Source organism: Talpa europaea (genome assembly GCF_964194135.1).
Source record: "Talpa europaea genome assembly, chromosome: 12".
NCBI classification, from domain to species: Eukaryota; Metazoa; Chordata; class Mammalia; order Eulipotyphla; family Talpidae; genus Talpa; species Talpa europaea.
Genome location: NC_140079.1, coordinates 90,052,563 through 90,192,826, shown reverse-complemented (window position 1 = coordinate 90,192,826; position 140,264 = coordinate 90,052,563). Strand labels below are relative to the sequence as shown.

Here is a 140,264-nt window from a genome sequence, read left to right as displayed (position 1 = left end):
GGCTTTCCTTATTTCTTTTTTTTTAAAGATCCATTCATCTATGCAAGAACCAGGGTACAGGCCAGATATGTGGGAGGGTAAGAGGATTCACCAGAGACAGAGCGAACAGAACAGGCAGATGTACTGAAATACACTGCTGAGGGGAGCAGCGGGCGAGTCAGGAGAGGTCTGCTGTGCCATGTGGGCTTTTCCCCAGCTGGCTGGGATAGAACCTGCACTGCAGAGGCTGCAGACAGCCCCACAGTGCAGTGGTCAACCGCCTGCGCCACCAGAGAGGACCCCAGAGGCTTTCTTATCTCTAAAGTGAGGATGAGGCTGGGTCTCTAACAACCCACCTCCCCATCCTTGAGAACTAGAGCACACGGATTCCTTGCTTAGGGGCAAGACTTAGTCATTTGATCCATGGAAGTGGTGCATGAGGGGTCAAGAAGAGCAAGACTTTCCCCCCAGAATATGTACATATGGTCTTTCTTATTAAAAGAAAACAATAGGGGCCTCTCCAGTGGCGCAGTGGTTGAGTGCTGGGTTGCGAAGCTGCCCGCAGCCTCTGCAGTACTGGTTCGATTCCCGGCTGCTCCCCGGCCACCGGAGGAGGGTCCCACATGGTACGCAGATCTCTCCTGCTGCCCGCTGCTCCCCTCAGCAGTGTATTTCGTCAGTCTGCCTGTTCTGCTCCCCGCTCTGGCTCTGGTGAATTCTCTCACCCTCCCGCGCTTCTGACTCTACCCAGTGCTTGTATAAATAAATAAATAAATCTTAAAAAAAAAAAGTGGAAAGAAAAATAGAAATTTAAAATAAATAAATAAATAAAAGCAAACAATACATTACACTAATTCCTTAAACGATGACACAGGTTATCTATACCCCAGGTAGCGCTAGCCATCAGGCCATCGATCACCCCCTCACTGGCCTGAACAGTTGCCTTCGAAACTCCCTGAGCCACCGAGCCCTGCTCAGTGACCTTGGTGACCTGTGTGGTCTGAATGACGGGGCTCATTTGTCTTTAGTGCTCACACTTGTCCCCTCCCTATCAGCAAATCCCAGGCACAGGCAATAGGAAATGAATAGTATGGGAAGCCAAAGTGGGTGCAAGTAGTAGGAATTAAACTCACTATGGGATCCCAGGGCTAGTTCTGGTCACTTTCCTCATTTCCATTCGGTATTAAATGAGATAACAAATCCAGGAGACTTAAAACTGGGCCTGGGACATAGTAGGTGCTCAGCTTGGGCTGGTTGGCCTATAATGGTAGGCAACGTCATGTAGTAGTTGGGACTCTAGCACCACATTCCTCTGGTCAAAGCCCATCTCTATCACTCCCATGCTGTGACCTTGATCTAGTTTCTTAGTGTCTCTATGGCTCAGTTCCTCCTCCTTGATTTGGAGATAATAATAGTCACAGTCCCATTGGATTGTCACAAACAGTTGCTTGGCGCATAGGAAGCAATCAATGAGTATTACATGCTTTTATTAAAAAGATGATGATGATGATGATTAAAGGACTTTTGAAGCCTATGTACCATCTTTCTTTCTTTTCCCCTCTCCTTTTAGCCCTACCTACCCTACAATACCCATACCCAATATCCATGGATCCTTTCTGTCTTTGCAGCTATGCGAGAGAGGTTTCATATTTGTTTGGTAGATGAAAGATTTATTCTTTGACCCTCCTCCCTTGGAAAGGTGGGATCTGATTCCCTTGATCTTGAATCTAGATTGCTCCTAGGGACACTTGGCAATAAAATGCAGCAAACATAATGTTTGGGGTTATGCAAGGCTGGGTCAGCTTCAGCTTGAATCTGGGGGAACACTGGTTATTGGAACACCCCTTCTCAGAACACAGCACCAGGCTGTGAGAAACCCATGTCACATAAAAGGACCACAACTGAGTCTGCACATCAGCCAGCAACAATCACCAGCCTTGTGGATGGTTCTGGACACCCACCCTGCACACCTTCGATGACTACAGCCTAGCTACCATCTCCTGCATGGCAGACCCCAAGTAAGAACCACCCAGCAGAGTCCAGTCAGTCCACAGAAACATGAGCGACAAAAGTGACTTGTTTCAAGCCACTAAGCTTTGGGGTGATTCAATACAGCAGAAATAAATAACCAGAACAGTGTCCAGTCTTGGAGCATGTCAGTACAACTGGCCACCTGCCACTGTCCTCAAACCCTGCCTCCCCCCCCCCCCGCCCCATTGCTCCCTCACTGCACGGCGGGGCCTCCACATCACAGATGCTAGAGCTGAGCCCGCAGGAAAGGTCCAGACAGGGGTTTGCTCAGAAAGCCCAAGAGGCATTCAATGCATTGTAAGTCACCCAAAATCCAAGAGCAGGGGGCTGGTGAGCTTGCTGCTCCCCACTGTGTTCCACAGACACCTGCCAGAGCCTACCCTGGCTCGAGCTCACTCTCCTCAACTCCTGACGTAGCTTTTCCCCAGCACCTGCTTCTCTCGCGCTTCTCACCAATGTCCTCATCCATCTACACTTTCTCTTTTCTCCACATTTTAAATTCCGTTGCTTCAAACTGTCCCTTGATGGTGACACACAAATGAACCCAACCCACTAACCTGTCTAAACGCCGCTTGGTCAAATGTCCCAGACCCAATTCCTGACAGTGAGGCAGTCAGAGGCCCAGCCCTGGCCCAGCCCTGGGAAGGCAGCACCATGGTGCCTGGTGAGGTTCCCAACAGCAGAGGCGGGTGGAGGACAAGTCAAGGGGACCCACACCCCCAGAATGACTCTCTCGCATTTGTGTGATCGGGGGTGCCATCCCTTCCCCTCGAGTCTTCTGTCTCCTCCATAGAATGAAATTGTTCCTTCAAATGTGCGTGTGGGGAGGGTATGAGGGGGCTTGGGGGGGACTTCTGGAAGTTGTTCCAGAATCAAAGGGAAACAAGTATCTCCTTTTCTTTTACTACGCAAACAACTCTATCCGATAGGAACGTCGGTCTTCCTCACTCAGCTGGGGAAACTGAAGTGAGGCCAGATTAAGAGGGGTGCTCAGCTCACCCAGCCGGTCAGTGACTCAGAGGGACCCGGATACAAGCCCGTGTCCAGCGGGGCTCCCTGAACCCCATCTGTGCCACAGTCGGAGTACCCAGGAGGGAAACGATGTAAAAGGAGCGGCTGGGAAGGCCCGGACAGCCCCGTGCTCCTTGCAGACCGAAGCTGCTTCCCGCAGGCGCCAATGCTGTGTTCTGTGAAGCATCTCGGGACACGGGGGCCTGGTTAGTCATAATGAGCTGGATGTAAACCCAGAGGCCTCGAGGAGAAAGGACTGCTCACGGCGAGGACCCCAGGCCCGGGGGATGGTGCATGATATCATAATACAAGGGAGGGGAGACGGCTCCATCTCTATGAATCCCAGTCGGTGGAGATCTGTTCCAGAAACAGGCTCGCTTCTGCGGCTGGAGCCGTGGGCAGCGGCCCTGCTCTCTGTAACCCTTTGGTCCTTACCAGGCTGTGCATTCAGAACATGTTCTGGGTCCTGGCCCAGCTCAGGGTGCTCCCTCTCACCCCTCTAACGAGCGCAGCCCCCAGGAGGGAGGGCAGAGGCCTGCGGGGTCAGCTGGAAGGGCTCGGTCTCCTCCCTACAGATCACCGGCCAGAGAACAGGCTTCGAGGGTCTCAAATGCGCATCTGAATTTCTTCTCTGCCTGTCCCTCCCTGGCCTGAATACAGATGAAGGCAGTGGCCGCTCAGGGCCTCTCAAGCCTTTTTTAGTGTCTTCCAGGAGACAAGGGAGAATCCTTCCACCCAGGGGCTCTCAGCTGGGGATCCCCCAGACTGGGACATCAGCATGGGGGTGCCTACAGAGGAAGCAGGGATGCTGAGAGCACTCAGCATTCCAATACAAATTCTGTGGACACCCTTTCATGGACTCATTTTGTAGGTAATTTTTTAAAAGCGCATACGGGTGAGTGGAAGAGATGATCATCTTTCATAATAGCCGTCTTGATGTCGCACTTACTCTTCTGAGAATTAAAATATTAACTCACTTAACACTTTAACATTTTAAATGGCACGATCCATTGTGATTTTCATTTTACAGAAAGTCATAAAAGATTTTCAAAGAGCTTAAGAAGGTTTTCTCAGGTTAGACATCTAAACGGCGAGGCTGAGGTTTCGACCTAAACAAATGGGCACGAGAGTCGTGTCCGCTGACTTTTGCAACGTGACAATCATCCACAATCCAAATGACTTTAAACAGCACCCAGTCATTATTGCTCATGGTTATGCCAAGGGGCAGGCTGGTACTTCTGATCTGGGTCAGGTCAGCTGATCTCTGTGGTCAGCTGGCAGCTTGGCCAGAGCGGGGGTGGTCAGGGTGGCCTCCCCCCCAAGTAGCTGGTGTTTGGCTCCACGTCCACTGGGGGTGATGGACATGGCCTGGCTACATGCCTCTCATCCGGCATGCTCTCCCACACTTATTCCATGAGAAGTGGGCGCCAGGGACCCATGATGGATCAGAGCGAAAAGAAGCCAGTAAGCAAAGGTTGCTTGAGCCCCTACTTGTCTCATGTTTGCCAGCGTCCCACTGGCCAAAGCAAGCACAAGGTCAGCCCAGGGTCAGCGTGGGAGGGGACTGCCAAGGTTCTGGACACAATGGGGGGATAACCAGGAGCTATTTTTACAATCTCCACAATAGTCTCAGCTCAGAGCCACTCACTAACCCGCCTCTTCGGCTTCCAACAGCCTTAATACAACTCTGACTCTCAAGAGGGCAGGGAAAACCTGAAGAATCTTGTAGCCCAAAGGACCAGATACACCTCATCCACACCAAGTCATGCCCCCCACCCCAAGTCGGCACCCCACTATTGCATGCAGACAGAATCTGACAAAGCACCTGTGAACAGAAAAGATGGTGGCTTGTGAATCAGGGGAATTGGAGTTACCTGCAGCAAGCTGTGTGGCCTCGGGCAGGTAACCTCATGTCTCTGGGCCTTAAGGACTTTATTTTATTCCATTAAATGACCCCACATATTTAATAAACAGTGGAAACTGAGTGTTTATTAAATAAGTGGGATCGTTTAAAATGCAGTTGTGAAAATAGATGGTCCTTGGCCCACATGAAGCATTTAACATAGGGGGGAAACTGGTGGTCATTGAATAATCTGAGCAATGAGCGCATTATCACAGACCGTGGGGGGTGCTCTGAAGGACAGAAGCCTAGGTCTGTGAGAGGTCAGTACGAAGGAACTCGGGTAGATCATGAGGGGGGAATGAAGGAAGGGCCCCCACAGCTGAAGGGGCGCTGAGAGGAAGACCCCAGGAGGGCTGGGGATGACAGCGAAGTGTCATGGGGACAGTCTCCATGGACCTCACGAGCATCTCCATGTCTTGACAGCAGACTTCCCGACCGCCTTTGCCCTAGGCTGCCTGTTCAAGGATATTTGTACAGAAGAGCTTTGGATGATGTCATTTTGTTTTGACATCGGCTATTTCACTTAAAGTCAGTTTCCCAGAAGCTGGCCCAGAAGTTACATGGGGACTTACTGTGGATCCGTAGCGCAGCCATCCCAGGCCGGGCAGCTTCACAGCTGGTGCAGGCAGACGGAAAAGGGAGCCTTGGAGCCCTCAGTACCCCTAAGATGCCTTTGAGGCTGAAGCAGGGGACCAGACACAGCTGAGCAGCAGGCAGGGAGAGAGCAGCTGAGCCCAGCCTCCCAGTCGCCGTGTCTCCCCTTCCAGCCCTCGCTTCTCTGCCCAGGTGTCCGTGTTTACATATGCACGTGCCCGAAGCACCTGCTTCTGGCCCAGCTGTCCGTTATCACAGGTCCATGTGTCCTGTGCTCGCGCTTTTTGCACTAACATGATATCGCGTGTGGGTAACGCAGCCCGGGACGAAAGCAATTCCGCGGTGGTAGCTGAAGGATAGAGGCGGGAGATGAAGAAGAGCCTGGGCCGCTCCATTTTCCCTGCAGTACCATCAGCCCCGGGGTGGGGGTAGGCGTGCTCAGTGCCCTGTCAAAGATTTGGGTTCCCGTCTGGCGCAGAGAGCATCCCCTGAGCCTCTTCAAATCACCCTGTAGGAACCAGGGCCCAAAAACCGAAGCAAAATAATGATACTCTGGACTCCGCTGTCGCCGTGAGCAATCAACTGTCTTTTTTCCTCTGGCCCTGGTGTCTCGTGTCTTCTGCCACATCCACGAAGCTGTGCAGGCCAACGGGTGAGCTGGGAAGGCAGAGCCCCGGGCGGTGCTTGCTACGCACAGGTTCCCCAACAAGCACACAGATGGAAGCTTGAGGACAGTGAGGCCGTGGGGGAGGGGACGGGGTGGTGTTCTAGACGGAGAACTGCACACACAGGTTTGGAGGTGATGGAGAACAAGGAATGGAGGGCAAGTGCCAACCAGGAGTGGGAGGAGAGAACTTAATGGGGACGGAGAGAGCGAAGCCAGACGGGTGGCAGGGCTGGACAACCGTGGGAGGCGACGAGACGTTTTCCTAAAGGCAGCGCCAGCCACTGAAAGATGTTGGACAGACTAGCCTCAAAATCCTTCAAGGGAGATACTGAATGTTCCACCACCTTGGCCTCCCAAACCTTTTGTACCTCCACACCCCCGAAGACACAGACTTGGTTGCAGCCCAGGTTGGCATAGCAACCGATGATGTGGCTGTTTCCACCATGGTTTTATTTTTTGCCGGCTCTAGACTGTCAAGCTGGCGCTCGGTGTATCTGGGCAGCGCGTGCTGGGCAGGAGGAGGACAGGAAGGCTGACTTCCCACTGGCTGGGCTCTGGGCAGCGAAGGAACCTGAGACCCTGAAGCATCCTTTCTGGCCGGATAATCGCTGCTGCTGTGATCCACTCAGGCCAGGCAAAATGGCATCTTTCCTAGAACCCCTGATATGGGGTTCTAGACACACAAGAAGTAGAAACTAGTTGAATATGGCAAGAGAGATCACACCTGGGGCTTTGGAAGTGGCTAATCCTCTTATGTGAGTATCTGTGGTATACACGTGTAAGGGCAGGAAATGACCACAGTGCAGGTTTTCTGATCCAGCAGACCGGGTGAAGGAGGAGTCAGAGTCCTCAGTGGGTTTTTTTTTTTGCAGGTCTTTTATGGGATTACCAGGTACACGGCAGGCAGGGGTGCTGGGGGGCCAGGAGGTTGGCAGGCCTCCCAGCCCCCAGCAAATCCGCACTCTCTCTGGGCTCTCTAGTGTTCTCTGCTTCTGCTTCTGCTTCTTGGCTTCTCTCTTGGCTTCTCTTGGGCTTCTCCTGCTTCTTTCTCAGCTTCTTCTGGCGTCCCCATGACGCCGCCCCTAAAAGCACAGTCTTAGCCCAGGTGAATCCCATCTACCTATGCCCACACCCTACTCCAGGTGCCCGCCATCAGGCCTGCATTCAGGACCGCAAGGATCCATCATCTATTCTGATGGCGGGAGGGCAGAAAAGCCTGACATTTTCTTTACCCTACAACACAGTATATTTAAGTGTAAGTAGATTCAGCCTGCCTAGGTTCAAACCCTGGCTTCCCTGACCTACTAGCTTTATAACCTCAAGCAAATTAATTACTCTGTGCCTCAGTTTCCCTATCTGTCAAGTGGGACCTAACTTGGTGGGGCCTAACTTCCTCAGGCCCACAGCCGCTATCATAAGCTGCTATCATAAGGTTATCATGAAGATTACATGAGGATTAAATAAAGTATTGAGATATTCAATCTAAATATCATTTTTTCTATCTAATTTAAAATACTAAATTATTTCTATGCACAGCACATGGTATGTATTCAGTAAATATGCACAATCATCACTATTCTCATCACCTGCCATTTAAGACATCCACCATTCAACTCCCACCAGAGCAGGCTCCACACAACAAACTCAACAACTCTAGTCAGTGCATCATATTCAGAGAAACTCTTGGAGTCTGTTGGAATCCCTGCACTTTGATATTTAAAACCTGCCGACATGCAGAGTAGGGGCTCACTCCAGCCTGATTTATTGATGACGCCCCAGAATTTACAAACGTTCCAAGACCGAGGTGGATGGGGGAGGGGTGCCCACAATCGTCCTTGGGCTCCAAGGTCTTCAAACTGGGGAGTTTTTCCAGTCAACCCACAGAACACAAGAGGCAATACATCATTTCTGCCACTATGTCACTAAGGGTTGAGGAGCCTTGTTTACTTGGGACTAGATAACTGACACAAAACCCACAGATTCCTCTCCACACTCTAGAGACACTGGAGCAGGGTCCCAGGGGCTACTGCTGTGACCCTGGCAGGTTTCACTCCCGCAGTTTCCTCCAGTGGCCCACCCACCCACTCCTGCCTGTAAGAATCACCCACAGAGTCCTGGGCCTCCACCTGGTCCCTCTGAATCAGACTGAAGAGACTAGATGTGCAGATGGAAGACGGCCAGGCCACAAGTAAAAATAGAGCTCTGGGCCATTATCAGCACAACCAGCCCAGGAAGCTGCACAACCTCTGTAGCCAGCGGCCCACATCACCAGCCCTTGATCAATAGCTTCCTTCATTTCGGGCCTTGCTTACAATTTAGGAGCAAGCAGAGAAATACAAAGCTGCCCCCATTAACCAATCACATGGGATCCCCCATGCCAGTTATCCACCTCCACCTTCCTCATGCCCACAGCTGCTATCAGGGCACCCCCAAGCCTTCCTTTCTCCCCCATAAAGCTCTCCCACTCTCTGCCTGCCTTGAGTTTGTGCCAGCACTCTCCTAACTGGAGCAAGCTCTGAATAAACAGGCTTTGTTTGTCCTTATTGGGTGGTCTTCATTTATTTCCACAGAATTTACATATTAATTAGGAACAAGCGATTGTTATCACTGGGGAAGTTTGGAGGCCCCTCCCCCATTCCCACCCCTTTGGTGCTGGAAGGGCGTGTGGGAGCAGCATCTTGGGCATCACCCAAGAGAGTGATTGAAATGCACACGTTGGGCCCCTGCTCCAGGCCTACTGATCAGAATCTCCATTTAACAAGATCCCCGAGGTGACCCTTCAGCACATTAAAGTGTGAAAAGCATTGACGGGAGCATTGATCCAGGTCAGGGGGTCCCAACCCTGGGTGCGCATTACAATCCTCCAGGGGCCCCTTAGAAAGCCAGGGCTGGTCTCCATTCGGCATCTGATTTAATTGGCCTCACCAGGGCACGGGTGCCCGTGGTCTTAAAAGCTCCCAGGCGGTCCTCATCCGCAGCCTCTGCTAAGAACCAACTTAGGACAAGGATTCTCGCTCTGGTGTGCATCCCAATCATTCTGGAGAGGCGCCAGGGGCACAGAGGTCCAGGCTTGATCAAGGGAGATCGCCCCGGGTTTGGTGAGAATTCCAAGTTCCCAGGTCACGTTGAAACGAACCAAAGTAGGAGAACCACTCTGAGGGGCAGGGTCCCCTGGAAGCTGCTCATTCTGTGCTGGGCACGACCCACACTTCAGATGAATGAACAGCCCTCTAGGGTAACCACCCTGCAGGCTCATGATCTGGGATCCCTGATGAGAAAGCAAGAGGCCACAAGCTCCTCACGAGGAGATGAGGCGCTCAAGAGATGGAACGACCTCATGGAAGAAGAGCAAATATTTCAGCCTTTTAATTATGCCGCATTAAAACTACCTAAGTAGGGCCCCACCTGGTTCTCGGGGAGCAGCAAGCAGACCCAGCCCCTGATGCTGACTCCCTTCTGCTGAACTGCATAAGCTTTACTAAATTATTGCTTGGTACCTGCAGGATTAGAGTCTCCATTAAATCTATTTCTCGGAGAGCTCAAGGCGCCAGAATCTGGGAACAGTTCTGTTCTTTCTCCCTCCATCCTAGAGCTCTTCTTCAGTTCAAGGAACAAGGGAACCAGGGTTTTGACTCCTCAAAGCAGGGTCACCACCTAGTGGTGTAGCGAGTAACTGCAGGCTCTACCTGGCGTTAAGAAAATGCTGTCAAAAACACGACTCCCGTGGGTGGGTAGAAAGGTCTGATTTGATGGTGAAGAGAGGACTTTGAAAGGTGTGCTGGACCCCATTCCTGGCCCACTCTCTGCTACTCCCCTCTCCTCCCCATGAGATTCCTAGCTCTTCAGTTCGTTTGGGGAGGCTCCCCTGGGTGCTGGCTAGCAGGACTCTGTTTTGGCTCATGGTTATTTACTTCGCTGCATGACCGCTGGCTTGGTTAGTGTGCCCAGCTTCTGGATGCAACTATTTAGTCATTGGACTATTTAGGCATGTTTGGGCCATAATTTGAGTCTCAGCGAGGCTCAAGCCTGCTGCTCTTCCCCAGCTGTGGATAAGAGATGTTCTCTGAGCTTGGATATGTGTCCACTACATAGACCTTTTTTCCTTCCACAAGACACAGGGAAACTGATCCATCCTTGCCCAGAAAAAAACCCAAACCACATAAGGTGACATCATCTACTCCCCACTGTTAAATGGGGTCACTAATCAGCCACCAGAGGTGCCCTTGCTTCCTCAAAAACTGCAGTTTAAGGTGCTGCCCTCACCTGGTTTCTTACTCCTCCCTAAGCATGAACCAGGATCAAGAACTAGACACTCTCCCCTCAAGGAGTAAGAGTGAAGCTGGGATTAATGGGGTTCAGGGGTGTCTTATCTTTTACACCATCCCAGGAAAGGGTAGAGAACGGCCAAGCCAGGTGAATAGCTCACTCTTTTCCCTGGATTCTTTATTTTGACAGAAATGACTATGATGGTGAGAGAAAATCACCCAAGGAGATGGAGACTGATGATTCATTCATTTGTTTTCTCTAGGCAAATATTTAATGAGCACTTACTATATGCCAGGTTCTGTTCTAAGTGCTATCTCACAGCTTGGAGCAAAACAGAAAAAACAGGGCCTCCCCTGGTGGCGCAGGTGGTTGAGCGCCACGCTGTGAAGCTGTCCGCAGCCTCTGCAGCGCCAGTTCAATCCCGACCAGCCGGCGAGGGTCCCACACGGCGCTGCTGACCTCTCCTGCCTCGCCCGAAGAAATTAAATCAGGCCAGAGAAGGTAGACATTTGAATGGAGACCCAAAGATGGGGAGGAAATGAACCGAGTGCATATCTGGGAAAGGAACATTCCAAGGGGAAGTAAAAGCAAGAGCAAAGTCCTGACATGGGACTGTGCCGTGTCCCAGGAGTTACAAGAGGGCCAGTGACAGGGTGAGGTAAGTGGAAGGAGGAGTCAGAGATGAGGACAAAGAGGCGCTGAGTGGGTCAGAAGACAAGGGTCTTGGGGGCCCTTGTGGAGTTTTGAGCAGATGAGTGACAAGATCTAAATTTTGCATAATGGAGATGGATGGAGAACGGACTGAAGGGGGAAAGGATTCTGAGGCACATGTGGAAGCAATGAGTCCATTTAGGAAGCAAGAGATGATGGTGTCTTGGATCAGGATGAGCCTTTGCAATGGTGAAGGTTGGAAGGGCTGGATAGATGGGTAGGTGGGTGGATGGATGGGTGGGTGGATGATGGATGGATGGATGGATGATGGATGGATGATGGATGGATGGGTGGATGAGTGGATACATGGGTGGGTGGGTGGAAGGGTGGGTAGGTAGATGGATGGATGGGTGGATGATGGATGGATGGGTGGATGATGGATGGATGGATGGATGGATGAATAGATGACAGGAATGGAAAAATCCCATTTCCCTGATTTTCATTGTTTTATTGTGATTGGTCAATTTTAGAATAGTTCAAGTAGCTGACCACCAAGCTAAGTACATTCCACCAGAAACAACAATTGTAGCTACACTTGAAACCCTGAGGAGGGAGGACCCTCAACAGACACCCAGGGAAGCCAGACTTGGAGCCTCTCTTTCTTTCTTGTCAGCCCAGTTGAGGTGAGAGACATTCTAAAACTGGACTTTGGACACTGCAGGGAATTTTCAGTACATGTGAAACATCTGCTGACTTAGGGCTTGGTGCGCAGTTCTTTATGTAAGCACATTTTACATAACCTTGCACAGAGAAGGCTCTAGAGATCATGCCTGCCCTATTTAGTAACTATTCCCAAGAGGACTGTCTTTAAGGGCCCTTTGTCTGAGTGACATGGAGAGAAGATGGCACCTCGCATGGGCAAAGTGTCCCAATACTTAACCAATGTGTCTTGTCCCTGCAACAGCCTTCGTGATACCTCCAGGCTCTCAGGGGTACCCAGCCCTGCCCAGGCTTCTCTCCCAGCTACGCCTCACCTCACCCACAGGGAGACTGGAGACAGCAAGTTTGTCAAAAGTAAAACCCACTTTGACTACCTCAGCAGACAATGCCTCAGGATGGCTTAGTCCTGCAATGCCCAGGCTACATTCAGTCTGACCACAAAAGCTTCTTCTGCTCCTCACAGTCATTAACAGCCCTGAGGTCAGTGGTCGTGCCGGCCCGAGCAGTGATACACAGCCACAGCCGGGTACGCGGCCACCGGGGCGCGGGTGCTCACTGGGGAGCAAGCGGCAGACAGACGAGGGTATATTTTCCCCTTTACTCATAAAGATACCTGCAGAGCAGCTAAGTGAATACATCTGTGAGGGTCTTGAATCTCTCTGTGTCTCCCTGTCTCTCTGTCCCTGTGTGACTCTGTCTCTCCATGTGACTATTTCTCTGTGTCTCTCAGTCTCTGTGTGACTCTTTATCTCTCTGTGTGACTCTGTCTCTGTGTCTCTGTCTCTGTGTGACTATATCTCTATGTATCGCTCTCATTCTGTGTGTCTGTCTCTGTCTCTGTATGATGCTGTCTCTCTGTGTGACTATTTCTCTGTGTGTCTCTCTGTCTCTGTATATCTCTGTGTCTCTTTGTCTCTCTGTGTGACTCTGTCTCTGTGTGTGTCTCACACACTCACACACACTCATACACATGTACTCTGGATATATTTTGCTTTTATAAATAGCATTGGCGAACATGTGCTGTGATAATGATGTCTGAGAAAGTTAGCCAAGGAGAGAGGAAAAATGTCTTCATGAGAAAGAAACAAAAGAGCCACATGAGCCACATCTGGGACAAAAGTTCAAGGGAGAATCTCAAGTTATCATTAAGATGTAACAACAATAGGGACGTAATTGTCTGTTGGCCCTCTCAAAAGCAAGTGCTCACTTTAAAAATGGAGCAATCAACTCAAGTGTTTAAATTTGTCTGTATAAAAAAAATTTAATGAAATAAAAACTCCTTATAGAAATGTACATAGAAATATGTAAACAGGTACTTTCATTAAAAAGTATGATTCAAATGAATAGTTGAAATGAATATCTTGATTACAAGCTAATAAAAAAATGAAATATAAAAACATAAGAGAAATATCATAAACATGTGTTTCTAATGATCTAATAGACTAGACATCGTGAAAAGTATCCTTGACACCAAGCAGGTAAAAATTCTGATAAACGATAAACTAAGCTAGGATGCAAATAACAGAAATCTCCCACATACCAACATATGAAGTGAGGGCTGAAAATAGAGCGATGAACTGACAATAGTACAGGCATGGGATAGTTACTAATCTCAGTGACCAAGAGGTTTCTATGGTTTTATAGATTTTCACAGTTACATGGGGAACATGTGAACAAAATCCTAGACCTATCCCTGATGGGAAAATAATGCCATGACTCTCAAAGAAGATACCCTTGCTGAAAAGTTTGATTAGAAAATAATTCACCCACTGGCACAGAGACTAAAGAGTTTTATCTGATGCCTTTTGGACTCAGGCTGGTAGGCAAAAGGAAAAAAAAAAAATTCCCTGAGAATTCCTAGCCACAGAATTACTCTTATGTGCATTTGGGGTTTAAATTGTACTCCCTACATGGCTTGGAAAACTTCAAGTTGAAAAATTAGTAGAGTGATTCCAAGTTGGTAGCAATTCAGGGTATCTAGAAGAAGAAAATGCAGATTGTCTCCAGAAGTGCCCACCCTCCACCCAAAGCCCCCAGAGACCACAGGTAGTGTTCCACTAAACATTGGCTTACTATCCAACACTAGAATCACACAAATAAACCCACAGCAGAAACAACCAATATAGAATTAAGCTCCCAAGAACTTCATGCCATAGAATAGTCAAATTCAGAAGTGAAAATTATATATTTTTTAAAAGAAGAAATATATAAAATACTATCCAAAACAAACAGAGCAAGATTTTAAAAAACAATCTATCACTTCTGGAAATACAAAGTAAGTTAAGTCAAAAAATTCAGTGAACAGATAAAGGGAAAATAATGAACTAGCAAGGTGACCTGAAAAACCACTCATAATATTGCACAGAGAGATGCAGAGATACAGTAATGAGTATTTGAGACACTGAGGGAATAAAAGAAGGGAATAGGAAGAATGAAGAAAAGCCATCCTTGAAGAAATGCTGAGAATTTTCCAAAACATATAAATAAATTAATCCTAAGACTCAGAAAGCACACAAATACAATTTTTAAAAATTCACAACCATGCACATCAAGGTGAAGCTGAACTATATTCAAATTATTCCTCCTTGCCCCCCACTAAGTGGAAAAACCTTGAAAGTCACAAAAGGTATTAAAATTTAAATGACAGAAGACTTCTCCATAGCAGCCATGGAAAATTGTAAACAATTGAATGCGATGTCAATGTGCTAAAAGAAAATAGTTGTCAACTTAAAATTGCATATCTAGCTGAACTATCATTCTCTAACAAACACTAAATGTCACTTAAGACCATAGAATAAAAAATATCTCTACTAAGCAACAGATAGAGAAAGTATTTCAGGAAGAAAGTAAATTGCTGAAGACTAAAATACACAAAGAAATGTGTATACAAGAGGGTCTGTGGATGTGGTGGTCCTACATACATTTGATCAGAACCATAACAGCATGAGGCATCTCAATCCTAAAGCAGAGATGGCTTTTGAGGACAATGAAGTGTACAGATGATGTACACTCCCTGTGAAACATACTGATCTGGAAAATCTTTTGCCATCAGAACCTTCCAAAATCTTTTCTACAGCTCCCTCTACTGCCCCAGGGTGCTCTCCCCTCTGCGTGAACTCAACCTGCAACCTCATCCTCCTTCAAAGCTACAGAGCTGTTAATTTTCTAGATAATCCTTCCAATCCATATGCCAGCTTTCTGCTCAACTGACTGCTATTCTGAATAAAACAGTCTGATGCCTCATTTTAGTTGCAAACATATTAAAGACACTTATTTTACATTAACCACAAAGTTTTCTTTTCCTAATGAAGACATCTGTTTTGTTTTTTTTTTTTTAAAAAAAAAGAAGGGCTGTTGGAAGCTTTTGTTAATTTTCTCATTGGTCTTTGATTCTATAGATAGAATTTTCCAAGCTGAAAAAATGTGAGGTAAATCTGCAGTCATTAAGTCATCTGAAATTTCTGTGTCTTTTTTTCATTGCAAAAACCAGAGAAAATAAGACTAGACTGGGAACAGATCAAATCTCCATTTCTTAAAACAAGGTTACATGGTAAATAAGCCCTCTATTTAGACCTTGGTGATCTAATATATTGCTTCTCCATGCGTTGAGCTCATGCTATTCTGCCATAGAAAATTGGAAGAGAACTATATGTTCATGTGCTGAGGACATGGCTTTATTATCCTGAAGCAAGATTTATTACCATGGACCTCATGAGAAAAGTAACTCTGATTCTTAACTACAATCATAAAAAATAGCTCGATATCAGTCTTGTAAAACTGAAAATTATTGTCTTTGGTAGACATTCCTCAAATTCATTTGATCAATATTAAAGGACCATCTACCAAGTTAACATTTTTTGGCATCTGTGTATATTTTGCTGCTAACTCAACCCACAGACTCTTAGGGAGACTGTGTTGTCGACAGCAAATGTCCTTTAGACATTTGGAAATGTTCCAACTTGGAAGGTTTTCCTAGTCCTGGCTAAATAACAGTGTGTACATATTCATGAGGCAAGAAATAATATGGTTTGTTTGAGAACTATGAATATTGCTACTGCATGAGTATTTGGAGAGCAGGTTGTAAAATTGCAGAAATAAGTAGGGGTCAGCTCACAAAGACTGAACTACCCATGCAGGCCAGGTTGCAACTTTATCTCATTACTAGATTTCTACCCAAAGAGTATTGCTGTGGAGAAATAGCATGAAGACATTACATGTCAAAAGGCATGAGATATGTTCAATGTAGCACACAAAGGTAAATTTATAGCTTGAAGTGATACTAACATCTAAAAAAGAATAAAATAATTCATCTTAGACTTTTGAAAGGAAAATAAAAGGAGTAACTAGGCTCTCAAATCTCATTTTATACCTTATGTTTTCTATTTGTTCTATCTCTTAAAATACTCTCGCCCATTTTTAAAATCATATTCAGATTTTTACTCATCCCTCAAGACCCACATCAAACAAGTTCTGTGAATAGTTTGACTACCTTTATTGACACAGTATCTTGCAGATAATATTTTCACTTTTATCATTATCTTTATGTCTGTCTCCATCCCTAGATTGTCAACTTCCTAAGGACAAGAACTTGTTTATCTTTGAATCCCCAACTCTTGGGACAGCATCGCACATACAGTGGCTAATTGTTCACATACATTTAGTGAATGAATGAATGAATAGCGCCCATGGAGCTGGACTTGCAGATGAATGTATACAACAGAGGCAGACTATTCAGTCCCTGGGTAATCAGGGCCTGTGTCTCTGTCTGGGTCCTGGGAGAAGTCTAGCTCACAAAATTTAATAATGCCCAGTAAATATTTTATAATGAACTGAAAGGATCTGGTCCACTACAAAGTAAAGAGCCAAACCTCAGGAATATGTTTATATCGATATCCCAAAGGATCTGGGGTCAAATATCTGTGGCAAGGAAGTAATGCAAAATTGAGCTCTGGGACTGCAAGAAATATCAGAGGGCTCTTGAACCTTATCAACCACCATGGTCCTGGGGACATTTATTGAAAAATTTATTTATCAGGGTTGGTGACCCCTGGATTTGAATTTGCCTGTCTACTCTTAAAGCTACTCATTAATCTGCAGAAAGTTCTCTGAATCTTGATCATTACTGCCTTATTAGCATATCATTAATTTCTATGTAAAGCAGGGGTCATAGACCATCACTGTGACATGATAATTCCTCAAAATGTAGGGAATTGAATGACTTAAATTCCTAAACAGAAATGAGAAGATATATTTCAAAAAATGGTTCATGATAACAGACCAAGAAATATCATTGAGTAAGAAATGGTATTTTGTGGGGTAGAAAAGAGAATGTCAAAAATTCCAGGCAAGGCTCCTACTTAAAAAGCTAATGTCCAATGAAGATTTGTCAAAAAATTAAAATTACAATTACAGATGATACAGTAACTCCACTTCTGGATACTTACCCAAAGGAAATGAAAATGTTAACTCAAAAAGACTTACACACCTCCATGTTCATTGCAGCGTTATTTACAATAGCCAAGATATGTAAGCAATCTAAGTGTCCTTCGATGGATGGATACCCAAAAAAAGTGGTGTATATAAGAAATGGAATATTATTTGACGATACTAAAAGGGGAAAGCTTGCTATTTGCAACCACACGAATGAATCTTGAAGCTTAAGGGCAGTGTGCTTGGTTAAATAAGCCAGACAAATACCATCTCATCTCACTCATAAGTGAATCTAAAACAAACCAAGCTCTTGAATAGAGAACATATCAATGGTTACTGGGGAGAGGCAGAGGTAGCAAAATGGAAGAAGGGAGTGAAAAATAAGGAAATTTCAGTTAGGGACTCTAGTTAATAACTCTGTATATTTTGAAAGTTGCTAAGAGAGTAGATCTTAGAGATCCTCATTACAAGGAAAAAGAAATCCTGCATGTGGTAACAGATGTTAACTAGACTTATCATTTTGATCATTTTGCAGTATACAAATATCAAGGCACTATGTTGTACACCAGAGACTGATATGTATCACATCAGTTATACCTCAATTTAAAGTTTTTTCAAAAGTGCACATGTAAACCTCAAGAGCTGTACAGCATTGCTGTCCGATCGAACTTTCTATGCTGCTGCAAGTGACCATTGCTGCACCATCTGGTACATGTTGTTTTTATTCATGCATCTAGGCAGACACAGAGGGGATCAGACATGATTCACAGCAGCTTTGGACCTGGCATAACAAGCATTAAGGTGACTGAGACCAGGTAAGACTAGAGTAGGGATTTACGACGGAATGTTCACCGCAACACGCTGTCTACCTTTCCGTGATAGGAAATACCAAACACCAAGCAGCCCCAGACCCAGCACCCAGGCTTGACAAGCAGCCAACTCATGCACAATTTTGTTTAACCTAAAACCCCACCCACTCCACCCTACCCCACACACTAGACTATAGAGCACTATATTTTTGTTTGTTATGGAAAACATCATATATATCCTAACGTAGGCAAAATAGTACAATGACCCTTCATACGCCCCCCTCCCAACTTCAACAATTATCAAGACGTGGCCAGTCTGCTTCCATCTGTCCTTGTCTCTCCTCCCATCCTTGTATTATCCACAAGCCTCAAAACATTTCATCTATGAAGAGTCCATGAATGTGTCAAAAGGTGAGGACAGTATTCGTTTTACACAGCCACAGCTCCATTATCACACCCCAACAAAATTAGCACCCTTTTCCTGCTATCACAAAATATCCAGTGTTCAGATTTCCAATTGTGTCATAAATAGAAAAAAAATTTAAGGGTTCATTTGAATGGAGAATCAACGAAGGTTCGCAGGTGGCTATCTGCTGATACGTCTCTCGAGTGTCTCTCCCCTGCAGCCCTCTTCTCCACCGCCGCCCACTCCTCACACATTCCTGGCAATTTCTTTGCTGAGGAAACCAGGTCATTTGTCTGTGGAATTTTTCACAGTCTAAATTGTGCAGCACTGTTTTTAATGACAGAACATTGGCACCCATAGATGCTGTCCACCAACAGGAAGCCAGTTAAATAAATGAGGATGTTGCCACACAATGGAATTTATAAAAGCTGTGTGATTAATTTTCATCAAACAGGTAGATGCGACCAAACTTACGCATCTACACAGGGCTGGGTTCTATTCCAGGTGTTAGAGCGGTGACCCCTTGGAGCCTGTATTTTAATGGAGGGCGATAGACAATAAGTACTTACGTAATTAAAATGCATAGTATGTCAGATGGTGGTACATGCAGTGGGAAATCAGGCCACAACATAAGGAGGCGGGGGCAGGATGGTTACAATGTGCAGCAGAAAGAGCAGAGAGGCTCATGAGAAGGTGGAGGTGAGAGCAGGGAGCTTGTGCAGGTTTGTGGAGAAAGCACTGGGGACAGAGGCAGCAGCCAGTGCAAAAGCCCGGGTGGGACCATCATGAGAACCCTGGACTTCACTCTGGGTGACATGGAGCCACAGGACTTTCCCGTGAGAAACTGAAAAGGGATGTGATCGTGCAGCGTGACTAGAGAAAGGGACCAAACTCCCTGTGCGGCCTGGTCCATGCGTGCTTGGAAAGAAACTACCTAAGGGGAAGGAAGTTGGACCTCGCTGGGCTGTTCCTCCGCCAACCCCTGCAGCTGAGGCTGTGCCTCCGATAATGACGGAGCCTCTCACAGGGGTCAGCGAGAAGGTGCGAGGGCCCCTGAACCCCTCCTCTGAGGCTCAGGACAAAGAGGTCTGGGGTACATGAAGATTTTAGGAGGACCTTCCTACAGGAAGGTCAATTCTATGGTGAGACCCCACTTCCTGCAGGCTAGCCTGGGTGCTGGCAGTCAGTCCGTCCCTCCAAGTGCCCCTAAGGCAAACTCCACCTGTTTTCATAAATGAAGCTGTATTGACACAGACACGCTCATTTGCATGTTGTCACAGCTGCTTTGGGAGTGCACAGGCGGGAGGGGAGTCAAAGACCAAGGGCCACAAAGCCTAAAATATTTACTGTCTGGCTCTCTACAGGAAGGGTTTGTCCTGCTGCCCCATTGCAGTGGGGGCGCAATGTGTCTATGCAGAGTCACGCCAGGTTGTCTGGGACCTGTCACCGCCATGCTGGGGGGCTCCTGCCTGTGGTCTGGGTGGACTTCCTGAGATGGGCGGGGGCACATGGGGTCCTTCTGCTCCTCCTCTTTTTTTTTTTTTTAAAGATTTATTTATTTGTGCATATAATATCTGGGATACAGGCCAGAGGTGCAGGGGGTGAGAGGATTCACCAGAGACAGAGTGGGGAGCAGAACAGGCAGACTGACTGAAATACACTGCTGAGGGGAGCAGTGGGAGAGGTCTGCTGTACCATATGGGTAGCTCCCTGGCCGGCCAGGATCGAACTTGTGCTGCAGTGGCTGCAGATAGCTTCATAGGTTGCATCTTAACTCCTTGTGCCACCAGGGAGGGCCCCTCCTCCACCTTCTTTTCCACTGAGAACTTGAGAACTAGTTCACGTATCACCCTCCCCCAATAATCCATAGGGTATCCTCATGGATTCAGACTACTTAACCAGCTCTGGGCCCAGACCCCAGCCCTCCACCTGGACACAGCTACATAACTTCTTTGGACCTTGGGCTCCTCCTCAACTGCAAAACAAGGCTGACGGTCTCCTTGACAGGCTGCTGAGAGACTCACAGGGCCTGGGGGCCTAGCGGCTGGGCTCACAACTCACATCCCACCAGCTTAGCCAATGTGCAGTTCTACCTGTGTGCAATTAGAGGTGCTTCACCCCTGCCTGGCTCTAGCTTCACTGACCTATCGTTGTCATTGCACCGTGGTTGTTATCAAACAGGCCCACTGTCATCAGGGCAGCCAGGACCAGTGGGTGTCATGCTTTCCAGCAAAGCTTCACCCATGCGTCTTCCTTTGGTAGGTCAGTAAGATGATGGGAAGAATGGCTGACTCAGATGGTGACTTACAAAACGCTGTGCAAATACAGCTAAGTCCTTCGAGTCCCATCCCACGGTGGAGAGACCCTGTGATGTGAACACAACTTCAAAGGTGCTGCAACTCTTTCTGGTCTCTGACTTTGGGATTCTGGAGTCCAGGCGACACAGCCGCAGCATCCTGTCACTCACCACGGAGGAAGCTCCCTCTTGCCACCCCAGCTGCTCCTCCAGGTCCTAATCAGTGGGGCCCTTCTGCCCTGCCTGTCTCCCCTTGCTTCCTCCCCCCCGCTGGGATAGGGCTGGTAAGACCCCACAGCTGCCAATGCAAGAAATGGAGAGTGAGCAAAACAAGCCATTCCAGTTGGGCGGAGAGTCTGGTGCCGGGGAAATTTGAAATGGTTAAGCCCTAGATTGATCATCCCTGTCAAAAGCCGTCTGCCTGGCATCGCCTGTCTTATTCTGTTCAATTATTCATCCATTAGAAAGACACATCAAGTTTTTTACTAAATAGGGTTGAACTCTAGTTTGAAACCCACTATTTTTCTCAATTATTCCTCTTTCTTCCACGTCCTTCCTACAATCCATGTCTTCTAGCTACTCTGTCTATACACTACACCTTTTAACACGTTGAATTAACGAAACTAATTTCCATTTTATGAAACCACTCCCACGCCGGAGTATGATACTCCAGAGCTGCCGGGCTGGGTGCTCACTTGTGTTCTGTTTTCAAGTTGAGGAAGGCACTCAGCGGTTGAGTCTTTTCTAACATTCATCGTGCTTTCGCCTTAGCCTCTTTCCTTCCATCATCTCGTAACAGCAAGACCGAGGCTTGATAACAAGCTAGGCTGAATGCAAAGCCAGTGGCTCTCATGCTTTGTGTGCATAAAAATCACTGGAGAGTTTGCTAAACTGCAACAACCTTAACACCAGAGATTCTGGCCCAGCCGGTGTGAGATTGGCCCCAGGAGTGCCTGTGTCTCCAGGCTCCTGAGTTGCGTACACTGAGGCTGCTGGGCTGCAATGCTGACTTATTGTACACAGGTCTCTGGAGCTGTACTAAGATAATAAAAATAACACAATTGCTTATTGAGCTCTTACCAAGCATTGTTTACTGCTGTTTCCTGAGTGCATTATTCTATTTAATCCTAAAATAATAACCTGAGAGAGGTACCACTTATTAGTCTCATTTGCTCTCAGAGAGACCGAGTAACTCTCCCAAGTCACACAGCTTCAACAGTCCTCAGATTCCTTCACAGACTGTCTTCCTTCTGGACCTGCGATTTTTTTTTTAAGACTTATTTATTTATGCACACAAGAGCTGGGGTGCAGGCCAGAGGAGCAGGGGGTAAAAGGATCCACCAGAGACAGAGTGGGGAGCAGAACAGGCAGATCCACTGAAATACACTGCTGAGGGGAGCAGCAGGTGAGACAGGAGAGGTCTGCTGTGCCATGTGGGTAGCTCCCTGGCCGGGGATTGAACTCATGCTGTAGTGGCTGCCGATAGCTTTACAGTGCCGAGACTTAACCCCTTGTGCCACCAAGGAGGCCCCTGGACCTGCAATCTTAACCAAAGTTGACCTCAACCCATGAGTGGCACCCAACACACTGAGGATGGTGCCAGGCTGCTGGGTGGCCCCAAGACCTCACGTGAGCGGGAATGGCCATCAGTCTGGGCATCGATGGTTCTCATGGGTCCCTGCCACTGACACACGTACCAGCGGAATTCACAATACACCTCCACAGACAGAACAGTGTCTACGTTGCTTATGGGTAAAATGTAAACAAAATGCAAGTATAAATAACAACTCACGAGCACCGCCATGATTCCCGGGTCTCACAGTTAAGAAAACAGCATCAGTGCAGCCATCAATCATTCTCCTATGAATTTGGCCAAGACGAGAGAGTCTGCAGGCCTGTGCAGTTCTCAGTGCCTTGTCTGTGAGGGGGTGCGTGAGAGCCATGCATGAGCACCCCGAAACCCACTCTAACTGCAGAGTTGGAGCGTAAACCATTTGAAAACCTCATCTCTTGCCATCTTGGTGATGCCTCCAATTTGATCTAAGCAAATCCACCCCTTCCTGATGAGGTTGGTGAAGAGCAGACTCCAGCCCAGGGTCAGCCGTGAGCAGGTGGCCCACACATGCCCCCTCCGCCCCTAGCCAGGCTACTCCAGATGGGCTCAGCACAGTCAGAACTGTTGAGAAAGGGGGTACTCCCTGGTGGTGCAAGGGATTAAGCACATCACTGTGAAGCATTCCTGGCCAGGTTGCTGACCCACATGGCGCAGCAGACCTCTCCTGTCTTGCCCACTGCTCCCCTCAGCAGTGTATTTTAGTCCGTCTGCCTATTCTGTTCCCCGCTCTGTCTCTGGTGACTCCTCTCACCCCCCACAACTCTGGCCTGTACCCCAGCTCTTGTGTGCATAAATAAATAAATCTTAAAAAAAATTCTATAGGACAAGGGCAAACATGGGGGTCCTGGCCAATGGGAGGGGTTGATCCTTCTACCCTTGAAAAGAACTTGCAGCAGCAGGAGAGCTGAATTCAGAAACTATCCACTTCCTGATAGTTTCAAACCCCTGGATTTTCTGACAGTTGCAAATGAAAGACTAACAGATGCCCTGTACCCCTTCTTGCCTCCTTCCAACCTACCCTCCACACAAAAGCCAGATGATTTTTCAAGTGAATATGTGATAAGTTCCCAGAACTACTGCTAGGTCACAGCCTGTTTGTCCTGTCTGCATGATGAAGATCCCTGGGGTTCCTGAACTACTGTACCCTGAGGTTTTGCTCCCATCTGCCTCTCTGGGATAATCTATTCTGTTGACCCAGCCCTGTCAGGAAAGCAGTCTATTTAGACTTGCTGTTTTGCCACATTTAAAGAACTTAAACACCCAGAAGTATTTATAGACATGGTCTCCATCAAGGTGGGGGGGAAGGAGTGATTTGTCAATTGCTGTGACCCAGATGGGAGGTTAATGATCTTGCTAGGGCTGTTAAGTTCAGTCTGGTGAGTTTGCATTTCTCAGAAAGTGGGGGGAGCACTGCAGTACTGGAACAACTAGTTCCTTGTTGTGTCTATTCAGTCAATGGATATTCAGGGAGTTTGTTACGTGCTGAGTACTGTGCACACTCAGGGAACATGACAGTTGGTGCCGAGACAAGTCCCTGCTCTTGGTGACCTTAGTGGGTAGGTTTAGGGTGAAGAAGTAATTGAGAAAATGAACCAGGTAATTTGGCCCATAACCTGCATGAGGGCAGTAACATAGACACCTGAAGAGAGGGGCGCTGATGGGAGACTTCCCTGGTGGCCTGAGGTTAAGTCTCAGCGCTACCACTGCTATGTAAGGGAGTTCGATCCCTGGCCAGAGTGCTGACCCACATGGCGCAGCAGACCTCTCCTGCCATGCCCGCTGCTCCCCTCAGCAGTGTATTTCAGTCAATCTGCCTGTTCTGTTCCTCGCTCTGTCTCTGGCGAATCCTCTCAACCCCCTGCACCTCTGACCTACACCCCCGTTCTTGTATGCATAAATAAAATTTAAAAAATAAATAAAATGTTAAAAAAGAGAGAGGAGCTGGGGGGGGGGTAAGGGTTTAGATCGGGTATTAAGGGAAAATATCTCTAAAGATGAAAAGGAGAAGCCAATCATGAAAAAGACTAGAGGAACATCTTCCCCAGCAGACGGAACAGCAACACAAACCAGAAGGCCACAAAGAGCTTGGTGTGCTCCAGAAACAAGAGCCAAGGCTGCAGGGCTGCAGCGCGGGTGCGGGGAGAAGAGCAATGAAGAATTGCACTGAAGACGACGCACGGCCGTCAAGTAGGACCTTCGTAGCCATGGAAACGAGGAGTTGTAAGAAAGCGAGCGACATGCTCTGATTTATGTCTTTAAAGACAGCTCTGGCTGCTGAGAAAACAGATTTGGGAGTGGCAGGAGGGAAAGACGGAAGACCAGGTAGCTGGCGCTGAGGTCCAGGCCAGAGGTGACCGTGACTAACATCCAAGGGGGTGGCTGTGGACGCCAAGAGAAGCGGAGGGGACAGCTTTTAGATTTCTTTTTTTTTTAAGGTTTATTTATTTATGCATACAAGAATTGGGGTACAGGCCAGAGGTGTGGGGGGTGAGGATTCACCAGAGACAGAGTGGGGAGCAGAAGAGGCAGATTGACCAAAGCACACTGCTGAGGGGAGCAGCGGGCGAGTCAGGAGAGGTCTGCTGCGCCATGTGGGTCACCTCCCTGGCCGGGGATTGAACTCGTGCTGCAATGGCTGAGGACAGCTTCATAGGCTGCGGCTTAACCCCTTATGCCACCAGGGAAGCCCTGTAGATTCCTTTTGAATGATGATTCTTCTGACTTAGAAATGAGGAAACAATTAAAGCCAAGTCTCAGCCTGAGCTTGGCGATGGAGCCACCACCTGAATGGAGAGGCTGGCAAGTGTAGGATTCCCTTCACATGGATTAGAGCCACCATGTCTGTTGTGAATAACCAAGCAGAGCGTCCGCTGAGGAGAGGCAGGAGGGAGGAGGGGTGTTTGGGAAGAGATAGCAGCATTTGAAATAGTCTTGGAGAGCCATTCAGTGCATTTAATGAGGCACACGTGATGAGCTGTCTGGGGATGATTCTGTAGCATTTAAAATTTGTAGTCGTGAGTTAAGGTGAAGCAAGGCAGATCAGATGGGTGATTTTCTCCTGTAATATTCAGTTGGATGAAGACAGACTGATGGTTTGGTCCAACCAATAATGAGTTTTTTCTGGTTGAAGAGATGAGGGGATAGTGGAGGAGATTTAAGCTGGGATGATAGTGATGGCTTCTATGTTGGATAAGACTGGGAGGACATTCAGGAGGCTGCATGAGAACTTAATTAGGTCCATGGGGAAGAGGCTGAGGACCTGGGATGGTCGCTGGTTGGCGACTGGGAACTCCAGAGAGCATGGAGCAAGCATTTGGGAGAAAAGTGAGAAGAAGAGGGAAGCTGGGCCAGTCGGTGTGCAAAAGCAGCACTGCAGATCTAGCTTCTGGGTGATGACAGGTTCCATGCAAGCCTCAGACTCCTTGGGGCAAGTGAAACTATTAGTATAACCCCAATAGTCCCCAGAAGTAAGTGGGTGATCAGCTGCAGCCACAGTCCAGATGGCTTAGCATGAAGGTTTGGAAGCAAAGCCATCATCTCAGGCATCTGCCATCCTCATCGATTCTGAGAGAGATTTCAAGGTAACCGCAATACGTAATGATTTAGGAAGAATAATTACTATAATGAGAGGCATACCCGGGAAAATTAGAACTTGCAAGAATGCTGCTGTTGTGAAGATGAGTTAGGAAGGGCTTTTGATGAAATGAGATCTAGGAGGAAAGATACTAGACTGAGCATTTGTGGGGGGTGGGGGGTTGGGGCGCGGGATCTGCCAATGGAAAATCAAAGAATGCTTACCTGGGAAAATCTGCTCACCTGAGGTTCCTTTCTTTTGTAGTTCTAAGAACCATGACTAGTTAACTGAGGTCACCCATAGGAACTGAGTCTTCAAAAAAGAACTCTACATCTTCATTTCATATTTCTGTGATGCTAATATGTTTACAATGACTGTTGCTTTTATAAAGAGAAAATACACATGCGCACACATTTTGAAATTGTACATTTGGAACAGAAAATGTGCACACTTAGGTAAACTTTGCAAGTCTACATAAATCCTTTCAAAGGATTTGAGGTTTGGGATGCAGGAGTTGGCAACCTTTAGGGAGAGAATATTTTAGCCTCTGTGGTCTCTGCTGTTGTAACATGACAACAGCCATAGACGATACATAAAGTAATGAGCATAGTGTGTTCCAAAAAAAGTTTATTAACAAAAAGAGAAAGCTAACCCCTGGAATAATATACTCAGAATGAATGAGTAGCCAGTTGAAGAGATGCAAGAGACAGAAGACATCAGCATTCTGTCATGTTTCCTTAGTAAGAATAATTTAAAGTAATTCTGGGTACAATTTATATCATATGTTAAATATTTTATTTTTTATTCAGGTAACACTGGTCTACAACACTATATATGATTCAGAGGACTAGCATTCCACTCTTCAGATGTATGGCACAACACCCCACCCCTCAGGGCACGCCTAGTCCTCCACCATAGTCAACTGGACTCCCTCTCCCTTTGCTTTCCACCTTTTCCTGTCTTCTGGTAGCTTTAATTTTTATAGTCTGATTTCTAGGATTGAGTTTTGATTTAGTTTTGTCTGATAATTTGTTTTGTTTCTCTGTTTTCTGCATGAGTGAAACCATTTGGTCTTTGTCGTCCTTCTGACTTACTTTATTCAGCATCATTCTCTCCAGTTCCATCCATGTTGTTTCAAGTGACCAGAGTTCACTTTTTATTGCCTAGTAGTACTCCATCGTGTGTATATTCCAACTCTTTTTACCTACTCATCAACTGGTGGGTACTTAGGTTGTCCCCATAACTTGGATAATGTAAATAGTGCTGCAGTGAACAAAGGAGTGCAGATATAGTTAAACTTTTAAGGATGAAAAAGACCAAATAAAACAAGACAGAGGCACTGAAACATTATTTCAGACAACCTAGAATGACATGCCTAGCGATGTAGTGATATTATCTACAGACCTTCCCTCGAAGTTTCCCTGAGGTCAAAGCAAATAAGGAAACACAATAGCTTCCAACCCTCCCATCAGCAAATTGTTTTCAAATGCAGTTATGCAGAAGTAATGGTCTTTTTCCATTTTTAGAGCATCAAGAAAGTCTTTGTCTTTGGGTCTTTATTTAGGAGAGAGTGCCCAACTTACCCCAGTTTTCCCAGGTCATTCCCAGTTTACCCATTGAAAATCTCGCACCTGGGGAAGCCCCTCCATCCCAATAACCTCCTCAGTCTTGGGAAAACTGAGACAGTTGGTCACCCTAGTTCATTAAGTGACATTGGGCAAGGCATGTTTTCTCAATAGTAGTCTTTACAAAAAGCACAACATCCTTTATACTCGTGTTTATGTTTTTTATGAACCCCAAATAATGGCCAGCACATCATGGTCCAACACTGATGAACTTATTGAGTCCCTGCCATGAAGCAGACGCTGCAAATACAGAGGTAAATAAAATACTTACCTCCCCCTCAGAGTGGGAGCGTAAGTGCTAGGAAGTGGCAGAGAAGTGCACAGCCACCTGAGTCGAGGAGCCCATGAGGAAGGAGAAGACAAAACACTGATTCCAGAAATATGGCAGTTGAGTTGAACTGTGAGCTTTCAGTACACATGGCAGAGAGGGCTACGTGATTGTTCTCAAGACCACAATGGAAGAGGAAAAGGAGAAGAAATCTCAAGGCACAAGCTTGAGAGGCACAAGCTTCTACCAGAATCTCAAGGGCATTTCTGGTGAAGAACTTCAGGCTGGGCACGCTGAGACACAGAAGCTACTTGCAACCTCAGCATTTGTCTCAGTTAAAGCAAACGATGGATCATTCAAACACAATGCAGGGCAGCCCCTGGGCTGGTCCTGGACCATAAACACCCACCTCTGTGTCACTCCTCTGAAGGTCCTTGAATCATGAAAATTACCTAAATTTGAAATTACTAAAATTTTTTAAAGCTGGGGTGTTTCACAAAATCATCTGAATTTTGTTAGAGATCAGAAGGTCTGATGATGTATCCCCCATGGCACAGGGAACCCCTTGGTCAGGTGCCGTGTTCCAGTGCACTGAGACCCTACCATTCCCTGTCACTGGGACTGCAGGCCAGTGACCATTCAGATCACATTTGCCCTATTCTTTTGTTTATACTCAGACAGCTTCATTTATTTGTAAGTTCTTAGCCTGGTAGGAACTCAAGTTAGTGACCCCCAGGTTAAGCCAATAAGATAAGACATGGAGTTTCTGGTGATCCATAGACCCCAAAGGGAATTCAGGATTCTTAGAGGACTCAGCTCTCTTTAGGCCAGCATATAAGTACTTGAGCTCTGCCCTCACAAAGGCAATGGTGTCCTTCTAGAAGCTGCAAGACCTTACCTCCAATCAACATCAATCCCTGCCCTCTTCACCATAGCTGACATTCTAGCCCCAGTTTCCCTTCTATTCAACCTCATCCTTCTCCTTGGGGAGCCCTCATGACCTTTAACATCTGTGACCCCACCAGACTATCATCTCCATGATGGCTCTGTTCCATTCACTGCCAAATCCAAAGCACCCAGCACTAGGTTCTCCAGACTTATGGCTGGATGGGCAAATAAAATGTCTGTCCTTCACCAAGACAAGTCATGCTTCTGACTCTTAATCCCACCCCTTCCAAGCATCCTTGGACACCCTGCCATAGTGAAGGTCTTCTTCCAAGTACAGCTTTAAGAGATCACCTCTCCTTTCCACCCCCCTTCCCAGGAAAGGTAAAGGTTAGACATTCTAAAATTCGAGGCACTATAGATGTGGTAGAGAGCAAAGGACTGAAGATACGATACAGTCATGTCTGAGCGCATTACTTATGAAGCAAAGAGACTTTGCTGGTGGATTTGTCACTTATCCGTTGATTTTGAGTTAAAGGGAAGGGCTCTAGGTGGGCCTAACATCAGCATGGGAGCCCTTTAAAAGCTGAGAATTTCTCAAGCTGCTGGCCAGAGAGTAAATCAAACAGATTGGAAGGATGAGAAACATCCAACATGCCATTGCTGGCCTTGAATATGTAGAGGCCATGCGTGAGGACCAGAGAGTGGCATCTGGTCCTACATCTTTGCATATGTAGAGGCCATGCGTAAGGACCAGAGAGTGGCGTCTAGGAAGTGAGAGTGACCCCTGGCAACAGCCAGCAAGGAAATGGAACCTCAGTTTCTGCCCACAGTCTGAGTGGGCCTGGAAGCGGTTTCTCCCCAGGGCCTCCAGGTGAGACCAGCTGGTCAACACCTTTCTTTCCTACTTGGGTGACCTGAACTTGAGAACCCAGCCAAGCCTGCCCGAAACCCCTGCCCACAGAACTAGGACTTATCTCCACTGTGGACATTCTGAGGGCCTGACCCTCTGAAGGACAGGGGGTGGGACATCTCCCACATACAGCATCCCGTTGGTTGAGGACTATGCCTGGGGCCATTATCCCCAAAACAGAAAAGGCAGGCACCTGAGGTGGGACCCCATCTGCGGGCTTGAGAACTGCGCAGGATGGGAGCTGCTGAGATCTGACACATGGACCTGCGTGGGCTGAACTGGGGCTGTGCCATCCTCTCTGCTGTGAGCCTGAAGGAATCCCACCCATACAAATAAACCCTGTGGGTCCCAGGCTTCTGGGTCCAGCCCCAGCTGAGGCACAGCAGTCCTGACAGCCAACAAAAGTTACCCATCAACACATCTGCCTTCTGGAGATGAAGCGAATTTGTCAAGGTATTGCCTAGCTCTCAACAAATATTAGCTATTATTATAATTAAAACTAATGATAAATTAATTTAATGAATTAATATAATAAATTGATTAAACAATAAATTAATCGAAGCTATTATTAATAATATCATTTTCATTATTATTAGCTTAGGGTTTATGAACAATGCCTGGCTCCCCCAAAGCAAGCTGCATGTAATATAAAAGCTGACGCTATTTTAAACAAGATGGCACAATCCATAAATGTTGGCACCGGATGCAATCCTAGCAACCCAATTCCCCATGAAAACCGCAAAGGTCTGCCCCCTCTCTGGGGGTAACCACTGGGGGCGTTTAGTATCTCATAACAGAGCTGTGACTAGGCCAGCCGTGGCCTCCTGGCCAGCCCTGAGGACAGCCGCTGCAGTTCACAGCCAAAGCAGGCCCCCAGGGCACCTCCGCCTGTTCTCCCGCCCCGCCAGGGCCAGACACTGGCAGCTCCCATGGTTGAGTCCTGTGACCGCTCCCACCAGGTGGAACAGACTAGGAGGGAAGAGGCTGGAGCCTCGGAGAACACTAAATAACGCAGTTATGGAGACTTGGTATGAACAAGTTCAGCCTGGTTAGCTTTTTAGGACACGGCAAAGAAACTGGATGTGGGGGGCAGGTGTGGGGAGCAGCCACTGGGCCTGGAGAGCAGCCATGCCACCTGTGACGGGCGAGCTCAGAGGCGGAAGCTCATTAACCCTCCCCGGATCATTAATTCTTGCTCTCCGGGGGCTCAATCACTGACTTTGGACTCGATGTTATCAGCCTCACTGCAGGGGGCTCTGGGGGCTCTGGTCTGGCTCAGGGCTCTCACCTTAGGAAGAAAGTGGCATAAGCAGCTCTTTGGTGGAAGAATCCAGTAACCATTGTTTGCGCAGAAACGAAGGCTCTGCCCCGGTGGGACGCTGAGGCTCAGAGAGGTTGGTTCACTAGCCCGGGGTACACAGCAGCACAGCCAGAGGTCAGAGCAAAGCTGTCTCGACCCCCCCATTCACATTCTTAACCATTATGTTGCTCAGCCTCTGCTAGGATGGATGAGGACAGTTCTCCGTGGTGGGCAGAGCACCCGGGGATGTAGCCTGGGGCCTGAGCAGCCGCAGAGGGATGCAGGTAGGTAGGTAGGAGAAGAGACTGCGAGGGGCGCTTAAGCATATCTTGCCCTTTGCTTGATAAATAAATTCACTCATCACTACTGTCTAGGGCCTCCGGCTGGCCGGTCCTGGGCGTGAGGGCAATGGAGAGAAACTGCGTCCCAGCTCTCAAGGGAGGGTGGGGGCAAGGGACCCCAACAGTGGTCCTTTCGGGCAGTGCTGTCCCAGGACGGAGATAAGGACAAGACACAGTGAGGGGGGCTGTGGGGGTCCAGAAGCCTTCCTGAGGAGGAGACCCTTCGTGGAAGCTTGAGCAGTGAGAGGGTCCCCCACCCCCCAAAGTCTGGGGGCGAGACCCCAAGGACAGAAGAGTGAAAAGCCCAGAGCAAGAAGAGGCCATGTCCCGAGACCCCGAAGGAGCCAGCGTGTCTGGGGAGGGAGAGCCACAGGGGAGCGGAGTGAGAAGTCTACGGGCAGCACCTGGCCCAGCCCAGGCGGCTCCGTGCCTTCCCTGTCACTCCCGCTCAGCAGATTCTAACTTTCTGGGTTGGGTTTGCCAACCAGCCTGTGACCTTCAGGTGCCTGGCAAGGTCCCGCGCGGATTCGGTGTTTAATTGGCATTCCTGCGACAGGCCTGACCTGGCCCCGTGAGGAGAAGGGAGCAACTATCAGCAGAATTTGGGGGACGGCCTGCTAGCCACCGCGGGAGGAGGAAGTCAGCTTAGCTGCTACAATGAGAGGGAGCCACGGCCACCGAGGAGCAGGGAAGCCTCAGGGCTTCCCACCTCCCGGTCAGGGCTCCTGCATCTTGGCTGCTCCAGGATGAGGCTGAATTCTGAACCCCTGCTGCACCCCCCTCCTCCAGAATCACCTGTCTCCCTGGCTCACCTCTTTCCAGGCTTTCTTCAACCTTACCTTCTGAGAAGACTCCCTGATCCCGTGGCCTCCGGCAAGTCTACCCTCTTCCCTGCTTTATTTTTGCTCCTGATCTCTCCTCACATGCCAGATGTTTTCCATGCCAGCTCTGTCTCTGTCTCCCCCAGCACTACCCAGCAAGGCTACTGTGTTTGTCTTTCGGTTCCCTCTTGCACTGAGCTCCATAAATATCTGCTGCCTGGGCCTCCCTGGTGGTGCAAGGGGTTAAGACACAAACTATGAAGAAATCCGCGGCCTCTGCAGCACGAGTTCGATCCCCTGGCCAGCCAGGGAGCAGCAACCCACATGGCGCAGCAGACCTCTCCTGACTCGCCCGCTGCTCCCCTCAGCAGTGTATTTCAGTCAAGCTGCCTGTTCTGCTCCCCACTCTATCTCTGGTGAATCCTCTCACCTCCCACACCTCTGGCCTGTACCCCAGCTCTTGTAGGCATAAATAAATAAATCTTTGGAAAAAAAAAAAATCTGCTGCCTGAATGAAAGACCCAACTGCGGGTTAAAGGGCGCTACCAGAGCCAGGTGACTCACAGGACTCACCCCGTCCCCAGGTGAGCAGTGGTTGCCCCCAAATAAGACTGTGCCATGTCAATATGTGTCTTCAACTTTGCCAATGTGCACATCTAGAAGGAGGCTATTTCAACATGTACCCTTTGTGTTTTATGCTGTAGCATTGGTTTTACTTTGAATTAATAGTGGCAGATCTGGGGGACCCCATTGTCTTTTCAATACTTCAAGCCTCGACACCCAGCCTGGAATGCAGCAGCTCTCCATCCTGTCAGCTCTATCTGGAAAATAGAGCCACCTAGTGAAAAACTCTGCTAGCAGTGCCTATTTATTTTTAAACCTTTCCTGTAGAAGTATGGCCTATATCACGCTTTCACTCGGTAAGTTGCACCTGGCTAGGTTGTGGTAGTAAAATACAGGTTTCTGGGCCGAGCTTGTCAGGGTCAGAGCCTGGCCACGGACTCTGCTTTGAGAAACCCCTGTCTTGTAGCTGTGAAGATGCATCTAATGTTGCATCCACGGGGACATGAGGTCAGGGAGGGGGTCGGAAGGCCAGTGGCACCATGGTTAGTAGAAAACCCAGATCCTCTCGAATCCTGAGCGAGTCGTAATGTGAAGAGTTCGGGAGAGAATTTGGGGGCCTGCCCGAGATGGAGCAGTGAGCAGACTTCTCCTGCCTCTGAACAGCTTTCCTTCCCACCCTCGTCTTGCCCAGGCCGGCTGTGGCTGGTGGTGGGAGAAGCCCCGTGCATGGGAGACTAACACTCGGGCCCACGGGCTGTTATTGCCCTGGAGAAGGTGTTCCCTGGTCTTTAAGTCTCTGCCAAAATCATCCCCTTAGGGACAAGTAACCAGCGGACTCCCTCACTTGCTGCCAGCCAGGCGGGTCTTGACATTTTCTCAACTTCCTCAGACCCAAGTGAACCCAACATGGTGTCCGAGCCGAGTTGCCAGCCACGCCGCTAAGCACTTATGCTACTAAGATGTTCCACTCTCTTCTCTCACTGTCTGTCCCCTGCTGGCACCTGAGCCCCAGAGCAGGAGTGTGGGCCCCAGTCATCCTCGGAAGATGGGTCCCCTAAGGGTGCTTCCTGGCACTCATTTCAAAGCTCACCAAGACCAAGACTTGTGCTGCCTTCTCCCACCGCCTGCAGAGTATCTCCCAGAACCTGGCGGTGCCTGAAACACTCTGCGAGGGCCTCATTGAAGCACCGTGACCTCACTCATGGTTCTGGACCAGCAACTGGAGGCTTCACTGGCAGGGGTCAAATCCCAGGCAATGAGGACAGCCTCTATCATCTCCTCCTCAATGAGGTGGCTAGGTGGCTTGTCCCGTGTCCCGCAGCTGCCGTCAGAACCTGAGTTCAACTGCCCCTGAGTCCCGATTTAAATCATTTGAAGACAAACTGACAATGAGTAGGTGGAGGCTCCCAGGGAAAGCTGGTGTGGATTGGAGCCAGCTGGTCCTCACCCAGAGGTGCTGCTCCCCCAGGACACAGCTCCCTTCCCCTTCCACACTGGGCTCAGGACACCTCCTGGAGGGAGGCTCCGATTAGAATCCTCGGCTATCCAGAGCTGGCCTGGCCCAGCGTGTGGACTCACAACTCGTGGGTTGACTGATGACTCCATGGCTGCAAAGGACTTCCCTGGTGGACAAAATGCCAGGAGGCCCGTGGCAAGCAGGGAGGTGGTATGCTGGGGCTCCGAATTCCAGATGATAGAAATGATCAAATCTACTTAACACTCAAGGAGTGACTATATTGATTCAGACGCCTAAGAAGTCAATGCATCGGATGCTTCAGGCATGAAGAGAGAGAGATGACAGTGCTAGAGAGAGAGCCAGCTGCAAGTAAAGGTGCAGCTACTGGCATTGACGTGGGTGTAGACAGAAGTGTAGATAACAGATGCTCAGTTTTATCCTCAGCTTTCTGCCTCTCTTTCTCCTCCCCACGCCTCTGATTTCTTCTGTGTTTACTTAATTCTCAGCACAGCTTACTGTCTATGTGGTCGGGAGGATAGCACTCAGAAACTTCTGTTTCAATGGTGTTTTCAGAACTAGAGTCTCTCTTTCTCAGCGTCTGTGTTCATCCCCCTAAGAGGACTCCAACCTGATGTGGCTCTCAGTCCTCCTGCACCCGTCCTCTGTGCTGGGAGAGAAGTGGGTGCAGCACTCACAGGCCCAGCCTCGAGTCAGAGCATGGACCTTGTAATCATGCACAGAGATAATGCAGTATCAGCTAGGACGTGCCATGGACACAATCCAGCAACTTTCTTCAGAATTCATGAGTTCCACATGCCCTCGTGCATGTTTATTTCAGTGGACACCACCTAGCTAGTGTAGACGTGTGAGATCACCACCGCCCTCACTATCCATGACCACAGGAGTCCCCCTGCTGTCCTTTCATAGCCAGCGGTTCCCTTTCCTACCTACTCTCTAGTCCGTGGCAACCGTTAATCTGCTTTCCATTTCTACAATTTTGTCATTTCAAAAATATCACATGAATGGAATCATATCGTATACAATCTTTTGAGATTGGCTTTACCACCAACCCACCCAGCCGAACCCCCTGGAGACCCATCCGAGTCATTGCATGTATCAAGAGCTTGTTCCTTTTTATTACTAACTAGTAATTCATAGTGTGGATGTTCCACAGTTAGTCTAACTATTCATTCATTAAGGACATTTGGATTGTATACAACTATCGGCTATTATGAATAAAGCTGCTATGAACGTTCACGTGTCTGAACACGAGTCTTTATTTCTCTGGGACAAGTGCCCAAGAGTGCGATCTCTGGGTTGTATGGGAAGTATGCATTTAGTTTTGTAAGAAATGGCCATGCTTTTATTTTTGGTGAAAAATATTTATATTTAGAATTAGCCAGCTGGACTCAGTTGGATGCTCCCAAATTTGTTGGCAACATCTAAAGCATCCTAGTCAGGAGCCAGCGGAACATATGCCTTCTTCTCTCCACCAGGTCTGGTCAGGCTGTCGACCTTGGCCACTGTCACGATCATAGAGCTTCTTCACAGCCTGTTTGATCTGGTGGTTATTGGCTTTGACATCCACAATGAACACACGTGTCCCTGGTCTTCTGATTTCTTCATGGCTGACTTGGTGGTCAGGGGGAACCTGGCTTTTCCAAGGATATGTGGGTGGCCTTCAGAGCTGCAGAGTCTTAGGCCATGGGGAAGTGGGGGGATTCTCTTCATTCCTCCTCCGCCTTCTTTTTTCATGTCTATGGACACTTTTCACCAGTAACATTTTGGTCTTCAAAGCATGTTTTGGGAGGGACAGGGGCTTCCTTCTTTGCTTTTGGCTTCATCTTCATGAAAAGGACTTGTTTGACTGCCATGCTCTTTTTGAGTGTGGTTTTACTTTTTATTTTTTTTTAAGATTTATTTATTTATGCATATAAGAGCTGGGGTACAGGCCAGAGATGCGGGGGTAGGAGGGGGAGAGGATCTAATAGAGACAGAGTGGGGAACAGAACAGGCAGACTGACTGAGGGGAGCAGCAGGCAAGTCAGGAGAGGTCTGCTGCACCATGTGGGTTGCTCCCTGGCTGGCTGGAGATCGAACTCGTGCTATAGTGGCTGTGGATTGCTTCATAGTGCGGTGCTTAACCCCTTGCACCACCCTGGTTTTACTTTTTACATCCTTGCCATCAATGAACCCATCATTCAGTCCCCCATGTCCTTATCAGCTTTTGGTGCTATCACTAATTTTTTATTCTATTCTGATGGATGTAGGCAAGTGGTACCTCATTGTGGTTTTAATTTGCATTTTCTTAATGGCTAATGAAGTAAATATCTTTTCACAGGATTCTCAGTGACTCTTACAAGATCAATTTTGAGAAAGTCTTCTCACCTGATTAATGGAAATAATCACGGCAACAGCACTTACCGCGCAGAGATGCTGGGAAAGTTCTCATAAAGCACCTGAAGAGTGACTGGAATGTAAATATTCAAGAAACATCACAGTCACGGTTCCTGTAAGAGAAGGGTTAATAGTAAAAGCTTCAGGGTCAAGCAGGAACTCACTGGGCTGTATCCGAGAATCCCCTCCCCAAACCTCACTTTATTCCTCTATGCAATGGGAAGAATAACATTACTTACCTTAGTGTTGTCATGAAACCCAGTAGACATGACTTGCAAGCCACTTAATTCAGTGCCAGTAAGTACTCAACCCTTCTTTCCCCTCCAGGATTCAGTTTGTTGGAAACCCCAATTAAATCTCGTCCCCCTAACTGACTCGCCATGGCTCCTCCCAGCCCACCAGGGTCACTGTGCTGGAGCTGGAATCCTGGCTACAAACTCTCCCTTTGAGGATTATTACTGCTCAGGAGCCCTCCAACGCTCCATAAGGAGAAACAACAGATTTGGCTGGGGAGCTAGGTGAGATCAAATTTATCTAAGAAATTTCCAAATGAAAACTAGCATTTGTACTTATTGCATTTCACCTCCAAATTTGATTACATTTCTCTCCCACTGTAAATCTGCCTTCTCTTCTACCAACTTATTATTAAAGCCAGGACAGAATTGGTGGAGTGATACATAAAATTTCCATCTCAGCTTTGACATTCCAGGAAGTTACAAACCAATTACAGCTGCTGAGCCTCAGGCCTTGATGAATCACAGAGCACAGCAAGGGATGGAAGAGGCCATAGCTGGCCACGCAGGAGATAGTGAATTGGGAATCAAAGGTCAATTAAAGTGAAACAGTCAATTCTAATTTGAATGTCTTGTTTATATTCACATCCCTTCCCCATAAATGAGAAAGTAAATGAAGCTTGTTCATTTGTGTGGGTGTAGTGGGCATGTTTTGAGGGCACTGAGGGCTTTTGAAATGGCTTCAGAGTCTCAAAGATTTGAAATTTTAATGTCCCAGGGAAAAAAAAACAGGCTATCTGGTGACCTGCCCAAATGTCCGCAGCTTGTGTGTGGCTGCCCAACAAAGAGCTGTCAGCACAGTATGGCGGCATGTGGGCTTCATGTCACAGTCCTAATCTGGGGAGTGGGCACCCATGTGTTTGTGCCTTGGCTCCAGCACTTACTAGCTATAGGAGCTTGGCTGAAGTGAGAGCGACTTCTCTGTGCCTGTATTTCATCACCAGGAAAATGAAGGTGCTAATACCTACTCCTGCTAGTTATATTAAAGCTTAAGGTGAGAAATTAGTAAGATCTCAAAGACAATGCCTGGCCAAGGGTTCAATGTCATCCTTTTCCCCTGGTCAGCGGGCCCCAAGCCCAACCACATGACGGAAGTCCTACAGTGTCACTAGATCTTAATTGGGTCATATGGAGGCCCAGGTTCCAAAGCAGTTGGTTTTCATTTCATGTCCTTCATAGGGACTTCTTGTTCATGTTCTTCTAGAGGAAAATGGTTGGTGGGGTCCAACACTATGGACAGCAAAGATGCCTCTCACCAGCTTACCACACAATTCCATTCACCAGCCTACACCTTGCCCCCTTCCTGTCAATTCATGGCTGAAAGACCTCTGTAAGCTGTACAGTTGATTGGGATAGAGTCTTATGGCTCTTACCTTCAAGAATAGGTCCTTTAATACTTGCTTCCAAGTTTATATTCCCCTGTTTCAGTCCAGGGCAGAGATTCCTCTGAGAGACATTCCCAATGTTTTTCGTTGGGGTTGCTCTGTCTGCAGACATGGTGCTGGAACAGACAGGGATAACAAAGTTACTAGGGCGCACTGAGGTGGGGATGGACCCTTGGTAACTTAGGACAGTGTAACTTGGGTGGAGAACCAGAATATTTATTTATCTATCTGTCTTTATTGAGGTAGCACAGGTTTACAACACAGTACATGCCTTAGAGGAATAGGTTCTCAGCCCATCAGATTTAGGTTTCCACACCACCAGCACCGCCAAAGCACCACAGTCCTTGACCCCAAGCCACTGGGCCCCTCCCCACCTTTGTTCAGCCCCTACCCATTCCCTCTCACAGCTTTAATTCTGCAGTCATGTTTCTGGGGTTTGTTTTGGAGAAACCAAAATAATTTTTAAGAAGAGTCAAATTAGTATAAATCTGAAGGATGAGGAGAAGTGACAAGTGGGAAAATGAGTAGCAAATTTAGTGCCAGACAAAATGAAACAAGGTGCACTGAATGGATGAGAGTGATTCAAGATTATGACCATGAATAGTGGAAAGGACACCAGAATGCCCTTTCTAGGAATGTGAAGACCGTGGGGAGGGAGAGGGTGCTGCGCTTTAAAGGAGGCAGGTCAGTCTGGACCGGGAGACCCAGTGACCACGTGCCTGGGAGAGAGCAGAGGTGGAGCCGCGCCCAGCCTGTGGGTGAGGAGACCTGCAGTAGCAACAGGTGACTGTCTTGCCTCCTCCCCCTGACTTCTCCTAGGACATTGAGGAAAATTCTAGAAAAGTTGGAGATGGTGTTGGGGGTTTCCAAGAGGGAGAGAAGGGGTGCTTCCCTGCTCCTTTCTCATATTCCTCATCATGCCACAAACTTGCCCTGGCCAGGGAAGACAGAGCAAAATCATGCTTCTTGAGAAAGGATCCAGATTAAGTCACAGTGTACACTTGGGTGGAGGTCAAGAGAAGTTCCAGCGGAGGGCGGGGTTGGCGGGGGGAGGAAGGATAAGGAGATGGGGTTTGCCTGGGATAGAAGGGAGAAGAAGGCAGAAAACGATATCCAGTGCCACACCTCTGCCTGGCAGCAATCAACACCTGTTAATTCATTTGCAAGTCTTGGTTCCTAGGAACACCTGCTCCTCTGTTCCCCGAGCAGCTGATGTTGTCCTTGAAACCAGAACACCAGCTTCCCAGGGAGGCAGAGAGACACCAGCAGACACAGCTGGCAGGAATCACCCAGCTGACCTCTCCCCTTTCCACCAGCCCTGCACCTTTGCTAGCAAGGCCAGCCCACCAGCTGCCGCCTCCCTCTCCCGCAGCTGAGACCCGCCCTGCAGGAATCCCTGGCACTCCTGTTTGCCAAGGAATCTAGTCGCATTTACCTGGCCCATGCACTGAGCTATCAGGTGGGGCTCCAGGCCAGTGGAAGGGAAATCAGAGGGTCCCCACTCCCCCTTCTGGACTCGTGCCCAGGCCTCTCCATCTCTGATTATGCTTCTCCAGATCTGGACTAGGTCACAATCGAAAAAGGTTTTTCCCTTTCTCTCCCTATCAGGGGTTCTCAAAGTGTGGTCCTAGGGCCAGCAGCAGCATCTGGGAGCTGATTTGAAATGCAAATTCTCAGACTCCATCCCAGACCTACTATAACAGAAACTCAGGATGAGGTCCAGCGATCTGTTTATAGAAGCCCTCCAGAGGATTCTGATGCGCGCTGATGTTTGAGAACTCCAGTCCCCAAGCATCACAGGAACAGGAGGTGAGATTCCACCACTTGCTGCTGTGCTGTTGCTAACCCCAGCTGGTAACTCTTGGGCTGGTTCCAATCTTTTCTTACAATAAATATCCAAAAGTCCGTATTGAACATTCTCTCATATACACATCTTCATGGACCCATGTGAGTATTTCTGTAGGACACATTCTTAAAATAGATTTGCTAGGATAAAGGATGCATGTTCAGACGTTGATGGATATGCCAAACTGGGCCTCTGAGAAGGTTGCGCCAATTTGCATTCCCACCGCAGAAAACACAAAAGGGCCGTGTCCCCACAGTGCTCCCAGCTTAAACTAAGTGTTTTCAATGTTTTCATTTTCTTTTCCAATCTGAGAGGTGAAAATGATATCTTGTTTTGATTTGCATTTCTTTAAGAGTGAAATCGAGCATCTTTTCTTATGTTTATTAGGCATTTTAGCATAGAACTTTTTTTGGCTATCTCTATTTGCAGCAATCAACATGCATGACTTGTGTAATAAAAAAAAAGGAAAATGCTGTCCCCTCTTTTCTGCAAAATGTTTTGCAGTCTCCTGCAGGAGACAGGCAGAAGTTTTAGGGCCGAATATAGGGTGACCAGCTGTGATGGGGGGTGTGAAAGCCCAAGGACATAGGGCTTTCGGTACTAAGAACAGAAATGTCCCCGACAAACCCCAGCTGAGTGGCTTGCTCAGGGCATCGCACAGTAAACCAGCAGCCAGGCTGAGGGGAGGCGCCTAGGTCCCTGGTCCCCATCCAGGACTCCTTCTCCCCCAGGATCTCAGCTCATGGAAAAACAGAAATGGACAAAGAGGAGTGGTGACAGAGATGTCAGTCTGTCCCAACGACACACGAAGTCCTTTTTGCTGATTTATCTCAAGCTCAGCACTAATTATAAAGCCTGGCAGAGTCTGCAGCTGGAGTTAGACTGAAGCATCATCCTGAGGTTAAGGCGGGAGAGAACACTTAGTAACTAGATGACACAAAATTGGGGTCTACTCAGTGGTTTTTGCCAGGGAATGAAGTTGAAAGACCCTGGACTTTGGGGGAAGAAGACTTGAGTCTAATATTCCAGTGCAATGATTGATAAGCTGCAGAGACTTGGAAATCTGCTCTGATTCTCAGTTTCTCATCTCTAAAGTGGGACTGGAGATGCCTATGCCATGGTCAAATGGTCAAGACATAAGCAGGACACACAGAAGAGAAGACAGAAAGGGTAGATGGGTCCTTCTCTTGTTAACAAACAAAATTCAGTGGAGTCAGTGTTAAAGATCCTAGTGGCCTTATTTAATAATTTGTGAATTGGGCAGCATCCAACCTAGCAGAGAGGAAGGCAGAGCTATGCAAGGCAAGAGATTGTCCAGGCAGAAGGGAGCAGGAACCAGACAGTTGTACTTGCATCGAGCAGATTGGTTACAGCAAGGTCACTTTCCTTTAGGGACAGCGGGGCCCTTGCAGGCAGGCGACCTCACCAGCACTGCTTTGGCAATTCCCAGTCACTGCATTGGGCTTCCACTTCCAGGGAGCCGACACTGCAGTTAAGTTTTGGTTGGCGACGCGTGCTTGGCACAAGGGACTCCCTTTGGGGCCCGTTGTCTTTCACGCAAGGTGGAAAGAACCAGCACCTAGACAGACTTGCCCAGTTGCCACAAGAGAAGAAGCCACATCTGCTGGTGGCAGGAGAAAGAGGCACATTCTCTACCCAGAAGGAGCCCTCCCCTAGCCAAACTGTGTCCACCCAGACAGGCTACCTTTTGCAAATGCACACAGAGGCGCGGTGTGGGCCGCCACGAACCTGATCTTCATTTTCCCTGCACTGTGTGGGCCCCTCGAATCCCTCTGACCCTGGGCATGTGGAGGACAGGTTCCTCTCCTGCGGACCCCAGCTCTGTTCAGGCTCCCCCTGGCAGGTCCTCCTCTGAAGAGGGCGTTATGAATGAGCTCACTTGCAAACTAGGCAGCTGCCTAAGTACAGTCCCGGGGTCCTGGGAGTCACCACGTGAGGCAGGTGGCGGCCAATGAAGGAGGAAGGGGTCGTCTAATGCCGCGAGACCTTCACCCCAACATGGGCTTGTGTATTTACAGACCCCACAGGGGCCGGGCTGTGGATATTCAGGGGTGTCTTTGGGTAGAATACCAACCCTCCTGGCAACCAGCCTCTGTTCAATTAAGAGAAGGAAAGATGACTGCTAAATGTTCAGTCTCCTTCCATCCCTACAAATATCCAACCCCAGGGAAATGGCAATCTAATATATTCTGAGATGATTTAAACTCATTTAAATAAAAAAAGAATTCTGCAGCAGAAAGAACAGGGGTGTTTGATGACTCCACAGGACAAGCCAAAAATGTGGCTTGGAAAAGAGAAACCACCAGAGGGACACAGGACGGCTCTCTGGCTAGCCAGGGCCGGGAGGTGAGCCTGGCACATGGGAAGCCAGGATGGATGTTCCCTAGCTCTGTTTTCAGAGTTAAACCCAAATGAATTATCCAGGAGGAGGGAGAGCTGCTATCAATTAAACTGCAATAATGTGCTGATAAGAGCTGTGTGATAATAAAATGAGGCGTAAGCATTCAGAAGCTGCCCACACAATGCACACCCCTAACCAAGGCCCAGGCCCCCCCAACATCAGTCACACTCACGGGGCGGCACCCCCTTGGATGCCCCTGGATGCAGGCCCCTGCCCCTGTCATGTCACTCTCCTGGAGACGTCCCAGGGACATGCCTACACACACAGACCCTATGCACAGGCGTGGGCAGCTGGCACCCCACACCTAATAAGATGGTGGGGAGCTTGGCAGCTCCAGCAGCATCCATTCTCACCCTTTCAGGAAGTTTCTGCCATGTCCTGTGCTGACTTAGCCTCTCTGAACCTGGTGTATAAATCTGGCACTTCCAGGAGCATCTGCTACCACAAGGGGAGAGCTTGTCTGAGAGTGATGCCAACCCAGGAAAGCAGAGTCCGGGGAGATTCCTATGACATCATCTCTGCACCTGGATCCAGTCATGCCTGAAGCCGACTCTAGCCCTGGATTTTTCAGTTACATGAGGCAGCAGGTGCCCCATTTTGCTTAAACCAATTTGAGTCAGGTTATGTGTCACTTGCAACCCCAAAGACTGACTTGTATTCAGACCACCTCCTCAAGGAACACTGGGGGTTCCAGAGAGGCAATAACTCAAGAAGGGGGGCAGGAGAGAGACTTGGGCAGCAGTCCAAGTTGCTAGGACACAGGCTTCAGGATGAAAATTCTTTCTATCCCAAAGCCTCTGCTGTGACTGTGGGCCTTCAGTGGTGTTTTTTCAGTTGCCAGGAAGTAATTCCCCCCTTGAAACAGTCTGAAGTTATTTCCCAATCCTCAAAGCTGAGCAACCGGGGGATTTCATTAGATCTACTTATTCCATAATCCAGCATCTGGAAGTTTCTTTAAAGCTGCCTCTCCACCCTTCCAGGAGGAATTCTCCTGTTGCTTCTCAGACATTAGAAATAAGATGAAAAAGCACCTGTTGCGCTGGTCTGAGCCCGGATCAGGGTCCTGGGAGCCTCGTTCACCAGCGTCAAGCTGACTTCGGATCTGCAAGGCCGAAGTTGAAATGCAACACAAAACGACACTATTTATATTTTCATTTCTACTAGACCTTTATAATGATTCCTTATTGAACTGAAACGTAAATGGCTCAAGACTGATGGTAATAGTACATTTAATTGTTTGCTTGTCTAACTCTCTCAGCCCTAATTAAATATTGTTTTCCATCAAGCAGCTTCCACTGTGCTGTTTTCTTCCTGTCGCTGAGGAGAGTGAGGGGACTGAGGCAGAATTCAGATGAGCCAGGCCACTCCGTGCTCCCCTCCTGCTCGGTTCTCGTCCAGCCCAGCGAAAGGCAGCAGAGCCCTCTGCAGGGATGAGCTCAGCCAGGTCCTGGAGAGGAAGACGATGCTTAAAAGATATCAGGAGACCTGAGCTTGCCTCACAGGGCTACCTGCAGAAAGGGTTCTGGGTGTGAAGTGCTAAGCCACACAGCTCCATTTTCTCTCCACCCCAGCCCCGAGCACTACCTTCAGCACCCCCTGAACCCTGCCTCCAGGCTGCATCACCTCCAGGCCAGGTGGAAGCCTCTGGGCACCCTGCACCAGCCCCTCTTCTCTGCAGCCTGGTCCCTTCACAGCAGCCAGAGCCCTCCATGTCCCTCCCCATCTCAGAACCCCCATGGCTCCCAGCCCGCTGACGAGACCCAGGAGGTGGCCGCGGCTGTACCCCGCTGTGACCTCTGATCCCCCCTCCTTACCTTCTCCCCTCTGCTCACTCAGCTTCCGCTCCTCTGACCTTGAGTCTTCTTCAACCCGTAAGGGCTTTTCACTTGCCAGTTGTTACCCGCAGCTGGAGCACGTCTCTCCCAGAAACTGCATGGTGGGTTGCTCACCTCCTTCAGGCCTTTATTCAAAGGCACCTTCCTGTGGGGCCAGTCACTGGCCCCTCTCGCTTCCATCTTGGCGGTGCTTTTCTCCCTAGTCCCTACTGCTCTCTGACATACACTTTACCTCACCTACTGATTTTGTTTATCTCCCAGCCCCCCCACACACACTTGAAAGGTGGTTCATTCCAGGAGGGCAAGGATTTTTCTCTGTGGGTTTCACTGCTGAATGTGCAGTTTCTAGAAAAATGAAGACTATTTTTGAGGGACCAAATGAGAAAAGGAATGAGTAGTCTGTCATTCATTTCTGGTCATGAATTCCAGTAACCGTGGTCCGCTCCAGGCCAGGAAGCTGGCTGCATTTGCATTTTGCTTTCTAGGGTTCAAGGTATTGAAGAAGTCTTTCTTTCCCTGAGAGATGGAGAAGCTAAGGGCAGAGTGGAGGCCAGAGCAGCAGGAGCCCCTGCCCTCCAGCCACAGATGCTAATTTAAACCTAAGGGGCATGACAGCAGAGGAGGGGCCTGAACCTGGAGCTCTGGAAGGGCCCTGGGGCACAGCAGAGGAGGGCTAAGCTGACTGAAGAGCTTCTCTGCAGGCATCAGCGTCAAGGAGCCCCTCCCTGCATGGATAAGGCATCTCAGTGAGCGTCCATGGAGACTGTGAGTGCTCTGGGGATGGTTTTATCTGTTAGAGCATCAGGACAACCTAGGAGAAATTTCTGGAACAGCAAGAGGGAAGGATGGTGGCATTACCAGGACTCCCCCTTGCACTGCACGTTGATACAGAAGAGTGTAGTCACCTGATGCAGGTAGTTGGGATCCCCAGTCATGGCTGAGACCTTGGGGATGATGGTCGCCTGGGCCCACTCCTTCCCAAACTTCTCTACCAGCTTCTTCAAAGCTGGTGTCCACTTCACAGATGGGCAAACATGGAGCCAGGCCAGGTACAAAGAGTTGAGGGTCTCCTTGAAGTCCTCCACCCCGAGCTCTCCAGCCAGCTGGGGCAGGGGGCTGGTGCACTCATGGCAATCTCAGCCAGCTCCACATGGTGGGGAGGGGCCCCTGGAGCTAGTTAGGGTCACGTGGTCCATCTCCAGGACCAAAATGAGCGACACATCCTTCTCCAAAGACCCTTGGAGACGGAGATCCACTCATCCCTTCATAGGGTTCTGAGGCCCCAACGTCTTAGAATGGGAACCCCATTCAGTTCAATCTAACATTTACTTATTCGTCAATTTTTCAAGGTGTGCATTTTGCACCTGGACAGTCAAGTGTCAAGTGCACAGAAATGCTGTGCCTGTGTCCTCTGTGACACCTACACTGTGTATCTGTCTGTTTCCACCTGCTCTGAGGACAATCAAACTTTACAGACGTTTGTCTATTTGATTTATCTTTTCAAAGTTCTGCTTCTTGATTTGATTAATCAAGTCTACTCACTTTTTGCTTTGTGATTAATGTATGCTCTTATCTTTATTAATTTCTCCCTCTCGCTTTTATTTTGCTACTCCTTTTCTGGCTTCTTATTTTGAATTCTTAATCCAATTATTTTCGATCTTTCAACATTTAAGCGTATTTATTTTAATAATAGTTGCTTCCTCATATGGATTTCACAATGAATTACTTTAGTCACACCCCCATATGTATTTTTATACAGTAGTCTCATCATCATAAATGTCTAAATAGTCTTTCTTTTGAGTATTGATTGCCATTTGGATAGAAGTTATTTTTTATTTTGTTTAATTTCCCAGTGCCTCTCATTTATCTTAATTTAGGCAGGCTCTTGCTATTAATGTGATCAGGAAATACAGTTCATAAAAATTTTAATTGGGGGAATTTGTGGTGGATTTTTTTTTGAACCTCTTTTACATTCATGATACACTGTCTCCATCAGGAGAGGTTAGGAGAGGATGTAGTAACAAAGAACCAAAACCAAAACCAAAAACAAAAAACAAAAAAACTGTGGTTTAAATGACAAAGGTCGTTCCTTGCTCAGACCACAAGCTGATAACAAGGAAATTGGGGATTCTCGCCATAGTCATTTAGGGAACCCAGCAGACAGAACCTCCACCTCGACACATTTCCATGATATCAGAGGCAAAGGAAAGAGAAGCTGGCTCTTAAAGTCTCTTAGGTGACCATTTCACTGGACAAACAAAAATCAGATGCAGAACATGTTATCCATGCCAGCAACTGCCCTGCCAGCTCTAACTTTCCCTGATGTTATTCATTCACCAGTTTCTTTTTTATAGCAGCTTTGAGATATAATTCACATAGCATAAAATTCACCCATTTAAAGTGTCAGTTAGTCACAGTTATGCATCCATCCCCAGCAAGAACCTTTGTACCTATTGAAGGTCTCCCTATCTCACCCCAACATCCTCCTGCCTTCTCACCCTGCTGTCCTCAGACGCATGCCCACAGCCAAGGCAACTCCATCTAGACTCTATTTGAACATTTCATATAAACAGAATGATACATTCTGTGCTCTTATATGACCAGCTCCTTCCACTTAGCATGTTTTGAAAGTTTATCCATGTTGTAGCATGTATTGGTCCCTCATTTTTTAATTTCTGAATATTATTCCATGGTATGACTATATCACATATTTTAATCCATTCATGAGAAATGGACATTTGAATTGCTTTTTTGTTTTGCTATTGTTAATAACGCTGCCATAAATATTCATGTACAAGTTTTTGTTTGAACACCTGTTTTCAATTATTTGGGATATATTCCTAGGAGTGGAATTACTGGGTTATATGTTAACTCTGTTTAACTTTTTGAGAAACTTTCAAGCTGTGTTACAAAGTAGCTGCACTAATTTACATTCCCACCAAAATATGTAAGTGTTCCAATTTGGAAATATATGTAGAATGTATGTAGAATGTACGTAGAGTGATATCTCATCATAGGTTTGGTTTTTATTCCCCTGATTGTTAACGATGTTGACACTTTTTCCAGTGTTTTTTAGCTGATTGCATGTCTTTTCTGAGTAACTGTGTATTCAATTCTTTGCCCATTTTTACACTGGATTGTCTTTGTATTATTGCGTTGTAAGAGTTTGTCATATGTGCTCATACAATCTTCTCACAGAAATATGATTTGCAAAAATTATCTTCCGTGCTATGGGGTGTCTCTTCACTTTTCAATGGTGTCCTTTAAGGCACAAAAGTTTTTAATTTTGATGGTATCAAATTTATCCATTTTCCCCCTTCTGTTTGCTTTGATGTCCAATGAGGAAGATTTGCATCTATGTTGTCTTCTAAGAATTTAAAAGTTTTAGCACTCACTTTTAGGTCTTTGACCATTTTGAGCCAACTTTTGTTTAAAGTGTCATCTTCATTCTTTTGCATGTGGTAGCCAGTTGCTTCAAGACCATTTGTTGTAAAGACTGCTCTTTCTCCGACTGGATTGTCCCAATAAACCTTGTTGAAAGTCAGTTGACTATAAATGTGAAGATCTTTTTCCAGATACTTAATTCTATTCCATTGATCAGTATGTCTGTCCTTACACCAGTACCACACTGTCTCAACTACTGTAGTTTTCTAATAAGTTTTGAAATTAGGAAGACTGAGTCCTCCAACTTTGTCCTTTTTCAAGATTTCTTTTTGGTTATTTGGGGTCCCTTAGAGTTCCATTTTAATTTTAGTACCAGTCAGTTGCTGCCAAGGAACCAGTTGTGGCTTTGCTAGGGATTTCACTGAATCTATACATCAATTTGCAGCTCATCAATGCTGTCTTCCGGTTCATGAATATGGGATGCTATTTATTTAAATCTTCCTTAATGTTTTTCAGTACTGTTTTGTAGTTTCAGTACACAAATTTGCATCTCTTTTGTTTATTCCTGAACATTTTAATCCTTTGATCCTGTTTGTAAGTGGAACTGTTTCCTTGGTTTATTCTGTGTCTTCCTTGGTTCAGTTCTTTATTTCCAATTTTTTTCTTTCTTCTTCAAGTTACTTTCTTATATCATTCATTTACTGAATGAAGATTAGAGAAATAATAATCCCCCTCCAATTAATGCCAAGCACCAGATTGTATTTAAACACTTCACATGTATGACAAGGAGGCACATAAATGTGAAAGACTTGCCCAAGGCCACCAAGTTAAGAAGTGGTAAAGCTGGGGCTTGAACCCAGTGGTCTGGCTCCAGAATCCATGATTTCAAGCGCTCTCCTAGGCCATCCTTGCTGCAGGAAGTTGGAGCTATTCCGGCAGGTCAGAAAGACGCCATATAATATCAGAGTCACACTGAACAAACATTTGTTGAGCATCCAAATGTTTGAGGAAACATCCACTCTACCTCTCTCAGAGGTTCTGAAACAAGAGCTGCTTACACCTGTGCTCCACCCACCCTCCTCTCCTGCCCACCTGCTCCCCATGTAATCCCACCACTGAGGCTCTCTAAACACCTCTGCCCTCTGAGAATCCTCTGGGGGGGGCGCCTTCTTCTCTGAGCCAGACAGGCAACTGGTCACCCAGTTTTGCCCTCAACCATGTTTCTTGGTCCTACTGAGGGAGGAGAGGGCAGTGGCCTCCCGGCTGTAGACCAGGGCTGCTGTGAGGGTCCAGGCTCTGCCATCAGCCAGCGGGAGGGTCTGCCTGCTGAAGCCCTTAGCCCACCCGCAGGCTGGGGGGAAAGCCCTGGAGGACACGAGGGTGACTGTTAAGTAGAAAGTGCCACGCATGTCACCCTTTTGTTATTCCCTTTCTGCACTGTCACTTTGACAAGCTCAGCCTGACACAGGGGCATTAATTTTTCATGCTGCCCTGCCACAGACACACAGATTTGTTTGGAGCCATGATAAATGAAATGCAAATGTGGCTGGAAGCCCAGGGCTGAGATGCTGAGAGTACAGGTCACACCCCACCCCGCCTCACCCTGCTGTCCCCCCAACGCCCCTGGCTGCTGTTTTAAGTCTGCCCCAGGCCGGGGCTCTGGAGCGAAAGGTGGCCATGCAGGAGAGAGAGTACAGTATTCTTGGTGGGTGGCAGGAAAGTTGATTAAGAAAAATTCACTCCCTCAACAGGGCTTCTGATCTCCTGTTTATCTTCATTTGAACCTTCCTGGGTAGATGTGTTTTAATTGCCAGCCCCTTCCATTCTTTTTCCGGAAGCAGGCAGGGCATAAATTATAAAATAAATAAATGATTAAGAAACATCTAATTATTGTTATTAGTTTCTTACTTGAAGGTACTTCCAAGCTGCTTCTTATTAAAGTCATTCATCAGGGAGCCGCCGTGCCCTTTCTGCAGGCGCTGCTCCCGGGACCCATGCGGGACCCGCTGTCTCCTTCAACATGTGGTGCTTAATAAACACGGGCAATATTGATGGCAGCGAGTTCCTCCCTCAGCCTAAACTCCGGCGTGATGGATGGACGCTTCCTAAACATGGCGACTATTTCTCCGGCCATTCATCAGCCCTACCGCAAACACAGGTGTCAGCCTTCACCCGCCTCCCCGGCGCTGCGTGGGGAGCGAAGCCCGCAGTTCCCGCACGGGGACCTCATCAATTTTTCATGTGCAGTCCCTTGACTTATTAAATATTTATAACAATGTCATTATTTACCAAACAAGCTACCAGGCTGCGGCCAAGGCCCCTAGAGCCAGACTCCTGAGCATACACATCAGGGATTCCCTCCAGCGCCCCACGGCCCCTGAGAGGCTCTTGAGCATAGGTGGCGGCTTTCTCGGTTCTAGCCAGCTCCAGGAGAAGGGACTGCAGGGCCAGAGGTGCACAATGCTGCTGGAGACCACAGCATGATGAAGCCGAGGGTGTGTGAAGCTGAGGGCTTCTGCGCCCTGGCTGGTCTGCCACCTGGTCCACTCTCTGCAGGCCAGAGCGCTAATGCTTCCAGGTAATGGCGGTGAACATCACAGGCCAGAGACCAAGAATTCACTCCAGACTCACTGAGCTCCTGCAGATCCAGGCGCTGCTCCAATGTTGAGGGGTCACAGTGTGCCAGACCCGGGGGCTGCTTCCCTATTGCTCACTCCCTGGAGTTTCTTCTCTTCCAGTGCCCACCCATCCATCCCCAGTGTTGACTGGACATGCCAGCTCCTCCCTTCCTTCTCTGTCCTAACAGTGTGTTCAAAAGCAGGTAAGCAAGATCCTGGTCCACGGGATGTGAGTTTTCAGATACTGGGGGTGAGTCTGGGGAATATTGTCTTCACTGGTCAAGAGACATAGGCAGAGTAAGGCCCCACCTTCAACTAGATGCAGTCAAGTTTACAGAATGATGGCAGCCAGTGATGCCAAATCTGAGGATAAATTTGCTATAAATGAAATGCAAATATGCTAATATGCTGAGAATGGCAACAAGGATAAGGTCTTGGTCATTGATGACACTGTCAGGGCTGTGGGCTCCCCTGCACCGGCCCTGCTCCTGAACTTCCTGTTAAGTTAGGCTTTTAAGATGCCTTTCTTTTGCTAGTAGAATAGAATACCACAGTAATAAAGATCATTGCAGACAAGAGTCATGGATGGGTTTGAGAGGAGGCAGGATATTTGCACTAACTATATCTTCTGCAAGAGTGACTAAGGACAATGGGAAAACAGGAACTTTGCAATGGAGAAACTCAGAAAACACCACCTTAACCAAGTGACTAAACATTGCCAATCAGGAAGAATTAACATTATTAAAATGTCCATTCTACCAAAAGCAATATACAGATTCAACATTATTCCAATAAAAATCTTAATGACATTCTTCAAAGAAATAGAACAAATACTGATGAAATTCATATGGAACCACAAAAAACCATGAATAGCTAAAGCCCTACTGATGAAAACAAAGGAAAAAGGAAGTATCACATTTCCAAACTTCAAGCTATATTACAAAGCCATAATAATTAAAGCAGTTTGGTATTAGAACAAAAACAGACACACAGACCAATGGAACCAAATAGAGAGCCCAGAAATAAAACCACACTTATATGGACAACTGATCTTTAACAAATGAGCAAAGACTATGCAATGGAATATGGACAGTTTGTTCAATAAATGGGGCTGGGAAAACTGGACCGCCACATGCAAAAAAATGAAACTTGACCACTACCTCTCACTGTGCAAAAAAATCAACTAAAAATGGATAAAATAACTGGACTAAGACCTGAAACCATAAAATATAAAGAATATAGGTAAAACACTACAAGACATACATAGCAGCAACATCTTTAAAGACTCATCACCCAAAGCAAAGAAAGTCAAGGAAAACATCAACAGCTGGGATTACATCAAACTGAAAAGCTTCTGCACAGCAAGAGACATTAACCAAAACAGAGAGACACCCCACTGATTGGGAAAAAATCTTTGCACTCCAGTCAACTGATAAGGGACTGATCACAAAGATATACAAAGAACTCACAGGACTCAACAAAAACAAAATAAACATTCCAGTCAAGAAATGGGCAGAAGAACTTAAAAGACATTTCTCTGAAGAGGAAGAACTTAAAAGACATTTCTCTGAAGAGGAAATGCAAATGGCCAGCAGGAAAATGAAAAAATGTTCAATATCCCTGATAATCAGGGAAATGCAAATTAAAACCACATTGAGATACCACCTTACACAGTAAGAATGTCACATATCAAAAAACAAGCAACAACAAATGTTGGCGAGGATGTGGTGAGAAAGGAACTCTCCTACACTGCTGGTGGGAGTGCAAATTGGTCCAACCACTATGGAAAGCTGTGTGGAGATTCCTCAGTCTACTGAAAATGGAGCTACCATATGGCCCAGCAATTCCACTCCTAGGGATCTACCCAAAGGACACAAAAACATTGATTCAAAAGAACCCCCGTATACCTGTTTTTATTGCAGCACTATTTACAATCGGTAAAACCTGGAAACAACCCAAATGCCCCAAAATGGATGACTGGATCAAGAAGATGTGGCACATATACACAATGGAATATTATTCAGCAATCAAAAAAGATAAACTCATGCCATTCACAGCAACATGGATGGAACTAGAAGGAATTATGCTCAGTAAAAGAAGCCAGAAGGAAAAAGAAAAATATCGGATAGTTTCACTTATAGCAGGAATATAGGGAAACCCAACAAGACATCAGTGTAAAAAAATAACAGTACCAAGCACAGCAAAGCAAAAACGGACAATTATAAATCAGAGACATACTGCAAGGAACAGGAGGGAGAGGGATCAGAGGGAGGGAGGGAGTGAAGAGCACAGGGCACTGAGGTGATGGTGCACCTCAGCATTGCTGTAGGAAACTCTATGGGCACTACATCCGAGGGTGTGGGGGGAAGCAAATATTGTTTAAAAATGAACAATGATGGAAAAAAATTTTAAAATTATATTAAAAAGAAATAAAAAAAAACATCGCCAATCATAAGACATGTCAGTGTCATTCCCCACCCCCAATGAACTGAGAAAAGCATCTTGCCAAAGATGTGAACCCTCAACCAAATCATGAGAGTGAGTGAGACAAACCCAAACTGAGGGACATTCTAAATAATAGTGACCAGTGCTCTTCAAAATTGTCAAGGTCATTAAAGATTGTAGCTGTCACAGACTGGAGGAACTAGAGAGTTATGACAATTAATTGCAGGGTGGGTTCTGGGATTGGACGTGAAATCTAGGTAAAGCCTGTCATTTAGTTAATAGTACCACACCACTTAATTTCAGCCTTGATCACTGTACTATGGTTACGCAATACGCTGATATTAGGGGGAACTGAATAAAGAGTATATAGGAATTCCCTGAGCTAGTTTTGCAACTTCTCTCTAAGTCTAAAATTATTTAAGTTGCAAAAAACTTAGGTAAGGAGGTTCTACTAAATTGTTACCAAAAAGTAGAAATTTCCCCATTTCCTGAGTTTACCATAGTGAAAATTACTCAGAGATAACAAAGAACTTTATACAATCTAGACGACTCCCCTCTGGTAACTTCAGACATGTGCTCATTATTAGATTTCCTTATTTAATATAGTGTGGAGTATTAAAGTTACTAAAGTCATTTGCTGTGTCTTAGTCTATATATGTAAATAACTGAAATAATGGAGCCTACATTGGCTGAACATTTTGTCACCTGGAGCTGAAAGCATCCTAAATGGCATAAGTAACAGAGCAAAGAGAGAAAAGACTCTTTTCTCATGACAACCAATCCTGGTGGGGAAGACACATGATACATTGGCAAGGAAATAAATAAGAATTTTGGAGACTGTGAAGTAATGTGAACATCGAGCGGGGTCCTGAGACAAAGATTAACTTCAGATGGGAAGATAACACTGGACATGGTGGCCTAGGTAGGACTTCCCAAGGTTCAATTTGAGCTAAGAAAGGACTTGCCACATGAGCATCAAGGGTGAAGAGCATTCCCGGCAGAGGAAACAGCAGTGCCGAGGGCCTGAGGTTCAGATACTAAGGGTTCTGTGCCTGAGGTGAAGGAAGAGTGATGGCAGATGGACTTGGAGAAGTGGGCCATCTGATGTAGACACCCCATCAAGAGTCCAGGTGGCTTACACCTGGGTGTTATCAGTGGGGGCACAAGAGAAATGGGAAGGTTTAGAACTTAATTGCAAAAAGTTTGTGAGTATATCTGAGGTAAGGATGAGGGCTGATGAAAAGAGTAGAGTCAAGGATGGATCCCTGGTTTTTGGGACGAGCAGCTGGGTGGATGGTGATCTCGTTTACTGAATCCTAGAAAAAAATGGATCAGCATCAATAAAGAAATGACTTAAAAGTTTCCAAGTCTGATTCATTAAATGCAGAATAGAAACAAATTTTTAAAGCCCACCCCAGTGCCCAGCTATAATAAAACTCATGAAAAAGAGTGGTATCTTCAAATAGTTCAGGATAAAAAAAAAAACCTTCAAAAAAATAGCTTTACGACTAATAACTGACTTATCAGCAGAAACAAGAAAGGGCAGACAACCATGGAAGAAAAATGAAAAAAATTTCCAACCTAGAATTCTATTCCCAGTGAAAATACCCTTCAAAAGCAAAGGCAAAATAAAGACATTTCCAATCAAATAAAAACTAAAAGAGTGCATTATTAGCACATGTTTCAAAAGGAAACACCAAAGGGAATTCTTCAGACAGAAGGAAAATGATCACAGAAACAGCAAAATGCGGGAGAGAATGAAGAGCAATCTAAAGTAAATATATCGGTGGGCCTCCCTGGTGGTGCAGCGGTTGAGCACTGGGTTGCGAAGCTGCCCTTGGCCTCTGCGGTGCTGGTTCGATCCCCGGCTGCTCCCAGGCCACTGGAGGAGGGTCCCACATGGCACGCAGACCTCTCCTGCCGCCCGCTGCTCCCCTCAGCAGTGTACTTCGGACCTTCTGCCTGCTCTGCTCCCCACTCTGGCTCTGGTGAATTCTCTCACCCTCCCATGCTTCTGACTGTACCCAGTGCATGTATAAACAAACAAATAAATAAATAAAACATGCCTCTATTATAAAAAAAAAGTAAATACATCGGTAAACCTAATTGAACACTGACTTCAAACATTAACAATATCGTTATATGAAGTTATATAAGTGTCTATGTATACACCACAAGAACCAAATGGTGGAAAGGGGGAAATGGAAAGTATTCTGGGTTCCTGAAAGTGTAAAAATTACTAATGTTTTGACTCTTATAAATTAAAAATGTTTGTTGAAACCACAAGGGTAATCACTAAAAGAATGAATTATAAGGGGGAGATGGAATTTTTAAAATGCTTGATTGATCTAAGAGAGAGGCAAGGAAGAGGAAAAATTACAGAAGAGGCTGCAACAAATAAAAAAACCCAGTAAGTTCATAGACAAAACAAATATAGTAGTATAATATGGTCAATGTCAATAAACCAATCAATCACTCCAATTAAGCTTCCCCCTGATCATGTACAGATTAACTATCACATTTTACAGAAGAATTTTAGTTATAGAGAAATACACATCCAAGTTTGTTCTGCTTGGAAGTCATGGGGCCAGAATTTGAACCTAGCAGCCCACCCCTGGGGCCTGAACAGTCACCACACCAGAGGCTTCCCTCTTCTCTGTCCACTGCCTTAGGTCTGCCCTTCCCCAGGCGGCACTCAGATTCCTGAACCAGGCTTGCTGGGACCGTGTTGTTGCCATGGTGACCATGCTAATGCAAACTGGATCTCATCTCTCTCCTAAATTAAAATCTTCCCAATTCTCATTTACTTCAGAACAAATGTAGTAGGTCATAAAAGGTGCTGCTAGATGGGGCCTCTACAAATCCTTCTGTCCTTCAGCCACTGCTCCCTGCTTTTGTGCCCTACATCCTAAAGTATGGGCAGGCTCCCAGTCTGGAATGGACATTATGCTCCCATGCCCTCTCCTCTTTAAAACCCAAAGGGTGGCCTCTGATCCAGGGCATCATGAGGGGTATCCCCTGCACCAGGCACTGTGCTGAATGCTTAGTTGTCTCAGTCCTGCTAACCCTCACAATGCTACAAGGCAGGTGCTGTTCTCCATCTTGTAGATGGCAAGACAGACTCAGAGGGTTTAGCGGATTACCAAAAAAATCCATGCATTCAGCCAACACCATGTACCTGGCACTCTCCTAGGAGCTGGGAAAAGAGCAGTGAACAGAACGGCAGACATCTCTGCTCTCCTGAGAGCTCATACACAGACTGCGGTGGCTGGTGATAAGCGCTATGGAGGAAATAAGGAAGGAGAGAGGATGGGCAGTGAGCTGCGATGTCTGGAAGGGTGGTCAGGGAAGGTCTCCTGGAGACAGTGGCATGTGAGTGACAATGTATAGGAAATAAAGGGGTGAGTGGCAACAGGCAGCTAGGCAGAACACCAGGAAATTACAGAGGAAGTAGAGATGTCTTGGGAGCATTAAGTTAATGGCATCGCAGTACTTGCTTATTTGTCAACCAGCTTGACACCAACCAGCTAGCAAGCTTGCTGAGGGTGTGGCCATGCCCCCAGCATCCAGGTCCACAGGAGATATTGCAAGGAGCTCAGACTTCGATTTTGAGTGGACTGTGTACAGGGGGATCTCCTCCATTGCCACCTCTCATGGACTTGGAACTCCAAGGCAGGCACCATCCTCCCACGCCCTGGCTTCTCTTCCTTCCTCTGAGGGAATAACGAATGTAACACCCTGGCCCTGAGTCTAGGGAACTGGCACTGTTCCTGTGGGCCTCTGTGATGACCCCAAGGCCGAAGAAATGCACCAAATGCCACAGTGGCAGGAAAGGTGTGTAGGGCGACACTGATCATTCAACTACTTGAAAATAATCTTCCAAATTTTTAAGACAGACAAAATGATCCTCAAATATCTGCAGGGCAATTAAATCTACGTCTTCTGACACACACTTCCAGGCATAATGAAACCTCTTGACTAGTCAATGGACTACATGGTTAAACACTTTACAGAACCTAGAGCCAGACTTTACTATTTAAATTAAAAAGGTTTGTAACTGATGCAATGGGTCTCATGGCATGTGGGTCATACTTGTCGGGAGCGGTCTTCTTGCTCCAAGCCATGCTTTCAGCAAATATCTGCTCTGTGATGAGTATTTAAGTTTCTATGGAGAATGATGGCTCCTCACTGAATGCTCTCCAATGGTATTGAATGAGCATTTCCACAGAGTACGCATAAACCTCTGGACTTTGAGAATACATTTGACAGTGATCTTTAGTGCCCCCAAGTGACCACTAGTGGCATGACATCCTACATAGGCAGTCCTGTCCAGAGGGCTGTAAAGACCTCCAGAAAACTGTTCAGAGAACAGGATGCTTAACAGCAAAGCTCTCAGGGGCGAGAGTGTGGCTAGATGAGAATGCTCCTTCTGTACTGTTACTTCCTCCCATCATGAAGTTTGGCAGAAGGAAATATTAGGAAATATTGCTATCAAGTCAGAATGTGAATTCTTGTCCAGTTCCATGGTTTAGGACAAAATGCCTCTGGGAAAGGGGGAATAATCATCACTAGTTGTGAAAATTAAGCAAGCACAGTTACGTTTAAAATTTTATGGATGTATTATCTGTGTGTATCTTTTCTGTAATTTTTCACTTAACACCTTGATTTAAAGCATTTTGTGTAGATCAGAGAAAGACAAACACAATTTCTGCTTCATTTCCAAGGTTAGGCAACACCAGAAAATTTAGGGTGGCAAGGGGAGAAAGAGGAATATGGCTTGGAGAGGGCATCATGTAATAAATTTATTATATTTTGTTACATTTTTCCACTTTTCTCTTAATTCCAACTGTACACTATATAATCAACTGCTGTTCCAGAAATAAAATGCTTTAAACATAAAAATAGAAATTCTGCTTCTTGAAAGTGCATACACCTTGAATAAAACATACAAATAAATAACAGACGTTAGTGGCACATCTCATGCACTTGATCTAAAATAATTTAAAATGTATGATACACTTTCTTTCCACCTCAAGGAGAGACATCCTGCACTCTGTGCAACTGCACAACTGAAGAGGAAAATGACACAGAACTCACTCTGAGTGGTGCATGAAAATATCAGAGCATTTTGTGTAGAGATAGGACATGCAGCTTTTAAGACAACTACAGAAATTCCAGTGTAAAAACTGAAGAGTTCAATCAAGAACCTACTTTTGTAATGAGGCCTGAATTCAATTTTAACCAGTGGTGAGAGGCACAGTTGGTGAGCAAACCTCCAGGGAAGAGAAATATCTGAGCCTCCGGAGAACGTCCACTTTGGAAACACCCCACTGCCTCCCCATTTGGTGTAAAGACACCAGCCCGTGTAGAATAGCACCTGGGAGATTTCATATTGCATTGTCATGACTACAACAGGGAACCCCACCCTGGCTGGGCTTTCCAGAGGACCCATTTCCAACTCAGATTTTTACTTCTTTATTCCTTAAAATGTTGAAAACACCAGGTAAGTTGTGTGTGTGGTTTTTTTTTTTTTTTTTTTTTGGTAGGCCATGTGATGCTGAACAGGATGAAACCACCTAAGCAGCACAGCAGACTATTCTAAAGATGTCATAGTGCATTCAGCTCACCACAGATTAAAACTATATTTCATTTGCCTCCATAGGTATCATAAGACTGCCAAATTTTTGGAAATTATCCGATATTTTTAATAACATGAAAAAATACTGAGGATTACCAAAAAAAAAAAAAAATACTCCAAATAAAATGCTTCACATTCACTTTAAACTAAAAACCGTTCTGTGTAAAGAACGAGCTAAAAAGGAAATTCAGCAGCAACCCAACCTGGGGTTTGCTATTATACAAAGGACAACTAGTCTATCAGAATCAGGGACAGCTTTTCCAAGGTCCTTGAAGGCATTTTCTAACTCGCAGTGACTTCCTGCTCTCCTTTGGGTCAAGACACACCACGCATCCAGGGGAAGGACACAACCCCCAGGGCCACCCCGCCTGCTCCAGCCAACTACAGACCACCGATTCCCATCACACAGCCAAGGGCTGGGCTGCCCACAAAATGCCCCACCTCCCCAATCAGGGCTCAAACCAGAAAGGGCCCTTCATTTGAAACCCTCTCCATCAAAATAGAGCACACGGAGGACTCAGGACTCAGGACTCTTCCTGAGGACTTGGTATCGCGGCAATTCTCACCAAGACACAGCAGGGGAGGGCGCGTCACAGTGGCTCTCAATGTCAGCTGCATCAGGACCACAGAGGAGCTCTGAAGTACAGGTTGCTTCTGGGGCTCCGCACCCTGCATGAATTAGATCAAAAGCTTGGGAGTGGGCCCCAGGTGTTTTTAAAAGTTCCTTCATGATTCTAGTGAATCAGAATCTCAAACAAGCCGTTCAGAAGAGGCTGAGAGTCTTGGGGTGCAGGGGTGTGTGAGATCTGAAAAAGCCTCCCAAGTCTGCAATAGGTCTCCCTTTCTGCACAAAGGCAAGAAACACCATTTTAAATGAACGTGGGTTAGATCTGGAACCTAATCTACACAAGGCTACCACATATTCCACAAGTTTGGCCTTATTGTGACCACAGATGGGACGGTCCAAGCTTTCAAAACAGCTCTAAGTCTCTACAAAAGCGTTTTAAAATTGTTAGTACTATTAGAAGCCACATACTTTCCTGTGACGATAGGACCCTAGAAGATATAAAAAATTAAAATCTATAGAAAATGGCAGGTTTTTTTCTTTTAGAACAAAATACTTTAGGAAAGTCTTCAGGCTAAATATAGTATATAAATCGGTGTGTTCAACGTATCCAATTCCACCCCCGCTTGCAAAATCTTATTTTACACACAATCTTGCCAACAATGAAAGAAAAAAATCAGCAGAGAAACATGTGCAAAGCAAAATAATCCATACTCATGCTCTTCTATATTGACGATTAAGCCACATTTAAAAAATTACAAATTCAAAAATAGAGCTCCACAATTTAAGAGTTGCCTCTTTTTAAAAAACTTACATTTAGTCGTCTCTAATTTGTATGTTAGCTGCTTGCATAGGTAGTAAGAGCATGCTTTCTGGGTTAGTTGGAGCCATGCAACATCCTTTTCATAACTTGTGGTTAAAAAAGAATTGGTCATGCTTAAAATGCAGCTGCAAAAACAAGTATTTTGGAAGCTGACCCAAAGGCAGAGACACTGGGCATCCATTTAAATAAAAGTATAGGATTTCCTCTCAAAATATGTAGTCAGCTTGAGCAATAATGTACCCTCTGTGAAATTAAAGACAGCCTGCAGAATAACAGCCACTTTTTGTTTATGTTTATGATTCAGGCACTGGTTTGTCAGCAAGTTTTGCTCTTCTCCATTCCAAGTGATACAAAGTTCAGCGCGCCTCATGGATTATATTTTATTGGAAGTGTGCTTTTGATTTGCAGACTATCTCAAAATCTGACCCAGTAACCCTGATTACTTTTGAATCCAGTAAGCACGATCACTATGTAAGAAATGATAACCTCGGCTCTTCAACGTCAAGATGCAAAGTGATACGTCGATCTCCTTTAAAAAATGTTTATCTGAAATAAAAGAGCTTTGTTCGCAACTACTTTCTTCTCATTGTTCCTAAAAGTTGACACTACTGTTTCTTTATGTACCGTTCCTATTTTTCTTCATGGTACTTATTTTAGGATAACCTAAGAAATATCCCTGGTCCATCTCTTACGAACACAGATGACCAAATTCTGATGAAGTGACTTTGCAACAGACTTTTGACCCCTAAGGAACACAGAGAGCTCAGTCTGAAAAGTGGATGGAAGAGTAGAATGATTCCAAAGATGAAGGGCACTGTTGGTTTCCAAAACACGACAGATTTGCATTAGAGGCTCCTGGGCCTTGGCCAATTCACCGAGAATCCTTCCCTTCTTTCTGTTCCAGAGGGCTGTAGCTCCTCTGAGGACATGATCAGCATCCCCAGGTCATGGGCTGTGCCCCCCGGGCTGCTGAGCCACAGCAACTCCTGAAGCTTCCAGCTTGCCTCTACAAGCAAAGCTGGCCCTCAACAAATGCTTGCAGAATGAATGAATGAATGAATGATGAAAGAATGATTACAAAGAGCCAGGGCAGCCTCCCAGCTAAGTGCAGTGTTACAGCATACGGCAAACACTTCCACGTCTGTCTCCGTTAGCCCAGCGTAGGAGACTTATTTCTGGTAGGCTGCTTTCAGGATTAGAAAATATAAAAGGGGAGATGGTCTTGAGATGGCATAAGCTTAACAGTTTCTTTATGCTTCTACATTAGAGAAGGGTTTAACAGAGGCCAGGCTTGCACAGGGCTTTCTTAAGGAACGGTAAGAGTCTCAGTGCATTGGATGTGTACAGGAAAAGACAAGAAGAATAAAAAGTTTCCTTAAAGCAAACAAACTTTACAGACACAACGCTACTGCTGATTATTTTATGTGTACCAGAAAATGAGTGTTCTGATCGAGCCCGCCTGGCTGTCAACCAGAAACCCAGGCCTACCATCCCTTGCAAATGACTTTTAACCCAAACACACACATGCTCATCGTGCAGTAAGTAAACAAAACACACCCCAAGTTCCTAACACTATTAACAAATGAACTGAAGAAGTACAGTAAGGTATTTCTCAGGTCAAAGGGCACCTCTAAACTTTGGGGCAAAATATCCTTTCTTGACTTAAAGCTGCACCTAGTAGTTAAGGATGTTTAACAAGAAATTTCATGGTTTACCAAGCACAGAAATATCACAGCTTCAAGATGCCTAGATAATGCCATTAATGCTTCCTGAATTTTTTCCCATTTATATCTGAAACAAGGACTAAACTCCACAGACATACAGTTTATAGACACTGAAATTTTATTTCTGGATCCCACCGAAAATTTAAAGTAGTCTATAGTTTTTGCTTTTTTTTTTTCAAAGACACAAAACATAATGGAAAATCCATTCCTGAAGGACTCAAGTATAAAAACATTTACCACTGTGAAAATTAAACCACTTTCTATTAATGCTTAACTGATTAAAACCCCCACCCCTCCATATGCCTATTAAAACCCACTGTATAGTCAAACTATAATTCTAAGACTGCTTCAGAGAGGAGATTTCAAATGAGATTTCAAATTTCTTTCTTAAAGAAAGAGGAAGAGTTCAAATTAAACAATTCCTGGTATCAATGACCCTCTATTTGGTGCATCTTTCCAGGAAATAAAAGCAATACAGTAAAGCTAGCAGTGGCCAACACTGATGGGGCTGTTCACATGCTTTCAGAAGCAGTAATTAACAGCCGCTGGCAGCCAGGCTCGGACAGGGGACAGAGATGCTGCTCTGGGAAACCAGAGGCTTCACAGTGAGCCCGAGACACCAGAGCAGGACCCAGCAAGCGCAGGACCCAGAGCCATGGCCCACAGGCTCATGTGGCATGAATTTCATGGTGCCTACGGTAACTTTCACGAGGCTGAGTATGTAAGTCTTAAATATTCCCAGGGTCTAAAATTCCAGCTACCCACTATATAAATGGCCTCCAGACTCCAAGTGGCCTGCTAGAGCTAAAAACAGCAGCAAAATAAAATTAAGTGACCTACTGGAAACAGTTCCCAAGAGGTAATCATGGATTAAAAAAAGAATAAAGGGGGAAAAAAAAAAGGCAGTGCAGAATTCGTGGCTTTGCACACGTGTTGTTCTGGTCACTTCATATCCAGCAATACTGAGAAGGGAGATCACAGTGGATCTGCGCACCAAGAGGACAAACCCGATGCGTCTACAACTTAAAAATTAAGTCAATATTTAAAAGCATATGAACTCCGTGTGCTATGTATTTCATGGCAAAATGACAAATGCAATTCAGGGACAGTCAGGAACATGACTCTTTTGACCTTTAAACAAAATACTGAAAGAAGGGGAGCCTAGAAATGGTCAGCATACCTCCAAAAAGTTTGCAAAACTATCAAGCTTATTTGTGAGGCTTTTTGGAGATTCCCTTTTTCCTAAACAAGCAAGGCGATTTGCATTGACGATGCCAGGCGGGGCGTACTCCAATCCTGCTTGTGAGATCTGGGCAAGAGAGCAAATCTTAAGCACAAAAAGAAACAAAGGAGTTAGTGAAAAGCAGTCGTAAGTCAGACTGACAGGCAGGATCAGACGCGTGCATGCTGCTGCTCTGAGAGGGCTGCAACCCCGCTGAAGACTCTTGGGCCTGGGCAACCTCTTTCCTCTCCAGGCCACAGGGAGTAGAAACACCAATGCTGCCAAGCCACGGCATGCACAGCGGGCAGCACGGAGAGCTCGACTTGTAACACACACTTGTAACACACAAAGGACACCAGAGGAGGAGGACAGTAGAGATTCACGTATCCAGCTTAGGATCCATTTTTTTCCCCCAGGAATCTCTCAAAAGTGTTAACCATTCTACTACCTTTCAAAACTCCCATGGCCTTAGCCAGCAAGCCTGGAAGGAAAAAAATAAGTTAACTACTAGTGACTGGCCTTCTGGCTATCCCTTTGCCGCCTCTTACATACATCCCCAGGGTCAAGACCGCTTATGGTACAGGCACCTTTGCAGACATGCAGGTCACGGGAGACTTCGAGCACTCAAGACTTCCACCTGCGGCAGTAGGAGAATCACAGCCACCACAGGCCACCTTCCTCTTTGACCCTTGCACTGATAACGCATCCATGCTAGTCTAGCTGAGTATATACCTGAGAAACATCAGTGATAAATATTGCCCTTTACAAAGACTGGTAGATGGGGCCAAAGTGCAGAAAGCAACAGTTTTCCCTCAGTTTTTCACGGTTAGTGTCAGTTTTTAGAGCTCCTGGTGCCACATGACAATCTGCAGTGAGGATAAATCCTGCTCAGATGAAACCCAAGTCAAATAGTTCATCCTCCCACAGAGCACATGGATGACAGCTTAACTGGTTCACAGGTTTCAAAACCCTAGTGTCCAACCAAAGTCAGAGTTCTCTAGAAAGAAATATATACAATTGCTAGGGGAGTGTCCAGGGTATTGTCTACAATAATTCCAGTTAGCTTGGTATCAATGCTTTGCCTATGGCTGTTATTTGGTTCAATGGCAGAATAAGGCGACGCTTTTAACAATTTGCAATTGAACTCTCTCACACACACTCATGTGAGCGCTCACATACATACATTCATTCATTCATTCATGCATGCGTGCACGCGCACACACATGCACGCACGCACGCACGCACGCACGCGCGCGCACACACACACACACACCAGGCACATGACCCAAAAAATACAAACAAAAGCATAGAGGGCTTTGGTGGGGGAGGCCCTAAATAAATAAACAATAAACATCTTTACAGATAAAACACTGGGATTACAGGAATATCACTGAGGTTTCTGAGAAGGCCGTGCAGAGGTTTGCATGCTGGAAGGTAACTTTTTTGAGGATTTCTCAGTAGACTGCCTGCCCCCAGGAGATGAGGGTCCTCCAGAATCTAGCTGGGAAGACTTGGATTTGCGAGCAGACAGCAGGGAATGTTTAGCAGTAGAGTCTTTGGAGACAACCAGCTCTTTGCCCACTGCATTTGCGTGTGGCTGCTGGGTAGCTGGAGGCGGGTGGCCTTTCTCAGCCTTGTCGTCCATGGCATTCTTACAGACCGACTTGAGGGAGCCCCCGCCCGCCTTCTTGGAGAGCAAGGCTGTCTTGCCAAGGTCTGTCGACCGCCGCGTCTCCTTCTGTCTCAAGGCCGATTTGAAGAAGGACAGCCCCTTGTCCTCTGACTTGCTGTCCCGCTTCAGCCCAGCCCTGGCACCGGTGCTGGGCGAGCGCAGGCTGGCCATGGAGGAACTCCTAACCTGCTTCCCGCCCCCGCGGCCCTCCCCAGCCCTGGCCTGGCCCACCCGCGGGGAGCTGGGCTTGGAGCTGGAGGAGAGGCTGGCTCTGTCGGAAGTCAGGCTTTGTCTGGAACCCTCTCTGCTCAGGCTCCTGTCTGAAGTCCTGCTCTTCCCAGGAGGGAACTGGCCCCGCGCGGTGGGGCCCGAGGCTTTCTTGGCAGATGGGGAGCAGGCAGCGTGAGTGAGTGCAGCGGCTGACTTCTGCTTCTGGGGGGAAGGAGACGACATGGAGTCCTGGGACTTGGGGGAGGATGCCTTTTTGGGTGGGGCAGGGGCAGGGGAAGAGTGCCGTCCACTGGCCCTGGAAGAAGATTCTGCCTTGTTTCGGGAGCGGGAAGGCTTTAGAGAAACTTTTACAGGAACAGGAGAGGAAGGTGATGTACTTGAAAGAGATGATTCCTGGCTTGCCAAGACCGGTCTCCCCTTCCGCAAGCTTCTGTCCGGCTCGGTGGGGCCTTTGGAACCTGGGGACCTCTTAGTTGTGCTCTCCAGTTTCTTGGTGACAGACCCTGCTTGGCTCAGGGGTTTCACCTCTTTGACAGGAGAGCTGTCTACAGAATCGCTCTGATCCACATATGCAATCTGATTATTGTTATCAAATGGATCAGAGACGGGGGGCAAGCAATCCCCTTGTGCCGAGTTTTTTCTCTGTGTATCTACAACACTGGAATTCACTTTGCGGGTGTCGGATTCATCTCTGAACACTCCTTCCATGACAGCCAGAGGGGCCCGACCCACAGTCTTGTGCTCCCGTCGACCATGACTATCACTGGGCTCCTGGTAATTGCTAGAAAGGTTCCTCAAGCTCCCAAAGCATGAGATGGAGACCTTGTCATCCACCGCCTCCCCGATCTTCTCCAAGGTGGAGGCGGAGGTGTGAATTGGAGAGTCCCCTGAGAAGCGGGATGGAGAATTAGAGCGCATCTGCAGCTTAGCGGACAGGGACCAAGACGGTCTGATGCAATTGTCATTGACGGCCAAGGGGCTGGTGACAGAAGATCTGGCCGACAGGCTCTGACGCTGAACACTTCTCACAAATGGTCGAGTTGAGAAGCCCCCTGGATCATAGCAAAGAGAATTTTGTTAAATGAAACCAACAGAATGTTCTAGCAACATCTTAAGATACTGAAGATGAAAGGAAGGAAAGTCTCATGGAAAGACAGGCACGTGGCCCTCTGAGCCAGCATGTGTCAGGTTAAGGAAAGCCATGTGACTTCGACATGTCTGAACCCAGGGTGTTCATTCTATAAAAGAGAGGACATTCTAACTCAGGGATCTGTAATTTCCCTGTACCTTCTTGCTCTGCATCAGAATAAGGCAGACTTTTCCTGTAAAAGCCCAGAGTAAATATTTGGGGCTTCACAGGTGAGATACTCAAACCGCCACTGCAGCACAAAGGCAGCCACAGCTGACACGCAACCAAATATGGCTGAGTGGCAATAAAACGCTATATACAATAAAGACAGGATCTGCATTTGGTCTGTGGCCTGTAGTTTGCCCATCCCTCTTCTACTCTGAGAATTAAGTAAAATCTTCAAAGTCCTGTGCCCAGCAAGACACCTGGCACTCCGCAGCTGCTCACTAAGTGTGACCCAGCTTCTTCATCTTACTAAGGGCCTCCAGGGTTCACAGAAGTGAAGTCCTAGCCTAAAATTTCACAAATAATGAGAGGTACAGCTAGCAGCACCACCCACAACCCCCTGTCCCTCACTCAAGGCCACACGTGGGCATGTAATTATTGACTATAGAAGAGGAACAGTGCAAAGAACTAAACAGACAACACACTTAAAATGCCAAATCCTGAGTGACTTAAAAATGCCAAAGAAAATATTCTAATTTAAATTCTGTGCACAATGAATGAGAGGCTGTGGTATTTATGAGTCACCAGGTGAGACCCTCAGAGAGAGGCTCTGTGCCATGGGCAGCTCCCGGCATCCCTGTGTGACGACAGCGATGCTTCAGAGGTCAATGATTTCACCAGCCAGCTGTTTAAAAATAGACTGGGGACAAACCATATCTAGGCTTATTGTTGAAAAGACAGTGACCCCAGGTTTAAAGACTGTGTTGAAAATAGCCTGTACCTAAACAAGCGAAAATTAATGGTCAGTTTCTCCTAAAATGTCAGGACTAGAAAGGAGCTCAGCAATCCTGTTCTAATGCAAATAAAGCAACAAGCCAGAGCAGTGGCTGGGCCCGCAGAGCCAATCTCCCCTGCTGTCACTTGCCTCCCAGTCCCCTGCTTGCTCCTCCATTTTATGTGCTCACAATCAGCCATCACCACTAGAAGCAGATTACAGCGATCGAAATGCTGGCGAAGAATGAGACTCGTTGGCAGATGAGTCACCGTGCTCATTACAGAAGCTGAGCTCACCCTCCTCTCCTTCCAGCTCTCGAGAGCTCTGGCTGCCTGGTCCTTCCCACACCACCTGGGGTCCTCGACAGAGCTAGGGGCTGCACTGCCATTACTCAAGGGGAAGGGGAAGGCAAAAACACAGCTCAATTTTATCAGGTTTTCAAAGCTTTCATAAGGCAACCTTCTTCAGAATTCCTAAAAACTACCTTTAAAGCAGAGACAACAGCTTTTGTTCTAGATGCTTCTGTACTTAAAAAAACACAACACAGATCCTCTGAGGAAGCAATGTGGTGGAAAGGTGAAAAGCTGAGAGTCAGGAAGCTTCCATGCCAGGCATGGAGACACCACTGGTGGCCCAAGGCCAATCATGACTTCACTGAGTTCCCTTACAGTTATTTTGAGGATTTTAACAAGCACTTTGGAAAAAAGTGCACAATATTATACAGAGTTAAAGTTCCAGCCTGCACACTTGCCACATTAAAGGTGGAAAAACAATGAAGTGGAAAGGGGAAGTCCCAGGTCACAGAAAAAAGCCAATGAACACCCCATTTATATAAAATATTACTTATTATGATCATCATCCACAGCTCTGCAGCCCCACTGTCTGTGACCCCTGTTACATTCACCCACAATCTTTGTGGGACTTAGTTCCTAAACATGAGGGGCTCTGTGTTATGGCCAGGAGTTACCATTTTGGAAATCCGTCACAAAATGCAAACCCACCGTCATCTTCGCTTCTCTCCCCCGTCATCTCCACGGACTCAGAGAGCGAGGCCAGGGAGGTGCGTCTCGAGGAAGCTGCAGAGGTCACGCTGGCTTGCTTGCTCCCCGGGAGCCGGCTCACCCAGTGTTCACACAAGGACGAGCTTGTAGAGCCTTCAGAAAAGAAAGCAGGCACCGAGGTCAGGCCAGAATGCTGGGCACCCTTTATGGAGAAACTGCTGCCCGAGTAGGGGCTGGTAATCACCCAGGGGCCAGCATCGATTCCTAGACCCCACATCACACCTGCTCAAATATCTACCCTGTTAAGATGAAGGAAGGAGGGCCAACTCCCACACACATTTGCAGCAATGGAATGCAAGGACAGGGAAGATTACTTCAAATGCAAAGTCCAAGTCCTAAGTGCTGGCACTCGAACAGAATATAGACATCTGCTCATAGATCTTCATTCTATAAATATATATTAAGTGCCTCCATGCCAGGCACTGTTTTAAGAACTTGCAATAACATTCCTGACACAAAGAGAAAAGAGCAGCTCGCCTGCCCGCTGTGACTGCGCAGGAGCCTCTCTCTCTCATTCTCCTTTTCCTAATAAACTCGTCTTTTAAACGTAAAAAAGAAAGAGTGAGGAGCACTGGTATTTCCCTGGCTTCGCTGTTTTGTGCAATTGTAATCATTCTCATGGTATTAAAACACACACATACAGCCACAGGCCTTAAATTGTCAAGAGGAAGCGGCGCGGTTGTCTCAAATTAACCTCAAGAGGGTCTAATTTCTGAGCGAACCTCAGACTCTGGAGAGCAGGAGGGAAGGCAGTAGAGTCCTGGAGGTTGCTGCTTCCTGTTAACCAAGTGGCTAGACAGACGGGTGTACCGGGCAGAGATTGAGTCTCAGCAGGGGATCCTCCTTTTAGCTTCCTCAAACTTCCTTACCCCTGACAACCTCTGAGACAAGCAGGGCCCAAATCTGGTCATCTATTAGCTCATTCACGTCTGCTGCAACATTCTCTTAAACTCTGCGAGAAGTGTGTGCCCCTTGCTGGGACTATGCTGGCTGCATCACATCACATTTGGGTGCTGGGGCCTGTGCTGTTTACACACAACGGGCCAGATCCCATCCAGCTAACTCCAGGCATCTAATGTCACTACAGCCTTCAGATGCTATAATATATTCATTCCTCTCATGCGCGCACGCTCGTGCTTTCTCTCTCTCTCTCTCTCTCTCTCTCTCTCTCTCTCACACGCGCGCTCTCTGCCTCTTCCAGGTGGATTTTAATGGGAAAAAGAACTAATTCTAACGCATTTGACCCTTTACAAATGGCTTTAGAGTAGACTTACTGAACCTGAAGCACAAGACAACCCAGGAGGCAGGCGTTATTATTATACTGACATCACAGAGGTAAGTATGTAGCTCGGTGGGACGGGCTCCAAGATAACCCAACCAAACTGGACAAGCCAGATCTACTCTATTTCCAAGCCCCTCACTCTCTCCATTCTCAAATGCAGCAAGCTGTGTAGCTTTCCAGCTCACCTGTCAGCTCATGCCCAGCACTGTAAGCACCGCGCTGACCGTGCCAGGCGCCTCCCCTCCATGGACTCTGTCCTGGCTCACAGCTGCTGGCAGCCTACCCACATTTCCTTGATTATAATCATTCTAGTTTCCAGATACAATGCACAAAAGTGAGAATCTGATCAAACTAAGAGTCATGAGATCTCCTGGAGGAGTTCTCTGGGTCACTAAGTACAATCATCTGCTCCTGAAAAAAACTGCCCAAGCATTGCATCAGCCTTACCTGCCACTGAGCTGTTGGCTGACCACGAGGGTATCGCCGTCCGCCTCTGGTAGAAAAGGATGTAGGCTGTCTGCGTGCAGACGTCCTCCTCTGACAGCTGCTGCACGTCGCTGTCATCGAAGCAGTACCAGAGGCCGTCCACGGAATTCTTACAGAACGCTGCCAAGAAGAGCCACCATCAGTACCAGGGCCGGCGGGGCTGGCTCCCCCCACAGACATCATTCCTTGGCTCATGTAAATAATTCAAGAACATCTGAACGCTCATGTAGTAACACAGAAAGAGGGAAAAAAATCCAAATTCCATGACACAGGCAAAATGTTCAAAGAAATTCCAAATGATGAAATTCTATTTCATCTTAGAACACACAATATATTTATTCTTTTAAACCAGTGGGTCTCAAACAGGGATCATTTGGCCCTCACCCTTAGCCCTCCTCCAAGGGACATCTGACAATGCACAGGGACTTTTTTGAGCAAGGACGCTGCTAAACATCCTATAATGTACAGGATAGCCCCCACAACAAAGAATTATTTAGCCCAAATGTTAACAGTTGAGGTTTAGAAACCCTAATTTAAGCAGGTCAAAACATTTCAGTGTTTATTAGAGGGAAAAATAGTGGTATTTATAATTGCAGCAGCTCCTAGCTGTTTAACACTTATGTGCCCAGCATCTCACTTAATCCTTTGAGATTTGTTCTGTTATTACTCCCATTTTACAGAAGTTTAAAAAGGAGAAACAGTGTGCTTAAGGTAGCACAGGGCAGGGTCCAGCTCATTTCAGGTTCCAGCTCATTTCAGGTTCACCAAGTCCCCAACTTGCACCAGCACCTCTACCCCACCCTGCTTCCCTCAAGGGTGGCACAAACAGTGCTCCAGGCATAGCAAGAACATTGAGCACATGGATGCAAGTGGCCTTCTCTCCTGTTCAAATTCTCAGCCTGAGAGAGAGAGACAGAGAGCATTTAAGTGCCAGCAGAAAAATAGAAGAACTCAGTGATCATGAAGCCACATCACCCTGCAAGGATAAATTCAAGGGGTGTGATAAGCTTGATCCAGAAAGGCACATTCTTATGACACTTTCTAAAAATACCCATTGATTAGGGTGAGAATAAATGAGTGCCAGAATCTTTAGCTGAACACTGGAACAGATGCAGAAAGGCCTCAGGGGTAGGGCACGTAAGGTCCAGGAGTAACTCCCTCCACATTTCTAAGTATGGAATCCAAAGGACAGAGAGAAACTGGGTGAAGAAGAGCTACACCAGAAAGGTCCGGAGAAGGAAGAGCAGAGTAAGCATGTATAGCCTGCAGCTGTGAACTCACTAGAACCAAAGGAAGAGAAATGAGACAAAAACAGCAAATGGAGCAGGTAAAACCACCATCTGGTCGATGGTGTTGGGGCAGGCCTGATGGATCAACCAGCCCACTGCAGAGGGCGCTGCTATTCTGGAGCGGGAGTGGGAGCAGAAGGGTCAGTGGGGCACACACACAAGAGAAGTGACAGGCCAACCTGGCACCGATTTCAGTCTGCTTCTCTTCAGGATGAGCTGTCCTCAGTCAGAGAGAAGAAGCTAAGGCCACAGAGCAGCTTGTTGATGTGTTAATATTGGATTTACAAAATAGTTTCATTTCCTTTTCTTTCTACTACCATTTTCTGAAGTGTTTTCTAGGCCAGTAGTTCTTAAACTGGCTCACAGACCAGTGTCAGTCTACAAAGCGCCAACACTGAGATGAGCATTTAAAAACGTACACAGGGCCTCCCCTGGTGGCGCAGTGGTTGAGCGCTGGGCTGCGAAGCTGCCTGCAGCCTCTGCAGCGCCGGTTCAATCCCCAGCAGCCGGCAAGGGTCCCACATGGGGTGCAGACCTCTCCTGCCACGCCGGCTGCTTCCCCTCAGCAGTGTATTTCGGTCCTTCTGCCTGTTCTGTTCCCTGCTCTGGCTCTGGTGAATTCTCTCACCCTCCTGCACTTCTGACTGTATCCAGTGCTTGTATGTATGTATGTATGTATGTATGTATGTATGTATGTATGTATAAATAAATAAATAAATCTTTTAAAAAAATAAAATAAAATAAAAATGTACACAGCATGCCTCTGAAAGCACATATGATGTTTAAGCCAATGTTACCTCAATTAAAAATAAAAATTGCAAAATATAAAGAAAAAACTTTTCATACCAATGTGCTATTGCTATGAAATTTTTATTGTATTTTTACCAAAATTTTGGTTCATGGAAGACTGGAGATTTTAAAAAATAAAGATTCTTTATCAGATAGTTTGAGAACCCCTGTTGTAGAATCCTTACCCAAGTTAGTGACACAAGCATCGTGTGATTATTGCCAGAACTGATGCAACTAGTTATCATGAACTCAAAATGTTCTCTAAACTAAGACTCTGAACATTTTTATACGCTGGAAGCACAGAAGCAAGGCCTAAGCATGGGGGGGTGGGGGTGGAAGGAGATTATGGTTACAAATGCAGAGTTATCTCCAAGCTACAACTAAGGAACAGGTTCTGTGAGGCAAGCATGGCCCCCTTTGGCTACTAATGGGGTCACCAACTCCAGGTGAAGTTACTTGTCTAAAGATCAGAGACAGGAAGATGTGTCCAATATCTAACCCAAATGCCTTTCACTAAAATGAACTGCCTACAAGATAGCATTTTTCAAAGCCTATTCTATATAAAGAGCAACAATGATAGGCTAAAATCTGGCACCATTCTAGTCTTCTCAACAAATTCTTGCTAGAAACTGTGTAATGCGCCAGTCCATATTTTCCTGAGAAACTCTTATAAACGGAAGAGGCATTCTTTACCACAGCTGCAGCTGGAGGAACACCAACTGGGGGGTGCTGGCAAAGGCATTACTACTCCAGGCAACTACTGAAATTAAATGACTGCTACGGTCCTTTGAATTCTAAGAGGTCATGAATAAATAGGCCCATGACTCAGTATCAAAGAAAGATGTTCAGTGATACCCCAAAAGCAAAAATCCAACTAGACACATACCATGTATTATACAGCGGCTTCCACAAAATACACACTATGCAAGACACAAAACATGGTACGATCAGAACCACAGTAGAAGGTAAAATATATGGAAAAATCTAATTAATATTAACTTCGAATGAACCTGGAGGATTTCTAAATTTTCTATCTCCTTTTTCTCTTTAAAAGTGCTTCCAAGGGCAAGTGGAGGCAATGCGAACTGCCCCATGGCAAGACACTCAGCACTGGGACCACGCCTCGCCCATGCACCTGCCATCTGCCAACATCTAAATATTGAAAGAACTTGAACTAAAAAGGTTTCAAGAATAAAAGATTGTTGTATCCAGCCATGGCCCCCATCCCTACCGGCAAGAGGGAAGAGCAGGTTGAGAGTAAGTGCGCCAAGCCAAGGAGATGGGAGGGGGACAGGCTTCTTCACCCTATCATTGGGGGTTCCAGAGCTAACTGCTTGGGAGGAGTCTTAGGACTTCTGAACCCCCTTCCTCCACCTTTATGGATCACTGGCACCCTGGGTCTTGTTGCAGAAACTACCAAACAGACGAAGAAAGTCCCTCAGAAGTATACGAATCAAACCTGATGAGTGTGAAGGATGCAAGAATGCAAGTCCTGGCTACCCGGACAGAACCAAATCAACACCCTCACATCCACCCTCACACAGATGCCCAAGCAAGAAACCACAAAATCCACCCTCCTGCCTCCTCACACATGCTCTTAACTCAGTAATTCTACTTCTGAGACTCAAGCTCAAAAAAATATACAAAAGGCAAATGTGCACAAAGATGTTCATCAGTACTAAGTTCAAAGTTAAAAATCAGAGACAATATGTGTGTTCAAAAACAGGGGGCGATTATATGAAACTATGGGATTCTGCTAAAAGAATATTCTGAGATCATTAAAAATCATATTAGTAAAAACTGAGCATCTGCATCAAGATACTCATGAAGTGTGAGGATGAGGGCAGAAAGGCGCGCACACACCCTGCCCGCCGCACACCATGACTCTGATCCTGATGCTTTCACCCGCCTGGCTCCCCCCTCAGCCCGCAGGCCCGGAGGTGCGGTCGGCAGGTTACTAGCCCCTGTGGCTTCTGCCCCTGCAGCACGCCCTGACCACGCTCTCCTCCAGCCCCGCCCACCTCACACCTCTACCACAGAAGGTCTTGGGGCTGCTCTTTCGATTTCATTTGCATCTACACCCCTCCCACCCTTTCCCACACTTACACACGATCGCACCCTTGAAGACTGAGGGTGAGCCCTACCCATTCCGACGCGCCTCTCCTGGGATACAGCCCAGTGCAGCCTGGACAGGAGGTGCCCTGTGACTGCCCATCCACGAACAGGACATACCAGTACAGTCCCCTCCACAGACTGAAGTGATGATCAAGACTTACAGAAAGACACTGGAAGGAAAATGTTACCTACAGACAATGGGACATTCTTCAGTCTTAGAAAGGAAAGAGAGTCTGACACATGATACAACACGGGTGACTCTTAAAGACATGGTGCTAAGCGACATGAGCCAGTCACAAAAGGCCAAACAGCATGTGATCCCACTTATACAAGGTACCTAGAGTCGTGAAACTCACAGAGAAAGACCTCGGCTGTCAGGGGTAGGTATTTAATGGCTGGGAACATGAGGAATGGTGGATGGCGGTGACCTGCACACGACCAAGTGAGTGCGCTCAATGCTGCTGAACCCGACACTTCAAAATGGTGAATTCTGTTTCGTGTGTTTTACCACATTCTTTTTAAGTGTTACCAGCAGTCACTTTTGAATGAGAGAGCCACCTTGAGTGATAAAGCCCCCAAATTTCATATGATGAGCATAGTTGCTTTTACAAATGAAAAAAGTAAACTTAACCTTAAAAAGAAAATTCTTCCAAGTCGCTGTAATGACACTGTGAAAGTGGCTCAATGTCACTCCATCCAAGGGCAAAGCTAGACCCTGAAAGGGGCAGGGGTGATGGCACATGGTGAGGTCGGACGACCCCACTGCACACACCACGCCCACGGGGCAGACCGCCACACGATGACCTGGCTCAGGAAAAGGAGGAAGCACTTCGTTTATCTGCTCTTGGACACAGACCCAGAGGATGGAAACTGCGCCCACAGTTGGCACGCCGCCTACTGGAAGAGAAAGTGAGGCCCTAAAGGACAAAGCCCTGACACAAACAAAGCCCATCTGAGGGAACTGTCAGCACAGACACCCGGCCTCTCGCACTGCAGACCTGTGTAGTGCCCCCCTTGCATGGTGCCATGGTGATTGCACACAGCATACAGGTCATAGACGTAGTCCTCAGGGTCCCTCCCGAGTCCATAGGGCCGTCTCCACGGAGACCAATGGGATGGCAAGCTCCAGCTGCTCTGGCTTCTCTTAACCACATGAGGGGTCATGTCCAGGCCAGTCAAGGGAAACTTGACCATGTTCTGAAGTTTCATGCGCCTGTCTCCTTCCTGTGCAAGAAGAAAAACAAGTGCTGATGATATTTTCACGCAAGCAGATGGCAGATCAGTTTAACGCGGAATGTGCACCTTATCAGCCGAAGCGGTCTGGTCTGGCCTAGCTGATGCTTCCAAGATACACACAGGATAGCTGTAACTATCTGGAGGAACAGGTTTTAATGTTACTAAAAATGGAACCAGTGGTAATCTCGTAGAAGGGGTAGGTAAGTAATAAAGCCTCTCCGAGTCTTCATTTCCTTATCTGACAAAGAAACAGTCTTGAAAAAAAATGACCATTTGGGGTGGTTCGGCCTGATTCTGTGCAGAGGCTTGGAAAGGCAGGGAGCGCACAGGGCGGCACCCACAATGCCCGTCCTCCCCAGCTCCTCCGGCACAGCATCAAACGTGAATACTGACTTAGCTCAATATATGCATTTCATTGACAATCTCCAGTAATCTACAGTGTCCAAGTTAAGTCCATAGGACAATCCTCTGAAATCCAACCACCAGCTCAACAGATATTTACCATTTCCTGTGTCTATAGGAGCTTTAAAAACTAATTGCATTAGCGTAACAGCTATCTTTATGGCTCTATTAAAGGAAGAAAAACTTTCCTAAGAGGAAGACAGAACAGGTCCTGGATGGTCAGGAGGTGAGGCTCGAGAACCTGGACCCTGTTCGGCAGTTGGGATGGTGGGTGGGTGGGGGATGCACCTCAGGCAGGAGGCGATGAGTTGTAAAGTGCATAAAGACACAGGAAGCACAGCACAGGCTACGAAATCGATTAGGAGACACTGCAACTGCAAAGAGCTGGAAAACGACAGCATCTGAAGAGGCAGGTGACAGCAAGAATGGGACAGGGGACACACACAGGAGGCAATGAAGAGGCACAGCCAAGCAGCAGAGGCGACGGCCTAGTGAGAAGGGCAAGAAAGAAGAGTCAAAGATGACCCCACAGTTTTGAGGATGGGGTGCTGGAAGGGCGAACATAGCTTCAACAGAAACAGAAAGCAAAGGAAGCTAGTATGTGTGTGCGTGGAAGGAACAGAGAGCACGAAGGCTCAGATCCTCACCACTACCCACCAGAGATGCCAACGGAAGTATGCAGCCTCCTCTTTGCTACCACAGGAGCTGGACCCAAGCTGTGTGTGCAAGCCCCAGCCCTAGGGACCATGTGGGTGTCACCCTTGACACCTCCGCTGCACCAGGAAGTCCTGAATGTCTCCCAACTCTGCTCAGAGCTTTCCACCTCCACTCTGCCTCAATTCATCAGCACCCCTCCCCGCCCCCCGTGATAGTGATGGCCTCCTTCTCATCCCCCCATCTTCATTCTTGTATCCTCTAATTCTCCACATAGTGCCCAGAATAGTCTGCAAAACATGAATATGGTCACGTTGCTCCTCTTGCTTCAAACCTTTCACCCCACTCTGCCTATAAGGGTCTGCTCGGCTGATCAGCCCCTGCTGATGAAAACACCTCTTCACCTCAAGTCTCACCTTCCCCCTCACCCTCAGTAGTTCCTGCTAAATGGGCCAGCTTTCAGGCTCCCTCATGCACCACAACCCCTCTGGCCAGCAGGCTCTGCTCGCGCTGCTCCCCTGCCACTACAGGCCTCCTTCAAGGCTGCAGACTCAACTCCAGACCACAATAAAGCAACAATAGCAATAAAGCAAGTCACATAAACTTTTTGGTTTCCCAGTACATATAAATGTTTACACTACACTGTAGGCTCTGAAGTACATAACAGCATTATGTCTAAAATAACACTGTACATAGTTTCACTTAAAAATACTTTATTGCAAAAAAACATGACAGAGATACAAAGTGAGAACATGCTGCAGGGAAAATTAGCACTGGTGCAGGGCTACCACCCATCGTCAATTCGTTTAAAAAAAAAAAAAAAAAAAAGGCCAACAACAAACAGGGGTGCAGTACCAGGGGGAGGTAGAATAAAGTGAGGCATAATGTCTGCATGCAGCCCTCCCCCATCCCACCCCACCTAGCAAACACCTCCTCCCAGGCACAAACCTTCAAGCCAGGTCGTACAGAACTATCTTTTCCCTCCCACTCACCACTGACAACAGGGTTGCCCAGGACAACCGTTACCTCAGGTAATAGAGGGTCTTTTTGGAAAAACTGCCTCAAAAAACAACACAACCCAAAGCAGATTTTCTTTGTATACATTTATGACTGATCTCCCCAAATTTACAACAGCTCCTGGGGAGCAGGACACCACCTGTCATTGCTTTCAGTAGAAACAGAATTGCACTGGCCCCAGAAAGGAGCCAAAAGTAAACTTGCCAAAACTTCAGTCCGACACTAAAAAATCTAAAGCAAATCCCAAGAATAAAGTTAAACACCTGCAGTAGGAACTGAAACGTTTAGGATTCACGGGTCACAGGAGGCTCAAAATTTGTTTTGGGAAAAGACACACATGACAGGAAACATGGGTCAGATGTTTGTCTGCGACACACGCAGGTCGGGGGTCACACGGGGACAGCACAGACCCCACGCAGCAGCGCCATGAGGACCTGGTCACCCCACGTTCCCTCACCTGTCGAAACCGCTTTAGGTGTATGATGAGCACGTCGGGCAGCGTCCAGAGGCTCAGCGTGATGCTCCCCTGCTGCAGCTGCTTGCAGTGCGGGCAGCGCCAGGCGTCATCCGGGGCGAGCTGAAAGGGAGCAGGTGTTAAGCACCACTTGAGGTAGGCTCACGGCAGACAGGGGGCTCGTTTCCTGCCAGGACACTGCCGAGAATCTCTCCAGAAACTACACTGACAGAAGTTCATGGCAAAACATGGTCAATTAGCACCCAAACGCTGGCTGAGTAGGCTCTCCTCAAAAAGGAACAACTGAGTAGGTAAATACTGCAGAGAGGATGTTCAATGTCATGGAGAAGCACCTCAAGTTCAGCATGGGCCCAGACTCCCCTCAGCACCTTCCCATCACTGCAGTTGTCTCTCTCCTTCCCTACATCCGGCCTCTGCAAATACACTACCACCCACCAGAGGCAGAACAATGGGGGGTGGTCATCACAGACCTGCAAGCCCTTCCCCTCCTCCTCTCACTCCTCATCCACCCAAGGTAGTTCTCTCTCTGCCATTCTCAAACCTGTCTCCTCTCCTCCCTAGCAACTCAACCCAATCCAAAGTCCTCACGCTTTAAGTCTTCCAACTGTTCATTCTCCCCAAGGTCCTAAACTACTCCAAATAAATCCTCCCCGCTGAAACTCCACCTGCAGCCTCAAATCCATGTTTGCCACCTTGCAGGCAAGCGTTTCAGGATGGTGGAGACATTAGAAGATAGAGATGCTGGTAGGACATATTTGAAGAGAGATTTTTAACATCTACTCTAGATTTCAGAAGATGTATTAAATGTGGGACAATCAAGCCACAGGAATGGATGGCACTGCCCACCAAGATAGGAGAGATAGCAGCCAAGGACAGACTCTCGGAGAATGCCTACCCTTTTAAGGGAAACATATAAGTTGAGACCCCACCACAGCCTGAGGATTCCTAGAAAAACAGGCACAAGAGAACTGTCCCCTTTTTACACAAACCAAGTTGAGAGCATGGCAAGAACAAGGTGGCTACGGGAACCACATTCGAAGGAGAGGTCAAATGCAGACTGAGTGAGAGCCACTGTATTCAGCACTCGAGGGGCCCGAGAACATCAGGGAGCAGTGTCAGAGATGCAAATCAGACAGAAAGTGAGAGGTTTGGGAGGAGGGATGAGCACTGACACTAGTCATGTGAATCTCGGCAGAAAGAGCAGGAGAAAGGCTGGCGTGGTCATCTACAAGGGCAACCAAACAGGGGGAATCCTTTCTTCATGCCATGAGGGAGAGTTAGTCATGTTTACAGGAAAGATGGGCAGAGGCAGAATCTGGGGACTAGAAAGTTACACTGAAAGGGATTTAAACTGTGATCTGGCCAAGTCCATGTCTGTGTGTTATGTTAACATTCTACATATAAGGCCATCGAGCCTGGTACTTGTGCTAAAGGAGTGAGGTTTTGTTTATTTCTCCCATACATTACAGATATTTCTATGAAGATCCATTAACAATGTCTTGACAGAGTCTAATAGCCATGACAATTTCTAGAACACCTCTCTAGAGGTGTTCTCCAACTTATGCATGTATCTCTCTCCCTTATGCACATATCTTGTAAAAAACAGCTAAAAAGAGCTCCCAGATCCCAGATCTGCAGACCACACTTGGAATATCACTTATCTAGTGAACTCTACTGAGCCAAAGACTCGGGGGGTTGGGGGGTGGCGGGGACAGGGTATGCTATCTCAGTTAGGCAGCGGTTTCATTTTCAGATAGTCTATTACAAAGTTCTTTCCCATGTTAAGACAAAAATCATCCCCCCTATAATTTCTAATCTCTAAATTCAGTTTCTTAGAGGAGATGAAGTCCAACTCCTCATGGACAGGACAGTTCTTTAAGTGTCTGAAAATAACTCTGAGATCCTCGTTTGAAGGCTCGCTTCACCAAAATATACTCAGCCTGTCGTGCCTTCCTCCTCATTTGTGATTCATTCTCTCTGGTTGTGACCCACTGTTAAGTCTCTTAACAGTGAACATTTAAGGAAATGTTCATTTATTATGTTTAAGTAATATTCATTTATTCATTCATTCCAGCACATACTGAATGCCTTCTACGTGGAAGGCACTGCTGCAGAGACTTGGATTATCTGATGACCAGGTTGGATGCTCTTGGTGTTCTTTCTTAACCCCTGCAGTCCAGTCACACTGGCCTCCCCTCTTCCTCACCCACACTAAGTCCCTTCCTACCCTAAGACCTTTGCTCCCGTTATTAACTTGTTTATCCCCAGTAGACTGTAAATAGTTCAAGGCCTTGAGCATTGCTGTCTTGGTCCATGCTTTATCCCTAGTACCTAGCATACTCAGAACATTCTCAATCACCATTTAGAGGATGACTCCCTTTTGAAATGTATCTTGTGGCAACATACATCTGAGATGGTGTGAATCTATTCCCCTAAATCAAATACAGTGTTGTTAGCCACTGTTACTGCAATAAAGAAAAAAAAATAAATATTAAAAAATTTTAATGTATCTTGCTAGTTTGAACTCATCTTTTTAGGTCAGTGGGATGTCCTGTAGACTACCAATGCTGTCATCGAATAGATCTGCTCACCTTTGAGCTCTGTGCCATTCTCAAACACCTCCCAAATTTAGGGGGGAAAAACGAAAAAAAAAGCTACATCAAGGTGCGACACAGAACCTGCCAGCAACCAGTTTGAAAGTCAACTTTTTTATAAGCCCACAACTGGATAAATACGTCTTATGAAAAAACATTATTAAAGGAACAAACTATGAAAAACCCGGGAGAGAAAAGACTCAGAACATGAAAAATATTTTCAAGTATCTGATGTTTAAACAACTAGAAGAAATACTTGTCCTCAATTCTTGTTAACAAACTCAGCAGAGATAACACTTGTTGGATGTAATACCCCTGGGACAGACTTCATGTTAGCTTGAATTTCACTTTAGCAGAGATTTCCAAAGAGGAAATGGTATGTCTCCCGAACAGCTAAATACTTCATAACTCACAGGTATGCAGAACAACACAACCGACAGAAAAAGGTAGTTCTAACTCCCGTCCCCTGAAATTGCATGACTTCTTACACACCAGTGTGAACAGTCAAAATTATGATCTTACCCATCAGCTGAAATAAGATGTACTCCAAGTATTCTACTCAGGGTTTCTCAAGATGTATAAATCTGGAGAAGTTTAAAAACCACACAAGCCTGGGCCTCATCCAGACTTGTTTATCCACCTACTGCCCATTCATTCATTCAAATAGCTACTGCACCCCACTACCTGCAGAACTCTGTGTTCATGGCCCAAAGGAACTTTCAGTGTCAATCTGCACTGTCCAACCTGAGAGGACCTGCCATGTGCCTGCTGAGTAGCCACACTGTGGCTGAGGCAGGGGAGGAGCTGGATTGTTCTTTCACTTAAATTTTAGTTAATGTAAGCTTAAATTTAAATAGGTCCTGGCACCTACATCCTTTGTACAAATAAGCTGAAAATCACTACTCTAATTACTGAAAAAATAAATATAAAATTTCTGAACTGGAACAAAAATTTATTAACGATTATTATAAAAGAAAAAGAATAGGGCCTCCCCGGTGGCGCAGCGGTTGAGCGCTGGGTTGCGAAGCTGCCCGCGGCCTCTGCGGCGTCGGTTCGATTCCCGGCTGCTCCCCGGCCACTGGAGGAGGGTCCCACATGGCGCGTGGACCTCTCCTGCCGCCGGCTGCTCCCCTCAGCAGTGTACTTCGGTCCTTCTGCCTGCTCTGCTCCCTGCTCTGGCTCTGGTGAATTCTCTCACCCTCCCGCACTTCTGACTGTACCCAGTGCATGTATAAACAAAAAAACAAAACAAAACAAATAAATAAATAAAAAAACATGCCTCTAAAAAAAAAAAAAAAAAAGAATAGACACAGAAGTTCAATTCTACAAAATTAATCAAGGGTTTGTAGAAATCTGAAACACTTGTTGTTAAAGTCCTAAGAAGAACACCAAGACACCCATTCCATGCACAGAACCTATGCACACGCAGAAACTGCTGGGAGTTTCTTGGCACATGATTTGTTTGCCCTGGTCGTCGTGCCCTCCCCATCACCCTCATTACCCACAAAGAGCTGCCCTGCCTCTCACCCGTTCCTCTTTGGTGTAGAGTTGGAAACACTGGGATAAAGTGCAAGTTTGAGGCTGATGATGACGCTCTTTTTGCAGACGGACACTTTCTGCATCGGGGATATACTCATCTTCGGTATTTACAAACAAGCTGCAATGGGGAAGAGGGCAGCGTTCATCAGAGACTGACTTGCAAAACTGACACGAAAAATACCATTACGGGTTCACAATGTGGCTATAAATTCGTGACCAAAAAGATCCACATGTAAGAAAGCAGAAGAGTTAGCCCAGTTTTTCTTTGTTCCAAAAGTTCTTGCGAAATTCTCAAGCTAGAAAGTTACTTTCAAGAAATAATATGGAGTTGGTGTTTATGAGATTGGCCATGAACTCTGCTGATTAACTCATATGTTCCTGTCCTTCGTGTCCAAGGGCGTGCATTTGACATAACTGATGACACTAAAGTGAGTGGGACTATAATAAAATTCAGAAGAATTGATGTGTTTACCCGTTAATGAATATATAGCTGTCACATTAGCAGCAAACAGATGTTCTAAGGTTTTGGGATCCAAACAATGTAAAGGAAAGAAATAACAAACTGCTTAAATAAAGGAGTAGCAGTGAACTTGAATACTTAGCTGAAGAAAAAGATTTGTATTTTAGTTAATTTGAAAGATCAAAGCTAATTTAAATAATTCAAATGATGATTATAAGCACTAAGTAAAAAAATACTCACAAATCTTTTGTCTCTTTGTCCCATTCTACCACTAATTTCACATGAGCAGTGCCACCTGGTCCACAAGATTTTAATGCCCTACAGAATGGAGAAGGGGGTAGAGAGAGGAGGGAAAGGAAGTCACATTATTTTCTGCATAAATGATTTCAATTAAATATGGATCTGTCCTATCTGAAATCATAAATGACTGAAAATCCCCCTCACTGTTTCCCATCAGAAAAGCCTATTATATCCTCATAATTAATAACTAGATTACAATTGGACTGAAAAGTTCTTCAAATATTCAATCTAGAAATTAAGAGATTGGATGAAATTTTACATCACATTGTAAGACTGCCAACTATCTATCATTCTTTGATGTTCTTTGCGGCCTTTCCAACCTTTGGTCCAATTCTCACACAATCATGTCCCTGAGAACAAAGTCTGATCAGCACCTCTCCGCCTCCCTCTGTAGCATGCCTGAGCCCTTGGACTAAGTCCACACCCGTGTAAACTGGGCCCTTCCTACAAAGTCCGCCCCCCCCATCAAGTTCCACCTCGGAGCTTTATGAGTCCCGTGGGTTCCTTGGCTCACGGCCACCCTGCGCAAGTTGGTATTGTTAGTCAACGTTACTCATACTTTAATGTTTTGGATCATTACCTAGTTTATTAACACTAAACCCAATCAGTGGAATGCTTTCAAACAGAACCATGTTGTAAGCCGTATTGGAATCCTGAAAGGCAGGCACTACAATATTTGTTGAAAAAAAACACACGATAATACAAACAATGATGTGAGTTTCTACAGTTAAGCATCCACATATGAATGGAGTGTGTGCATGTATTGGCCATCATTTTATTAACACAGCAGAGTGCTGTAATCTAACACAAGTATGGAGAAAGCACAGAGGCAGCAGGGGAGAGGAGAGTGACTAGTTCTAACAACAAAGAAAACCACACGCGCCAAGCAACACCTAAGTCCACATCAGGCTCACACAATGCTGAGAACTCTGATGGTGCTGAGGTTTAAGACAGTGGGAAGAAGAGAGAGGCCTGACAAAAGGGAAATAATCAGGGATCAAGCCATGAAGAACTTCATTCACTGTGGAATTTCAACTTTTAGGCCACTGGTCACCACTCAAGGAGTTTAAGGAGAAAAGCAGGATGATCAGAATTCTACTTTGGTGAATATGGAAGTATGATTTCTCTCTAGTCCTAGGACATACATTAATCTGCTTTCCTACCATGAGTACCTCAGTATTAAAGATCCTAAGACATATACTCAAATATGAATCGAAAATAAAATAAGTCCTTATTTTCTAAATGAGCCAAAAGAACCTGCCAAGCTCAGGTGGAAACCATGCCACAGGCACTGGACTGCACGCAACACAGCGGCCGTGGGGACAGGGGAGCAGGCGCTTACCTTTCCACTGTCGGGTGGCACAGGGGCTGCTCCTCCTGAGGCAGCAGGTACGTTATTCCCACAACACTGACCACGCGCAGACTGAATGGACAAACCTGCATCAAACGGTAAAGGAGAACAGGGCTGAACCGCCCTCCAGGGCAGCTGCTTCACTGTGGTATTTCTGAAACAGATTAGCGGGGCAGCAAACTGACATTCTGAAAATGCTTCTCTATAGTATTCTGCTGGCCTGTTGAGCTACTCAACACACTGTAAATATGAATTACCCAAAAGCAATGTACATATCAAATGTGCCATGTAAGACAAGTGATATATTGTTTTAGCTCAACATTCACTTAATGAAGCCCTCTAAGCACACCTTCACACAGTGAACCTAATTTTGAAAATACAAATATTCTCCAAAATCTCTCCTAGCTGATCATGGACTAAACTGATTAGACAAATATTACAAAAGAATACACAGCAGTTCAAGGATAATCTTGAAGGAGCCAGGTCCCTTCATAAAATGAAGCCTAAGTCCTCAGTCCTGTCACTCTGGACACAGCTGATTTTATTAAACATCTCCTCACCGGGACTTGCCAGAATTCCAGCTCAGTGTCTGGTTTTTTCTAAGTGCGAAGGTCTGAATTTCTAAATTCACCATAAGGATTGTTCTTCATCAGGTCCCACATGCTATGTTGGAATATCAAAATGTTACATACCTGGATGCAAACCGTGGGCCTCAAGAAATACTTCATCTTCTCCAAGATTTCCTTCTGCAGGACGTCCCACGCCACCGTCTTCTCCAAGTGCAGCACAAAAGGCAGTCCGAACCTAGCACACAGAACCAGGGCATGCGCCTTAGCAGCATGGCGGTGCCTTTAACATTCTAATTCCTTGTTCATGATCTCTTTAGATGAAATCCCCATCCAATTAGTTTTACAACAGTGCTCAAAATAGAACAAAATAGAAAAAATTTAACAGTAACTCACAAGTAGATGGAAAAAGTTAGAGGAGAAACTTAGATTTCTAAATGAGATTTAACAGTTCTTACACCAAAAAGCTTCCAGGGGAGTACAATGCTCAGCTATCAGGTAGCAAGGACAGGACTGGTGGAGATGGTGAGATAAGAAGGCAGGAGTGGACACTAGGCTGGGAGACAGCATGGGTCAGAATGAAAACAGTTGGCTCCAGAGAACAGACTGGGCTATGGGGTCCTGCAGGCAGGCAGCCCTCTCCTGGCAGTCTCACTACAAAGAAGGCAGGGGCAAGCAAGCCATACTGAAGCCAGCTGTCACCTGGGGTGAAGCCACGTGGGCCCTGCTGGTGTCCTAGGACAGTGCTGGGGTCACGGGTGTGAGAGAATCAGAGACAGCACCGTGGTTTTCAGTCTTTTCTACGCACCGACATTACCGGTGCCCAAGAGCAAGCAGCCCCCTGAGATTCTGCTGGTCACTAGCATCTGGCTCATACACCAAGATTTTTCAGGAGCTTCCTGTACACACAGCAAAGGTGGAGACTCATTAGCCTCACCCCTCCTACTTAGAAGTCATCTTTTACGCATCTCCTTGTATCCACAGGGAGACCCAGCAGAGGACTCCCACCTGGTAACACCTGCTGGTGTGATCCCGTACTCTCTCTACCACAACGCCAACTATACCATGATGCAAATACCACCTGTTAATTTTACTGCCTCCACCAACTAAGTTATTGACAGCAAGAACTGAGACTTATTTATCTTAGTAGCTCCAACAGTCAATGCCTAAAAAACAGTAGCTGCTTAAGAAATGAATGAACAAACGGATGAACCCTGATTTGGCCTGAAGCAGAGGTACTAAGAGCACCGGAAACCCTGTTCCTAACAGCCATCAGTTTACTCACAGTATTACTCAACCTTAAACCCCTCTGCCTAAAAACTATTAAGAGGTGAAGTTACAAGCATATATAAATCAGCAGCAGCATTTTTCACATAGTGAGTTCTTCACCTCTAAGAGAACGGCATCATGAGGGGGATCCCACGAGCTTTCCCTTTTATAATAAAAACAATGAGCTGCCTCTCCTGCCCTGCAAACACGCCAAGCTCCTTCACTGCCAGTGCTTTGTCCTCCTCCTCCCCAGAGTCTCAGAGCTCACACCCTCTCCTCACTGGGGCTCAGCTACCGACCTCCCTAACAGGGTTGCACCAGACCCTACCAGCACACTCTACCCTACTAAGCTGTTTTAGCCTCCTCAAAGTGGCGATGAGGGAGACTGAGTGTGTTTACTCACTGGCAGTCACTCTGTCCCAACCAGCCTGCAAGTATCCTGAGAACACGAGCCTGTCTCAGTCACTGCTGGGTCCCTAGCGTTCACAGCTGTGCCTGACTCACTGCCAATAGGAAAACATTTGCTAATAAACATCATAGGTATACAAATCAACACATTTTCCATTTATGCTATTTAACATCCTTAAGTAAGGAACTTATTTCAAAACAACATTTAAAAGGCTACCCTGACAAATATCAGGAACAAAGAGTTCTTTCTCCCTAAAACATATCTATTATCTTGTTGTTACTCAGGTTACATTACTGTTGGGGCAAAGTTACTTTAAAAGATAGTCTAAAACTCCCAAATTCTTACAGAGGGAAACACACAGATTTGAGAGATTTTTGACTCCCAAATTTCTGAGTTATGCAGCTCAAAGAACAGTTGTGCCATTTGCTGAAACAGGCTGTACTGGTGGGTCCAGTTTACAGGGAAAGATAATGAGTTCAGTTTGGGACATGAGAATGGGGTACATGTACCATCCAGTGGGCAAAGGAAGAATTAAAAAGAAAAAAACTAGACAGCAGCCTGGATATACAGCACACCAAGAGAAGCCAAAGATGAAAATACACATATAAAATGGACCTTTAAAAAACCAAATAGGCTTTAAGATTCTAACTCAGATTCTATCATCCTAATTTTACATTCTTTCCTTCCAACCCCTCAAATCGGGTCAACTTACACACATTTTTTTTTCTGAATATCAGAATTAAAAACTACTAAAACTAAGGAGTTTCCATCCTTACCTTTTAAAATATTTGAAAACTCAAGAGACTTCTGAAGTCTCCACGCTTACTGGCAGATGAGTTAGTTTTTACCTTTTCCCTTGCTGCCCAGTGCAGGCTCGGTTACATATTAGCAGCACAATCTTATCGCTTCCCGCCCTGGTTGGGGGCAGATCCATGTTCCCCTGCTTTGCCGCTGCTTGTGTAGGAGAAGGCAGTCTATGGTGATCCAAACCAAATTTCAAGTGGTTTAGATTGTTGTTTAAGTGGATTCCTGAAACAGAATAAAAACCTGATTTTATCTCTCTAAAAATCTTCTCAGTCATTCATTACAAAAAAAATGTACTCGATACAGAAATTAACAAGTTGCCTTTATATAATTTAAATTGCAATCAAAACAGGGGCCAATGGTCTACTTCGAGAGTGCTCATCCAGCATTACCAGAATGTCTCCAGCAGCCTTATGTCCTTTAAACTCTGGATAGCTTTATCTATCTTAACAACTGAAAATTAACATTCTTCATTCAGTGAATATTAGATCATTTTAGAAGGGCAGGGTTGCCGAGGTGATCCACCGAGGCAAATTCAAAGTGACACCATGCTATCAGGAACCAAATATGTGCTTTAAAAAAAATAAACACGTTCTGTAGAATGTTCTTCAACATTCCAACAACAATTTCTTCTCTCTGATTAAACAGTCAGACTTAAAAGAAACAAAAGGTAAATTAGACTTACTAGACTCATCAGAGAACATGCCAAGTGCAATGCAATCAGCAAGACTGGATCAAGCCACATCTAAGTGAGCAAAACTAGGTATCTGACCAGCACAGCACTGGCTGCTGCCCCGGGTTGTAGAGCTGGCCTAAAGCAGAGCCATCTGTCAATCAGAGCTACTCAGCAGTTCAGAGCCTAGCACAATGGCCTGCACTTAGTAGGAACTCAACAAATGCATGACTACATAATTCATCTCTTTAATCCTTTGGAAGTATAGCCTAAGAAAATCCCCCCACTGGAGAAGAGAAGAAGCAAGTCCACCACCATCATCCAAAAAAGTAATAATACACCAGAAAGAGAACAAAATAAAAAGTGGTTAACACAATAATAGTCATAACAGAATTCTGGCAACAACCTAAACATCCAGCAACGTGAACCTTGCCAAACCCATTAAGGTATTCCAGCATTACTGTGATCCCAGGTGATGAGCAACAGCTAAGATGCCAAAGTTAATGCCAGATGAATCCAAGTTCAAACAAGAACACAGATTAGAAATAAGGAAAAACTGAATCTTCATCAGACTAGTAGAGGGAAGAAAACTGTTTAAGCTTAAACACCATAAAGAAATCACAGAAAGAAAAGCAGTGGGTTTTACTTCATAGTGATTTTAAACTTTGGTATGGAAAAAATAAAAACAGAAGTCTGAATTGGAGACAATGGATGACCTCGTTTCCTAAGTTCTTGGCAAAGGAAGGCCAGAGGACCTGTTCTGAACAGGAGCAGGGTGCCTAACCAGACGAGGTGATGCTGCACCAAGTCAAGTTCTGTGTTCAATCATGCTTCCTCTGGCTGTGCCACTGGGGTCAGTTACGCACATCTCAGCTGGCCTCACCGTACGTAGGCAAAGCAGCAGTCTCAAGTATGAGTGAAAATACTGATGTGGCCTTTAGAAGAGAGGCTAACAAATACTCAATAAGGGTGCAATCTTCTAACAAAGCAGCCTGGGCAGGAGTGTGACAGCCTGGGCCTCACCAAATTTGCTTGTAAACAGAAACTTAATGTTAACCCTTAGCAATCAAGGTAGGAAGAGGGATTCAGGAGCATTCTCAATTAAACAAGTATTAACTAGGCCTTTTCTGTATGTTAAGAACTATAGTGAACTGTTGGGTACAGAAGGATGAAGCAAACCATCGTCCTAAAAGTGGAGAGCTTCAGTGTGGTGAAAACAGACCACCCCCACACTGCATGCTAATAACCAGAGATGAGCACAAGTTCTGACTGCAGCACAGAAAAGCAGGAACCAGCCAGCCTGGCTGGGGGTAGTGAGGAGAGGTTTTCTGGACAAAGTAATGAGTCGGCATTTTTTACTGTCATGCAATTAAAAGTAGAAAACAATTTAAACACACAAAAGCACATGCATGAAAACACAACTAGAAAACCAAAAAGCTCCTGGGTGAAAAAAGAATGAAATCTGAAATAACAAGCTATCTAGAAAATAATGTAAATATGAGTAAATCAAAGAAAACTGAATTTTAACTGGGCAGTGGGAAAATATGAATAACCCATTATACAAAACTACCAAGAGTTTCAGAAACTAGAGGTATCAGACCTCTGGAAGTAGATGAAGGAAAAGAGGAACTAAAATCAAGTACTTTCAACAAGGGCATCAAGACCATCCAATGAGGAAAGAGCAGTCTCTTCAACAAATGGAGCTAAGACCACTGACTGGCTAATCTGCATGCAAAAGAATGAAACTGGAACCAGACTTCAAACCACACAAAAATTAATTCAAGTAAATCAAAGACCTGACTGTAAGAGCTAAAACTGTAAAACTCCTAGAAGAAAACACAGGGGTCATCTTTATGACCTTGGATTTGGTGGTCTATTCTTAGATATAATAATACCAAAAGTATAAACAACAAAAAAAGATAAATTAGACTTCAGACTTCATCAAAATTAAGAGCTTCTGTGCCTCAAAAGACATTATCAAGAAAGTAGGTGGGAGAAAATATTTACAAGTCATATATCCTTACAACTAAGAAAAAGATAACCCAATTTAAAAACGAGGAAAGGACTTAAATAGACATTTCTCCAGAAAGAATGTACAAAATAGCCAAGAAGCACGTCAAAAGATCATTTATCATTAAGAAAATGAGAATCAAAATGATAACGACATACCACTTCACACCCACTAAGATGGCTATAATCAAAAAGACAGAAAACAACAAATGTTGGCAAGGATATGCAGAAATTATAGCCCTCATGGGTTGTTGGTGGGAATGAAAATTGATGCAGCTGCTATAGAAAACAGTTTGGCAATTCCTCAGAAAGTTAAACATAGAATTACCTTATGACCCAGCATTTCCATTCTTAGGTATACACCCAAAATAACTGAAATCAAGTATCCGAACACACACTTGTACATGAATGCTCCTAACAGCACTATTTCATACCAGTCAAAAGGTGAAAACAACCAAATGCTCATCAACAAATAAACAAAATACAGTATGGGCTTCTCCCCCTAAATACCATTCCTATTTTGTATGACTTGGGTTATTCTGGGGGCTGAGAATGCGCAACAATCTTCCCACCTACATTAACAGTAACAATTTTCCCACATACATTAACGGTAACAATTTTCCCACAGACATTAACAGTAACAGCATTTCCAGGCCCCAAAAATAAGTTACCAAGCAGTACCTGATAGTAATTTTCCTCTTTCAGGCAATGGAGGGAACCTGTAAAAACATCTCACGGAATACTATTCAGTCACAAAAAGGAATGAAGGACTGACACAAGCTACAATGTGGATGAGCCCTGAAACGTTATGCTAAATGAAAAAAGTAAGATACAAAATAGGCTACATAAAGTATGACCTCCTTTATATGAAATACATAGACTGGGTAAAGTCAGAGACAGAACACAGCCTTACTGGTTGCCAGAGGCTGGCAGAAGGCAACAATGAGAAACACTGCTTAGTCGGTAGGGGGTTTTCCGTGGGGGTGAGGAAAATGTTTTGGAACTAGCTAGAGGTGGTGTTTGCACATCACTGTGAATGTACTACGTACCACTAAATTGTACATTTACCATGGTTAATTCTATTATGTGAATTTCACCTCAATTTTAAACAAGGAAAGTAGGGTAATGGGGGAAACTAATGATAAAAAAAGTGAAAAGGAAAGCAAGGACTAGTTGAAACTTGTCTGAAAAGCAAACACTTAGCTTGCTTCTCTGACATGGTGCAGCCAAGATCTCTTTCTCCCCTGCATTCCCTTCACAAAGATCCCTGGACTGGGGAACAGTCCAGGTGAAAGTAAGGGTAGTATACCGAAGCAAGGGAAAGTGACCCTACCTCACCAAAAACCCAGGTGCTGACAACCAGGCCTCCCTCCAACAAGAGAATCCCCTCCAGGGACTGTCCTAGAAGCTAGGACAGCTTCTTTCTTGGAGCTGTCCAAGAAGACTGCCTTGAGGATCAGTTACTGCATCCTACAGTGAAGTTCACGGTCAGGAAGTCCCACCCAGCACTCACAAGAGGTTCCACTTGACTCTCAGGACCAACACTTAAGCAGAAGCAGAAGATCAAGGCTAACTTTGCTTAAGAACTGAGGAAAGGTCCCAACATGAATGGACAGACACCAGCACAGAGAGGGAAAGGAGCAGGGTGAGAGGGAGGGGGGCTAAGAAAAAACATAGAGATGGAAACTTTCTAAAAACTACCAGTAGTATCCTCAGGAAGATAAAATATGTACCTCAACCATGGAACAGGAACCAGACAGTATTTAAAAACAGAATGTAAGAGCCACGCTCCATTATCTGGCGAGCAGTGGGCAGTCCCGGGTGCTGCTGAGTTGTATGCACTGAAGGAGGGTTCCAGCTGCCCACAGCAGGAGCACCTCGGGCTGCAGGAAGCATGAATGTCTTTCATCTTTGAGTGGATCCACAATGGCTCCAGCAGAGTGCTCCAGTTCCTAGGAGTCTACAAGGACTCTGGCAAACCCGTATTTTGGGGTTCGGACAATGCAGACAAAACCACTTGGCGACACATGCTCAAAAATGACAGATTGGGCCAACATGTTCCAACATTACATTCGACATCAGAAGAGCTGACAACGGCTGGAACAACTTTTACAACGTTTGATCTGGGTGGGCATGACCAAGCATGTTGGGTTTGGAAAAATCATCTCCCAGCAATTAATGGGATTGTCTTTCTGGTGGACTGTACAGATCATCCTCATCTCGTGGAATCCAAAGCTGAGCTGAGTTTTAATCTGTTTTAATGACTGATGAAACAATAGCCAATGTTCCAATTCTTATTTTGGGTAGCCAAACAGACAGCACAGATGCAATCAGTGAAGAAAAACTCTTTGTCAGGGAGACGGGACCCTGCCCGCCCCATGGAAGTGTTGCGGCGCAGTGTGCTCGGGAGGCAAGGCCTCGGGGCTGGGGGGGGCGTCGGCTGGTTCTCCCAGCGAACTGGCTGATGTGTGGACCGTGAAATCAGTTTCACTTCTCTGGACTGATCCTATTCACAGCTTCCTCAAGAACTTTCCTGGAACAAGGAACATTCTCCACCACACCTGGCGCTGAGGAGCCGAAGAGTCTCTGTCAGCTATCTTTGCCCAGAGGAGCCCCCTGCTCTTCTCCACACTGCTGGGAGGAGGCGCTGTGTCACGTGCCTGTGCCGGTCAGCAGCCCGGGACATGGGAGCAGGCAGGGTTTGCTGGTAGAGCCGTGTGCCACCAAGGGGCACTTGAAAAGAAAACCACATCTCACCACTGGGGTTGATTTCAAAAGAAAATGATTTTACTAAAGAAAGTGTTGTTATTCCTTCTAACTTTTTAAGTTCAGAATTCAGAGCTTCATATTCTTTTTTTTTTTTTTTTTGAATCTAGTGAATGGCATTTTGATACTTCATGAAATTATGCACATTACACGCTGGAGACCAGAACTCAGTCAGGTAAACTTACTCCTGTCGAGTCAGCAAGAGGCAGGTTCCCACTCTGCCTCTGTGGGTGGTCTCAGCTTATACAGAGAACAAGAAAGGGACAGGACCCTGGGCTTGACGCCATGGCAGATCTCCACCCACCGTGGCGAGCCAGGGTCATCTCCCACATGGGATGGACGGCTACTGTTCACTGCTGAGGAGTTAACTACACAGTGGGTTATTATTATTTTTACTTAGAAAGTTATAAATTTCAACCAGTCCAAACAAAAAGTTCTCAGAATTTTGAAATATGAAAAGGAAAAATTTTTCAGCTCATTAGTAGAGCTAGGCAATGAGATCTGAGGTGATAAAGCAAAACGATAGATAGATGAGAAAAGATCATGAATTCCATTGTCTAAATGATAGGAGTTCCAGAGACAGAAAGGGAAGAAAAAAGAAAGGAAGCTGCAAACTAAATAATACAAGAAACTTTCCTGGTATTGAAAGGCCTCGAGCTTCTAGATCTAAATGGTCCACAGATTAACCAGCACAACAGAAGGAAAAATTCCAACACACTTAGAATAAAGAGAAGATGTTAATGCTTCCAGAGACAAAGAACAGGCATCAAAATTAAACTACCTAACTAATGCACCTGAATAGCCTCTGACAATGGATGTCGACAGTTTGGGAGGTTGACCAAGAGGTTGGGAATGACCTGGTGGGGGAAAGCATTGAATACTAAATATAGGCAAACAAACCACACAAGTAAGTTATTAATCCCCAGGAGAACAAAAAGTTATGCAGAAAACAAAGGTTTTTCAAAAAATAATTAACAATATAAATACTAAGTCTTACTCCAGTCAAGATCACACTAGCATTACTTTGGAAAGACAAAAGGTTAAGAATGCATAGTATGGTGAGAACTAAATGTAATGTGATTAGACCCTACATCAGAAAACTCTTTTTCTTCTGCTAAAAAGCACAATAGTAGACAACTGGCAAAATATGAGTAGTCTGTAGATAAGATTCTAGTGCGACTAGCCTGGAATTTAGGAAAGAAGCCAGGATAACACATACAGTGGGCCTAATACAGCGCTGCCATTCCATTCTGGAAGCGGAACATACAGTACCAATTCCCAACCAATCAAAAATTATATGGATAAAAGACAATAGTCTATCAAATTTAATTTCCTGATTTTGATAACTATACTTTGATTGTGTAAGACAAAGTCTTCATTTTGAGGAAACATACAATGAGGTATTTAAGCAAAAGACATCATTGTATCTGTAACTTAGCCTCCAATGGTTCAGAAAAAATTATAACAAAGAGAGGGAAATGGTGATAAAATACATCATAAAATGCTGGCATCTTAGGGCATCTGGATGAATGACAGGATATATGGGAATTCTTGGTATTATTTGTGCAATTTTTCTAAGTTTGAAATGATTTCAAAACCCTAAGTTTACATGTACAATTCTTTCAAGAATTTCTAGTTTTCCTATGTCCCCATTAATAGCAAAACTGTGCTTGCCTTATGTATAATTGATCTCTTTGCCCAGTATTTTCATTCACCTCTCCAATCAACACATGCTCAGATCCCACCATCTGCAGGCAGCCAGGAGGGTAATCAAAGTAGATGAAAGATAACCCTAGTCTCGCCAGTGCAGAGGCGGGAAAGCAACATACACACTGGCAGCTAAGTCATAAATGCCATAATAATATTGGTGTGCACAGGTCTGAAGCAAAGGTTAAAGCCTCCAAGTCTGTTGGTAGAGGTCACAGAAGATTCCAGGGCTCAAGATAAGACTGAAGGAAGTTCCTCTGGCCAAAAGGGATGAGGAGAGCACTTCAGAAAGAGAAATCAATGTGTGGCAAAATGCCCCCTGCTGTGAAAAACATGCATTATTGCTATGAACCCTCCTAATGTCCTTGCAGCGCCCCCCTCCCCCCGCCCCGCCCCTTAGCTGCTGAGCTCTTTATCACGGAGTCTAATGAAAGAGTCGTGATGGACATGCAGAGGAGTAGACGTTAGGGCGGTAGGAGTCTCAGTTCTCTAAGTAAGCGAAAGTAAAATAACAACAGCAGGGCCAGTGGAGTGGAAGGGATGGCTAGGTCAAATATTTTGAGGTAAAATGAACAGTAAGGGTTAAGAAATGCACTGTGCACAGAAAAAGAGGCTTAATTCTCAGGCATGTGTTTTCAGAGACTAGATGAATGGTGGTGTGTTTACCTAGAATAAAAATTTGAGAAAGAAGTCAGCTTGAAGAGGAAAAAAAGGAGAAAATTGGGTTTTAACGAAGTTTGGGGTGTTATGGACTACCCAGGTGAAGACACTAAGTGGATCTAAAGGTCTGAAAGCAAGATGCATGTCTGCATAGAAATCCATGGGATGAGTGGGTGGCAGTAAAACCATGAGAATTGATTAGACACTCTAGAGATTAGACACGCTAGACACGATGACGATAAGGACAACAACGCAGCTAAGGTAAGCTGGTGAGCAGCAGCGCCCACTTGTTCTCCGCCCTTGGGCTAAAGCAATTGTAGTGTGTCCATCTCTGGAGGTGTGTCTACAGGTCTAGTCTGACCATTAATACAAATCCAAAAGAGCTTCCACTATTTCACTTATTCCTTTTCTTGCAATAATAACTATCTCCTTAAATAGTAAGTGGGACAACTGGATAGCCACATGATAAAAGACTAAAGTTGGACCCTTACCTTATACCATAAAATTAAATTAAAAATGGATCAAAGACCTAAATGAAGGAGATAAACTATATAACTGAAAAGAAAACAAAGGGATAAATCTTTATGATCTTGAATTTGATCTTTAAGATCACCTTAAATGTGACAGCAAAAAGCACGACTCAGAAAAAAATAAATTAAGGCCTGGGCCTCCCCAGTGGCGCAGTGGGTTGAGTGCAGCGCTGTGAAGCTGTCTGCAGCCTCTGCAGCACAGGTTTGATTCCCGGCCAGCCAGGGAGATACCCACATAGTGTAGCAGACCTCTCCTGCCTCACCCGCTGCTCCCCTCAGTCAGTCTGCCTGTCCTGCTCCCTGCTCTGTCTCTGGTGAATTCTCTCACCCTCCCGTGCCTCTGACCTGTACCCCTGTTCTTGTATAAATAAAATCTTTAAAATCAATTAATTAATTAATTCTTCATCAAAAGTAAGAACTTTTGTGCACCAAAAGATAATACCAAGAAAGTAAAAAGACAACCTGCGGAATGAGAGAAAGGGTCTAATATGAAGCACATATGAAGAACTCTCTTACAACTCAACAATAAAAAAACAAACACAATTTAAAAATGGGCAAAGGATTTGAATAGATATTTTTCCAAAGACACACAAGTGGTCCACAAGCACATGACAAGATGTTCCACATTATCTGTCATCAGCAAAATGCAAGTCAAAATCACAATGAGGTACCACTCCATAGCCTCTAGGATAGCTAGAATCAGTCAGAGAACAGTAAGTATGGGTGAGGATGCAAAGAAATCAGAACCCTCATAAACCACTGGCAGGACTATAGAACGGTGCAGCAACTTTAGAAATAGTCTGGAAACTCCTCAAATAATTAAACACATGACCTAGCAATTCTATAACCCAAATTTCCATTAGCTGATGAACGAATAAACAAAATGTAATATATTTTGTATGACAAATATATACTTGACAATGGAATACTACTTGGCCCTAAAAAGGAACAAAATACTGATAAATACAACAACATGCACAAACACTGAAACCATCATATTAAGTGAAAGAAGGCAGCTACAAAAGATGACGCATCATAGGATTTCATTCATATGAAAGTCTACACTAGGGATCTATACACAGAGACAGGTAAAGAGTGATTGCTTAGGACTAAGAGGGAAGAGAAGCCAGGGGAGGGAGTACCTGGGGAGAAGGAGCTAATGAAAACAGGAGCTGGAGAAGTGAAACCTCAGGAGAGCAAACAGCAGGAAAAGCATAAAAGCATGTGGCATGAGAGAGAAATAAAGAGTAACCTGGAATAGGATACATGAGGAAGGAGATGAAATATAGTGAAAAGGCTAAGAAAAAAGTGACCATGCACTCTTCCAAGGTGCTCATATTTAATCTCAGACAAAGGGTAACCACTAGGAAAGGAATAAGCATGCAACAAGATCAGAACTGTCATCAGGGCAAGTCTGGTGCACGTGGGGAAATAACTAACCTGGAAAAAGCTGAGGGGTAAAGATACCAGTAAATCATTTCCTTAGAAACCCCAGTTGAGCCTGGTCTGAACTGTGTCAGTAGCAGCAGAATGAAAAGGAAAATACAGTATTTGATCACTTCTAAGTGATTGGGGGGGGGGGAGGGGTGTCCTAAATTTGAGAGAGAAGAGCTTGGATACAGTTTAGTTGAAAAAAAGGATGCTGGCACTGTCAGTCCACAGAAAATCCCAGGAATGGCAGGAATGGGGCTAAGAAAGGAGAGAGTAGGACTTCTAAGTAGCATTTCAGCCAAGAGACATCAGGAAAGGATCAGAAGAAAGGTGGGGGCTGGTGGGGCAATTTCATTGTAAAATTCATGGCCACAGAAAATACTGATGAGCCTGTGCAGAGCAACAGTTCTCAAACTTCAATGTGCATCGAAACCACCTGTCAAAACCAAACTGCTGGGCCTACCCCAAAATTCTCCTTTGGTAGGTCCACGGTGGAGTCCAAAACCTTGTGTCCTTAACCAGTTCCCAGGTAATGGGAAGGCTCTGATAATTACTAGAGTCCAGCAAAAAGAACAGGAGCTCTGGAACCTTGAAGAACACTAAATCCAGGAACAAAGCTTCAGTTGCTAACAGGTCTCAAATTCAGAAATGGCCCAAAGCATAGCGGGGAGACGGGCTGAGGTCCTAGCACAGCCCACCACAGTGGAAGGACAGCACTCCAGAGCTTTACTCTCTCTTCCTGTCTATCAACAAAGTGTTACACGCACAGTTCATAGAAGCAAGTATCAAGAAAACATTCTATAGCAATGATTTTAGAATTTAGAAATTAAGCATCAAAGCTGATAGCAAAAAAGAAGCAATGACATCGTATACCTTTCCAAGTGCCATCATAAGATGCCAGAGAGGCCACTTAAGGAAGGACATAGTCCTGAACCTCAGAGAGGCTGCCCCAACTGCAGACAGGAAGGGTTAAAATTAAGAAAGTACCATTGCCTAAAACAGTACCCATTTCCAGGGAATGTAGAATCATAAACTTTATTCCACAGTGAAAAAAGGTGTCCTGTGTATTTTACTACAACTGAATAAAATTACACCATCGTGTGACTGACATCTACAACGGCAGACAGCTGCTGAACCTGCACACCCAGGTGGAATAATGGAAAATAGATGCTCACTTACCTCTTTGACTGAGAATTCCTTCAGGCCTAAATATTTCTGGAGTCTCAAAGGCAAAAATGCAGTCACTTTCATGGACTGTTTCCAGGTCATCTGTGTCACAAAAGGAACGATGGAACCCATCATAGTACATCTCGGTTAACACGATCTAAGAATGGGGAGAACACAGGATCAAGAAAGTCACTGCAAGTTCATCTCTCAGTTCAACTGTGAGCTCTTCCAGATCATCAGGCCTGTGGTGATCTGTGAGGACACGAGCATCTCACAGCACCCACACTGTCTGCCTATAAGAAGAGAATCCTCGTGCTGCAGTGGGTGCAGATAGCTTCATGGGTTGCGTCTTAACCCCTTGCACCACCAGGGAAGTCCCCGGCTGGGAGCTACCCACATGGTGTGGCAGACCTCTCCTATCTCGCCCGCTGCTCCCCTCAACAGTGTATTTCAGTCAATCTGCCTGTTTTGTTCCCCACTCTGTCTCTGGTGAATCCTCTCATCCCCCCCACATCTCTGGCCTGTACCCCAGCTCTTGTATGCATAAAAAAAAAAATCAATCTTTATAAAGAAAAAAATGAGACTCCTGGAAGCACAACAGCTTCTGCATGTATGTAATGTTACACTCTGATTTCAGAACACCACAGCACTAAATCCAGAGTGTCCCCAAATTTTGGTGACGTGACCCAGAAAATTACAAAACCTAATCAATCCCCTTGTGTCATAAACTACAGAGAGGCGCCATGGCTCGCCCAAGGTTACATGACCATTCCGTCTCCGAGTGAGAAGAGGGTCCACGTCTGACTCCAAGACTCTCGTCATTTAATTTTCTTCTTTTCAGATAAAAATATGTTGAATAGGGCCTCCCTGGTGACACTAGGGGTTGAGATGCAACCCACGAAGCTGTCCGCAGCCACTGCAGCACGAGTTCAATCCCTGGCCAGGGAGCTGCCCACAAGGCACAGCAGACCTCTCCTGTCTCGCCTGCTACTCCTGTCAGCAGTGTATTTCAGTCAGTCTGCCTGTCCTGCTCCCCACTCTGTCTCTGGTGAATCCTCTCACCCCCCACACCTCTGGCCTGTACCCCAGCTCTTGTATGCATAAATAAATAAATCTTAAAAAAAATATATGTTGAATAGGGCCACCCCGGTGGCACAGGCGGTTGAGCACAGTGCTGTGAAGCTGTTCGCAGCCTCTGCAGTGACGGTTTGATCCCCGCCGTCTGCAGAGACACCCACATGGCAGAGCAGACCTCTCCTGTCTCGCCTACTGCTCCCCTCAGCAGTGTATTTCAGTTGGTCTGCCTGTTCTGTTCCCTGCTTTATCTCTGGTGAATCCTCTCATCCTCCCACACATCTGGCCTATACCCCAGTTCTTGCATAAATATAAATAAATCTTAACAAAAAAAATTTTTTTTAAATGTTGAATAACCATGGATATTTGTCGTGGGGGAAAAAAGGAATCAACTCCAATGTCCCACACCAAGAGCCAATTAAAAACATGCCCACTGAATTATAAAGTTTATTGCAAAGAACTACGTCTATTTTTCACTAACGTGAAATGATGCCCTAAGTAAATGAAAGAGTGAAATGTATAATGATTCTATTTTCATAAAATAGCAAATGTCAGATATGCACAGCAGAAAACACGGATGAATATGTAACACAGTGTGAGAGTTAGTACTAAAAGTAGACTTTCATTTTCTGAACTGTTTGTGAAATGGCTAAATATTTTAACAGAAAAACAAAAGATGGGGAGAAAAACAATGGAAACAGTTAGAGACTTCATTACACGTTCACCAGCATTGTCTAGTGTAAAAGCTCTGGATGGGACATGAGGAGGTTCCAGTCCCGGCCTGCCACCAGCCAGTCCTGTGACCTTAAACAAGTCACATGGTTTCTCTGTGCCTCCTTCAGATTACGGGGTTGAACTGGAACCCTAAGGTCCTCTCTACTAATGCAAACATCCTGAGTCTATAAAGTGGCATATTCCAAAAACAGTCCCAAAAAAATATACCTGACACATTTTCCTACTAATGATTTTAATGACCATGCTGTTTTTCTGCAGGTGAACATGCCAGTATAATCCATTTTCTCCAGCAAGCTGAGGTCAAAAACAAACTTGTAATTATATCACCCATTTAAACCACTTGCAAATAGAATTAGGCAGCACTGGAAACTTTGAAGATACAACTGGACTTGTCCTGGACACACACATCAGTTTCCCTACCTCTCGCCTGTCTTTCCTCCATCCTGAAGGAAAAAAAAAATCAATAAGCTCTTCAGAGAAAGAAAGAATATGAACATTTTGTCAATGCACCAATACTTGGCGTATGAAAATATGAGTTATTTGCTGTATTAGGGCAACGATGCTGGTTGTATTTGTTTTACTTTGGTAACTTCCCAAATGAAGCCACATGAGGCCAAAGTACAAAACACCTTTATTATTCAAATGACTGCATAGCAGTTTCCAGAAGTTATCGAGGGAAAAGCTATTCAGCCACTGAATGAATCATCTTAAGTAAATCTTAAATAGGGAATGTTTTTCCAAATAAAATCATAATAGTGAACTGAATAAAAAGGTATGCAAAAATGTCAAGTCACAAATAGGCTAAAAGTGTTTTCCATCCATTTACATGCAACACATATCATTAATTTACCCAAAAAAAAACAGGCGGGGGCCACAAGTTTCCTTTCTCTTATCTCAACAAGGTAAGAGGCCCTGCCAGCTGTCATCAGGGAACAAACCCAGCTGAGCCCCCAGGACGTACTATACTCGCCAGATGCCCGTGCTGCTCACCGTGAGGGAAAGGGGTTTTGAAGAGCCACTGATTGAAATTTCTAAGCCTCTCTGAACTTCAAATATCATAGGATGCTCTTCCTATTGACCACATACGCACCCACAAGAAGGACTTAAAGGGGGTTAAGTAACTATACTTTACAAACAAAGCTAAAAGAAGGTCTTGGTGTAAAGTCACAGCTTCTCATTTAAAAAAATATACATAGTTATATTAAGCATGAAAAGCTTTTGAGTACATCTTTGTCTTTTGGGTCTTGATTTTTTTCCCTCTTAACACTGGAAGCAACTGGTTTTAAATTTCCAGCTAACCATATTTGGCAGAGAACTGTTAAGAAATTCCAGGAGAACAGAAAGCAACACTTTTGCAGCTAACATATGATCCATCTTTGCGGGCTTATTACCTGATCAGTGGGGATTTTTGTTTCCATAGACACTGCTTCCCGAAGTCTGGCAACAGTCCCAGACAGAGGCACTGCCACGCCAATCCGCATGCAGTGAGAGCATTTCCCTTGATACACTACGGTGACATAGAGAGGCCTGTACAGATCAAAGTCAGATCTTCTCATTAGTCACTTATTTCAACTAAAATAGAGAAGGCAAAACAAACTTCATCTGAAATCATCACAAAACTGAAGCTAACCCACACTTTTCTCTGGAAGCCAAATGGAAAAACTGCATTTGGACCTAAGTGAAACTATCAAACAATAATCGAGAGCTCTTTGGGAGAGGCAACCTTCATGAAAAAAAAATTTTTTTCTTGAAAGCAGCATAAACTCCTAGAAATTCATAAATTCATATGTCTGACTTAGGTAAATCTTAAATTGGAAATGTTTTTCCAAACAAAATCACTGTAGTGAACTGAGTTAAAAGGTATGCAAAAATGTCAAGTCACAAATAGGCTAAAGTATTTTCAGTCCATTTAAATGTAACGCCATAGGGCCTCCCCTGGTGGCACAGCTGTTGAGAGCTCTCTGCAGTGCTGGTTTGATCCCCAGCCACCAGTGAGGGTCCCACAAGGCACGACAGACCTCTCCTGCCACGCCCACTGCTCCCCTCAGCAGTGTATTTCGTCAGTCTGCCTGTTCTGTTCCCCTGTTCTGGTAAATTCTTTCACCCTCCCGCGCTTCTGACTGTACCCAGTGCTTGGATAAATAAATAAATCTTTTTCAAAATTTTAAAAATAAAAAATTAATAAATAAATGTAACGCCATATCATTAATTCACCAAAAAGACAGGAGGGGGCCACAAGTTTCCTGAACTCCTAGAAATTTTGAGTAGCAGTTCAAATAAGGCAACTAGTTAGAAGTGTGATGTGTATTCTCTAGAGGCAAGAAGGCAGGAGCGAGCCTTCCCCTCCCCGCTCGCTGTCAGTGGCTGACCAGCTAGACCGACTGGCCAGCCCAGCAGCTGCTCACACTGCACACTCAGAACTCCACTCATCACCTATCCTGTTATTTGCCTAAATAAATAAGAGGACACAACAGAGGAAGAGGAACACTGCGCTACAGGAATATACAGTCTCAAGTTCATTAAATCTGTTCTTACCTTGTGTGGGGTAGAGGAATTGGCAAAGAAATGCAGAGGAAGGGGTCAAAGGTGTTGCTCTGCTTCTGACAGTGAGGACAAGTCAAAGAAGATCTTCAAAAACAAAAATGGGAAACACGTTAAGGTCACTAGAATTCCGCCACGTGGACCACGTAAAGGAAAATATGATTTTCTCATACCTGTACTGGGCTTGAAAAAGTTCTTGTACAAAAGTGCTACAGACTGGAAAAGATGGTCCCTCGGGCAGCATATCAGCCTCAGATGGTGGCTAAAAAAAAGCAAGTACAATTTCACAGACTCGAAATACCAATTCTTGATTGAAGATGACCCTTAAAAAGACACAAATACCTGTGACTTCCCTTAGAGACTAAGTGTCAGGTCCAGATTTCAGGAAAGGCATCTGCTAAAGGAAGCAGACACAGCTACCAGACACAGCCACTAGGCTCACCTGCGCACAGGCCCTCCACAGATGGCATTTCTCTCTCCACCCCTTCCAGGCAGTCAGGCAGTTCTTCCCCAGGAGTCTCTAACAGCCCTCCAACTCCAAGAGCCCATCCCCCCTCTTCCCGGAAATAATCCCCAACCTACCTGGAAAGTGGCAATTCTGCCCAAGCCTGCTTTCTCCTGCGCTACTCTTGCTGGTGTCTCATCACTCTACTGCCTATTTCACTTAACCTCCGCCTAACAATAACCTACTGAGCATCTGCAGTCACAGGCAGAGGGCACTTTCAAGGGCACTAGGATGCAATCATAAGCAAGAGCCGGCCACCACGGACAGTAACACAACAGCACAGAGTGCTCAGGCATAAAAGGATCTTGAATCAGAATGATTTATCGACTTATCAAAATTAGAACTGTAAAATGTGAGGTGTGGAGCAGCAAAGGAAAGCAACACTTTAGACTTCAGTATTCCCATAATATAAAGCGTTTTAGTAAGACTATATGCATAAAGACAGAGAATGAATCATTATCTCAGTGAACTATTTTGAGAGGTTCATCCCACATTCAAATTTAAGCCTAACAGCGGAGATACTCATACGCTTCCCTTTGGCTTGTATATTCATTCTGGTGATACAGGCTATGTGTCTCATGGGAACAAAAAGCAAATTTCTGCTTTAAAAACAAGTTTAGTGAGATGGAATCACTTCACTTTAGTCTAGAGCTAGTCACAAATGCAAATGTGTGTCCTCTCATTAGACTGTCAGCTCCTTGGATACCGTGTTTCTTGTATCTTCCACTGCCAGCTCAGTAAATATGAGGAAACACCCTGGAAGTACCCATAAATTTTAACTCACCCAGAGCTTAGTGACTTTCATTACATTAACCAAACGTGAACTGCAGCTCCCCGATGGAAGCCCCTTCTCGCCTTGCTCCAGTCACTGAGCAGCCCTGGCGCCTGGCACACAGCTCCTGACTGCCCTGCCAGGGGCGTATCCTCACCTTCAGGGGTGGCTGGCCGCTCTGCTTTACAGCATGATTGAGGTCTTCGTGAACTCGGTCTAAAAGCCAGAGCAGAAACTCCTGGGCATCGTGCTGGGAATTCCCCCGGTACTGCAGAGCATTCTTTGATACAATACTCTAGACAGGTAAACAAATTAACATGCAACAGTTGTGAATTCCTGGCTTTAGAGATAAAGCACTCATAATCTATCTCAAAGAGGAACGCAAGTGTGTTACACAGTACTTCCAGAAAAGAAAGCAATGTAAAAAGAGGGGCTCAGTGTAACCCCCCACCCCATCAGGAACATGATGCAAAGCCTTAATTGAATGCACATACTATATGCAATCCTACGTGCAGGAATGCATCTAACGGAAACTATCAAAACAGCATGTGAAACTTCTATGTAGACATTCATTCATCAGGCTCTGTAATAGCAAAAAATTGGTACTAACTTGATCATCTTAAAAATGAGAATTGGTTAAATAATTAACACAGTATCGGGTTATAAGCAAAAGTATAAAATAAGTAAGTCTACACCAATGTAAATGATTAACTCTTCAAATAAGTATGTGGGAGGGGGAAGGAAAGGGAAAATCTTCCTTACAAAGAATTCCAAATAACTTATGTGGATAACCCTTCCCCTCCACCTCCCCACCCTCCACCCCACCCTTCACCTGCCGCAACCCCCACCACCAGGAGTTAGGCCCACACTGTGAGCACGGGCTAGGAAAGAGCAGTAGCCAGGAAAAGGCTGTACGTGAACTGGCCAATTAAGATCACGGAATCTGGAGCAAAAAGCCTGGAATCAAATCTCCATCCCACTATTCACAGTTTGTGAGGCCTGGGCCTCCTCTTTCCAAAGTAAAAAGGATAGTAATGATTTAGTGTGATAGGCAAATGAAATGCATGCAAAACATTTCACATATAAATGCAATAAAATAAATATTCAAATTTTAGCTGCAGGTACTGGCTTTGATAGTAAGGAGAAAGGAGTGGAGACAAATGCACAAAGGGAGAGCAGTTAAGAGACAATTGAGATGATGAGGCAAGAAATATTAGGTCCTAAGATAAACTAAGGCAGTGAGGTCAGAAATATGAAGGCAGGCTTGGATTTAGGAATCAAGGCAACAGAATTAACAGGCTCTGTGACCGAACGAATGTGCAGGAAGAGGAAAGCGGCATTAGAGCTACCCACACACCTAATGGGCGGCCCCTCATCAAGACCAAAAAAACCAGAGCGGAAAGAGGGTCATGAGTTCTTTTCTGAATTCCCAATATGTGAAGGTCTGTTGAATCCCCAAACAGAAGTACGTGATAAACAAGTGAAAAATGTAGATCTGGGGCTCCATGAACAGTGTGTGTCAGGGGTACAGGCTTGGGAGTCACTGGACAGGTGGTAGTTAAAATCACGTGGACGACGGAAACTGCCCAGAAATAATCATAAAAAATCAAGCAGAGGAAGAGGTTTAGAGAGTCCTCAAAGGAGACCAAGAGAAGGTGATCAAGAGTTTTGTCAAAAAATCAGGAGAATGGAGTCCCAAGAGTCAAGAGAAAACAGCCATGAGGGACTCATGGGTACTGTTAAAAAGTTGAAGAATAACACAGGAACCAAAAAACTAAACTTGGCCTTGCATTTTCCAATTTGAGTGCTAGCAGACTGAGACAAGAGGCAGATTTGCGATTTAATCATGAAGCGGAGTCATCCAGCTTGGTGGTTTCCTCTAGAGGGGGAGATTCAAGATCTGGAGATTCAAATTAAAGGGGTAAATAACAAAGGGGCATAAATGAGAGAGAATGTGATGGTATCACTGGCAAAACTAACTCAGTCAAGTGAGCCAGGGAGAGGCAGGCCACTGACCAGAAACAAAGCTTCAAGTGACTGGAAGGATACTACTCAGCTGCCAAATTAAAAACAGACACACAAGAGGAGGAATCGGTGTGGGGGAAGTCTCTGCCACCTACAAAACTTCCCCCAGAGGTCAGATGCTACCCAAATCACCAAATCCAAGTTCTTCTTTACCTCCCTCGACATCCCTATAGCACATTATATACTTGACCTCTCACTCCATCTTGAATGGTTTGACTTGCAGTCTTATGTTCTCATTGAGAAGAATCAAAACCAGAGCCATTGGTATGCACAATAGAAGAACGTGAGCCACAGAAGAGAAGATGTTTCCTAGAGGAGAAAATCCATCAGTAAAAACACCCGCACCAGCAGCACTATGTGGCTGACTCAAGATGAAGAGAATCAGGTGCTTGGTGAGCCCCAGGAGCTCAGCCAGGAAAACCCCCAGGTAGATGGAAGGAATGATGCAACCCACTACAGAAAAGCGTGACAGCACTGAGGTCCTTGGCAACAGCAGATGAAGACACTGTTTGCCTGGAGCAGAGAACTGAACAGTGAAGGTAAGAGAGAAGAAGGAAACTGAATGGCTACAAGGAAGTGAATGGCTGCAAGGAAACCACTTTTCCCAGCCTAGAAGCTTCTGTACAAAAGGAAGAAGGGCAGATGCTATGACCAGCAGAGGGGAGCGCGCAGGCTGAGGGAAGACGCTAACGGAAAGGAGGCACTTGAGAATGATTCTTCAGTAAGGGGAGAAGGAATTCAGGAAAGATATAGACGCCCTGCCTTAAACAGGAGGTGGGAGAGACAGAAAAGAAGGAAGGAGAATCATGGATTCAGACAAGTTATAGTAGGAAAACTTTGCTTTTGCTAGTTAGTTTTATATTGTTTATTTTGAGGAGGAAGCAGAGGCCCACAGCCAAGCGGAAGTCTTAGGTACAACAAAGGTAAAGGCAAATGCATAGCAAGGGTACTTGAGGCCCACAGGTGGAAACACAACAAACTTCTGTCCAGGACCTTCTCACTCACTGCCAGTGGGGGGCAGGGAGGGACAGGTTCTTAGCATATGCACCCGAATAGAATAAACAAGTTCTCTGGAACCAACCTCTTTGCTATGTTTATATACGGCATCTATCAAATTTCAAGGTGGAGACTTCAATTCTTCATCAGGACTGCGCTCAATGTAATCTATGCTTCCCGTCACTGTCACTTCAACTTGCCCAGCATCTACCCACCAATCACTGTGCACAAAGCACTTGCTAACAAGGCTGCTCAACAGGATTTTTGCTGGGCACGACTGAACAGGCCACAGGACTTCCACAACCCCCTGGAACTAGGACAAAAACTGCTCTGGGTCAACCCCACCCTAAATCACTGCATCACAAACTAAGGGAATTTTACAGGAAACCTTACTGAACACACAACACACACAAAGGCTCCTCTTTCTCCTTTTACCCCTTCACAATGGTGACTTCCTCCCTCTACAGATAACCAAGGGGCTATTTACTCTAGTTCTTCACTAGATGAAACACAGAACAATCAAATAACTATCCTGCATATGTGTTACAGAAGAAAGGGAAATACCAGAGTCTAAGAAACCCGGGTTTAAGCTCTGGTTCTGCCACAAACAAGTAAGCGTTTAACCTGAGGCGCTCACTGACCTCACGATCCCAGGTTCACAGAAGGAAGCGCTGTGCCAGGCCAAGACTGGCCCAACCCTCCACCAACCTCTTCCCCTAGCGCACCCGCAAGGGATGTGGCTTTTGTTTGGCGCCACATCTGACACTCACTACTTCGTCTTTATGACATTTTTCATAATCTAAACCTTAACTTGATGTCCTAAAATTAATCCCATTTGGGGGCAGGTTTTTTTTTTAAGTTTATTATCACTGGACGACGTCATCTATAAATAGAAACATTATACAACAGAAGAAGTCACTTAAATTTGTCACATCTATGAAAAACAGAGTACAAACTTTATTAAACTTAGCCCTGTGTACATAAATTTGCAATTTATAGAATTTATAATATTGCAATTTATAGAATAAAATCATATCTAATTACTTCAATCTTACACATTCTGGTATTCTAACTCAGAATGAATCAAGTACAGGTGTCCCTTATATTCAAGTTCTCATGATCAAATTTATAAGTGAATTTTACCACTACCCCAATTTCCCCCTTAGGATGACTCTTACCATCCAGTTACTAAATGATAAAATAGAAATCAAAATACATTTATAAGGCTTTCAAGTTTCATATGATTTCTCTTTACCCTTTGAATAAAACCTTAAGGCCTAGAGCTACAAAGAGAACATTTTTTTCCTTCAAGAAAAAAAAAATGAGGTGGAAGCATGGCCCAGAAAAGAAAAGGTGAAGTCTATCCAACTGGAGCTATAAATTAGACATGAAGTTCTTTCTAGTCACAGGACCCTAAGAAAGAAGCAGCAGGATTCTGGGCTCTAGAGGAAAGACCTCCTTTACCTGAAGCCAGGAAGAACACAAAGTAATAACCATTGGTGGTTTCCTCCAAGGGGAATGAACATGGTAATACTGGCCTGACATGATGGATCAGGACATTAAGTTACTCCTCTGGGGGAAACGGAAGCTTGCCAAGACTCGTCAAACCAAATCCCCTACCTTCCCTGATTCTATACCAAGAGAAATGTAGAATTTATTGCCAGTGATTGTGGCTAAGAAACATAACTTGGACCTCAATTTTTAAAAGACACAGTTTTAAAAGCAGAAAAAGAACTTGGAAGGACAACAGCATTTACATTTTAAAAGAAAGATGAAAAGTGAACAGCTGGGTTCATAGATAGTATCAACAAGGGAAATTTGGTTCCTGGACTTTGGTGGAAAAAAACAGAATAAGCATTTGAGTTTCATCTGAATCTGACTTTCTGGTTGATTACCAACCAAGATGATGACTGGAAACACAGAAGGTGAAACAGGCAAAAGGATGAATACTGTGAAAACAGGTATGACCATGAAAAACAGTAATGAAGTATCCATAAAAGAGCACCCCACACCAGGATACAGGGTGCAGCTCTGCTCAAAGCGGGCTCTCTGTTCTGTGCCCTGCATCCACTCCTACCTGCTCACTTTCACCTGGGGAGGGGAGGTGTCCTGCTCACATAATAGCACAGATTAGGTTGGGAGGCACCAGTCTTGGCAACAATGGACATTTGAAAAACGCTGTCAGGCCTCCAGACTTCACACATACTTTCCCTCTAACTGGAATGCCTAAACTCACACTCCCCACCAAGTGCATGCCCTCACTCCCTCTCATTAGCAGGACAGAGCTGGGCCACACACCCCCACTCCCAGGGGAGAGGAGGCCACAGAAAAGGAAGGCAGCAAAGGGAAAGGCACATCCATCCAGGACGGAAAGACGACTCCATGCGAGTAGAGAGGGACACGCACAACCTACTCCTGTCTGGCCACAGAGAGTGTTTATCTCCAGGATAAAGCTCCTTGATCTTTACAGAGAGAAGAATCTAAGAGAGGAAAACTCAAGGGCTCGAGTACAGATGTCCCCTGTAACTTGTATTCAAGTTCTCATCATCCAAGCTCAGGAACCATACAGATTGCAAGTGACAGCTACACAGTTATAAGATTAACTTTGCTTGTTAAACAAAGGTGCATGTGTCATAAGGACTCGGTGGCAGGAATGCATCGCTGAAATAAAGACTAGGAAGTGGTATATAGCCTATCTAAAAGAAAAGGATGTAACAGAAGAACTGAAAAATGGTTATTGCCTGTCAAGAAACTGTAACGATGGGTAAAAAACTATAAATATGGGTGAAAAAATCATAAGGACCCATAAAAAAGAGAGAAGTAGGAAAAGGAATACACCGCAAGGAGTTCAGGCAGATAACAATGAGCAGAGAGTCGCCAGCAGATCTTAACTACAAAAGCAGAAATACCAGTAGCAAAAGAAGGTTTCCAAGTATTTTGACAGTGGTTGGAAGTTTGCTGGAAATGAAAGAGAAAAGACTGACTCCTGAGCACCTGGGGTCAAGCAAGCACTCCTTTGACTTAATCTGCATTTTCTCTGAGCCTCGGCTACATTTCCTACAAAATGAAGGTAATACTTTTCTGAAAAGAATGCCATGAGGCTTTAATGAGATCGTTAAAGCATTTTACAAATATTACAACTCTATACAGGTGCTATTATGCAGGTTTTAAAAATCAAGGGGGGGAAAGGAAGTACCCTGTGGTGCTATATCATCTTGGAAAATGCCAAAGAGCAAGAACAGGAGAAAATATCTAAAGTGTTGCCTCACAATCTGGGCTACATAACTGAATCACCTGGGGAAGTTTAAAAATAAATTTTGAAAACCACGTCCTGGCTGTAGCCCAGAGGTGCGCATTTAATTAGTCGGGTAGGGTTTGATCATTGCTGATTCTTTACAAGTATTTTTTTTTTAATAATTCTACTTTCAATGTGAAGTCAAGATTGGAAATGAGCAGTCACATTAGAATAGCTCTGAAGTTTCACTTCCAAAAGCACTAAAGCTTATGGGAGGTTCTTTTGTCAAAACTGTAGTACATGACTTATTACACTGCATTTTATTTATATCACTGGGACATAATAATCTCCTATCTGTCTCTTCCCTAGGCAGTGATCAGGAATGTCTCATTCAAAATCACTTCCCCAGTACTTCGGGAACACAACAGTGACGTGAAAGCAAAATATCAGTTAATATTCGAGTGCGTATAATGTCTCAAGCATTATACTAATTGCTTGTGTTATTTCCTATAAATTTTCTCATAAAATTAATCCCCAGGAAATTCCCTCTGCTGTATCATTATTATTTAAAGATTACAAGACTCGGACTCAGAGAAGTAACTTGTCCAACCTCATTTGATTAAAAGAGCCTTAAAACATTCATGTTCACATCCTTCTCCAGTGAATGATTCCACCCCTATGTGACTCAGAAGGATGCGGCGCTTGTGGTTGTCCACCCTGAATGTCAGCTCTCGGTGCAGACATAAAACACGTGCTGGAGACAGAACGACAGCTGCAGCAAGCTTGAGGCTTCTGGGAGTTTATTTGCTTTTAAATAAATCCTTGTTAATCAGTGTTTGTTTTGTTGTAATTTACATTTCTCCCTATGACTGAAATATGGCCCAGAAACAAAAATGCAGTTTATCTAATTGAAATGTTATTATTTAGGAGCAGGAGGAATCTGGACTCTGGCAGATGGAATTACAGCATGAGAAGAGTGAGGCCCGAGAGTCCCAGATGCGCCACAAGGCAAACGAGACCACGACTGGCCCTGGAGAACCACATCTGTCTCGCGTCCGCTAATGTGCAAGGGTGTGTTCAGCTCACAGTGTGCGGGCAGCTCTGCTGGCAGAGATGAGGCCTACGCCCGTCCACCCTTCCCCACACTCCCGAGTGGCTGAGCCTGGCCCGTTCCAAGCTTAAGGTCTATCTGGGTCACCAAAAGAGTTTCTGTATCCAATCAAATAACTCAAGAGTGGCTTCCTTTTGGTCTTCTTGTCATTTTCCAACACAATCTAAGATTCATCCCAACCACAGTAAAATAAAACTTTTCAAAAGCTTTTTTCAGTGGAGAATGGAGGAATTTTTGACTAACAATTAACACAATCAAAAAGGCAGACATCCAGACCTTATTTAATAAAGGGTAACCATATGGGAAGTGCTAATAATCTTCAACTGTCAAAGTCAAAACAGTAAAACTGGAAAAGACATCCAGAGATCTAAGAAATTACTATACATTCCTACCATGGAACATTACAATGCTTGAGGGCTTTAGAAAACATGGAGAAATAAATACATAATGAAATTAAATGCGACACCAGAACTTGCTTCAAACTTTTAAAAAAACATTTTTAAAGAACTATCTATTTTCTATCCTTCTAAATATACACCAAAACACTAAGTCATTTGGTGTTTTGGCCAGGGAACCCTAATCTCATGCACAGAAGAAGAGCTGGTGAAAGAAACAAGCAAGAAAACATCCCTAATTTCTAGCTGAGACTTTGGCCACATATCCCAGAAACTAAGGCTGCACTAACATACTGAGAGTTTCCTTTTTCTTTGCTAAACAGACCTAGGGAAACATAAACACCAACGTTTTCTGCCTATACTTATTCCAAATCCAAGCCCAAACCAGCCTGTGGTTCTTACCACTTGGGGGAAAAAATGACAGGAACCAACATCAAAGAAAAATGGAGAGAGAAAATAGTGTCTATGCCTATGGTTCTCCCACCAGGGGTCTTTCCAGGCCACCTGGCTTGCCAGATGGGAGGTGAAAAGCCAGCCTGGAAGAGAAAAGCAGGACAGCAGTGTCAGCTTCCTGATCAAAAGGAGGGAAGCAGAGGGGGCGCAGGGCGTGGCTTATAAACTCAGCCCCAGCCCCTGCTCAGCAGCAGGAGCACAAGCAATGCTCCCAGTGAGTGGCACTCCTATTTATGGAGGCAGTGAGGTGACCTACACGTCCTCAGAGGTGGGGCAGGGTGGGAAAGGTAAGGAGTGGGTGAAGCATGAGCTCAGTCTTGAACTCCCCCAAAGCCAAACATGCATACAGCTCTTCCATGATCCGTGTGTGTGAACACACCCTTTGCTTACACGCACACACAGAGATGAAGTATATATCCTCTTGATTATGAACAAATATTATTGATATTTCATGATATATAGATCTAAAATATTTCTGATCAATTTTATAAAGGGATCTAAGATAGTCTGTAAATAATCTTCCTTTGAATCTATATTCTGTTGCTGCATTTTGTAGCTGAAATATCAACTAGTAGTAACCAAGAAATAATATTCATAAGCAGACAGAATCCAGCCAGTTTCACCATAAATTATACATCCATATGGCCATCCACCCAGAGCACTCACAATAAATTTTTACTGCTGGAGATGCTTTCAAGTCCTCAGCCCGCCATACCACATTACACCTAAAGCGCACGCTGCACAACGCCTAAGCCCCACACCAATGTGCCTCCAAATCAGCCATGGCCTCTGCCCATGCTTTTAACCTGCCCCACAAGAATCAGAGTGATGCAAACCAGCAGGGGAGCCAGCCTCCAGCTCACCCTAGCTCTAACCTTCCCCTAGCAAACTACAAATAGTAACCCCTGGGTAGACCTGGTCTGATCAGCCCCAATCTCAACTAATTCTAGCTGACTCAGGTCTTGGCCATCTGCCTGTAGCATGGAAGGCGACATGGAAGAGTAAGTGAGTTCACTGACAGCGAAGAAGTTGGTGAAACAGGCTAATTCCCTAAATTATCAAAACATTACTAACATATAGGTATAGCCTGACTATGAAGAACAGAGGAAGCTGTCCTACCTCACCAGTAATCAAAGAAATGCAATATGAAACAATAAAATGCTACTTTCTACTTATTAACCTAAAGATTTCTTTTTTGCAACAGTGGGCTCTGACGGACATTCTTACATACTGCCAAGGGCACAATCCTCCTGTAAAATAAGGAACAATGTGATTTAAGAATCTCCACAATAGACAACTCAGAATTTCAACTCTATATTTCCTAAAGAAATACTTGTGACTATTTTCTTACTGATTTTAATAACTGATATGTTCTAAGAACTACTTCCTTCTCATCAAAAAGTAAAAGATTTATGTAAAAAAAAAAAAATGTTTGCTGTCGGCAGACCATCCAGAAGTCAGGATAGTACCATAACATGATGGCCAAAGAGTTTCTGTGACAAAAACCACTCAACACAGTATAAAATGAAAATCTCATAACGCAAGCCTGTATATTCAGTTCAACCCCAATTATACTAAAACACACATGGGGAGGGAGGGACCAAGAAAATAGTATATCAAACAAAGAACTTACACATTTCAATTTTCTTCTTACAAGTTGTACATATTTTCTGTCTTCTACAATAATTTGGATATTACTCTTATCAAAGCAGATGCTATCTCATAATGAATTTTAGCAAAAGAAACCAGACACAAAATAATGTATACTTAATGCAAATCAAAATCACTTCACACCCACTAGCATAACTATGATAAAAGAGACAACAACAAGTGTTGACAAGGACGTGGAAAAACTGCAATTCTCATAGATCACTGTGGAAATGCAAAATGGGGCAGCTGCTATGGGAAAGAGTTGGGCAGTTGCTCAGAAAGTTAAACATGGATCTACCATAATACCCAGCAATTCCACTCCTAGGTACATACCCAACAGAAATGAAAACATATGTCCACACAAAAATTGGTGCATAAATGTTCACAGCAGCATTATTCATAATGGCAAAAAAAAGTGAAAACAATTCAAATGCCCATCAATGGCTGAATGGATAAACAAAATGTGGTATACTTGTGGAATATTATTCAGACACTAAAAGGAATAAAGTCTATCACTGCAAACATCATGCTAAGTGAAATGCACTAGATGAAAAGGACATGTGTTGCATGATTCCATTTATATGAAAGTCCAGAATAGGTAAAGCCAAAAAAAAAAAAAGAAAAAAGTAGGTTAGTGGATACATAGGGTTTGGAAGTTGCGGGAAATTAGGAATGACTGAAAATGGGTACGGGGTTCTTTTAGGGGTGTTAAGTTAAAAAAAAATTAACTTCAAAAAGGAAAAACACTAAAGTTTCTTAATTCTCAGGTATTAACTCAGTTATTCAGTATAAGCTGAAGTTGATTCTATTTACTGGTTATGTAACTAGAAGCAGATTAGAAGCTGCTCCCTGGGAAAGTGAGTATGTAAACATAGCTATCAAACCATCTATCAAGAAAAAAAGTTAAAAATTTTAAAGACTTAGACAGTCAAATAAGTATTTACCCTTAGAGGTAACATATAAAAGACTTATTTCCCCACAAGCCAGACAGAATGTGTTATTACTCTTATTCAAAAAGATGACACAAAGACAACACAGAATACAGCATACTGAGAAGTACCCTCTTGGGGGACAGATGTCCCAGTGAGTCCCGCGGCATTGTGACACCAGTCCTTCAAACACAGGACACAATAAGGGTCAAGACTAGAGCATACAGGCATCAAAGGTGAACTATAAAACAATCAGAGCCCCAAGGCCAGATCCAGAGGAGATTTTGAAGTGGAACAGGTTTCTCTTCAGCACTTAACTACTGGGGGCTTCTGCAGGATTCTCAGCCTCTTTCTCCTAGAGGGGTCCCTTTCCTGTGCCCCAGGCTTGCTCTTACAGACTGCATTGGTGTGGGGGTGGGTTGGCTAGTTCATTTTTTTCTGCTCAAATGTCCCCATCACTCAGATGTGGTTGTTCAACACCACGGCCTGTCAGGCTGGTATTATATGGCCATGACGAGGGAAATAAGGAAACAGGCTCAGCCCAAGATCTCAGCTGCACCAGGATCCTGACCAGATTCAAAAGTCATGAGCTCTCAGGTTTTCAAAAAGGAAGGAGCAGTCCTGACTCGGCCGCCCCTCGCACTCTCCTGTGATGCTGACAGCTGCAGTCTGAGCCACTGGAGTATCAGCAGTAAGGGGATGGGGGGGCAGTTACAACAGCCTAACCAGTTGCCTGGTATCACAAAGGAGCCTCCAAGGGAAACAACCAAGAGGTCTCCCAAACCTTTCCTCCCACTGGATATAAGATAAAAAGCTGCCAGTGCTCCTCTTTCTCTCCTGAATGCAGACAGGTGAAATTATTTTCCTTCTTCCTCTCTTCCCATCTCCATTTAAATCACTACCTAGTAGGTATTTTCCATGAGCGGTTGTTTTTAAAGTAATTTGGCTTTTCTTTAGCCATCCTTGTCTATTATAACTTCCATGAAACAAAGACCGTAAAATGAAAGAGATTTACCAAATTTTCCCTACACTGTTAAAAAGGGCTCACTTTAGGGTAAGATTAAAGAACATTCCAGTATGCATCCAGCTGTAGAAAGCTATGGCCCTCAATAAAGAAAAGGCTGAATTTCCCTTTCTACAGTGTAAAAACTGAGCGTCCTTTTCTACCCTCATCACTACTCAAAGTAAAGCAGATGCAGAGGTTAGATGCCTGCTCATGCATTCACTCAGAACATGCAGCAAAGTCAGGACTAGTTATTATGGGGAATAAAGAGAATCACAGAATTAAAGGTCTGTTGAAATGCCTCTGTTCTTCATCTGCAAAACAGAAATAACGTGTATATCTAACTACCTTACAATGTTGTAAGGAATAAATAAAACCTACCATGCGAGACATGGTAGCTGTAGGAACACTTGCTAGCTGTAGGAAAAAAACAAGATGGAGAAAATTATGCTTAGCGTGCTACTGCTCATTTAAATAAGAGGGGAAATAAGAATATGCACACAACACAAAATACAAACACATACTTGGTTATGTTAAAACAATGAAAAAATAAATCATAAAATTTAGGGAGAAAAGGAGTGGGATGTGAGATCAGAGACAGAAACTAGACTTCTTTGAATAGATTGTTTTGTGGATCTAACTTCAGGTCATAAATTTTTTTTTTACACAATTATGCAACAAAATTAAATTTCAAAAAGCAATCCTTCAAAATTCACAAACAACAAATTTAGTTATATATCTAAGTAGGGAAAAGAGCACTTTCAAGATTGTAATTTGTTTTATACATAGTCCCAGTAGAAATGTCCTATACACACACTTCCAAAAAAATATTAATAAATCTCAAATCTTTTTCAAATGCCCACACTGTTGTTGATGATATTGATGGTATTATTTGGAGGCTTGTTGAGTACATTATGGGGGTACTGCAAATGCGACTTTACACTGGTGTTAAGAAGAGGGTTTTCAGCATGGGAAAAAGAAAATAAAGATGTAAGATTAATGAGGTTAAATAAAATTCTAAAATGGAATTATCAATATGAATTCATGATTCTGTCTCCAAAAGAAATTACACATTTCCTAGCTCTCTCTACTTGAAACACAGAAACCACATATGAGCCCAGGCTGTGGTCTCACTACTACTGGCCCCCAAAGGGAACCAGAGATCCTTAAAGAAACACCTGATCCAAGAAATGTGGAAGATGAGCCTGTAGTATCTTAACTTCCTTGCATTCCAGTTTGATGTCACAGACCACTGGTATCATATCAAAAGGACTTTGGGATCTGCTGGTCATAAAGGTGCAATCTGAGCATCAGTGAGGTTAATGAATGTAATGGACTGAAACACACCGAGTATGCATTACAATCCATGAGTGCCTACGGTTACAACAACAACAAAATCATTAGACGTACTTGGAAAACAAGTAATTATTTTGAAAACTGGAAAATAAAGGGGAACGAAATCTTACTTTTCTTCTCTAAATTTACTTTGGGGTAACAAAATAATTGAGGGAAGCAAGAGTCTCATAGAATGTTCTGGTGAATAAGTGAAGAGATGTTAAAATTTTAACACCACCATTTTTTGACTCTTAATGATTTAATGGGTCATGGAATAAGCTCTGACCACTAACTTTACAAGGATACAACCAAACATTAGGGCTTCCTCATGGAAGTCTGCACAATACCCACAAACTAGTTTCACCCAAAAAAGACAGGTGTTTAAAAAAGACTCACTCCTGACTCTCAGTCAGTCTCTAGAGCTGATTGCCATTTTACAGGAAATAAGGGACAGAGAGCAGAGTAACTGAAACTTCAAAGACACGTACACTGGGCAAAATCAGACTAAGGAAGCCCCACAGCAGTGCTCCTCAAAGCACCACCCAGGCAGGTGTCCATCTGTGAGCTCGCCGCCGCCAGCCCACAGCAATGCAGACACAGAAGCTGAAAGCAGGCATTTGGGAACACGGGGAACAAATTAACAGTAAGGTTAATTGATGGAACCATTTTTTTAATGGGGCTAGTTTTATGTTTGCCTTTTTGATTTCATTTTTCTGCGGCCTAAGAAATTTTTTTAAGCCTTTTTTCCTTTTTTTTTTAAAGATTTATTTTTACACAAGAGCTGGGGTACAGGCCGGAAGCACGGGAGGGTGAGAGGATTCACCAGAGACAGAGCGGGGAGCAGAACAGGCAGACTGACTGAAATACACTGCTGAGGGGAGCAGCGGGCGCAACTGGAGAGGTCTGCCAAGCCATGTGGGAATCTCCCTGGCCGAGAATCGAACCGGCACTACAGAGGCTGCGGACAGCTTCACAGTGCTGCATTCAACCTGCTGCGCCACCGGGGAAGTCCTCAACCTAAGAAATTTATACCACATCTTGCATACAAAAGAAAAAGGCAATTTTTGAGAAGAGAAATACAGTAATACAGTAATTAAGAAGATTCATCTGGCAACAATAAGAACTGCCAACTGGAAGAGACCATTTAGAAACGGGGGAGGGTACCTGGGTGGCCAGAGACCTAGAACAAGCACCTACCACTTCTTGAATACTTACTATGTGCAAGTTTCTATGATATACCCTCACAAATGTCTTTCCATTGAATGCTCAACATAGTCATGCAAGGCTGGAGTTATGGCTCTTCAACTAGCACAGAATTCCACTGTCCTAATTTTAAAAGTCGAATAACAATGCCTCTTTTGTAGGGTTGCTGCAAAGATCAAACAAACCAAAAAACATACATATATATAAATGTACTTTATAAATGATCTGGCTCCACACAGTAAATGGTATTTTCATTATTATGATTAGCCTTGTTTCTTAAATCTTCTGAGAATCAGACAGTTCTGACTTGCTCTCAGAGATCAGAATACCAAGAGCTAAAATAAAGAAAACAAAAAACTTTACTGAGCTGGTGATGAGCTTTCAAAGGCCCCTGACAGTAGAAGCAGATACCAACAAAGGCACTTGCACTTCCTGACCCGGCCTATGAAACCTTCCACAGCGTGAACTGTTTGTTTGTGGACACACTGTTTGCTGCCATCCAAGCTCAACAACTGGAGGGAAGCAGCAACAGATGTTCGGTGACTGGCCAATTCCTCTAGGAACTGCCACAGTCCATGGCACAGAACAATGATTTCTAAATGGAGCAAGATCACAATCAAACGAAAGGCAAGATATCCCGATGTGCTCCACTCCAAAAATGTTGTTTGTGAAACATAAAAGGTCATTTGAGGAACAGCCAATGAATGATTAATTAGCAGAGCAAACAAGAATACTTTTGAAGGAAGAAGCAACAGAGGACAGAACTTTGAATTACTCGGTTTTCAATGATTTCTTTTCCACTATTATATATAAAGGGGTTTTTTGTGGAAACTATGAGGTCATTGTTTTCCAGGGTCTTTACTATAGGAAACAGCTGTGGGGAGCTACACAAACAGAGAACACTACCCTATTTAGTAGGCCCTCATTGTGACGAGCGTGTAGATGGGGACAGGAAAAATCCATCCAGCCACACACTAGTAACAAAACAAAAGTGGCAGAGTCAAACTAAAAACTTTAAGCCACACAAAAGGAGTTGGGATACAAATCAGGACAAGCATCTGCGCTGCTCCGTCTGCATCTCGACACGAGCTATTTTTGTGCTGGAAAAAGACTGGACCAGCCAGCTCCTTTCTATGTGGGTCACCAAAACTTGAACGATTCACTTTGCACAATGCCTGACAAATCGGGAGGCATTTAACAAATACAACTATAAAAAGCTTCTGTTGGGGGCCTCCCCAGTGGAGCAGTGGTTGAGCGCTGGGTTGCGAAGCTGCCTGCAGCCTCTGCAGCATCGGTTCGATCCCCGGCTGCTCCCCGGCCACCGGAGGAGGGTCCCGCATGGCGCACAGACCTCTCCTGCCGCCCGCTGCTCCCCTCAGCAGTGTACTTCGGTCCTTCTGCCTGCTCTGCTCCCCGCTCTGGCTCTGGTGAATTCTCTCACCCTCCCACGCTTCTGACTGTGCCCAGTGCTTGTATAAATAAATAAAATAAAATAAAATAAATCTTTAAAAAAAAAAAAAAAAAAAAGCTTCTGTTGGACTCTCACGTTCAGCTACTACACGACCTGTCTGAAACCACACTTGTCCATCCGCCTCCGGAGCTGCTCTCCACTCTGCGCTTCCAGTCTTGAAGGGCGTCAATCCAAGACACCCTGTTTCAAAAGCTCAAAAGTTATTTTCATCTCTTTCTTACTCACCCTTCACACATCCATGAGGCTGCCAAACGCTGTCAACTGCTTCAGATAATACATTTTCTAGATGTTCAAAAGTTTGAGGGAAGGAGCAAGAGAATCAAAGGAAAAAAAGTCATCCTGAATCCACCGCAACCCACTCTGGGTTCCATGACTCGCCATAATATCACCCAACTCTGCTTAAACTTGTACATGGATAAAAACACTATTCTGTGAGGTAGCTCAACCCATTCTCAGATAACTTGCTCAAAAAATTCTATATACTGAGGCCCATCAACCCCTTTGCCAGCTTCTTCCTTCCTCGCTAAGCTTAAAATCCAAGAGTGCTCCCAGACCTCAAGCCAGATCTGACCCAAGTCCACAACTGCACAGGCCCATTACCAGCTCGTTCACATCTGTAACTGGGGCTGGTCTGGTGCTGTCCTCGCTGGCAGTATCTTCATGAAGGATTAACCAAGACATTGTTGGTTAATGTCCTACACAGTGACCAAGCAAGTGAATCAGACAGACTTGTCCAAAAAGTCCATGGTTAAAATAATACTCACTTGTAAAAGAATAAATGGTTGTCCCTAAGATCAAGTAACAAGACAACAAAGCCCACTTCGCTACAAGAATTGAAAATGGGGACACGAACAGACACAGCTATACACCTATGCTCACAGCAACATTATTCACAATTGCCAAAAATCAGAAACCCAGGTTTCTGCCAAAAGATGAATGGAGAAACAAAATGTGGTATACATATACATAAAAAATATTAACTCAGTCACAAAAGCAGTTAAATTCTGATGTTTACTACAACATGGTGAATCTTGAAAACATGCTAAGTGAAATAAGTCAAGCACAAAAGGATTTTACGTATTGTATATTTCTATCTATATGGGGTACCTAAAATGGGCAAATTCAGAGACAGGAAGTAGAGGTTGCCATGGACTAGAGGGCAGCTGTTGCTCAATGCAGAGTTTCTACTTGGGATGATGAAAAAGCTCCAGGGGTGGTAGTAGTGATGGCTGCACATTATGATGTACTTACTAAGAGTAAGTTTTACTCAAAAGTAGTTAAAATGGGGCCTCCCTCGTGGCCTATGGGTTAAGTCTCAGGGCTAACTCTGACAGCCTGAATTTGATCCCCAGCCAGGGAGCTAACCCACACAGAGGGCAGCAGACGTCTCCTGTCTTGCCCACTGCTCCCCTCAGCAGTGTATTTCAGTCAGTCTGCCTGTTCTGCTCCCCACTCTGTCTCTGATGAACCCTCTCACACCCGCACCTCTGGCCTACACCCCAGTTCTACACAAGAATAAATAAAATCTTTAATAAAAAAAAATAGTTAAAATGATAAACTGCACGTTACTTTTCTCACAATAAAAAGAATGGGGGGCCTCTCTGGTGGTGCAAGGGGTTGAGACACAGCCTATGGGGTGATCTGCAGCCTCTGCAGCACGAGTTCGATCCCCGGCTGGCCAGGGAGCAACCCACATGGCACAGCAGACCTCTCCTGACTCGCCCATTGCTTCCCTCTGCAGTGTATTTCAGTCATTCTGCTGTTCTGTTTCCCACTCTGTCTCTGGTGAATCCTCTCACCCTCCCGCACATCTGGCCTGTACCCCAGTTCTTGTATGCATAAATGAATGTTTAAAAAAAATGGGAAAAAATACTGCATGAGCAGAAAAATGAATATAAAGTGACATTAACAAATTTAAATCATAAAGCCCAATTCATTAACAAATGGTTTTAAGCATTCATGACACACCATTCATTGGGCTGGATGAAGTTTATAATTAAACTAGCAACACTGTAATTTCTGGCTCTTGAAGAGTAATATTACAACACATATAGGAAGTCACCAGCTTTTGATGCTCTGAGGACAAGTCTGAAAAGTTATCCTAAATAAACAACATGACAAAACAAAGTTATAGACATGATTCATGTTCATTAGAGTTTAAAAAAAAGGGGGGGGCAAGATGCCCAATAAGTAGCTGAAATGCGTAAATTATTATTCGGCAAAATACGATGCCATATGAATCACTAAACATTACACAGTATTAAAGGGACTATTTGGAAGCACAAAAGTGCTTTATACGTTGAATGGAAAAAAGTCGCAAGCTAAAATGGGCTCGCCAGGATGACAGCCACTATGAAAAACACGTATGCATGTGGTCAAGAAACACAAAAATGTAATGTATGATGCCAGACGGAACACTGGGACTGACTCCACCAACAACTGAACACTTTGGCCAAGCTGCGACAATGGAAGGAATTGGAGTAATTGGTAGTACCCCTCCAGCATTCAACCGTGCAGCTCCTGGGGCTGAATTTGCCCCAAACGTCACTGATACTAATAAAATTGCAGTGTCTAGTTTCCCAAAAGCTTTAAAAGGACCCTCACTTTAAGGCAACATGTAAGAATATGAATGTTATCACACGGCCCTGAGTTCAAGTCAAAGCCTGCCCCACCAATGTGTAAAGAACCAAACTGGGTCAAACTAAAATAACAGACGTAGTGCTAGTTTATGTTGCTGGTCGGAAAAATAATTTTAAAAACCTCAGAAGGGTTTTATAACAAAGTCTAAGCAAATGTCTATTGAATATTTCTCTCCCTGAGTTACCATGGGAGCTCATGTTACCAATAAAAACTCAAATAGAATTTGGCATCTGAAAAGTAACAAGTTGCCTCGGCACCCTCAATGGGACCAGTCTCACAGAGGCTAAGAGATACTCTGTTCTCCCTGAGCTGAGTTCTGTCCCTGGTCCTTCCTCATCACCACCTCACCCCTCCTCAACTCCCCAGTCCCTGAGTGATCACTCTTGCAGAAACAGAACACACCACAAGCCCCCACAGGATGCTCTTCCCTAACGTGGCACCCAAGGACTCCAAGGCCAAGCTGCCCAAAGCATCGCTTGGTGACCACTGCCCCATCCCACTCACCCCAACCACTACTCTACCCTTCTGGTACCGCCACTCTAGACCTGGGAAGTTTCTGAATAAGTTCCAAGCTTTACACCTGATGGGTTTTCTGCCCTAAAAAGCGTTCCCACCTCTCCCCCATCCACCGAGGAGTCCCACCAAATCATCAAGACACAGACCTGTGGTCACCTCTTCAGTCCCCTGACAGCCCCCATAGCTCCCCCAGGTGATCATGGCCCTGGGTTTGCACAGGTTTTTGGCCTTCACCATCCCGGCACGCATCTGCACAGCGTTTCATTACCCACCCGTCTTCCCCTGTCTAGACCCTGAATTCCGTGAAGCTATGAGCCATCTCACTCGCCGTCCTCTCCCCAGCACCTGCAACACGGGACCAGCACGGGACATGTGCTCAGTAACTCTGTGGACTTAATAAAACCTTACCATGTCTAGAAAACACCAACCTGAATATGACTCTTTCTGGGTACACAGTGACATATCCGCACTCTGCGCTACTCAAGGCTACGGGCAGGCAGGCACACTGCAGAGTAAAACAGGTGTCCCGGCTCTGCCTTCCTGACTCTCCTCCTACCTCTCCAAAGGCCCCTTCGACAAGCCCTCTCCCTCCTCCCAGCCTCGTATATTTAGTTTCTTCCAAAGGCCCTGCCCTTGAGCTTCTGACCTTTACCCACTTGTACTCCTGGTTTCAATGATCACTTCCAAGCAGCTGAATCCAAATCTACACAGCCAGCCCAAAATTACATGTATTACAACTCTCTGTTAGGGCCCCCTTTCTTAGACACCCTGTGGCCCCCAGCCCCACACGGGCAAGTTGAATGCATGATCTTCTCTGGCACCGGGTTCCACGAACCACCTCCTATTCTAACAGCCCTACTGCTATCAGCTATCCCCACCACTTACCCATCACCCGGTCTGAGACCCCAGCCTCTCCTATCCCTCCCACTCCATCCTTCCTCTACTGCCCCTCGCTTCATACCTGAGAGTGCTCTCTCCCTACATTTGCCTCCTCCCTCCACCCGATTCGTGTTTGCTCACCATCAGGCCCAATTTTCTAAAATACCCTTTTCATCAAATCAGAATCTGCACAGCTCAAGAAGCTTCAACTAAATCACTGATTGCAGCCCGAAGGCTAAACTGTTGTGACAGACTTACAAGGCCACCCATAATTTGCCCCCTCTCATTCCCTGTATTTATTTATTTCCCCTTTTCTCCAAATCAGTGGTTCTCAACCAGCGGTAATTTTGGCCCCAGGGGGTACTTGGCAATGTCTAGAGCATTTCCAATGTCAAGACTGGGGTGGGGACCACAGTATCTGGTGGCCAGAGGGGAGGGACACTGCTAAACATGCTTCCGCGCCAAGATGGCCCCTCACACAAAGAACATCCATGCAAAATGTTGGTAGTGCCAGGGCTGAGCCACTCTGCTCCAAACCAAGCCCACACAGCAGTCAGCCCCGCAGCCTCCCTGGCCCTAGGCCATGTGTCATCTCTGCCTTTGCTCAGAATATTTCCCCAATGACCTACAACTCTCTTCCCCTTAACTACCCGGGCATTATCATCTTCCAATCCAATGCCACGTCATATCCCATGGCTTTAGACACCATCTGTGGGCTGATGACTCCCAAATCTATAAACTTAAACTCAGGATCAAAGATGGCGAGGATAAGGTGGAAAAGAGAGAATACCGGGTCCCAGTCCCAATTCTCTGAACTGCACAATCCCTTACGCAGCTGCCCGCTCAGCCTGGACACCTCGTGAGTGTGCCATGTAACACACCTGAAATTAAACTTCTCATCTCCTGCTGCCCTGAAAGCTACTGTTCCCCAAATTAAGTATAAAGCACCAGGAATCACTCAGCTGCTCAAGACAAAGTCCTAGCAGTTGCTCTGGAAGCGCCCTCTGCCCCAGTATCTTCCCCTCAAGTCAAGCCACTGGCGAATCCTGCGCCTCTACCTCCGGCTGCACCTCACATCCATCCACCTCATCTCTGTCCACCACCACTCCCGCCTCCCAACTGCTCTCTCTGCTTCATTCTCTCAGCAGCCGGCATTCAGAAGGATCATTTCACAGTTGAAAGAGATCAGGCCAGAACTCTGCTTAACATACAACTGACCTCTAATAGCGCCACTGCCCTCAGATAAAAGCTAAGCCCCTGGTCCTGGCCCTTTCCCCTGCCCCATCTGATCCAGCTCTGTCAGCTGCAAACAAAATCTATCAACCTGCCAAATGTACCCCCCCAGCCCTTACCCACTGCATAGATTTTATGCCCCCCCCCATCTGACCACACCCATTATTCTCTCTTTTCTACCTTACCCTCTCCATCGTTGATCCTAGGTTTAAATTTCATACTTATCAGTGTTTATTTGTTAACGTCTATCTCTCCTATGACAACAAAAGTCCCCTGAAGGAAGGAACCATGCGGCCTTGTACCACTTTTGGAGTACAAGTGGTTTATTGCCATACAACCAATGGCTAGTTCATCACAGGAGCTCCACACATCGCAGAAGCAAAATGCTGACAGTGATGAACGCATCTTCTATTTACACCTCAGCTCGCGTGACCTCACCCGTCTCTGAACCTTCCAAGGCAGTACAGTTTAAAAGAGCTTCCCTGTAAACAGGTAAGTTCTCTAAGGGCAAGAACCTTATCCTATAATCTTTGTACTTAATCCTCTATTCCCAATCCCTCCCCTAAACACAGTAATTGCCCAGCAAATGTGGTTTAGTTCAGCAAACATGTAGCTCCATAATTGTTCTATTTGTTTTTATTCCCAACTAGTTCTCTTAGGAAATGTCTTGTGCTTTTCTGAATACCCCTTACCAGCTAATAAGAAGCTGTATACATCCGCTCAACATTTACTGGAAAGAGAGGCATACATTTACAGAGTGGAGATAGGCATATCTAAAGTAGACAAAACTGTCTTAAGTAAAAGAAAATAATTCTAAATTTGAAAAATGAAGAAAAAAGACAGACACTAGTAAGAGGGAACACATGCCAGGGCTAAGCCCTGCCAGGCACATGAGAGGCAGAGAATCTGTCCTATACAACCTTTTGCCAGGCAATCTGGTCAGGTCTATCAATATTTTAAATGCACCTTCTCTTTGATGCAGCAATACCATTGCTAAAAGACTCATCCTTTAGAAAAGGAGACGATATGTGTTGAACCATTAGCTACAATGGTTAAAGACTTTATACAACCATCAAAATCCATCAAGAGACTTCTATACAACTGTTAAAATAACATGATTTGGGGAGCCTTCCTGGTGGCACAGGGGTTAAAGACAGCGATCGCCAGCCACTGCAGCATGAGTTCGATCCCTGGCCAGGGAGCAGCCCACATGGCGTAGCAGACCTCTCCTGTCTTGCCCCCTGCTCCCCTCAGCAGTGTATTTCAGTAGATCCACCTGTTCTGCTCCCTACCCTGTCTCTGGTGAATCTTCTCATCCCCCCATCTCTGCCCTGCACCCCAGCTCTTGTATGCATAAATAAATCTTTAAAAAATGAGTTGGCCCTGCATGCAGCAACAAATACAAAGAAAGCTATGCTACTCACAACATCTTTTAAAGTCTGGGGCAAGGGGACAGGGGAACTATGAGCCCAACAACAGAGAGATATATACAGGTTTATGTGCATTTAAATGATCCAAAGGGGTTATTTTTTTTTAGGAAGCGGTCCCTAAGTATGAGGAGCAGCAGCACACATGAGGCGAGCTGTGGATGGCCTTATTTTTCACTGCAATTTAGCACCACAATCCTAGAGGGAAAAATGCAACCTGTTTTAGCATGTCCGCCCAGCCTGTTTTATGTTAAGACCTGCTGTTTCAGTGGCTGTACTGATAAGGTGACCACAGAGGCAGGACTCCATGTACACCAGCAGCCAGGGGTGACCAAGAGGGCAAGTCAGATCTCCTCCAGTGCTGTTCCCTTGGCCTCTAAACAGCAGGTAAACCTTGTCCCCTCATCCAGAAAGGCTGGGCACTACCCAAAGCACACCAAGTCTCCTTCCATGCCCCAAAGCCCATGATTCTACCACTTCCTTTCTCCTTCAGAGGTCTGGAACTTCACTAAACTGACAGCATTTGACAGACAAGGGAACTGATCAGGAGGGGACATACGTTCTATTTTATAAAACTGTCACAAATCTCAATGTGAACAATACACTTTTCCTTTTTTTCCTACTTTTCAAATGAACTCAAAGGGCACTCTGAAGTCAAAGTACTTCTTGGAAACCAATGTGAAATATCAATTTACTTAGCAGTTCCCTACCTTTCCTACAAGAGAAACTCATCTCAATGGTCTGCTGCAAAAAATACAAGTCCCTTAACATGAGTCCATGAAAAAATCAGGTGTGAAACACAACCCACCTAAGCCCCTGATTGCTACCTTGCTAATCTGCCTGCCACTACTCATTTATACATGTTTATTCCCTTTGTGATCCCACGACTCCCACCAACAAGGCACCAAAGTTCAGGAGATAAAATATGGAAGACAAAATCCTCTTCATCGATTTCTTTTTGTTTTACTGCAAATTTGGAAGGAGTCCCACAGTCCTTTTATCAGTAGCTCACTCTGTTCTAGTTCTTCTTTGAGAGCATGGAACTGTAAAACTTATCCTTATTACTTAAAAGATAATCATCCATCTCTTACTGCAAAAAGCAACTGAGTACTAGAAATCAGAGGGCATCTGTAAGCTAGAGCAGGCCAGCATATTACTGAAGGCAATAAACTGATTTCCTCTTAAGACAGCATATTAAAAGTCAAGTTTCAAAATGAATTATTTACTTATTCTCATGATTTTAAGAAAATAACTCAAGGGTTCTACCAAAGAAATCAAGTTTTACTCTAGGGCTGTTGCAAAGAAAGATAGAAGAAAAAGTAACAAAGTAACTGCTCTCAAGCCAGAAGTAAGAAGAAACTGTTAAGGAGACCCAAAACATTCTTCCAGTAGTTTCTCAAACTCAGCACTAAATTCATGAAGGGGAGCTGTCCCTTCAAGTTACATGACATTTAGCGCCATCCCTGGAGCCCCCACCAAGATGTGAGTAGTACCCCACCCAGTTGTGAAAACCAAGTATGTCTCCAGACTTCACCAAACTTCCCAAGGAATGAGGGGGTGGCGACGTTTGTTAAAAGGCCATGATCAAAAAACATGGCTCCGAGAGCAAGAGGCAAAAAGCCTGCATTAAAAGAGAAAGGATGTAGGTGGCAGTGGCTGAATTTTCTCAAGCACAACAAGCTTGGGCCCGTCAACCCATCTTATTCCAGGAAATGAAAATCCAATCTTAACAACAATCTAACTCATCCAAAACTCAAAGTCCATATATCTGGCAAGTTCCTGAAGTTCAACTCAATGTGGTTAGAAAGCAAGAAAGAAGTCTAGTTGAAAAACTAACAAAGAAAAATCATTAGTCACTTAAGGAAGTTTTAAGGCGATAAAAGCACAGATATATTAAGTGCTTTTGAGACCTCAAAGCAAATCATCTCAAGATGGCAAATTGGTTTTGTCTCCTCTGCCAACCCCAGTCAACTGGTAATAGCCCTCAGGAGCTCCTAACTGAGCAGATTCTGCAGCTGAATGTAAGCTCAAAGAATAGCTGCATCAAATATACTGATAGACACAGGTGCGGGACATGGCAACACACCTCAAATGCACTTTCTTTCTGTTGAACTTTATGTTCAAAATAATCAAATTTGGCTACAACAAAACATTTAAAAAAACAAATCCCCCACAGTGCCACCAGGCTTACCTAAATGGGGGGGGGGGGGGGGTAGGGGGGAGAAAGGTTAAGAAGGAAAGAAATCTGATGCCATCACTCCCCTACTTTAAACATTAGCTCTGGATTCTCAACTTCCAGAGGATCAAGCCCAGCCCTTCCCAAAGCAGAACCCACAAAGCCCATCCCAATCCAGTTACAATAGACTTCCTCCAGGCGTTCTGCTCTCCCACAGTTCTCCATGGTGTAACAAGCCACCAAATGTTTCTGATTCCCCCAAAACTACATGTCCTTTGATGCAACTTCCACCACTTCTCTGCCTGGCGATCTCCAGCCTTTGAACACTGCTGTGTGTGATGCTTTCTTTATTTGTTCCTGGAGCCTGAGACTACAGGGGTGGTCCTTGGACCAACAGCACTGGCATCATCTAGGAATATATTAAAAATGTAGTCTCTCGCCCCACCCCAGGTTTACCAAAGGTAAAAAGATGTCAAGGTGAATTTTGTGCACAGTAAAATGTGAGAAGGAACTTTCCAGTTTCCATGAGACCCAGCTCTTCGCAGGCAGATGGTGTCCTCCCCAAATGGAAGTGCCTGGCACATACATGGTGAGGCACTTTGGGGGGCTAAGTGGTAATAAGGCAAGAAAACCCAAATACTTTATCCCACCATCCAGTTCCTATGCAGCCAGGAGTGGCATAATGATAGGGTTATAGTGAATGAGATGTCCGAAGCCTGCCAAGGGAGCTTCCCTAATAATTTCCTGCCTCAACTGGGTAGAATGCTGGGAGATAAGAAACATTAATGACAAAAAACTAGTAACAGCTAACACAACTTGACAGGAACACAGAAATGGTCTAGCTAGTTGTTGGGGCCCATCAAGTCACCATTGCACCTGAGAAAGGAGTAACCTGCAGACTTAGAGTGTAAGCTAAATCAACACATTTGGTGCTTAAGGCATCATTATTAGGACTTCCTCTTGCCTGTGCTGGATTCATTCCTAAGTAAACTTTCAATACACTGGAAGTGAATGAATGAAGGCACCGTGAATTCTAAAGGTTCAGAAGATTGAATTATTTTTTAAAGTAAGGCTTCTAAGAACCTATTCCACTTGGTCAAACGAAGTGGAACTTTTAGGTCAAACTACCTACACGTCAATCTCTGTATTTCTAGAATTTAAAAAATGGGGCCTCTAAGAATCTGTTCAACTTTGCCAAAGCAGGCTTATAAATCAGTCTTTGCATTTCTAGAATTATTGACCCATTTCTGTTCACAGCTTCTTAATGGATAAAAAAGTGAATGCAACCTTTAAACAAGCAATAGAAATGTTGGTATGCAAAGATGCTATGGAAATTGATTTTTCACATTTTAGAAAAGAGGAGAAAACCAAACTGAAAACACTGGGCTCTGACCTTGGAAAGTTTACAACGGCCGTGGCTATTACAGGAAAGACTCTCAGTAGCCAGTGAGTTGCCAGTCTCCACTTTCTTTGAGGTCTTTGACATGAATTGCATTTTTCTTCCAGTCCTTATCCCAGGCAAGTACTTCCATTCAAAGTTCCAAGACCAAAGAGCAACCACTGTTTTTCTTTTTTAGAAAAACAGGACAGAATGGCATAAATAAATTAATAAATAAATAAAATCTATTAAAAGGCAAGGACTACACCCTGGCCGTGTTGTTCCCTGAGCAGAAAGCAGGTCCTCAACCAAGTACTGGCTCCTCACCCAGAATATCATTTTATATTTTAGTCAAATCATTGATTTTTACATAAACAGATATATTTTAGAAAAAAAGTTCACAGCACCAATGGAAGTTGATACCATTTGCCATAAATAGAAGACAAATGTAAAAACAAACCAAATGAAAACATAATCTTATTAAATCCTAGCTACTGTTGCCTCCCTAAGTCTCTGAAGTCAGAGCTTGTTCTCCTTGTTGAAGAAGGGAGGGAAAAAAAAGGTGGGGGAGTGAGCAAGAGGTGTTGAGGACAGCCTACTCCCCACCCCAGACTTTCCGCTGTGCATGGTGGGAAAAGAAAGAGAGTGGAGAGGAATTTACTTTCTCTTTGTAGGATTTCATTCCATTTCATACCAGATTCATCTCCACTCCTCATTCTCTCTCAAATCACCTTCCTCCTTTGCTTAAGAGCCCAAATCCTCAGTGCAATCTACATGGCCTCCCATCACCACTCAGCTCTTCGCACAGGCCACCCCACGCACCTCACTTCCCCCACCTCCCCTCTATACTTTCAGTTTCACCAGCAAAACAGAAGATGACGATTTGTCGAAATAAATATTTCTAATCAATGATGTACAGAAATGAATATTTGTACTCAATGGATGACAGCAAATGCTAATTTTGAACTCCAGTTAAGTTAAACATTAGGCCACCCAAAAAAAAAAGAACTCCATTCTTCTCATTAGACCTGTATTACAAAAATATTACACCCAATTATTATGTTTTTCTTTTAATCAATGAAATGCTGTAGGAATTTTTCTCTTGTTATGTTAAGTACCAACATAATATCCTTGATTTTGCATCTGCATCAGCAAAGCCTAAAATACTTACCTTACTCTCTGACCCTCTTCTGAAAGTTTGCCCAGCCCAGAGCGACAGCGCTCCTCAAGTGTACAAGGCTCTTTCCACCTCCCAACTTTCTTCCTTCCCTTGTCCTGGGACCAGTTTCACCCTGAGCTCCCCAAGGCCAGCTCTTTCTAAAAAGCCACCTCTTCAAGAGGTGTCCCTAATCCTGCTCCCTCCCCTATATAAGGCAGCCAGCCAGCTCAGCAATCACAACCAGGTTTGACTTGCTTCAAACTACCATCTGATATTATCTCGGTAATTTTTAGTCTTTAATAATAAAAATAATAGCAAATAGACAATTCAAGCCTTTTATATATGAGACTGAGCCCTAAAAAAGTGTCAATCTGTCAACCATAAATGGTGAAAAATTAGTAATTTAAGAGTTCAACCCAACCTATCAACTTGTCCGCAGCTCACAACCACCTTAAGTTCCAGATGAGAAACTGGCACAAAGAGGTTGAGTAAGTTGCTGAGGGTCACACTACTAGAACAGTACGAGTAAGCAGCAGGTCTATAGGCTCTACACGCCCACTCCCAAGTATCTAAGTGCCATGAAGGCAGGGCGTCTTGTTCATTGTCACAGCCCTCCCTGGTGCCCGACACGGCAACTGGCATCACAGCACGTTCTTATGATGGATGGATGAAAGGATGCATGGATGGCCTCCCTGACAATCGGTGGCATGCGTGCATGCATGCACGCATGCATGCACGAATGCATGAATGGATCTCCCTTACCATCAGTGCCATGTATCCCAGACCCCAATGAATGGATGGATCTCCCTTACCATCAGTGCCATGTATCCCAGACCCCAATGAATGGATGGATCTCCCTTACCATCAGTGCCATGTATCCCAGACCCCAATGAATGGATGGATCTCCCTTACCATCAGTGCCATGTATCCCAGACCCGGACGCAAACCTCTGTGGCCAACCAAGGCAGAGATCCGGGTCAAGACCCGCGGCAGTGGGTGCCGGGCCCTCCCCGCGGATCGGCGCCACGCGGCTCACCTTGAAGTCGCGGCTGTGCTGCGGGGTGTACTCCAGGGTCCAGAGGGCCCGCACCAGGTGCGCCAGCTGCTCGGTGACCTCGCCCTGGCCCTGCGCGCCGCGGCCCGCGGGCTGCTCGGGGTCGGGCGAGGGCTCGGGCCGCCCCGCCCGGTACTGGCCGAGCGCCAGGTACTCGGCGAAGAGCTCGGTGTTGCTGAGGCACTGCAGCGTGGCGTTCATGAAGCACGTGTTGCCGTGGTTCCGGAGCCCCGCCACCCCGGGCACCGGCTCGGCGGCGCAGGCGGGCGGCGCGGGCGCGGCGGGCGGCGGCGGGCAGGGCGGCGGCGCGGGCGCGGCGGCCGGCCCGGGCGGGAAGCAGCTGCGGAGGCCGCCGCGGTCCGGGGCGGCGCCCTCGGAGCTCAGGTGCGAGAGCGTGGACAGCGTCTTGAGGACGCGGCTCATGAAGCTGCCCACCGAGCGCGCGGACGAGGGCGAGGCGGGCGCGGCCGGCCCGGGCCCCCCGGGGCCCCCCGCGCCGCCGCCGCCCGCGCGGCCGCTCCGGAACAGCCGCTTGCTGAAGGAGCGCTTCTCCTTCCCGCCCGCCGCCGCCGGCGGCCCGGGCCCGGGCGCCGTTACCTTGGACATGGCGGCGGCCGCCGACGCTCATCACCGCGCCCGCCCGCCCGGCCCGCGGCCCAGCCCCGGCGGCCGCCGCATCCCGCCCGCCCGCCGCGCCTCCCCCGGCCGGGCCCGACGCCCGCGCACCTCAGAGCGCCGCCGAGCGAGCCCGCGAGCAGCGGCCGGCGGGGCGTGCGGATGCGCGCGCGACCCGCCCAGCTGGGCCGCTCACGTGACCCGCCTCCCGGCGCCGCCCGCCCCGCGCTGAAGCCGCCGCGGCCGCCATGTTGACTGCGGGCGCGAGGCCGCCGCTCCGGCCAGACGCGAGGACTCGCGGCCCCGGGCGCGGTGCTGCGGCGTGAAGCCCCGGGGAGGCCATGTCTAGTAGGGGCACGGACCCGGCGCGGGGAAGAGCGCCGGCTCCCGCGGGGTGAGCCCTGGCTCGCGGCGGGTGGGGGCATCGCTGCTCTGGTGGGGGAGGCCCTCGGAAAGTGCCGGAGTCAGGTTGCCGCCCTGGACGGGACCCTGGGGAAATGACGGGCTTGGCTCTGACCAGTCCTGTGCAACCCAGCCCCGCCCGGCTCCCTGGGGACCCCAAAGCCGCCGGAGCCTGGCACGTCCTGGCGGGCAACTCCTCGAGGCCGCGCCTTGGAGGCCTAGGGAAATGGTGTTACCAGAACTGCCTTCCTTTTCAGACCGGCCCTTAACATCCCGAGGAACTCTACCCCCATTCATTCATCGTTCGGCTGATGGTTGCGGATGCTGATGGCAGCAGCCGCGTCCCGAGCATTGTGCTGCGCTTGCAACAGCTTTCATCTTCGATGACTGAAAATGGTACTACTCCTCGGATTCAAACCCAAATTTGTTTCCAAGTCCCCGGACTTGACCTCTCAACGAAAGGTCATTAACCTACAAATATCACAGGGACTCACATGCCAGTGAGTGAAGAATCTTAGTGTTTCCATCATCATTCTTTTTTTTTTTTAGTTTTTTTTTTAACTTTTATTTATTTATATTAATTTTTTAAATTTTTTTACACCATTGCTCATTTTTAAACAATATTGCCTCCCCCCACCCGCTCAGGTGTAGTCCCCATAGTTTCCTTCACCAGTGCACCTGTGCACCATCACCTCAGTCCCCTGTGCGCCTCCCTCCCTCCCTCTGATCCCTCTCCCACCTCCTCCCCTGCAGGATGTCTCTGATTTATAATTGTCTGTTTTTGCTTTGTTGTGTTTTGTACTGTTACTATTTTTTTACACTGATGTCATATTTGGTTCCCCTATATGCCTGCTATAAGTGAAACCATCCGATATTTTTCTTTCTCCTTCTGGCTTATTTTATTGAACATAATTTCTTCTAGTTCCATCCACATTGCTGCGAATGGCATGAGTTTAACTTTTTTGATTGCTGAATAATATCCCATTGTGTATATATACCACATCTTCTTGATCCAGTCATCTATTTTGGGGCATTTGGGTTGTTTCCAGATTTTACCTATTGTAAATAGTGCTGCAGTAAACATAGGGGTCCAGGTGGTCTTTTGAATCAATGTTTCTGTGTCCTTTGGGTAGATCCCTAGGAGTGAAATTACCGGGTCTCGTATGGTAGCTCCATTTTTAGTAGACAGGAATCTCCAGACAGCTTTCCATATAGTGGTTGGACCAGTTTGCACTCCCAACAGCAATGTAGGAGAGTTCCTTTTTCACCACATCCTTGCCAGCATTTGTTGTTGCTTGTTGTTTTTTTTTTTTATCTGACTTATTCATACTTCAAGTGATTGAGCTCTCAGAATTAGGAGCAATATAAGGAATGGTGTGGACTATGGCCAAGTGCAAATCAACATCCTTCTAAAGGAGGTAACTGCCACTCAGCCCCAGTCAAATGTTCCCATCAGGAAATGAGGGCTCGGTGTTGCCACATCATCTGATATTTTAGGAGAAAGTAGAAATCCCATTTTTAAATGTTGGTCCAATTAACAAAAAAAAAAAAAAAATAGTGCAGGGGGGAAAAGCACATCTTTGTGCTGTCTTCAGCTCAAAAAATACTGGTTTGTAACCTCCTCTCTAAGGAGTCTCCTCTTTGCTAACCCTACTCAGCCTGAGTCCTGGTTGCTGCAGAAATCAGGGAAGGGCCCTGATTTCAAAACAAAACAAAATACAAAGCCCATCTTAAACCGCATTTCAAGGTAAATGGCTTCTACAGCTGGCCTCCCACCCCACAGTAAGCAAGACTTAGGGTGCCCCCCAATCCTAGCTCTGTGTTAGCCCTCAGATTACCTCCATTCCCACCTAGATATGCATTCCTCGCTGCATTTTGAGTTCATCTGGACATCAAAAGAGAGCAAACTGATAGTTGATACTAAAGTACCTCAATCTTTTCAAGACATGTTTGCAATTTTTAAATATGGAAATTGTGGAGGAGGGGGTGACAGAAAAAAAGGAATGGCTTTTGGTGGCATTTCAGGCAATTTAGCGCAATGTTCTCATAAGATCCAGCCATGATGTAAAAACTGGTGGCTTATGGCAGTAAGGGGGGTGTTTAGGCTATGGATTCTCTAGATGTCAAGCCAACTTGCAAATTAAGTCCCAAAGATAGTTTCCCAACTAGCTTCTTTTTTGTTTTTGTTTTGCACTTCTCCACTTTGGAGTCAGATGCTCATAGCACCCATCAAGTTCGGTCAAAATCTGCCCAAATAAAAGAGCAGCTCTTAAAACGGAGACTCTGTTTTGCTCACCATGGAGGCCCAGCACCAACCATAAATCTAATAAATGCTTAGTTGAATGAATAAATAAATTACTTCACAAGAAAATTAAGCATAACAAAAGTTTTCATCCCCCATGTCTTATGCTCACTCATCCCCCATGTCTTATGCTCAGAGCCCATCTCCAGCTGCAACCATATCTATAAGCTATGTAAACCACTGCATGTGACAACCCCCACATCAAGCTGTTTATCTCTCTGCTTTCTTGTCTGAGGGTTTTCTCCGAAACCTGGGAGCTCACAATGTGCAACTGAATTAACAGGGCAATCAGAAACCAGTGGAAACACCAGTGAGTGGGTAAACAGCCTAGCCTCCTATGCTTTGGATGGATGAGGCTGAGGCATAGCCAACAGATGCCTCAGAGTCCCCAGGAGGTAGGAGCCCTACTCAGTCGTAAACAGAATATAACACACCTTTTTGTAGATTTCCCTTCTTCCCTGTCTCAGCCTTCCTGCTTTCTCACTCCTGCTTCCAGAATCATCTTCCAATGAAACTACCTGCACCCAGATCCTGTCTCAGGCTCTGATTGCAGGGAAACCCAATCTAAGACATTGAACTTTAATTAGAACTGGAAAATTCAAAACCAAGTCTGATGTAGAATTGGCCGGGATCTGGTTTTCTCCTCACTGCTGTAAGCAATCTTCAGCCTTCCTGTTACTAGTTCAAGCTAATGTTTGGAATCCCACTGCTCTCGTGTGCTTCAGAGAAGTTAGGGCTAAGCCTGTCATCAGATCTGTCTCCCTTGATTTAGGGATGGTGATGCCCTTTGACTCCCTTTGAACATCACCCCCTGATCTAGCCCAGTTCTACCTAGTTGCTGCTTCTACCAGCATGTAGCTGAAATCCAAAACATAATTGGTATAGCTCTGCAGTAATCAGGAGGGTTGATTCTCAGTCTCTAAAGTCTAGTAAAGTACAATTCTTGGTCTTCCTCGGGTAGGAGCCCTCCAGTCCCCATATATAATTCAGCAGTATGGAATACCTTACCCCCCAAGCTAGGAAAACACAAATTAGTAACAACAGCACACTGAATAGCATTATGATCTAAACTACGTCCATCCCTGCAACTCTCCCCTTAAGCTGACACTTTGGACTAAAGGGTATGTATGTGTCCTATTTGACACCTATTGTCAGGGTGACCTCCAGAAAGGCTTTATTCTGCCAATAAAAAATAGGAACACATTTCCCAATGCCAAGACAGTGTTGAGTTTCTCAGTCTTTTCCACATTCAAACATGTGGTGAACAAAAGATGACATATTAATGTGCTGGTATTTGAATGAGTGATGGTGAATATCATAGGCCAGTCTCTCTGTTATCCAACATCTTAAATAGACTTCCCATTTGGGATACCAAATTAGGCAGGGCAAATCAATCTCCTGTAATAAAAACTGGGCAAAGGGAAAGTATTCACCTTCCACCCCTAAAAGCTAGGGTCCAGGCAGATGACTGAAGAAAGACCACTCAGAGGCTCCCACATGGACATGGCTCTGGAATTACCGATTCAAGGACAGTTGGAGACAATACAGCAAGTTGGTGAATTAGTAGTTCTATCTTCAGCAGTTTGGCAGTGAGGATCCAGCAGAGGCAGTGAGGGTCCAGTGGAGGCAGTGACGGTCCAGCAGTGACAGCGATGGTCCAGCAGTGACAGTGAATGTCCAGCAGTGGCAGTGAATACCCAGCTGGCTGCTCTTTTGCCAAGTTCTTACTGATGTCTCCCTCCCGGGTTTCTGCCCAAGCCTGTTTCTCCGGCTCTGTTTATTCAGAGAGCTAACCTGATAGGCTTCCTGTAAATCCCTTTATTGCTGAAACTAAACAGCTTTAGTTTCTGTTGCTGGCAATCATGAAAATGAGAAAATAACTAGTAATATCTTTTTATTATTTTTTTGAAGATTGATTTATTTATGCATGCAAAACTAGGGTACAGGCCAGAGGTGCAGGGGCTGAGAGGATTCACCAGAGACAGAGTGGAGAATGGAACAAGCAGATTGACCGAAATACACTGCTGAGGGGAGCAGTGGGCAAAACAGGAGAAGTCTGCTGCGCCATGTGGATAGCTCCCTGCCTGCCAGGATCAAACTCGTGCTGCAGAGACTGCGGATAGCTTCATAGTGCTGTGCTTAACCCTTTGCATCACAAGGGAGGCCCTATATCTTTTTTATTATTAACAATTTGTGTTTCTTCCTGGAATGATTTACCTGTGTGCATCATGTGACCATTTTCTTTTGGGGTGTTCTGTTTATAAATGTTGGCTAATAGACAGTACTTTCAACATGAGTTCTATTATTTCTTGTTCTGAGCCATTCCATGCGACTATTTACCTTTCACCATATTTATAATATTTTCATACCAATAGAGAATTTTGATTATTTTATAGTCAGATTGATCTGTTTTTTGCATAGATTTCTGGTTTCCCTTTTTTACATGTTTAGGTGACTAGCCTTTTCCAACTCGAGGATCCTAAGAATTTTCTTCTACGTTTTCATTTTCTACTATTATGGTTTCTGCTTTATTTCTTTTTCTTTCTTTGAAGGCTGGCTCCATCAGGGATCTATTTTTGTGAAAGAAATGAGGTAGGGATCTTGCCTTTCCCCCAGTCTACATGGCTGGCCAGCTGTCTCAGCACAATTTTTTAAAATAATCTGATCTTTCCCACTATGTTAAAGTGTCATTTTTTAAGTCACATATATGTAGGATTTTAAAAATTTCCTTTCTATCATTGATATGCCTTTATTCCACAATGATATAGATTTAGAATATATCAAATATTGGCTAGAGCAATACTTCTTAGTTTTATTAGCTGTTTACTTATTCTCTCAGTGAATTTAATCCCTTGGGAGGCTTAATTTATATAGATTCATTTAGAGAAAACCTACATTATCACAATATTTATTTTCCTATCTGAAAATAAAGTATCTTTTTAAAGATACTTTAAAGTTATACAAGGCCTTTAAAGATTCTCAGAATCCTATAGTTTCCTTTCACAGGACTTATGTAACATTGATAAGTTTATTCCTCAAATGAGAGGAACCCAATGGCCTGTGGGTGGAAGATGATCGGGACTTTGGTGGTGGATGTTGTGTGATAACTTACATTTGTAGAGGTGTGAGCCTACATCCCTAAAACATATACAGTGTTGTAAATCAACACTACCTCAACCAATATAATGTAAAAGCAAAAAATTAATAGTCACCTATTCCTTTTTATTGCTCTTATGAATAGGATCTTCTTATGCCATCGTATTTTGCTATTATTTCTCTTGAAGACATAATTATTTTTGCAAACAGCCACCTCAATGTACCTTAGCTCTTCCTTATAATTTTTAGTTGAATCTCCTGGTTTGTTTTTTTTTTTTTCAGGCATTCACACCAATGCATGAGATAATAACCTGGCCTCTTTATAATATTTGTACCTTTTTTTTTCTTGTTGTCTAATTGTCCTTCCAGAATTCTGTTAAGTAACAGTAATGAGAATAAGACAGCCTGCACTGTTCCTGGCATTAATAGCAATGCTTCCAATGCTTCACCATTAAGCATGATGCTAGCTTTTGGTTTGAGATATATATTATTTATTGCATTAAAGTGACATCCATTATTCCCACTTCAGAAAGGGTTATTATCACAAATGGATCTTGGATTTTATCAAATGCCTTCTGAGCATCAAGAGATGAGCATGTGCTTCTTTCCCCTTTGACCAGCATACCCACCATCAGTTCTTGTTAGCAAACAACAACTAGACTTTGCTAACTTAAGCACAAAAGAAAGAGTAGAAAATAAATAGCTCCCAGCACTGTCAGGAAAGTTTCGGAATCAGACATGGGAAATCAAGGAAAACAGAACATAGCCAGGATCCTGCTCCAGGAAAATCTCCTTAAGATGCCATTGTTGACACCATTGGTGTAGCTGGACACTTCCATTGGACAATGGCGGTCACACTGCTGGACTCTTGGACCTGCTGTAGCCACTGTGAGTAATCATGCTGCTTTCTGATTGTTCTTGAACTTTTGCTATCACATCTTCAAAATTCTAAACCCAAAGTGGAAGCATCCATTTGGTTGGGTTAAGTCTTAGGGCTCATCACCAGTTGCTGGAAAGTAGGGAAGGGACCATATCTCCCTACAATTTCCATAGTGGGGGCAGAGCTGCCGCTCATCTCTCCTGAGATTTCCTCCAAAAGGAGGACTGCGCAGTGCTGGACAGCCCAAAGTGACATATGTCCACTACAACCTATTTGTGTGATGTGTCATGTGGATCTCATTTAACATGCTGCCTCAATACTTGCTAACATGTTATTTAAAATTTGTATCTATTTTTGTAAGAAAGCTTATAATTTCTCGTGTGCTTACCATTTTTGTCAGGTTTTTGTTTCAGCAGCCCTTAAAACCAACTGTGAAGTATCCCTATTTTCACTAGGCTGTGAAACTATTTAAATGATGTATTCTCAGAGGTTACAAGGATTCATCCCATTTTCTCCAGATCTGGCAGAGAACACAGGCCTTTGAAATATTTTTGGTTTTCATCCACTATTATTCATCTTTCTGACTTTTCCTTCCTTTCTTGAACTAATTTTAGTTATTTTATTTTGCTAGAAAATCACCCAAGTTTTCCAATTTGCTAGAAAAACCTTACAAAGAATAAACTTAGGGTTCTATTTTCTTTTTTTGCTCAGGGTGAGGAACACTGAAGATTACAGTTTGCAAAAAAATGCTGAAGATACTATCAGTACAATGTGATATGATGCGATGGGTAATGTGTCATTGTTTGAATGATTCAGAACTTTGGAAGTTTGAGGATAGAAGGATTCCTAGAAAAAAATGTACACATGAAACAAATAAATGTTCCTCTGATTCATACCAAACATTACTAAGTTGAGAATAAAAGAAATAAATTCATGAATGAGGGATAAGAAAAGGCAAATACAGGGCCTCCCTGGTGGCGCAAGAGGTTTTGGACGCAACCTATGAAGCAATCCACAGCCACTGCAGCCCACGAGTTCGATCCCTGGCCAGGGAACTGCTCACATGGTGCAGCAGACCTCTCCTGACTCTCCCACTGCTCCCCTCAGCAGTGTATTTCAGTCGATCTGCCTGTTCTTTTTCCCATTCTGTCTCTGGTGAATCCTCTCCCCCCACACACACCCCTCTGGTCTGTACCCCAGTTCTTGTATGCGTAAATAAATAAATCTTTAAAAAAAAAAGAAAAGGCAAATACAATGGATGAGAGATTGTATCAACCCAGATGCTATCAGGAAAACAAAAACTGCTCTGTGTATTTGGAGAGGGAAACTGAGGCTTAC

General features: G+C 45.3%; 1 protein-coding gene across 2 annotated transcripts; it reads right to left on the bottom strand.

Moving 5' to 3' along the window:
* Nucleotides 1–64,109: 64,109 nt before the first annotated feature.
* Nucleotides 64,110–132,237, bottom strand: USP31 (ubiquitin specific peptidase 31; the record flags this gene model as incomplete). 2 transcript variants are annotated; one of them, XM_084249623.1, is made up of 16 exons in its annotated part: nt 64,110–65,677; nt 67,696–67,848; nt 69,485–69,643; nt 74,715–74,940; nt 77,483–77,602; nt 81,622–81,751; nt 82,334–82,411; nt 83,736–83,830; nt 84,437–84,548; nt 86,837–87,017; nt 97,749–97,893; nt 100,937–101,072; nt 102,081–102,173; nt 102,260–102,348; nt 103,521–103,658; nt 131,614–132,237. In XM_084249623.1, the coding sequence occupies 16 exons, from the start codon at nt 132,235–132,237 to the stop codon at nt 64,110–64,112; spliced, it is 4,047 nt and encodes a 1,348-aa protein (XP_084105749.1). The 2 variants fall into 2 exon arrangements, with proteins under 2 accessions (XP_084105749.1, XP_084105750.1); XM_084249624.1 differs by lacking the exon at nt 77,483–77,602.
* Nucleotides 132,238–140,264: the final 8,027 nt, after the last annotated feature.